The following is a 120,000-nucleotide window of genomic DNA, read 5'->3' as shown; positions in this document are numbered from 1 at the left end:
AACATCCTTACCTCCTACTATGTCTGTAGTGAATCATTGCTGTACTGATACACACACAATCTACTGCTGCAGGTTGCCTTGTCTCAACAATGTCAGGGCTCCAGGCTGTTGACACGTCTGTCATCTATCACCTGGACATCTAAAATGAGACCTGGCTGTATCACATTCCTAAGCCAGTGATGTCAATGTCCCATTGATCCAGAGACAAGAACACAGCCAGGCCAGTTGTCCATTATTCACTGCTTGGTGCTCCAGGGCCAGACGACCACATCTCTCTACTCACTCACTGCATCCATAAATAAAAACACACCCCGGAGAAGTCAACTTCTTCCTTACCTCAAGTGTTCTCACGATTCAGAGCACGGGCTGCAATGTCCTCTGTCCTGTCCTATACCTCACCTCACCCACAAGCACTGAGCTTGGATATTTTATGAGTCAGTACTACTGTCTGCAGCCACCATTTTGGGAAGTAGCCAAAGTGACTTTGGATTTGGAGTAATTGGTAGAGATCAAGCTAGGAATTATCAGTGCCTCTCTTGGCACATTTATAACATAATACAGCATGCACAAGTCACGGTCTGATATATCATTGACTTAGAGACACATCTCGCCTCATTAAGATGCAATTAAGCTGATAATTGAGTGTCTTCAGACGAAGCAATACCTGGTTGTTGGTTGATTCTTATAGCCAGTCAGATCAATGTGACTCAAATAAATCATTGAGTTTCTAAATTCCTTTCAATCATTTTGTTGAATATGATGTGCATGTCTCTGAAATCTGTAGTAGCCTATTTATGACAGAATTTCACTATATCGTTGTAGCTTCTGTTATCCAGTGTTCAGACATGTACTGTACATACTGGTGTCTTGTAGAATAGATGGTGTCTGTTCCCCTGGTGTTTGAGATAGCTGCTGTCTGCAGCCGACAGACTCATTATGATAACACTTGTTCTCCACTCAAATTGGCCAAACAACAAGCCTAATAAGAAACACCATTTAGCCAACAGCCCAGTGGAGAGAAGGAAAAATACAATAACAATAACATGCTAAATACAAAATTGGCAATTTCTGGTATCCTCTGGAAAAAGGAACTTCTCAATTTCTCCTAATTGCACAGTATCAGCAGGAAACTGTCAGGTCATATCCAAGATGGAGGTATCTGCTCTTAGAGACCATTGCCAGGGACAGAACTATGGAGAAAGATGAATTATATGAATTCTCCACTCTTAGTGCTTCTACTCTACTCTGAAACACTATTAGTGTTTCGGTCTTTAATGTATTTGCAAGTAAAGAAATGGTGGTGTTATGTTGCCTATCAGAATATGATGATAGAACAGTGTCATATTCTGTTATGTTCAGGTCATTGATAATGCATTGTGGGGCCTTGTTGGGATTCGTTTTTATCGAGACCATAAAGACAAACATTATGGTTGTGTATTAATACCATTATTATTCCTCTTGACCATAAAGCATTGGAAAAAAATGCAGCACATGTAGTATTCTTGTCGCAACTCAAAATGATATCTGAATATCAATACTCCTACTATACAGTGTACATGTCAGTGCTCTAACCACTGGTCCATCATTACTGGTGTGTTGTGATACCGATTTCTTCTCCTGAGCAAATGATGTACATAGTCATATGGCCATAAACACAGATTCATTCAATCCCAAACTGACCCAATCAAAGGACCATCAAAGTCCAGACGAAAACTGTCAACAGTTAAGGACTATATATTGCTGCGATGGGCACTAGCAATGGTAATTGTCAAAACAGTAATGGGATCTTTTATTTACAAAAAGCATCAATAGCACTTTCCATGAGCCACCTGTTTAGTAATGTATTATAGGTATGCATGTATACTATATTGTCTTGTTGAAGTGGAAACATTACTTCGAAATATGTTTCTATCAGACCAGTGAAACCTTCAAGAAGGGAAATAAGGAAGCAAGTAGTCTCGGAAGTCCAGGCTTCCTACAATTAGGAAGGAAAACCTCTCAATAAAACAGGTGACCTGATCTTCCTGTTAAGTTTAGCGGTACTGACTCATTGTCTCCATGTTGTTGACCTGATCTTCCTGTTAAATTTAGCGGTCCTGACTCATTGCCTCCATGTTGTTGACCTGATCTTCCTGTTAAATTTAGCGGTCCTGACTCATTGTCTCCATGTTGTTGACCTGATCTTCCTGTTAAATTTAGTGGTCCTGACTCATTGTCTCCATGTTGTTGACCGACAGCTCAGTCAACATGGCTGACATGCTGGTTTATATTGCCACGCCTCTGCCCTCCTCCGGTCTGAGACAACACACTATATTTCTCTACAGGGCTGAGAGAGAGATTAATGGAATCTGAAAAGAGAAATAGAACACAGGTTTTATTCTGAGACTGATAACAGAAAGAGAGATAGTTAGGTGGATGGATAGATAGAGAGAGGCTTGTTGTTATTGATATCATCTCATAAAAATCTATAGGAATCTGAGGAGTGGGAGGGAGGGGGTTTGGATATGTTTGCTTCCTATGAAACTCTGGCCCCATCCAGAAACCAGCCCAAGTCCCTAACTCCCAAGACACTTGTATAGATCTCAAACCAGCCCCTAACCCCCTACACTTGTATAGATCTCAAACCAGCCCCTAACCCCCTAGACACTTGTATAGATCTCAAACCAGCCCCTAACCCCCTAGACACTTGTATAGATCTCAAACCAGCCCCTAACCCCCTAGACACTTGTATAGATCTCAAACCAGCCCCAAACCCCCTAGACACTTGTATAGATCTCAAACCAGCCCCTAACCCCCCAGACACTTGTATAGATCTCAAACCAGCCCCTAACCCCCTAGACACTTGTATAGATCTCAAACCAGCCCCTAACCCCCTAGACACTTGTATAGATCTCAAACCAGCCCCTAACCCCCTAGACACTTGTATAGATCTGAAAGGATTGGATAGCATAAAGATAAATGTACAGTGGGGGGAAAAAAGTATTTCATCCCCTGCTGATTTTGTACGTTTGCCCACTGATAAAGAAAGGATAAGTCTATAATTTTAATGGTAGGTTTATTTGAACAGTGAGAGACAGAATAACAACAAAAAATCCAGAAAAACGCATGTCAAAAATGTTATAAATTGATTTGCATTTTAATGAGGGAAATAAGTATTTGACCCCCTCTCAATCAGAAAGATTTCTGGCTCCCAGGTGTCTTTTATACAGGTAACGAGCTGAGATTAGGAGCACACTCTTAAAGGGAGTGCTCCTAACCACAGTTTGTTACCTGTATAAAAGACACCTGTCCACAGAAGCAATCAATCAATCAGATTCCAAACTCTCCACCATGGCCAAGACCAAAGAGCTCTCCAAGGATGTCAGGGACAAGATTGTAGACCTACACAAGGCTGGAATGGGCTACAAGACCATCGCCAAGCAGCTTGGTGAGAAGGTGACAACATATGGTGCGATTATTCGCAAATGGAAGAAACACAAAAGAACTGTCAATGTCCCTCGGCCTGGGGCTCCATGCAAGATCTCACCTCGAGGAGTTGCAATGATCATGAGAACGGTGAGGAATCAGCCCAGAACTACACGGGAGGATCTTGTCAATGATCTCAAAGCAGCTGGGACCATAGTCACCAATAAAACAATTGGTAACACACTACGCCGTGAAGGACTGAAATCCTGCAGTGCCCGCAAGGTCCCCCTGCTCAAGAATACATATACATGCCCGTCTGAAGTTTGCCAATGAACATCTGAATGATTCAGAGGACAACTGGTAAAAGTGTTGTGGTCAGATGAGACCAAAATGGAGCTCTTTGGCATCAACTCAACTCGCCGTGTTTGGAGGAGGAGGAATGCTACCTATGACCCCAAGAACACCATCTCCACCATCAAACATGGAGGTGGAAACATTATGCTTTGGGGTGTTTTTCTGCTAAGGGGACAGGACAACTTCACCGCATCAAAGGGACGATGGACGGGGCCATGTACCGTCAAATCTTTGGTGAGAACCTCCTTCCCTCAGCCAGGGCATTGAAAATGGGTCGTGAATGGGTATTCCAGCATGACAATGACCCAAAACACACGGCCAAGGCAACAAAGGAGTGGCTTCAGAAGAAGCACATTAAGGTCCTGGAGTGGCCTAGCCAGTCTCCAGACCTTAATCCCATAGAAAATCTGTGGAGGGAGCTGAAGGTTCGAGTTGCCAAACGTCAGCCTCGAAACCTTAATGACTTGGAGAAGATTTGCAAAGAGGAGTGGGACAAAATCCCTCCTGAGATGTGTGCAAACCTGGTGGCCAACTACAAGAAACATCTGACCTCTGTGATTGCCAACAAGGGTTTTGCCACCAAGTACTAAGTCATGTTTTCGAGAGGGGTCAAATACTTATTTCCCTCATTAAAATGCAAATCATTTTATAACATTTTTGACATGCGTTTTTCTGGATTTTTTTGTTGTTATTCTGTCTCACTGTTCAAATAAACATACCATTAAAATTATAGACTGATAATTTCTTTGTAAGTGGGCAAATGTACAAAATCAGCAGGGGATCAAATACTTTTTTCCCCCACTGTAGCTCCTAACCTAGCCTAGCTGAAAGTCCCACTCAAATACTGAACTACTGGTAGTTACCTTAAAGAACAAGTTCATACAAAAGGAGGCTGGTTTACTTTTATGCTGTAAGCTTCCAGGGTCGTTGCTCACAGCAGATTTTCTTCCAGGTCGGGGGTCGTACAGGTACATATTTCACAAGTACGTTGGCCACAGGTTAGTCATGTCACACAAGTCATGACCTTTCTCCTCACCAACTCAGTCTCTTGTGACATTCTCTGGCAGCTGCTTGTGATGAACTCAATCGGCTGCAGATGTAAGCCATCTTCATTTGGAAGTGTGTGGAGCCATCGGCCAGGCACGTAATAGCCTTCACGCATCATGCCAGGCCAATACAAATCATACTGTTACAAGAACGCTTATAACAAGTCATGTAACACTGTGGAGAGACTCGAGACATACTGACACGGCATGACAGCCATTTCCAAAATCAACAAACAACTCTCACGACAGCTCATAACATCTGCAATGTCACGCTTCATACTTTGTAGGCTGTATGACTGGGAGTTCAAATAAGGTTTTCCTGTAAACAGCAGAAAAGGATCCCCTGCCTTTCCTCTGATCATGTTCTTCATAGTCAGCAGGCGTTGTGATATCATTGTAATCTAAGTACTGCTTAAACTACCATCAAAGGGAACTTCACACTCCCTGTTCAAACTACCAAAGGGGATAATCCGCTCTTTTAAGCAGCGGGATTCTTTGGCCATGTTGGAGACATGGGATCCAAATATACAATAGAAACTTGAAGGTGACATTGAAGACAATGGGCCTATGAATCAGAGAGTTGGATTTCACATGGGATGTTTGGAGATGCTAGACGGTTAGTATAGGGCTGTAGGGGAAACTGAACTAAACTGAAGTGTATTATATTGTTATCACCTTGGTTGAGATGTATGCAGGATGGAACTTTGAATGTTTGCAGGTATTGTTTCCAGCAAAGTGCATGAACCTGTATAGCTCTCCCTTTCCTGTTGCTATACCCATACAGCCACACCTACACAGACAATGACAAAATACAGACTAAAGTGGTTCTATCAGTAAACAAATAAACAAGTGAACCATTCTGTTGAGAGTGAGCAGTAGAGCTCTAATGAATTGGGTCTTTCATCTCAGAGACTCTGGTAGGTTGTTATTTCTGACTGTCACTCGTAGCCTGCGGCTGACACTTCAAGACGAGGGGGAGAGGAGAGAACTCACACTGATAAAGCCACTCCGATGAGCAGCCAGCAGGGGGTCTGTGAGTCTAGGCCTACTCTGCGGGGGGGGGGGGGAGTTTGGGAGGCAGAGCTGAGAAGTAAACAGTATCTCTTAAAAACAACAACAACAGTCCCTTAATCAAGAAGCTTAGTTAATAAGATGCAAAGACTAGCTTCTCGGTTTCCCTGACGAAAAAAACGAGGCGATTAAAATGAAAATACATTATACACACCATTACACAAGCTAAATGACATGTTTAAACACCAGCCAAGATTTTGCAACATTATAAAATTAGGCATTATTAGTGTCATCATGAAATATGAGATAAAGCCACTGAAGCTAGACGGATGAATTATGTGGAAGTGCACTGTACCGATATGAGGTTTAGGCTACTTGACTTTTTGTATTCCAACCCAAGGTTTGAATACATCACTTTTCTGCCTAATCCAAAACATAGACTAAATTTAAAAGACAGCGACTTGAGGGTCTAAATGTGTTTTAGCAGTTAAAAAGGGTAGAATCCTTAATTGCTACATCTATTTACAAATTGTGCACCGATATTGATTTTTAAAAGCCTGTTATATTCAATTCAGGATTTTGACACGTCCCTTCGTGCACCCTCCGTGACTTCCAGGAAGATTTTAACCCACATCCCTACAATTTCTCCAAGTTTTCACCATCATTTTAAAACCCTAGTTATTTTTTTGCCTTTACAAAGTCATTTGTGAAAATGATTGGGTAGCACTTCATTTTAATGGGACCTTAATACAGTGTAACTGCATGTGTTAGTATTGTAGTTAACTGTAACAACTCATAGTTAAAGTGTAACAACATGTAACTGGTAGTAATTGCAGTATGTAATTACAGAGGTGTAACAATGAATGCTATTTGTAACAAATAGGCAGGTTTCCACGACATTTAACAACTTAGTGTTTCACTTCTTCTCGGCTGCGTACAGTAACAACTGTCACACAGGTTGTGATCCCTTGTGGATGCGCTGTCTGAGAGATTAGAGCCTATGCTCAATAGGCTCTGATTACTTACCCTTGAATGTGCACTGTTCAAACTATATCTCCACTCAGTGTTGTTGCTAGCGCTTGCCCCCAAAATAAACCTTTGTGATTGTTGTTACTGAATTGGAATGCAGCTGAGAACAAACAAAAACACTGTTTGTGAATGTGGTGGGAACCTGCCTATTTGCAATAAGCATGATAACAAGCATTCATTGATACACCTCCGTAATTACAGACTGCAATTACTACCAGTTACATGTTGTTATTACTCTGTAACTATTGGTTGTTACCAGGGGTGTAAAGTACTAAAGTAAAAATACTTTCAACTAAAGTACTACTTAAGTCGTTTTTTGGGGGTATCTGTACTATACTATATATATATTTTAAAAACATTTTAAACAAGAAAATGGTGCCATATGGTTTGCTTAACATAAGGAATGTGAAATTATTTATACTTTTACTTTTGATACTTAAGTATATTTTTGCAATTACATTTACTTTTAGATACTTAAGTAAAAATCACCCAGTAAAATAATACTGTCTAAAAGTATTTGTTTTTAAATATATTTGAGTCATTTTCTTATATGAAATGGAGTACTTTACACTAATAAGACCCTTTAAAATGAAGTGTTACCGATTATTATTTACTTAATGTGATTAGTGATTCATTTTAAAGTTATTATTATTTTTTCCCCACAATTTTGTGGGATCAATTGGTAGTTACACTCTTGACACTTAACCCGGAAGCCAGCCGCACTAATGTGTTGGAGGAAACACCGTACACCTGGCGACAGTCTCAGCGTGCACTGCGCCCGGCCCGCCACAGGAGTCGCTAGTGCGCAAATGGGACAATGACATCCCTGCCGGCCAAACCGTCCCTTAACCCGGACGATGCTGGGCCAATTGTGCGCCACCCCATGGGTCTCCCGGTCGTGAACCCAGAATCTCTAGTGGCACAGCTAGTACTGCGATGCAGTGTCTTAGACCACTGTGCCACTCGGGAGACCCCCCAGTTTAAAGTAAAAAAAAAAAATGTTCTTCATTTTAAGGTGACCCCTGTAACGTGAACTGAACTTGTTTAAATATAGTGAAACTATTCCTTTATAAATATATATATATTTTTTAATCATTGAACATCTAATAGTCAAATCAGAGTAAAAACAGGTGAGCTGGTTCTACTCTTTCTGGCCATTTTCTGGTGTTTTGTGGTGGAAAACTGAGTGGCTTGAGCATAACATCAACCCTGTTACCCATAGATAGACAGGCTAGACCTTCATTTTAAATGTAATTAGTTTTGTAATGCTTGCATTCAATTGCCCCTCCTGCCTTTATAGGGACTAAGTTGAACATGTGCTCTTCATGACAGCATCTTCAAATGATGAGAATTAACCAAGGTTCACATCTCAAAAAGGCACCGAATTGGTGAAACAACCCAGTTGTTTCCCTTGGTTGAGGCTTTTGAAGCGCTACTTCATGGTTGACATCATGTGTCGATGAGGTTTAGAGGGCCCTGGTTCAAGCCCAGGTTAGGGCAACGAGAGGAAGATCATTTGACAAGGAGAGTAGGTAGGCTGTTGTGAATGACTCATCATAAGACATGGGGAAAAAGACAGAATACAGGCCTATATTGTATTCCACAGAGAAAAATATGTTACCATCAAAATACTTATTTACACACAGAATCTTGATTGAAGCCAAGAGATCCATTTCACGAGCTGACTGGTTTTGGTTTTTTACAGCACCACTGATCAACATCGTCTTGGAGAGGAAGCAACCTATCATTGTAGCTCCTGATCATGATATGGTGTACAGTATTCCGCCATGGAATGTAAAGCTATTTAATCTAAGCAATAAACATGACTCATCGTCATGGATCATAGCGACGTTGGCAATATTACGACGACTACAGCCTTGGGATATTGAGAATTTCCTTAGAGCTTTTTGCGCTTGTAGCAATACATCTATTGGTACATTTGATTGAAATTTTTCTCAAAGACACTTTGTACAGATCATCCAATGCTCTTGAATATTCGAGGCAAGACATTACACACAACTACTCAATTTGATGTGTGTGTCAAATTAGCTTAAAAAGTTGTGTTGTACGCAGTCGTAAGTCATCGTCTTCGAACAGATGGCATTACTCCTCTGCAACATGGATCCTGAACGCAACCCAAGTGTGTTACTGAGGTGTTGGAACAAAACCCTGCATACCCTATAGTTCTTCAGGAACAAGGTTGTGGGCCACTGATTATCAATACACAGGTGTGAAAGTGCATCCTTCCAAACCAAATGGATAGCCTAGAGAAGAAATATACGTAGTTTCCATCTATAGCTTTTGAAGATTTCACCACCTTTCATTGGTTGAACGTGACAGCAAGTAAAAGTTGTTGCCCATGACGTGTGAAACACACACGCGCAGCTTAGCCTTTCCTCATCATTTTTTTTTTTAGCAGGCATTAAACACAGGGCTGTGGTGGAAAGCTCATCTCAGGCAAGGTCATCAATCTCATTAAAGAGGACCCAAAGGGTCTTTGGGGTTTTGGCTCCAATCAAGCACAAAGTCACGCTCCGAAATGGACATCTCTCCACCCGAGACTTCAGCTTCAATTTGGGAGATTTAGTTCATAAACCAGAGCTCTGGGCCTGGACCCAGGAAAAACACACCAAGGTATTTTGTAATACAATGAAATCCAGTTGAAACGAGGCAATCGTATCAATCAGCAATTAAATCGGAATTATTAACAGAAACACAATTTAATCAGAAATTGGAGAGGTTGAGCAGTTAATCAGTGGAGTCTTTTATTTACTTGGAGACAGAATAACTAACTCAGTCGTTTTGGAGAATAAACTTAGCCTGGGTCAAAAGTTAAAGCCTGTTAGATTAAATACAATCAAATTTCATGGTGGTGGGTGTAGTTGGAACAGGGAGAGTTTGTGTAATGTGATAGTTGGTTATCCATTATATCAGATGAAATAAGACAAGAGTACATTAAGTACAAGAAGAAAATCATTCAAAATTCAGGATCATTCAAGTGTTTGGTCCGTAGGTTTTCTGTGAAGGGCTACAGAGTTCCTTGAAGCAACATTCATGGCTGCACACCAAACATTTTGGCCTTGGGGCAACAAAGTGAATTGCAATGATACAGGAAACACTGCATTCAGACATTATTAGCAGATAACAGAGTCCAGCCACAACCCAACCACCCAGTCCAACTAATAACAGAGAAACCACATCCTACGTGAGCTTCATATCAAGTTGTTATGTTTCACTATATTGGATCACTCAAATATATTGGTATCACCCAGCGGCGGAGGGATACATCCGAGGTGAGGATTTACAGATTTACTTCCATGTACACCTGTGTCACGGCTGGGGTCCGCCCCTATATATAGACCCCATGGCTGCGACACACGTTCTCTTCCATTTTCATGGCAGACGTCCATATGGTTTGAGGTACAAACTTTCTGAAGTTCGCTTGGTAAGTCAATGGTAATTGTAATATCTTACATGGAAGTATACTCACTGGCTGTTTGCAGCCTAGAGCAGCTGGACTCATGGCCAGCCCCTCCCCTTGAGTGCTCCACTCGCTGAGAGCAGTTGTTCTGCTATCTTCCGCCCGTGGTATGTCGTACTTGTGTTTTGTTAGTGTTACACTACGACTCCGTTTGCATCCATTAGTATGGTGACTCTTGCTGCCACAAACAGTAATTTACCTTACACAACTTGCCCACTGGCTTGTTCTATGTGTGTGTTGTGAATTGCTTTAACATGAAGCTCCCCGAACCTACATTCTCTGCTAATTATCCTGCAGGGGTTTTTCTTGTTCTTACCCTTGCAGAGTATCGTGGTGGACTTCCACTACGTTGAGACATTAACTTTGGAGTTCCTTAATGGAGTTACTCCATCGTATGGTGCTGCTTTTACTGCTTGGATATTAAAGGTAATATTGCAGTAAAAAAAAGTAAAATTAAAAACATAAATCAAATCCATTACCTGGTTGCTGTTTTTTTTGGCTGCCTGTTTTTCCCCACACGGGTCTTCCCTGGTTTTTGCAGAGTTACTGGGTAATTTATTCCTCACCGGGTTCCTATTCCTCCAAGCGGGTCACGACATAAGCTCTCCCAGGGCGTCGGACCCCTGCTCCGTGGCTTGGTTGAACTTATGGCTTCCCTTTGACAGGTGTGATGGTGTCAACCGTCACCACCATAGGGACGTGCCTGGGGGACCCAGGCGCTCGGGGCGCCAGAGGGCCCCATAACACACCCATCCCCGGCCATTTCTCCCGGTCTCAAAGGGCAAAGCGGGAGGAGGGTGTGGAGTCTCATGGGTGTTGTCCACAATGCTCGAGGGGTACCGACTCCAATTCCGGTGCCAGCCACTGTCCTTCAGGGGCCTTCGTGTCACCACGGTGGCCGACCCCCTGAAGAAAACCCTGCGGATGGAGATCTCCTCACTCCTGGATAAGGGTGCCATCCGCAGGAGTGAGACATCAGAACGGCTAGGTGGATTCTACTCCACTTATTTTGTCATCCCAGAAAGAGACGGAGGGTTTTGACCGATTCTGGACCTCCGCAACCTCAATGGGTACTTGAAGGTACTGAGGTTCCACATGCTGTCCCCAGCCCGCATGTTGCAGGCTGTGTCCAGGGACCAGACGTTTGTGACTCTGGACCTGAGGGATGCGTACTTCCATGTTCCTGTTCACCCAGCTCATTTGCAGGACCTCCGATTTGTGTTCGAAGGGATGGCTTACGAATTCATGGTTCTTCCCTTTGGCTTCTCCTTGGCACCCCACACTTTCACAAAGTGCATGGACACTGTCCTGGCACCTTTCACGTCGCGAGGATTGTTGATCCTCAATTACCTGGACAATTGGCTGATTTGTACCTCATCCAGGACCAAGGTCCTATCAGACAGAGACATGCTCCTGACCCACATCGGTGGGCTGGGCATTACTGTAAACGACAAGAAGAGTCATCTGATGCCCACCCAGAGGGTGGCCAAACTGGCGATCTTATCTTGCCTCAACCACTTTCGGCAGGGGTGGGTGGTGTCATGACGTTGTATTAGTTAATGTGACGACTGCTGCTCATCGAATGATTAACGGTTTATAATTGCGTGATTAAATGAATTAAGCAATGAATCAAGCAATTATTAACTCATTAACCTGGGGCACCATGGGAACATTGTTTTGATTGAGTTTCTATTTCCCAAATTAACTCAAAGGATATCAGAATATCGATTACAACAGTCGCTAAATTAATCAATTTCCTCTACAGCCTCATAATCTGAACGTCGTATAATCCGGGAATCTGCACGGACCCGGGCTTTACCACTGAATTTACCACACCAATCTTAGTTGATTATTTATTTACTAGCAAGCTAAAATGATGATAAAAATACACATACAAAAACACAGTCTAGCTATTGATTAGGACTTAGTATAACGGGCCAACACACTATGGCGCTTGTTACCCAAAATTGGGATTTTAAAGAGAGAGAAATAAAGGAAGTACACGAGAGAAATATACATTTGGGTTCATTTGTCAGCCATGCTTATTTAAAATTAGCCTTGCCCCGAACTGCCGCTCTTATGGGTCAGAATATAATGATGTAATTACGTGTTGGAGGTCTCAGGTGGGAAGCTCCGCGTGGGTCGTTTAGGCTTCTAAATGACGCACTTCTCCGGCGCAACTCTCTGGTTGTCCTCACGATGTCAGTGTCCTTCTTGGCTAAGTGGTCTGATCCTCACCCTTGATCTGAAAGGGGTCTTCTGAGGACAGACAGCTCTGTAGCTCAGAGCTCACAGCTTCGGCCCGAACGGGGTAGATACCACGATTCAATGGAGAGTGGAGGCTGGGTGGTTCGGCTTGAATTCACCCGCTTAGACACAGCTACTCGTCCGTAGCTCGTGTAGAAAAAGATTTCTTTGTCTTCAACCTTGTGTTTCGTTTTGGGGTTCGTCGACTTTGTTAGACCTTCGCTGCAGCTTGGGGTCAATTAGTCTCCTATATTAATTCTTCACTCTCCTGTCTTATACCCTCGGGTCAGAAGTGGGTGTAACCGCCTTTAGGGCAATTCTCTGGGCGGACCAAGTAAAGGGGGCAAGGCTTTGGCTCTAGAAAATATCCAATTTTAGACACCAACTTCACATTTCATCTTTATCAAAACATTCTGTTTGATTTGGATATTTTCTACACAACGTACAATGTATAAACATCAGGCATATACTGGGAAAACTCTTAAAGGTACAATGTTTTCATAATAACGTCATCTCTTAACCTTTAATAACAACACAAAAGTTACATACATTTTCATATTCCACCTCTCGTCATGACCACCATTGTGGCTGACGTAAACCATTGTTCCAAAGTCCCTTTATTGCATGTTTAATGTTCTGAGGCCAGTTCTCCATTGTTAGGACAAAGGAATTTCTCTGTGGCCTAAGTTTTATTATGGGCGTGAGGTGTCATAAAACCCCCACATCTTCAGACCCCTAGATCTCTCCTCCTCTGTTGGGGGTTTGGGAGATAATCTGTAGGGTGGTGGTCTCCTGTACCCTGACCTGATCAGGACAGTCATGACAGTGGTATCCGCTCTGACCTGCCAATGCCTTGTTGCAACGACGGCCTCGTTTCCCCTGGGCCTGCTCCATCTCCGGCCTCTTCAGTGGCGGTTCAACTCCCACCGGCTGCACCCGAAGCGCCACCATCACCGCCAGCTGCGGGTGACCGCACAGTGCCTCAGGGCATTGTTGAGGTGGCGCTGTTGCTCCTTTCTCTCAGGTGGGGTGGAGATGCTGAGGATGTGCTGCTGGGAGCTGGTCAGCACAGACGCCTCCCAGATTGGCTGGGAGGGTGTGACCAAGGGCAGGTCGTCCAGCAGCTGTTGGCTCAGGGACATCTAGCGTCTCTACGCGTAGCACACGTACCTGGCATCCACGCAGCGGATATTCTCTCGAGGGAGGGCCCGCCACCTTGGGACTGTAGTCTACATCCCCAGGTCGTGCAGCACCTGTGGGACAAGTTTGGGAGGGCGCAGGTGGACCTGTTTGCCTCCCTGGGCAATGCACACTGCCCCCTGTGGTACTCCATGTCAGGTCCATCAGGGCCTCTGGGCTTGGATGCTCTGGCTCACGATTGGCCAGGGATGGAGCTTTACGCATTCCTCCCTCTTTTTGTGTGCTACGCCAGCCTGTGCTGGACAGGACCAGGATGGCGGAGCATCGTCTGCTGCTGGTGGCCCTATACTGGCCCAGACGACCCTGGTTCAGCCTTCTCCTGTCCCTATTGTCTGGGACACCTTGGCAACTGCCCGAGACCTGACCTGCCGGGGGAACTCTGTGGCGTCCGAGACCGCACCACCTTAGTCTGTGGGCTTGGCCGCTGAAGGGCACTAATGGTCCAAGTTAGGACTACAGGAGGGTGTAATGAACACCATGCAGAGCGCAAGGGCATAGGCTACAACCGCGGCATACCAATTGTTCTGCTCTTGGTGCACTGGTATTGAGGTTGTGCCCGAGTCATGTGGGGTGCAGTATGTCCTCCAATCCCTACAGTCTCGCTTGGATGAGGGCTTGGCATTCTTTACACTGAGGTGGGTATTTGGCCTCTATATCTGCCTGCCATGTGGGGTGGATGGACAGGCTGGTGGGGCGCTATCCCTTGTTCTCTAGGTTTATGAAGGGTGTTCGTCGCCTGCGTCCAGCTAGGACCCGCTCAATGGTGAGCCGGGATCTGGATGTGGTCTTGGCAGCTTTGGCAAAGCCGCCTTTCAAAACGTTGGAGTCTGCCTCCCTGAAACACCTCTCTATGAAGGTGGGTTACTTGGTAGCGATTACTTCCACGAAGAGGGTGGGTGAGCTCCATGCTTTTGGTAAGTTCTGAGGGCTACCAGATGGACCCCGGTGGGAGGAGTATATCTCTCCGCCCCAACCCTTCATTCATCCCGAAGGTTCTGCTTACGACCCCCCGGCAGTGGCAGGGGAGTCTGGGCCTCCCTCTGGCATGCTGTGCCCTGTGCGGGCACTGGCTGCCTATGTGGAGCAGACACAGTCAATGAGAACAACAGACAAGCTCTTTGTCTGCTATGGTGAGAGAGTCCTGGGGGCTGGGCTATCAAAGCAGAGGCTCCCTCACTGGATCGTGGACACGATTACAACAGCATACCGCCTGGCTGGGAGGCCAGGTGTGGCTGCGTCCTGGGCAATACTGAGATGAGTGCCACTCGCTGATATCTGTTCTGCGGCCAGCTGGGCATCCTCTTGCACCTTTACTAGGTACTGTCGGGTAAATGTGGCCCCTCCCTCTGCGGTTGGTTCAGCGGTCCTGGGCGTTGCCTCCCCTTCCGGGGACTGTGCCGGAACCCCCCTTCCACATTGACGGCCCCTGCATCTCGTTGGGACTGTGCCGCTGGCTGGCCAGGTCCTTCTAGCACCGACTAATCTGGTATGGGTATACCAATATATTGGAGTGATCCAATATAGTTAAACATAACGAAGGTTACGTATGTAACCACGGTTATGTGAGCTATATGGATCACTCCAATCCTCTACGGTGCTAGAGGTGCCTCAAATGTTGAGAACGTGTGTTGCGGCCATGGAGTCTATATATAGGGGCGGACCCCAGCCGTAACACAGGTGTACACGGAAGTAAATCTGTAAATCCTCACTTCGGATGTATCCCTCCGCCACAGGGTGATACCAATATATTGGCGTGATCCATATAGCTCACGTAACCTTCATTTTCTATTATACCTTGTCCCTGTCGATGATGTGCAGACACAAGACAACAACTGGCTGCTTTGGTTTCTCTCAGAGACCTTCCAGACTGGTCATTTTAGAGTTGGTAAGTGATGTGGTTTGATCGTCGTTATGATTTTTGGATATGAGTATTTAGTATAAATTCAGTATAAGCAAAACAGAGATTGAATTATGAATACTCTGAATGGCCTTATCAACATTCCCATCCCACACTCCTCAAGGATTCAAATTGCCAGTGTGTGGTACCCTTAGTCAATACAGATACATGATTTACATTCATTACTGTTTTCCAATATCCATGAGGTTTGGCATTTACAGTCCTTTACTGAGCCAGGCATTTACCATCTCATTCCAAACACTCCCATACTAGCTCTCTCCTAATCGAACAAGACAACATTCTCATTCCTCAGTCAGACATTCCAAGTGTGGCTTTTGTTAGGATTGTGCTGTTATCATAAAAATACATTGGTTCTAGACTGCAGTATACTATAACTTCTTGACCAGATGAAAAACAGAGCAAATGCCAGTTGTCCTTGTAATAGGTAGTACTATACATACATACACTGAGTGTACAAAACATTAAGAACAACTTCCTAATATTGAGTTGTTTTGTACACTCAGTGTAGATACTGTATTCCATCCTGATCCAACACTGCTCCCTACTGGCAAGTCAAAACTACAGAAGCTGTGTCTCTGAGGTAAGGTATAACGAATGTATAGGTAACTGTCAAAATAATGGAAACACTTGAGTGAATTAGGGATACAAAGGGGTTCTCTCGTTTAGGCAAAAGACCGTCCTCTGTTCTCTCTCCTCCGTGACCCAGAAACCGATAAGTAGTCGAGGAGTGTGTCAATTAGTTAGTAGCAGAGAGGAAGATCCATCATCTTTGTTAATAGGCAAACGTACGTAAGAATGTCCTCCCCTCGTCGATAGAAACCTTCCATCAAGGATACTCATGTGTATCCTATCACGGAAGAGTTTTGAAATCTGCCACACCTCCTTTGAATTTGCTTTTGTTTTATCCCATGAGGAAAAACATGCACACGTTTAAAAACCATATCCTACTTATTGCTTTATCTATAAAATTTATTGTACAACTTCAATTTATTTTAGGATCCACCCCTGTAAACGTCACTTGCCTAATGACGTACGAGTGGAGAAGGGCCGTCTAAAATTTTAGCAAGCGCATTCCATCCACGTTCACTCTCCACGATTAACATTCATTGACCCTTTTTCTGAAGGAGCCGCGATAGGACGAGGTGAGCAAATCAAATTCATAATAGGCCAATGTATATTGAAAGCCGGTGTTTTCACACGTGTGGTCCTTACAAGCCAACACCTGCTAACCATGTGTATGTGACCAATCGTTTGTGGGGGAGTTAATTAACATCTCATCAGGCTTAGGGTCACGTATAAAAATGATGGGCATGCCATTATTTTTGCTACTATGGCCATGTCCCCATAGGATGACAATGCCCCCACCCCCATATGCCCTAGTCGTCTGTCACCGGGGCCGTTTTTCAAAAGTTATCGGATAGGATTAAATGCATAGAAATAATGAATAGAATGGACAAATCATTGATCTGAATGGGGACTCTCGTTCTATTGTATTTATATGCATTTAATCCTGTCAAATAGCCAAAATCGGGATAGATAACTTTAGAAAAAGTGGGACTAGATGCAGATCTCAACCTAATAGAACATTTATGGGAGATTCTGTAGTGGCGCCCGAGAAGGCGTTTTTCACCAATAAAACAACAAATGATGTAATTTCTGGTGGAAGAATGGTGTCGCATCCCTCCGATAGAGTTCCAGACACATGTAGAATCTACGCCAAGGTAGATTGCAGCTGTTCTGTCGGCTCTTGGTGGCCAAACGTCCTATTAAGACACCAAGACACAAATGGCCACCCGGACTATTTACATTGACCCTCCCCTTTGTTTTTACACTGCTGCTACTCGCTGTGAATTAGCTATGCATAGTCACTTTACAAATTACCTCGACTAACCGGTTGATAAGGGATTTATATGTTTAAAGGTAATGATTAAATAATTCTACCCTGAAACTTAACTATTAGTGATTATTAGTTTATGTAGCATGTATAATGAATAATTAAAGTACTAAACATAAGTCCCATAAGGTTTAGTAGAGACCTGTGAGGAAGAGAAATGTATAGGTGTATGTGTGTGCCTAAGAGAATACCGAGAACAATGAAGACTGTTTTTGGCTCGACCTGGCTAGAACAATGAGAAACCTATGATAGGACAGGGAGTACTTCTCAAGGTTCCTCTAATCTCGGGGGAATGGAACGGACAGCGCTGGGTAGTGATAAACAGTGGGGAGAACTCTGGGGAGGGATACAACTCACCTACTGTATGTGCGTAGGATACCTACTGTTCGTGTGTATGCATGTGCGTAGGATACCTACTGTTCGTGTGTATGCATGTGCGTAGGATACCTACTGTTCGTGTGTATGCATGTGCGTAGGATACCTACTGTTCGTGTGTATGCATGTGCGTAGGATACCTACTGTTCGTGTGTATGCATGTGCGTAGGATACCTACTGTTCGTGTGTATGCATGTGCGTAGGATACCTACTGTTCGTGTGTATGCATGTGCGTAGGATACCTACTGTTCGGTGTATGCATGTGCGTAGGATACCTACTGTTCGTGTGTATGCATGTGCGTAGGATACCTACTGTTCGTGTGTATGCATGTGCGTAGGATACCTACTGTTCGTGTGTATGCATGTGCGTAGGATACCTACTGTTCGTGTGTATGCATGTGCGTAGGATACCTACTGTTCGTGTGTATGCATGTGCGTAGGATACCTACTGTTCGTGTGTATGCATGTGCGTAGGATACCTACTGTTCGTGTGTATGCATGTGCGTAGGATACCTACTGTTCGTGTGTATGCATGTGCGTAGGATACCTACTGTTCGTGTGTATGCATGTGCGTAGGATACCTACTGTTCGTGTGTATGCATGTGCGTAGGATACCTACTGTTCGTGTGTATGTATGTGCGTAGGATACCTACTGTTCGTGTGTATGTATGTGCGTAAGGAAGAAGCAAGTTATAAAATGAATGTCTCTGTATTATGGACTTCAGAACGTTCTCTGAATAAACTGTATGGACCTTTTGCATAAGCTGAGTCTTTGCCTAATTATTATTAACCCATTGTCTTACAAACCTTGGGGATTAGTCAAAGTTTATTGATTGTTAGTTATTATCATTGGGATTGAAAATTCTCATGACACCGGTAACCCCTGTATATAGCCTCGTTATTGTTATGTACATTTCTTGTGTTACTTTTTGATTCGATTTTTAAAAAACTAGTTTATTTAGTAAATATTTTATTATCTATTTCTTGAACTGCTTTGTTGGTAGGGCTTGTTCACGGTAAGGTTTACACCTGTTGTATTCGGCGCATGTGACAAATAACATTTGATTTGATGTATCGTTTATTTTGTCAGTTACCTGTATATCACATGCATGTTCACACACACTTACACAAATGAGTCTTCTGCGTGCCACAACTGTTAGCCGCTGAGCTAAAGTATAGGCCTTAGCTTGGGGAGCTAAGTCAAGTCTTTAGTCTCAGACAAGGCTACGCATCACGCTAGCATGGTTTACCCAACCAACCGTGTCGCATTTAGCCTAACACTACTGTGACTAAAATAAAGAGCAGAACACTATCAATCACCTCCATGACACTTTGGATTTTGCAACAATAAATACACATCTATTCTGTCAAGACAAACATCACAATTTCTGGAACATCTTAAAATTCAACAATAGTTTAAAAAAAGGCCCTTGATAAATCCATATCATATTAGGTATAAAACACTAACATCTTTATTTCTCTCATCTCATTCATGATTGTCATATCTTAGAGGTTACTTAAAATGGAGGAATGTATATTTAGTGTCATTATAAACAACAATCCAGACCTGCCACTGACCAAGACTAAGTAAAAAATCATATGCCCGATAGAGAAAGTTGAACAGAGGAAGTATCTGAAACGTACTGAAAAGAGATCATGTCAAAGGCCTTTGATGATCAGGAAGTCAACTCATTATGACACCTCTGTCACTAGGCTGGCTCACCTTGGTTGGTAAGACCATTAAGAAAGAGCAACATAAAGCACTTTGTAACAAGCTAAATCAAAAAGCTAGTGAACGCCTTGTGGCCTTCGACTAACTATTATTGATGAAAACCAAAACGGATAGAGACCGAGTGACATTCTGGGAGTGATGATACACTACCGGCCTGTGGACTAGATAGGCTGAGTGACATTCTGGGAGTGATGATACACTACAGGCCTGTGGACTAGATAGGCTGAGTGACATTCTGGGAGTGATGATACACTACAGGCCTGTGGACTAGATAGGGGACTCCAGTCTAGTTCCGCTCTTGCTTCAACTTGCTCTTCTTGACTTTGGGTTTGGCTGCCAGAGGGGGCAGGGTGGTGGAGGGGTCTGACTCCTCTGGCTGAGGGGCTCGGGTGGGGGTGGTCTCCACATCAGGCTCCTCCTCCAAGGCCAGGGAGGGGGGCGTGGGCTGGCTGTGGGGGGACACTCCTGAGAGACAGGTATTAGAAATTGAAAATGTAACTAAGTATACGCGGTGTTCTGTAAATAGTTAATTTTGTATTGGTGTTCCACTTCAAGGAGCTCTCAGAGTGAGATGTGAGTCAAGGTAACAGTCTACTGACAAGATCATATTATTATGTTAACTTGACACGTCTCTATTTCATCCATATACCCTAGTTAATTACCAGTAGTGTAGTGGAGGGTAAACACTTTATGTTAAGCGAGCATTTACCCAACTATCACGGAAAATGCATAAAAAAATATAAGGATGGTGTGATGTGTTACCTGTAGGGAGTGTGATGCTCTTGTTGTAGCCTGCGGCGGAGGACATGGCCTGCTCCAGGGCCTGGTTGGTGCCTAGGGGCTGCTGGGAGCTACCAGGGGTTTTACTGGGGGCCCCAGCCGAGCGCTGCTTAGACTTGGGGTCTTTGACCGGCTTGGTCCACTCCAGGCTCTCTCCCACCTGCAAGGCAGCGGCCATCTTCTGAGCCATGTCCATTAGCTAAGGAAACAAAATGGCTGTATTAGGAAAAGTAAAGAAATTGAAGAGGGCATTTGTTGTTGTTGATGTTATTATGCCGACGCGAGAATGTGGTACAATATACTGACCATACTGTATTACATTAAATGCGGCTCATATTAATGGCCGGAAACAGAGCAAATGGAATGGCATCAAACCATGTATTTCATACCATTCCACCTATTCCACTCCAGTCATTACCACAAGCCCGTTCTTCCCGATTAAGATGCCACCAACCTCCTGTGTTTGACCTACACTGTGTGCCATGTCAGACAGAGTATAGAGAGGAAGCTACTGTATTGTACCTCAGGGTCAAACTCAGTGTTGCTGTCCTTCAGTATGTTGACTTTCCTTTCCATCTCCTGGTACTGTTGCAGGGCTCCCTTCTTGTCCCCGTGGTTGTACAGCAAAATGGCAAAGTTCAGGTTGACCAGAGGGTTGGACCTGGGAGGAACAAGGAGCCAGTCAAAACAGATGGACTTGATAAGTCATAGATAGGTAGATCAGTAATCAAAGGTAGAGTCAGCGATGTACGAAGTAAACAGGAATATTGGGTTGATGTCTGCAACAACTAAGAGCATTAAAGCGTGAGGTACTCTGATCACAGGAGGCTGCTGAGGGGAGGATGGCACATAATAATGTCTAGAACGGCGCAAATGGAATGGCATTAAATACCTGGAAACCATTCCACAGATTCCACTCCTCCCCCTCGGCCTGCGGTGCTGCTCGTGGAAACGTATCTCTGAGTCTCATTTGAAATGAATTACATTCAACACAACTTGAACTTCGTGGATTGACTCAGGACATAAGTTCAAACTGTATAGAAGTTCAATTGGGAGGAACTTACTGGTCTAAAGCCACAGCTTGTTCATAGGATCTCCTGGCATTGTCCACGTCCTCCAGATTGGTCAGTGCAACTGAATGAGGAGAGTAGTCAGTTCAGTGGTAACTACAACAACTAAACCTATAAAACCTATAGAAACCTGTAAACATCCATAAACACATTATAAAACAGATCCCATTACATGAACACTATTCCAGGGTAAATATAAGGGAATGCAATGTGGAACCTTGAACAAAGTATTTAAGGTTGCACGTTACATAGTACTCATAATGCCCTAGGCACAGATTTAGCCTGGTCTTGGACTTAAAGGACTAGGCTGGATCTGTATCTGGGGAAAGTGGCACATAAAGCCAATCCAGATGGGAGCAGGCCGGGCCAGGCTAGTGTGACCTGCTAGTAGAATGTAGACTTCTCCCAGGCCAGGCTAGTGTTACCTGCTAGTAGAATGTAGAGTTCTCCCAGGCCAGGCTAGTGTTACCTGCTAGTAGCATGTAGAGTTCTCCCAGGCCAGGCTAGTGAGACCTGCTAGTAGAATGTAGAGTTCTCCCAGGCCAGGCTAGTGTGACCTGCTAGTAGAATGTAGAGTTCTCCCAGGTCAGGCTAGCATTACCTGCTTGTAGCATGTAGAGTTCTCCCAGGCCAGGCTAATGTTACCTGCTAGTAGCATGTAGACTAGTGTTACCTGCTAGTAGCATGTAGAGTTCTCCCAGGCCAGGCTAATGTTACCTGCTAGTAGCATGTAGACTAGTGTTACCTGCTAGTAGCATGTAGAGTTCTCCCAGGCCAGGCTAGCATTACCTGCTTGTAGCATGTAGAGTTCTCCCAGGCCAGGCTAGTGTTACCTGCTAGTAGCATGTAGAGTTCTCCCAGGCCAAGCTAATGTTACCTGCTAGTAGCATGTAGACTAGTGTTACCTGCTAGTAGCATGTACAGTTCTCCCAGGCCAGGCTAGTGTTACCTGCTAGTAGCATGTAGACTAGTGTTACCTGCTAGTAGCATGTAGAGTTCGCCCAGGCCAGGCTAGTGTTACCTGCTAGTAGCATGTAGAGTTCTCCCAGGCCAGGCTAGTGTTACCTGCTAGTAGCATGTAGACTAGTGTTACCTGCTAGTAGCATGTAGAGTTCTCCCAGGCCAGGCTAATGTTACCTGCTAGTAGCATGTAGAGTTCCCCCAGGCCAGGCTAGTGTTACCTGCTAGTAGCATGTAGACTAGTGTTACCTGCTAGTAGCATGTAGACTAGTGTTACCTGCTAGTAGCATGTAGACTAGTGTTACCTGCTAGTAGCATGTAGAGTTCTCCCAGGCCAGGCTAGTGTTACCTGCTAGTAGCATGTAGAGTTCTCACAGGCCAGGCTAATGTTACCTGCTAGTAGCATGTAGACTAGTGTTACCTGCTAGTAGCATGTAGATTTCTCCCAGGTCAGGCTAGTGTTACCTGCTAGTAGCATGTAGAGTTCTCCCGGGCCAGGCTAGTGTTACCTGCTAGTAGCATGTAGAGTTCTCCCGGGCCAGGCTAGTGTTACCTGCTAGTAGCATGTAGAGTTCTCCCAGGTCAGGCTAGTGTTACCTGCTAGTAGCATGTAGAGTTCTCACAGGCCAGGCTAGTGTTACCTGCTAGTAGCATGTAGAGTTCTCCCGGGCCAGGCTAGTGTTACCTGCTAGTAGCATGTAGAGTTCTCCCAGGCGGGGCTGCAGGTTGGTGGCAGCGCTGAGGAAGTGGAAGGCAGAGGCATACTGCTGCATGGTGAGGTGCACCAGGCCCAGGTTGTACAGCACCTTCCAGTCAAACGGAGACAGGTAGTGGGCCCGCTTCAGACAGCTGATGGCCTGGTTCACACAGAAAGGACACAGGATGCCCCCTTTGATGCCATGGAAAGATATGACATCTGTCATATTTGATCTATCATATGACATACATCTGTCCTTGACACCATTTTATATGTACAGTACATTAAATATTTACATTTTAGTCATTTAGCAGACGCTCTTATCCAGAGCGACTTACAGTAGTGAATGCATTCATTTCATAAATGTTTTTCTCCGTACTGGTCCCCTGTGGGAATCGAACCCACAACCCGGGCGTTGCAAACACCGTGCTCTACCAACTGAGCCACACGGGACCATATGAGAATACTCACTGCTACATATTTCTTCTTGCCAAAGAAGCACATGCCGATGTTGTTCCAGAGCGGGGGGCTCTCGGGGACCATGCACGCTGCCACGCGGTACTTGTTCATGGCCACATCAAAGTCCCCATGGGTCTGCATCATACTGCCTGCTGCCAGGATCGCCTAGTAGGGACACATACACATAACTGACATATTGTACATCAGGGATCACCAACTAGATTCAGCTGCAGGGATCACCAACTAGAATCAGCTGCAGGGATCACCAACTAGAATCAGCTGCAGGGATCACCAACTAGAATCAGCTGCAGGGATCACCAACTAGAATCAGCTGCAGGGATCACCAACTAGAATCAGCTGCAGGGATCACCAACTAGAATCAGCTGCAGGGATCACCAACTAGAATCAGCTGCAGGGATCACCAACTAGATTCAGCTGCAGGGATCACCAACTAGATTCAGCTGCAGGGATCACCAACTAGATTCAGCTGCAGGGATCACCAACTACAGTACCAGTCAAAAGTTTGGACACACCTACTCATTCAAGGGTTTTTCTTTATTTTTACGATTTTCTACATTGTAGAATAATAGTGAAGACATCAACACTATGAAATAACACATATGGAATCATGTAGTAACCAAAAAAGTGTTAACCTGTTGGGGATAGGGGACAGTATTTGCACGGCCGGATAAAAAACGTACCCGATTTAATCTGGTTACTACTCCTACCCAGTAAGTAGAAGATGCATATAATTGTTTGATTTGGATAGAAAACACCCTAACGTTTCTAAAACTGTTTGAATGGTGTCTGTGAGTATAACAGAACTCATATGGCAGGCCAAAATCTGAGAAGATTCCAAACAGGAAGCGCCCTCTCTGACCATTTCTTGGCCTTCTTTGTCATCTCTATCCAAAACAAAGGATCTCTGCTGTAACGTGACATTTTCTACGGCTCCCATAGGCTCTCAGAAGGCGCCAGAACGTTGAATCATGACTCTGCAGTTACTGGCTGAAAAACAGTAGCGCATTTGGTAAGTGGTCGATCTGAGAACAATGAGACGGGCGTGCGCATGCACGAGACGACTCCATTTTCAACTTTGAGTCTTTGAACGAAAACAGGGTTTCCCGGTCGGAATATTATCGCTATTTTACGAGAAAAATTGCATAAAAATTGATTTTAAACAGCGTTTGACATGCTTCGAAGTACGGTAATGGAATATTTTGACATTGTCACGATATGCGCGTCACCCTTTGTTACCCGCACGAACAAAACGCCGCTATTTGGATATAACTATGGATTATTTGGAACCAAACCAATATTTGTTATTGAAGTAGAAGTCCTGGGAGTGCATTCTGACGAAGAACAGCAAAGGTAATCCAATTTTTCTTATAGTAAATCTGAGTTTGGTGAGTACCAAACTTGGTGGGTGTCAAAATAGCTAGCCTGTGATGGCCGGGCTATCTACTCAGAATATTGCAAAATGTGCTTTCACCGAAAAGCTATTTTAAAATCGGACACCGCGATTGCATAGAGGAGTTCTGTATCTATAATTCTTAAAATAATTGTTTTTTTGTGAACGTTTATCGTGAGTAATTTAGTAAATTCACCGGAAGTGTTCGGTGGGAATGCTAGTCACATACTAGTCACATGCTAATGTAAAAAGCTGGTTTTTGATATAAATATGAACTTGATTGAACAAAACATGCATGTATTGTATAACATAATGTCCTAGGAGTGTCATCTGATGAAGATCAAAGGTTAGTGCTGCATTTAGCTGTGGTTTTGGTTTTTGTGACATTATATGCTAGCTTGAAAAATGGGTGTTGAGAGAATGCCAAGAGTGTGCTGACATAATCTAATGTTTTGCTTCGTTGTGGAAAAACATTTTTTACTCAAAACTTGGGCGGCGAAATAAAATCGATTTGGGCTGCCAGTTGGGGAACCCTACAGTACATTATACACATACAGTACATCAGATTCAATGTTGCGGTTATACAGTACATTGGTGTCAGGGGTTTTTAAAAACGAAACAAGCTCATAAAATGGTGGCCACTTACCTTATAGTTATTAGGGTCATAAGTAAGTGCATTCCCGAGATGTTCAAATGCTTTTTGGTATTTTCCCAACTGTGAAAGAATATCAACAATCAGTGCGAACAAACATCACCATTCTGGAAAAACTTAATTTACATTTTTTTGGGACACAACATAATATACTGACCAATTTCCTAATAAAAAAAACATTCCACTCTTAAGAGTGTGTTTAGAGTTGATTACAGACCCACCTGCAGATACAGGAGCCCCAGAGTGGTCAGCAACTCTGCATTCTCTGGAGAGAACCTACACGGAGGGAAAGACACCTCTAATATCACCTTCACGCATGTAATTACACATAATAATGTCTATCTACACTTAGCCTAATGCAAATAGAAGAACGGAGCTTGGAATTTGCTGATTATTTAATGGATTCATTTCAGCATAATTGCAGAGTATTAATTATGACTGGGGGGAAGAAAAGACTTAAAGGAGCCTTGAGAGGAGGGGTGAGGTTGAATTAAGGCTCACAGTGGTTAGTCTAATTAAAAGCAAACCAAGTAGCTGGGCAACTTGATTAATTAATTTACCCAATAGGCAGTAGTAATAATGAACACGGCAAGGCGACCCCATATATACACTGACTTTTGTCATTACCTTATTTCCTCCGCTGCCCTGGATAGGACTATTATTTAATGGATATTTGGGCTTTGATCCTATATCCATACTAATATCCATACTGACATAACACTTACTCATACTAAAATACCATTTGCTAGTATGGATGCACACATAAATGTATTGCTTCGTTCTAAGTAATATGCTAGTGAGGATATTGAAACAGATTTGGACTTGTACAGTACTTTGAACAAGGCCATGGGTGGCCTTCAGTCAGAGATAAGTGAGCCTGATTCAGTTGTTTAGATGATTGAAATTAACGATTTTAGAGCGGAAAATGTTAAACTAGTGTGATTACAACCAGGAACAGATCCCACTGTTCAAAGCACAGCATGTTTTCTTTGTCTTTAGGGATTTTTTACTCCTCTTTTATTCCATCTTAAATGAACATCATTAATAGCTATGTAAGGAAAATTACCCTTCTGCTGCATAATCATTACTGTGAAAAGGTTTTCTAAAACTCATATATATTATCATTGCTCTATTATTAAAAAACAATTCCCTAATGAAGGCTTTAGTGCTTCCAGTTTTTTGAATAATGTAAGTTCAGTGAAAGTTGTTCCTCTAGTATTAAAAACCTACACGTTTGGGTTTTTAATAACAAAGCAACCTTTCAACAAACCTACATTTTCTTCCATGAGGATGAACTTCTTTTAAACAAAACTTAATTACAGTGAATGTTCTCTGTAAATGTCACCTATTCACAATTCTTTAAAAAAACAAATGTCACTTAGGATATTTTCTAGGACATATTAGAAGTGGTGCAAAGCTTCCCAACTTTTAGAACAGTTTGTTTTAACAATCTCTACATCCAAACTTACTCCACTGCACTTTTGTACACTTCGATGGCTTTGTTCGTGTCTCCCGCCAACAAGTGGACCTTTCCCAGTGTCATGAATGTCCTGTCGTGTTTTTTCAACTGCAGGGCTGCATTTAACTGCTCTTCAGACTGGAAAACAACAGATACAGTATCTATCTCTACTCTATCATCCACCATCAAATACTTGTACACTAGCTGAGAGGCCATTTCATATTGAAATTTGAATTAGAAAATAACCCTTTAGTCTAATTACTTCCTTATGAAGAGTGGGTCAAAACCCATCTCATACTTACATTTTGGAAGTCTTTTATGAAGGAATAGCATACACCCAGATTATGGTTGATCTCCTGGAGTGAGAAAAATATCAGAGTGGTTATATGGAGCAACAACACAAATCCAAACGGCTGACTATGCATATAGTTCATTGTTCCAGTCTTTAACCCTATAGCTGAGAAGCAGTGCGTAAATCCAGGAAGAGCAATGCTGATGGATAAATCTTACGGTGCCAATGGTTACGGGTACAGGCCAAAGATAAGCAACTCTACTGAGTAGAGGAAACCACAATCTTCTCTTACCCAGTCTTTCTCATTGAGCTTCCCAGCTTCATGATAAACCTCAATGGCTGCCTTGTGTTTCCCCAGCAGAAAACTGAAGGGAAAAAAAGATGCATAAACAACTATAAATGGAAGTACACGCACAGAGTAACCCTAAATTCAACATCTCCTAAATCAGCTAATGCCCGGTGGGTATTCTGCTGCAAAATGGTAGACGTGCATCACCAAGGCGGATGCCGAACAGTTCCCATCCCTCATACCATATAAACTACTTTGATCTTGTAAGGAACCCTGCACTAACACAATCTTATATCATTATTATATTCTGTATGACCTGTTCCTGGCCTGGGCCTGTAGAGTGATCTGATCAACGACAGTGTCTCCCCCAGGCAGGCTCAGGGCTGAGGCAGGGGTACTCTCTACTCACAGCGAGCGGGCCACTTGTTTGAGGTTGTCGGGGCTGGTGGGATTGAGGATGGCACAACTCTGGAACAGCTCCAGGGATGGCTGGATCTGCCCCTCCAGGCGCAAGATTAGCGCTTCATTGCAAGAAAAGAGGCTTTTACGTTAGCATGAAAAGGCGTTAAACCGAAACATTCAAATCTAAGGCGCAGTAGGGGGTAGAAGCCTTTTTGGGGGGAGGAAATGTTACATCTAAAGCTCGGTTTTGACTGGAATAGACTAGAGCTCTGTTGTGGTTGGGATAAACAGTTTGAACGTGATGAACACATGAGGGATGTGGAACGTTATATAGTATGGCTTCTTACCTTGTACGTATATGGCATATTCACACATTCCCTGGGTCTCCTGTAGCTGCTCTTTGATCATTGCCTTTGGGAAACAACAAACATGATCTCTGATCCTAGAGCAAACCGATGTTACAAGAATATTGAAAGAACTGAATATGGACAGTATTTCCTAAGTTGGTAGTCTCTTCCCACAGCCGCTATCTCCAACACACTGGGGTGGAGTGCCATGAGTCTGGCAAGGAAGACTAATACATTGGCTACACTCAGTTTTGTGATTGACAGATAAAGCATTCCTATGACAACTAAGACAGACATACAGGTAACTGGCAAAATAATGTAAAAAATACTTTTAAAAGTGTCTTTGGTCGCTTTGAGTTACCAAAACCTGCTGGCTCTCCTTCACAGCAGCCAACGTGAGTAAAACATTTAAACGTGTTAACCCTCGCAAGGCTGCCGGCCCAGACGGCATCCCTAGCCGCGTCCTCAGAGCATGCGCAGACCAGCTGGCTGGTGTGTTTACGGACATATTCAATCAATCCCTATCCCAGTCTGCTGTTCCCATATGCTTCAAGAGGGCCACCATTGTTCCCGTTCCCAAGAAAGCTAAGGTAACTGAACTAAATGACTACCGCCCCGTAGCACTCACTTCTGTCATCATGAAGTGCTTTGAGAGACTAGCCAAGGATCATACCACCTCCACCCTACCTGACACCCTAGACCCACTCCAATTTGCTTACCGCCCCAATAGGTTCACAGACGACGCAATTTCTATCACACTGCACTAACCCATCTGGACAAGAGGAATACCTATGTAAGAATGCTGTTCATCGATTACAGCTCAGCAGTTAACACCATAGTACCCTCCAAACTCGTCATTAAGCTTGAGACCCTGGGTCTCGACCCCGCCCTGTGCAACTGGGTCCTGGACTTTCTGACGGGCCGCCCCCAGTTGATGAGGGTAGGAAACAACATCTCCACCCCGCTGATCCTCAACACTGGGGCCCCACAAGGGTGCGTTCTCAGCCCTCTCCTGTACTCCCTGTTCACCCATGACTGCGTGGCCATGGAATCCTCCAACTCAATCATGAACAAAACAAAGGAGATGATCGTGGACTTCAGGAAACAGCAGAGGGAGCAGCCCCCTATCTACATCGACGGGACAGTAGTGGAGAAGGTGGAAAGTTTGAAGTTCCTCGGCGTAAACATCACGGACAAACTGAAATGGTCCAACCACACAGACAGCGTGGTGAAGAAGGCTCAACAGCACCTCTTCAACCTCAGGAGGCAGAAGAAATTTGGCTTGTCACCAAAAACACTCACAAACTTTTACAGATGCACAATCGAGAGCATCCTTTCGGGCTGTATCACCGCCTGGTACGGCAACTGCTCCGCCCACAACAGTAAGGCTCTCCAGAGGGTAGTGAGGTCTGCACAACGCATCACCGGGGGCAAACTACCTGCCCTCCAGGACACCTACACCACCCGATGTCACAGGAAGGCCAAAAAGATCATCAAGGACAGCAACCACCCGAGCCACTGCCTGTTCACCCCGCTATCATCCAGAAGGCGAGGTCAGTACAGGTGCATCAAAGCTGGGACCGAGAGACTGAAAAACAGCTTTTATCTCAAGGCCATCAGACCGTTAAACAGCCATCACTAACATTGAGTGGCTGCTGCCAACATACTGACTCAAATCTCTAGCCACTTTAATAATTAAAAATGGTATGCAATAAATGTATCACTAGTCACTTTAAACAATGCCACTTTATATAATGTTTACATACCCTACATTACTCATCTCAAATGTATATAGTGTACTCTATACCATCTACTGCATCTTGCCAATGCCGTTCGGCCATCGCTCATCCATATATTTATATGTACATATTCTTATTCATTCCTTTACACTTGTGTATAAGGTAGTTGTTGTGAAATTGTTAGATTACTTGTTAGATATTACTGCACGGTTGGAACTAGAAGCACAAGCATTTCGCTACACTTGCATTAACATCTGCTAACCATGTGTAAGTGACCAATAAAATTTGATTTGATTTAATAGGGCGTTAGGCCGCCACGAGCCAGAACAGCTTCAATGCACCTTGGCATAGATTCTAGAATTGTCTGAAACTCTATTGGAGGGATGCGACACCATTCTTCCACAAGAAATTCCATAATTTGGTGTTTTGTTGATGGTGGTGGAAAACACTGTCTCTGGCGCCGCTCCAGAATCTCCAATAAGTGTAAGCGTTCAACTAGGTTGAGATCTGGTGACTGAGACGGCCATGGTATACGGTTTCCATAGTTTTCATGCTCATCAAACCATTCAGTGACCACTCGTGCCCTGTGGATGGGGCCATTGTCATCCTATGGGGGCATAGCCATGGTAGCCAAAACATTTTATACATGACCCTAAGCATGATGGGATGTTAATTGCTTAATTAACTCAGGAACCACACCTGTGTGGAATCACCCATTTCAATATACTTTGTATCTCTCATTTACTTAAGTGTTTCCTTTATTGGCAGTTACCTGTAGTAAACCAACATTCTTGGTTCATTCCCATTTTCACCCACAACAAGTGTTATAACAGCTGTTGTTACAAAACTGTACTTCTGAGATTGTGTAGTGGGTTCATTCATTCATTATTGTATTTATTTAACTACGCAGGCAGGATAGGAGAAAAATAGCATGCGCTAGTAGCATTTTCACATTTCCAGACGGAACACAGCTTGAAACAGAAGATTACATCACTATCTTCTCAGCAGAAGACACTAAGACAAAGTGAGGGGGAAGGAGCCCTTGATGCCTTCATTCATTATCTGCATGCTGTCTAGGCTGACAGAAAGGTCAGTGTGACACCAATGCACATTAAACAAGCGGGAATGAATGACAGTCAGGGACCGGACCACCAGGAGAGACAGCGTGGCGGGGGGAGCATACCTTGCAGGTCTCATAGTCTTTGCGGATGTAGTGCAGGTGGATGAGCCAGTTCCTCCTCTCCAGAATGGGAAGTTCCGGAGCTGAGGAGGAGAGGCAGAGTAGACATTCAGGGGTGATGAGGAGACGGCATATTGGCCCGATAACAAACAAACCCCTCCACACTTTCTCATTTAAGGCCCTTGTTGACCCGCACTGCTAAGAATAGATTTAATAGAACAATCCATGACGTGGTCAGAAATCAAGTACAGCAAAAACGGTTTCATTCTGACCTCTCAGAACTACTGAAGCTGACATTACTGTATATGTGTTGAGTCATGCTGCCAGTGAATGGCCATTTCATGTTAAACTATGTCAAATCAAAGTTTATTGGTCGCGTACACAGATTTGCAGATGTTATCGCAGGTGCAGGGAAATGCTTTATGTAGTAATACCTAGCATGCTTGTGTAGTAATACCTAGCAATACAAAACAATATACAATAATCCAAAAAAGTAAAAAGAAAGGAATGTAGAAATATCAATAAGATATGTAATTAAATTAAGAAATATTCATAGCATTTTCAATGATAAATCAGAAGAGACTGTCTCTTTAAAAGGTATGGTCATTTTATTATCTGAAACTACGGTGCTCTTCATCAATCATTAATAAGACAAGGACCGATGCAACATTTTCCAACAAAAGCCCTTCGGGCTACATTCCTCAGACATAATACCTCAGTAAGTTAGATAATAGTTACAGTACTGCTAATTGTTAGTTACAGACAATGATGTTGTTTTATTACGCCTCTGCCATTAAGATATTATCCTTGTTGCCCAGGCAACCATGTCTTTAACGAGCTCAGTGTTCCTGACAGGAATGAGAAGGAGCACATGCTACAGACAGACAGACAAACAAACAATGGGGAACATGAAATTCAATACAGTCGGATATATTTGGTGAGCTAAGATGGCCATGCCAACCATGCTTCTGTATAACAGTACTGGAAACCTTTCCTCTAGCAGAACACAATTGTATTCAAGATAGCTGCCATTCTAATTCCAAATAGAGTGACTTCTTTGATTTCAGTAATCCTTTTATCTTGTACCTACTTGTGAGGCAGCAATAGGACACTGGCTATATGAAATGAAGCTGCCTGAGACTTCACTACAGGGTATTGGGTGGATGTTGTTAGGTTAGTGCCTGTGGAAAAACTGTGATTTACACCAAAGCTCCCCTCTGTTTTATCTCGCCAATTGTTAAGTCGGAGCTCCAGTGTCTCACAGCAAGAACCTCGACTGGAACCTCACTCTAACCCCACAGAGAAAGCCTTCCCTTTTCCCCTGTTCGCTGAGTGGTAGACTGCAGTGCATGGAGACTGCATCCCCCCTCTCATATTTGCCGCATCAGATTTGGAGTGGCCTTATTTGTGGGCTTAATCCGCTTTGGCTCCTGCCGAGACAGCAATAATATTCTTGTCTCTGGGTTTCAGCTGCGGCCCTGTGGCACTTTAAGTCCACTCTTACTAAAGCTGGGCAGATTTTGAGGAGGGGGGGGTTTGTCTGTGACATGTCTTCATGGGACAATAAATAGAGAAGCAGCAATAGGAAGAGGAACCCAGCATGGAACCGTCCAAATATAGCCAGCGAAAAGGTTTCATCCCCACCAAAAAAATCCTCTCATTGTATGCATGATCTCGGTAATGTATAGAGAGAGAGGAGACAGATTTGTATTATTCTGTTCACTATAAAAAAAAAGTCCAGCTGAGCAAAGAGGATAAGTTGGAGCAGAATGCTTGAAGAAAAGCCTGCCGAGATCAAAAGACCCCTGAAGCGGATCAAGTTCACTATTCAACTTGTCACCTCTTTGGAAATTGAGGTCAAGTGGAAGAACTGTGCGTTAGTGTTTCTCCTGCAATTGCTTTGTATCAATAACATGACTTCTGTGGTGGGCTGCACAACATTAAGAGTTGACACACAAAATACAGTGGGTGATGTATGAGGGGGCCTAAGGGTGATATCATGGCCTTTTTTTATTTTTATTAAAAGGTCAACTTCTGTGGGATGGATGAAAACAATATCTACAAGCTATTCTATACAAATGCTAGGCCTATATATTTTTACTGTGTTCTGGAATATGGTTGTAAGTTTCTGTCAGGTTAATCATTGGAAAAAGGGTAAGGGCGCCCTCTTCAGTCAAATAAAAGATTTGTTTAAAGTCTGTAACACACTGCAGCGAGCATTAATTAAATTCTAACATTTTGACTTAGTCTTTTCCCTATGCAACACTGAGGATCGGGTTTCAATGACGGACTGTTTTGGCAACTATGATAACGGGAAAAAAATTGCTCTGCGGTGGGTCCTCTTCAGACAGATCACGAAGCAGACATGCCAGAATGTCGTGATTCCAAACCAAAGTTTGCATGCAAAACATTTGCAGTGGTTTTAGTTAAAGTAGTTAATACAAACTAGCCACTTGCAAAATGCACTCATAAAAAATAACCTACGTGATCATCTTGCTAGCTACTATTTTGTATTTTATTCAAGCGGAAAAGGTAGTGACTAGGCAGCAGCGGATGCTGCCGAGGGGAGGACGGCTCATAATAATGGCTGGAATGGAGTCAATGGAATGCTATCAAAGACATCAAACAAGTGGTTTCCATGTGTTTGATGCCATTCCAATGACTGCATTCCAGCCATTATTATGAGCCATCCTCCCCTCAGCAGTCTCCACTGGTAGGCAGTGACGTAGTTCCTCTATGTCAAACTGACGTTCTATTACGTACACACGCTGTTATGCCGGAGCATTTTTTAATTGCGGGAGGCAACCTGGATGTCAAGAGTAATTTTGACTAGGGTGACCTTAGTAAATGCTGTCAGTTAGCCAAACCATTTCCCCTTAATAAATAGGCCTATAGCATCATATGCATGTTTTTTCTGTACAACTAATGCCCTCCACTGTCATGTTAAAACACAGGTGTATGTGACATTTCAATGGAAAACTGTAGAGTCTGTTGAAGAGAAGAAGTCACTGTTGAGTAATTAGACGTTTACCTTTTGGAGCCTGGCGTTTCTTCGTCTCAGAGGCCACTGGGAGCTGAAAAAGAGGGAGATCCGTGAGGCAACAAATTGGGATGTGGTCAGGGAGTCTCAATTTTGGAGCAACTCCTGGCCTGCATCCTGCCACCTTCACCATTCCCCTCTGGGGATGCATTGTACACTACACCTGGACCATCAGACTCTTTTGCTAACAGCCAGCCATCTTTGGTAGACTAGAACACTTGAAGTGAGTTTGATGCAGCTAGCAGGCCCTTTACTAGGCATGACATGGATCTAGAGACGGCATGCCTACGTCCTTTTATGTAGGAGCTTTAATACACTCATTACCTCTTTCACCACCTTTTGTTGTGGGGCTTTCGCTTCCCTTATAAAACTCACTTTACTGTTGATGTATTATTGATTTTGTATTGTAGATATGTTATGTTAGAGTAGTGTGTAACAATGTGTTATTGTATGTAATTGGAGTCCAGGAAGAGTAGCTGTAGCCAATGGGGATCCGGAATAAACACAAATACAAAATACTGTGTTCGGTATTTGTTAAAATGAAAGATTTGTCTGTGCTTTGTTGCCAAGTTTATTTCTACATTTTCTATCAGCGATAGGTTTTTTGTGTGGGTTTAAAATATTAAATTACCTCTACAATGTTATTAATTTCATTGAGTGTTGATTTGGTTGGACTAAATTGCATTGCGATGACTTTGTTCTACACATGTTCATAAAACACATTTATTGAGGATCTCTTCCAAGAACAAAACATTCACATAAATCTTAAAAGTACAAAGTAATGTAACATGATGTTCACGTAAAAAAAAATCGTACAAATACAAAGTCTAACATAATTCACAAACATCTTGAAAACGTACTGTGCAAAAGTAAATAGCATTCAAGCAAAAAATAAAAAAAGTGTTGCACTGCAAATTCACAACGTTGTTACGAAATGTTCTTTGTTGGCATAGCCACAACTTGAGCACCGCGGTATTTAACAATAATCACAAAACTTGCACCACAAAGCTAAAACATCCGTGCACGGTTATGATGGTGTCCTGTAAAGAGGTCATAATGGCATCCCGTATGGTAGCAACACTTTCCACCACTGGCCCTTGTAGTAAACTATGGTCTTGCTCTGTGAGCTAAGCCTCTGTCTGCTGATGATCCAGTTCCATTCAGCCAGAAACGGTTCTTTCTTCAACTGATCTTGGCCAATGTTTCCTTCATGCCAGAAACTGTTCTTTCTTCAGTTCGCACACATTGTGCAGTATGCAACACGCCGTTAGTGTCTGTCGTCAACGTTGATGCACTTCACCAAACATCTCTAGCATCCTTTCAAGCGTCCTAAGACGTCGTCAATAGCCACCCTGGCAGAACTCAGGTGGTCATTAAACTTCTGCTGGTGGTTATTCAGAGATGTGTCCTGGGAAAAGCCTGTCATTAACCACCTCTTCAGTGGGTACGCTGGGTCTCCTACCAGATGAACTGGTATCTCTATACCAATGACAATCGCTGAACTCTGTGGCAGAGGAGAATAATTGTAGATTCAGAAACAATTGTATACATGCAGTAAATAGGTCATTACTATGCTTGCAGAGGTTTTAGTTATGTGCTTATTCTCTATAACTGAAGCAAAATCAGATGTTTAATCACATACTTCCTGGGGGAAAAAAGATGCCGCCCCTGCTCCCCTGCCAGTCTGAAATTATCAGAGTTGGCCAATACTCTCATCCCCTCAATGTCAACAAAACAAAAGAGATGATCGTGGACTTCAGGAAACAGCAGAGGGAGCAGCCCCCTATCTACATTGTAGTGGAGAGGGTGGAGAGTTTGAAGTTCCTCGGCGTAAACATCACAGACAAACTGAAATGGTCCACCCACACAGACAGCGTGGTGAAGAAGGCGCAGCGGTGCCTCTTCAACCTCAGGAGGCTGAAGAAATTCGGCTTGTCACCAAAAACACTCAAACTTTTACAGATGCACAATCGAGAGCATCCTGTCGGGCTGTATCACCGCCTGGTACGGCAGCTGCTCCGCCCATAACCAGAAGGCTCTCCAGAGGGTAGTGAGGTCTGCACAACGTATCATCGGGTGCAAACTACCTGCCCTCCAGGACACCTACACCACCTGATGTCACAGGAATGCCAAAAAGATCATCGAGGACAGCAACCACCCGAGCCACTGCCTGTTCACCCCGCTAACATCCAGAAGGCGAGGTCAGTACAGGTGCATCAAAAGCTGGAACCGAGAGACTGAAAAACAGCTTCTATCTCAAGGCCATCAGACTGTTAAACAGCCATCACTAACATCGAGTGGCTGCTGCCAACATACTGACTCAACTCAAGCCACTTTAATAATGTGAAAATTGATGTAATCAATTTATCACTTGCCACTTTATATTATTTATATTAGATAATGTTTTCATAACCTACATTACTCATCTCATATGTATATACTGTACTCTATACCATCTACTGCATCTTGCCATCCTGATGTAATGTATCACTAGCCACCTTAAACAATGCTGCTTTATATGTTTTCATACCCTACAATACTCATCTCATATGTATATACTGTACTCCATACCATCTATTACATCTTGCCTATGCCGTTCGGCCATCACTCATTTATATATTTTTATGTACATATTCGTATTCATTCCTTTACACTTGTGAGTACAAGGTAGTTGTTGTGGAATTGGTAGATTACTTGTTAGATATTACTGCATGGTCGGAACTAGGAACTAGAAGCACAAGCATTTCGCTACACTTGCATTAACACCTGCTAACCATGTGTATGTGACAAATAAAATTTGAATATCTAATCATCCTGTCAAAACACAGCAAACACTGTGCCATCTAGACACCCCACATAGACGTCAGTGAAGCTAGAAAAAGACCAACTCCTCAAATGTGGCATATCACACCAAGTGGTAACATGGCCTCTATTTGTCAAAACAGAAATTAGACTAGCAGCAGAACACTTACCAGAGGTTGTGGTTGTGATCAGCAACAGCCTGCAACACAGGATAATGCTGCCCTTTGCTGTTCAAGTAGTCCTTTGGATATTATTTTGGGGCAGTGATGGGGATGTGTGTCTCGCCGATGTCACCAGCACATTGTGGATACCCAAGCTGCTTAAACCCACAGATGGTGGCAAGGATGCCTTTACCACCAGGTAGCGAAATAAAACGGTTGTACTTGTCTTCACGACAGCTGCAGTCACCTGTCTTAGAATGATGCAAACAGTGGAGACACTGACTCCAAATAAACTTGAAATAATGTGGTAGTCTCTTGGTGTTGCACACCACGGTATTCAATTGTGTTTCAGACATTGGTGGTCTGTTTAGTTCTCAGACTCTACTAACTGTGCAAGGTGTTCAAATGTGGTCCGAGTCATGCGGAAGTGTTTGCGCCATTGATCATCGTCTAAACCATTCAACATCATACTGCAAACATCTTCACCGCTTCTTCTATCCCGCTTCCACACACCTCGAAAGCATGTTGCATCCTCGATTGCTGCTTCTTTCGTCAGTACATATAGTGGTTGTAGCGCGTAATCGCAAAAACTGTCGTCTGTGCTGTCGTTCAACGTCATATCGTTGTCTGCTCAGAAGTATATCTCGAGTGAGATTATTCTGACTACTAGAAAGTAGACTTAGCATTATTTACCAAATGCATTAACGAAAGTTAATAAGGCTGGCTCCAGCAACACTTTCATCCGCCATGTTTGCTGTCCAACAATAACAACGTGTCGCCGACTAGTAATGACGACTTCACATCTGCTTGTGGCGTCCAGTAATATTGGGCGTCATTAAGAACGCAAGATAAATCTTTGAACTATTTGAATTGAATGTACACTAATTATCGCCGGATGGAATAAAGGCATACCCGTTGATTTAAAAAAAAAAAATAACGTTATGACATCAATTTCGTGAGTTTAGCTAATTATCTAGCTAAGCAAAACGTATTAATGTAGCAGGTTGTGATAATTAGGTTAAGATTAGGAAAAGGGTTAGGGTTAGTTAAAATGTAAAACCTTCCAACTTTTGACGTTAATTTGACAAAAGCTGGATCCCTTTTAGCCATGGCCCCATACGGAGCTGTAACGACTTTGCTAGCATTAACAAGCTAACGTTAGTCGTTAGCTAGCTGCTATGTTTCCAGCTAGCTAGAGCTGGAGAATGCTCAGCAAAACGTTTCTAGACATATTACACTGCTAACAACAAACATCCCAGCTAGTTATATCCAAGATATTGCAGATTTTATTCGGTTTACCATTGTAATCCCAATTCATAGCAAGTAAATTATCCTCACAGTTAGTGTGTTTTCTTCGTCCGCCATCTTGACAGCACAGGAGACTGTTGCCATGGTTACGCTAGAACGGGATACTTTTGAGCTGTTTCAAACAGCCTTAGCAGAGAATATGAAGGACTTCTGTTTTTATCGTCTCTGGCACTGGAGGGTTGGGGAAGTTACTCTGAAAATATAGTTTACCAAGCTACCAATTACTAAACACTAAAATAAGTTAAACTGCACTAAATCTACCCTTAAGAAAAATATAGTTGACTAAAGGAGTAGTAGTTCACAACATCCAAACTACTTCGTGATAAATTACCATAATTCGACAATCATATGGTCCCCCTGCCTGTGTGGGATTGATTCCCGGCACTCCTGTATCTCCCCTGTTGGTCACACTGTCATAATATTGTAGCGACCCGCACAGAAAGCTGTGTGTTATGTGTTAGGCTATTAGTTGGTTGTGTTGTACTTACCAGTACTCAAACACTTCAAGTACTACCTGGGTGGCCTGCCCTTTACGGTAAGGACTGACCACTCTGCTCTCCAGTGGCTAATGTCTTTCAGAGAGCCAGAGGGGCAGGTGGCACGCTGGTTGGAGGAGCTTCAGCCGTATGACTTCACAGTGGTGCACAGGGCAGGGGCACGCCACTCCAACGCCGACGCCATGTCCCGTTGGCCCTGTACTGCAGACGGCTGCCGCCACTGTGAGCGGAGAGAGGGACGGGAGAGAGAGCTTGTGTGCAGAGGAGGGGGTCTGTGCCACAGTGTGTCGGGCGAGCGGGGACTGTCGACATGGATGAATGGGAGCAGCAGCAGGGACGGGACACAGACCTACAGCCAGTGCTACAGTGGGTAGAGGCGCAGGTGAGGCCACCATGGGAAGAGGTGACAGCGCTGTCACTCGCGACCAAAGGGTTGTGGACAAAGTTTGAGAGACTGCGGCTGGCTGATGGCGTGCTACAGCGGGCATGGAAGGAGTCAGCTACGGGAGAGGAGTGGTGGCAGGTGGTGGTCCCAAAAGCATTGCGGGAGGCTGTGCTCCAGAGTACTCATGGGGGGGTGGGGACTGGACACTTTGGGGTCACAAAAACCCTTCACCGCCTCCGTCAGGGCTTTTACTGGGGGCAGCACAAGAGGGATGTGGAGGACTTTTGCCGCCGCTGTGACAACTGCACAGCGAGAAAGGGCCCCCCCAGGCCGCTCTTATGCTCAGCTCCAACAGTTCCCAGTGGGGGCTCCCATGGAGAGGGTGGGAGTGGATGTAGTTGGGCCATTCCCCACCACAGACAGTGGAAACTGCTGGGTGCTCACGGCCATGGACTATTTTACAAAATGGCCCGAGGCCTATGCTCTGCTTGACCAGGAGGCAGAGACCATCGTCGACACCCTGACAGCGGGGATGTTCAGCAGGTTTGGAGCTGCAGAGTCCATCCACAGCGACCAAGGCAGCAACTTTGAGTCCTGTGTGTTCGCCACCATGTGTGAGAGGCTGGGTATGCACAAGACCCGCACTTCTCCTCTCCATCCTCAAAGTGATGGCCTTGTGGAGCACTTCAACAAAACGCTTGGACAGCAGCTGGCCATCGTCTCTGCCAAACACCAGCGTGACTGGGACAAGCACCTGCCTTTGGTCCTCATGGCATGCCGCTCCGCTGTCCAAGACTCCACCTCCTGCACGCCTGCCCTCCTCATGCTGGGGAGAGAGATCCGCACCCCTGCGGAGATGGCGTTTGGTCGGCCCCTGGATAGCCCTCATGTTCCCCCGGGGCCGGAGTATGCCCGGAGACTCCAGGACGGCCTGGAGACAGCCCAGACCTTCGCCAGAGAGCAGCTGGTGAATGCAGGTGTGAGGCAGAAGAGGAACTATGACGTGCACACCCGGGGAAGGCACTTTGTGGCTGGGGAGCTGGTCTGGGTCTACAGCCCCCTAAGGAAAAAAGGCAGATGCCCCAAGTTGGACAGTCACTGGGTGGGACCCTGCAGCGTCTTGGAGAGGGTAGGGGAGGCTGTTTACCGGGTGCAGCTTCCTCCCAGGGGGAGAAAGGTGGCACTGCACCGGGACAGGTTAGCCCCATACAGAGTGGCCTCTTCTCCCCAAACCCCAGGGACCCCCACAATTCCCCTCTCTGGCAATGACATTCTCCAGGCACCCACCCCCAGGTGCCGCAGACAAGGCTCCAGACAGCTCACCCCCCCTGTCTCCCTCCCTGTGTCACCGTGTGGTTCCTCGGAGCCACGGACTGTATTCCCCGTTCCCGCTTCCTTGTCACCCATATCCCTGCCTTCATCCCCTGTGTCCCAGAGGGGCAGCCCCCTGCCACGGATGGAGCCCCCTGTTTCACATCTAGACACACTGCGACCATCACGGCCACGCAGGCAAAGGAGACCTCCGGGTCGCTTCAGAGACTTTGTTTGTTCCCTCGGGATGAGGGACTTTGGTGGGGGTGGGGGGGGGGGGGGGGGGGGGGGGGGCTGTGTAGCGACCCACACAGACAGCTGTGTGTTATGTGTTAGGCTATTAGTTGGTTGTGTTGTACTTACCAGTACCCAGTGTTCGCGGGGTCCGACATGCCAATCAACCTGCTATCTGCCAATCACGGGAATGCCTGGAATGTTCTGATGCCGGGCATCCTGGTGGTTGGCGGAGTGGCGTGGAGGGGGGTTAGGCAGGGGGATGGAGCATTGCAAGTTAAGAACGAAGTCCAGCGCGCTATCGACTGCCCCAAAAGCATACTCAAGCGGCAGAGTCGATATCCGCTTTTATAAACGCAGGGCGGTGTGAGCATGTTTTTGCGGCACAGTCGATAGCGCGCTGGACTTCGGGAAGATTCGAGACCTGCTCCCTGCATGTTTCATTACAATATATATTTTTTTATCTGATTAAATCATATCTGATTTCATAATCCAATCTCTCAAATTAGCTATATATGTTAGTCCGCTGTTTTATGTTTTTAATCCTGTGTTGTGCTGTCAGATAGCCAGATAAAAATACAATTTGGGATTCATATATTTTTTTAATAACACATTTTCTGTGCTCTGACTAAATGTGTCTGATTGGTTAGCTCAGGGGTATTCAACCGGGGGTCCAACGCCCGCGGACAGCAGGGTCTGTGAAAATATATATTTTTCCAATACATGACTAACCTTTGTTTATGCCGTGTTCGTGTACTAGTCGGAACTATAAAACTGACATTTCTGACTTGCTAACTGGTTGTAGTTATACACGTGTCGCGTTCAACGAGAAGGGTTTACATGGAGACCGAAATTAGGGGGCGTTTTATGAAATCGGGCGTTTCTTGATTTCAAGTTATACCTATTGATGCTCGCCATTGGTCCATGGCCGTTTCTTTCGCGTCGGGGACAACAGTTGTTGACAACTGTAGCATTGTAGCTAAACCTAACCCTTTTCCTAACTTTAACCTTAGTCTCCTAACCTGCCACATTAATTCACCTAACCGCTAATTAACCTAACCTGCCATGCTTATTCACCAAACCTGCCACGTTGATTATCCTAACCTACCACAAGAAGATACAAATGGCCCAATCAGGAGGACCCAAGCGCCTGGAGAGACAACATCAACAATGATCATGGAGGAATTACAGGTAACTGCCAAAATAAAGGAAACTAGGCATGGGGCCGCCAGAACAGCTTCAGTGTGCCTTGGTATAGATTCTACCAGTGTCTGGAACTCTATTGAAGGGATACGACACCATTCTTCCATTAAAAATTACACCATTTGGTGTTTTGTCTCAGACGCTGCGCCAGAATCTCCCATAAGTGTTCAGCTGGGTTGAGATCTGGTGACAGATGTGCCATGGCATAAGGTTTATATCGTTTTCATGCTCATCAAACCCCTGTGCACTGTGGATGGGGAATTGTCATCCTGGAAGAGACCTGTCCTATCAGGGTAGAAATGATTCACGATGGGTTGAAGGTGGTCACTCACAATGGCTGTGTATTTATTGGCATTTATCTTGCCCTCTTAGGGGCTGAGTGGACCTGAACCAAGGCTCTCCAACCTTGTTCCTGGAGAGCTTTCCTCCTGCAGGTTTTCGTTCCAACCCCAGCTCTCAGGGAACAGGGTATGAGAGGCCTGACCTAAACCATGCCAAGAAAATATACCCCACACCATAACAGAGCCGCCAGAACCCTCATTTACTCAAGTGTTTGCCTGTATTTAGCAATTGATTTTTCTTAAACCATCTTTGGGTTTACTAGAGATTCGTGCAGGCTGGGGTCGTCACTACCTTCCTTCACAAAGTCATATGGCTAAACCCTGTCTATTTCTACAATATATATATTTTTTAATTTGATTTTAAACCTAACCTTAACCAGACTGCTCACCGTATGCCTATCCCTAACCTTAAATGAAGTCCAAAAATAAATAAAAAATTACAATATTGCCAATTTTGTTCTTATGGATTGAAATGCATTACTATGAAGTCAGATAAAAACGAAAACGGGCACTTGCCTCCAGTGCGTTAGGTGGCGACATTGCGCTATTTGACTCCAAAAATATAAAGACGAAGAAAGTGTCCAATAAGGAGCGAGAATGTCAATCACAACAAAGATGGATGCTTCAGATCTGGTCACAAATAATAAGCCACATTTTTTCCCCTGTGTTGGCTAAAGACTGATGACTAGTCTTGATAGTGCCACGCCTTGAAAACAGACGAAGTCTGCACATTTGTTTTGTCCAATTTCAAACAGTCGGAGGCTGAGGGGACTTGCAACGTCAAGGTTGGGCTCGCTAGCTAACTTGTGGGAGCCAGTTACGTTTGTGCTTTTGCAGCATAAACAGCTATCTATTTCATGGACTATAACGTAGTATAATATAAGCTGCTTTGTATGTAGTCAACATACCTTCCATGTATAGGTGTGATTTACAAATTTGGAATGGTAACGTTAGCATATTATCTAGGACCAAAGAACAAGTCGCTAGCTATCGATCCAACGTTTTTTACAACGTTTTCAGACAAGATAGAACGACCAAAGGGGGCGGTGTTGCAATCTACTGCAGAGATAGCCTGCAGTGTTCTGTCCTGCTATCCAGGTCTGTACCCAAACAATTTGAACTTCTACTTTTAAAAATCCACCTCTCCAAAAACAAGTCTCTCACCGTTGCCGCCTGCTATAGACCCCCCTCGGCCCCTAGCTGTGCTCTGGACACCATATGTGAACTGATTGCCCCCCATCTATCTTCAGAGCTCGTGCTACTAGGCGACCAAAACTGGGACATGCTTAACACCCCAGCCATTCTACAATCCAAGCTTGATGCCCTCAATCTCACACAAATTATTAATGAACCCACCAGGTACAACCCCAAAGCCGCAAACACTGGCACCCTCATAGATATCATCCTAACCAATGTGCCCTCTAATTACACCTCTGCTGTTTTCAACCAAGATCTCAGCGATCACTGCCTCATTGCCTGCACCCGTAATGGGTCAGCGGTCAAACGACCTCCACTCATCACTGTCAAACGCTCCCTGAAACATTTCAACGAGCAAGCCTTTCTAATCGACCTGGCCCTGGTATCCTGGAAGGATATTGACCTCATCCCGTCAGTAGAGGATGCCTGGTTATTTTTTTTAAATGCCTTCCTCTCCATCTTAAATAAGCATGCCCCTTTCAAGAAATTTAGAACCAGGAACAGATATAGCCCTTGGTTCTCCCCAGACCTGACTGCCCTTAACCAACACAAAAATATCCTGTGGCGTTCTGCATTAGCATCGAACTGCCCCCGCGATATGCAACTTTTTAGGGAAGTTAGAAACCAATACACACAGGCAGTTAGAAACGCCAAGGCTAGCTTTTTCAAACATAAATTTTCTTCGTGCAACTCCAACTCTAAAAAGTTCTGGGACATTGTAAAGTCCATGGAGAATAAGAACACCTCCTCCCAACTGCCCACTGCACTGAGGATAGGAACCTCTGTCACCACCGATAAGCCCACTATAATTGAGAATTTCAATAAGCATTTTTCTACGGCTGGCCATGCTTTCCACCTAACTACCCCTACTGCATTCAACAGCACTGCACCCCCCACAGCTACTCGCCCAAGCCTCCCCCATTTCTCCTTCTCCCAAATCCATTCAGCTGATGTTCTGAAAGAGCTGCAAAATCTGGACCCCTACAAATCAGCTGGGCTTGACAATCTGGACCCTTTTTTTCAAAAATTATCTGCCGAAATTATTGCAACCCCTATTACTAGCCTGTTCAACCTCTCTTTCGTGTCGTCTGAGATTCCCATAGATTGGAAAGCAGCTGCTGTCATCCCCCTCTTCAAAGGAGGTGACACTCTTGACCCAAATTGCTACAGACCTATATCCATTCTACCCTGCCTTTCTAAGGTCTTCGAAAGCCAAGTCAACAAACAGATTACCGACTATTTCGAATCCCACCGCACCCTCTCCGCTATGCAATCTGGTTTCAGAGCTGGTCATGGGTGCACCTCAGCCACGCTCAAGGTCCTAAACGACATCGTAACCGCCATCGATAAGAAACAATACTGTGCTGCCGTATTCATTGACCTGGCCAAAACTTTTGACTCTGTTAATCACCACATCCTCATCGGCAGACTTAGTAGCCTTGGTTTCTCAAACGATTGTGTCGCCTGGTTCACCAACTACTTCTCTGACAGATTTCAGTGTGTCAAATCGGAGGGCCTACTGTCTGGACCTCTGGCAGTCTCTATGGGGGTACCACAGGGTTCAATTCTTGGGCCAACTCTTTTCTCTGTATACATAAATGATGTCGCTCTTGCTGCTGGTGAATCTCTGATCCACCTCTACGCAGACGACACCATTCTGTATACTTCTGGCCCTTCTTTGGACACTGTGTTAACAACCCTCCAGACGAGCTTCAATGCCATTCAACTCTCCTTCCGTGGTCTCCAACTGCTCCTAAACACAAGTAAAACTAAATGCATGCTCTTCAACCGATCGCTGCCTGCACCTGCCCGCCCATCCAGCATAACTTCTCTGGACGGTTCTAACTTAGAATTTGTGGACAACTACAAATACCTAGGTGTCTGGTTAGACTGTAAACTATCCTTCCAGACTCACATCAATCATCTCCAATCCAAAGTGAAATCTAGAATTGGCTTCCTATTTCGCAACAAAGCATCCTTCACTCATGCTGCCAAACATACCCTCGTAAAACTGACCATCCTACCAATCCTCGACTTCGGCGATGTCATTTACAAAATAGCCTCCAATACCCTACTCAACAAGCTGGATGCAGTCTATCACAGTGCCATCCGTTTTGTCACCAAAGCCCCATATACAACCCACCACTGCGACCTGTATGCTCTCGTTGGCTGGCCTTCACTTCATAATCGTCGCCAAACACATTGGCTCCAGGTCATCTACAAGACCCTGCTAGGTAAAGTCCCCCCTTATCTCCGCTCACTGGTCACCATAGCAGCACCCACCTGTAGCACGCGCTCCAGCAGGTATATCTCTCTGGTCACCCCTAAAGCCAACTCCTCCTTTGGTCGTCTCTCCTTCCAGTTCTCTGCTGCCAATGACTGGAACGAACTACAAAAATCTCTGAAACTGGAAACACTTATCTCCCTCACTAGCTTTAAGCACCAGCTGTCAGAGCAGCTCACAGATCACTGCACCTGTACATAGCCCATCTATAATTTAGCCCAAACTACTACCTCTTCCCCTACTGTATTTATTTATTTTATTTATTTTGCTCCTTTGCACCATATTATTTAGATTTGAACTTTGAACTTTCTTCAAACTACAAATCTACCATTCCAGTGTTTTTCTTGCTATACTTTATTTACTTTGCCACCATGGCATTTTTTTGCCTTTACCTCCCTTATCTCACATCATTTGCTCACATTGTATATAGTCTTATTTTTTTTTTCTACTGTATTATTGACTGTATGTTGTTTACTCCATGTGTAACTCTGTGTTGTTGTATGTTGTCGAACTGCTTTGCTTTATCTTGGCCAGGTCGCAATTGTAAATGAGAACTTGTTCTCAACTTGCCTACCTGGTTAAATAAAGGTGAAATAAAAAATAAAAATAAATAAAAAAATCCAACTGGTTTTGGTTTCATTGTTTTAGTCACGTGGTGTCAGCGAAGCGTCGACTGTTGCAGTAACAAATACTTTTTTCCAATAGTGTTGCGCAAAAATAACATGTTTTTATGGCAACCAGGACTTATTTCGAGGAAAACATGTGAGAACCACACTGCAACAACGTTTTATTTTACATGATCAAAATAGCTTTTGCTCTATTGGACCTCTGCTGCCACTAAAACTCACTTGAATGGTATTGATAAGAAGTGGAACAAGGATTAGGAATGACCAAGTCTACTCCATTTCCTTAGAAATAACCATGTCACCAACTAACGTTATTTAGCCTAGTTTGGAGTGAGATGGATGTGGAACTAAAGCTTGAGGTGGATGAGATGGATATTCCTATATCCACATCTGTTATTAAGGCTGATCTTTTTGATACACAAGCAGGTTATGCATATGATATACATCATCATGAAATGACATCACAGCAAATATGTGGTGTTTTGTCAAAAGATAGCAGAGCAAGAGATGTGGAGATTAAAGCAGAATCAATAGGCCTGACTACTATTGTTGCTCAAGACAGGGAGATTACAGATAATGTGCTTGTATCGAGTATCAACTCAGTGTCACAGGCCGTAGGTGTAAAGAGAGTCATTCTGATTACAAATGTTGAAGGTAAACATGTTATTGTCCATACAGAGCAAGATAACCCCAGCACCTCTGTCAAAGACGAATCATGTTTTGAACCCAGTGAAACTCAAATTGGAAACGTATTTGGGCCTACAGTGTCTCAATCACCACTGTCAGCTGCATAAAGTGCTTGTTCTGGAGGTCAAATTGACCCAACTGCACAGTTAGAGGACTACAATCTAAAGAGTAAAAAAACAAACTGGCAGTTTTTTGTAAATGCCTCAAAACTAATCCATTTGGAGCACTGCAATAAAGTAGGTGTTGATTTCAATGTTGGATCTGGAGAAAAACAGAAACTTGACTTAAAGCTACTCACTAATGGTGTAATGATTGAGATCTCAGATTTAGCCAAATACTTTAAAACCTCTCAGCATGTCATCTGCGATATTCTAGAATACAACTTTGATCTTTGTCTTCAAAGTGATCAACGTCGTGAATTCGCAAGTAGGACTAACCGAAAAGTAACGTACTTAATGACATTGACAAAGTTCAAAGTCTCAAAACCTGGATTGTTAACTCAAGTCTTTGAACTTCCTATGACAAAGACAGCATCAAAAACACGCTACTCATGTGTAAAGCACTCAAATGACATTGTGTCAGCTAACCAGAGGTTGAAAAAAGATGTAGAAATACAGCAATTGGTGATAAAGAAGGAGGAGGAATGTGTCCCTATAATGTCATTTGAGGAAGATCGGTTGGTTGAGTATGAAAAGGCTGAAGAGGACAACACTGACTCTCTGATGAACTTTGACCTTGATGCCAGCCAGGTATCTCATCATGTCAAAGAGACCATGTCTAATGAAACAGATGTATCACAGAGTGCTGTTGAAACAGCAACACTTGCCCTCAAGAATGGACCTACTAACATCTGTATTAAGGATGAACCCAATCTGGACCTTGTATCAACTCAGCATGTTAAAATGGAGACCATCTCTACTGACACAGATGTATCTCTGTTTGATGACGAAGCAGTACACAGACCTACAAGGGACCTATCTTTTATGTCATCTGCAACAGAAGATAAAACGATGGACCTCTACCCCGTCTGTAAGAAAATAGGTTTAGATCTTGATGTGAAATCAAAAGGTGAGGCAAAAGAAAAACTTGACTTGTGTTTATTGACCAAAGGTGCAATGATTGAAGTGGGCCATTTTGCCAAAAAAGTGTATGGTACTTACAGGCAGATTATCAGTGACGTCCTCGAGTACAATTTTGATATTGATTTGCAAAAGGATAAAGATCTTATTAAAAATATCATCCTCAATTTACAATTAGTCGAAAAGAAAACAAGACCAAATTTAAAAGGCATGTTAAGTAAAGAAAAACATGAATTGTTACAAGAAACTTTAACAATTGTGCCTCCCAAAAAAAGGAAATATGCAGTAATTTCAGGTGACATGGTGGTCACTAGGGCATCAGCTGTGTCAAAAGATCAAAGACTTAAAGAAGTAACAAAAAGAAGACGACTGGATTTAATGAGGAAAAAGGAAGAAAGAGAAACTTTCACAGCAAGGAAGATGAAGGCAGACCAATTTGAAAGAGCCAGACAAGTTTCTCAGTGTGTTAAGACAGAGAGCGTCTTTACTGAGACTGATTCAACACAGTTTTCTGATGAGACTGCAATACTTGGCCATGAGAATGGATCTGCTGACATCTGCATAAAGGAAGAGACTGATCTGGACTTCATATCTCTTCAGGATGTTGAGATGGAGACCATCAACACAGAGACCGATGTAATACAGTGTAATGCTGAAGCAGTGCACAGACGTGTTATGAACCAATCCTTAATGGTCTCCACAGTGAAAAAAACAGCTGCTCTACCTGGGAAATCTGAAAGGCGTAAAAAGTCAGGTCAAGGAAAATTAGTTTCTAACAGGAAACAAAAAGCAAATAACACAAAGGAAGTGAAATATCAGACGATGGCCAACGACATCTGCTCAGTAAATGACTCAAAAATAACTGAATTAAGGCAGCCCTCCGCTGGAGGGAAGGTTGAGGACCCATACCCCAACTGCAAGAAAATAGGTGTAGATTTCCATGTTGGATCTGGAGCAAAACAGAAACTTGACATAGGTCTACTGACTAATGGGGTAATGACTGAGGTTTCACATTTTGCTGAAGAGATGAATCGATCTCACGCACATGTCATCTGTGATATTTTAGATTACAACTTTGATCTTGGTTTGCAAAATGATCAACGCCATGACTTCGCAATTCGGACTATGGCGAAAGTAAAATTCTTGATGGAGAAGCCCAGACTGCAAAGACCTGATTTGATAACAAAAGTCTTCGAACTTCCTGATCCAAGGGCAATTCCAGTATCAAAAACACATGTAAGCTCCAACCTTTTAAATGACATTGTGTCATTTAATCTGAGATTGAATAAAGATGTAGAAATACAGCAGGACAACACTGTCTCTCTGATGAACTTTGACCTTGATGCCAGCCAGGTATCTCCTCATCATGTCAAAGAGACCATGTCTAATGAAACAGATGTTGAAACAGCAACACTTGCCCTCAAGAATGGACCTACTAACGTCTGTATTAAGGATGAACCCAATCTGGACCTCGTATCAACTCAGCATGTTAAGATCTCTACTGACACAGATGTATCACTATCTGATGAGGAAGCAGTACACCGACCTACAAGAGACAAATCTTTTATGACATCTGCAACAGAAGATAAAACAACGGACCTCTACCCCCTTTGTAAGAAAATAGGTTTATACCTTGACGTGAAATCAAAAGGTGAGGGAAAAGAAAAACTTGACTTCCGTTTATTGACTAGAGGTGTAATGGTCGAAGTTGCAAAGTTTGCGGCCGATGTGTGTGGAACCTACAGGCAGATTGTCTCTGCTGTTCTCGAGTACAATTTTGATCTTGATTTCCCCCAAAATATAGATCTCCTTGAAAATATAATTCATAACTTAACATTAGTCAAGAAGAAAATGAAAATTCAAAGTTGGAGACTGAAAGGCAAAAAAGGTGAACTTGAATTACTAAAAGAAAAGTTCTCAATGGCGCCTCATTGGAAACGTTCTGGGATTTCAAATGTAACAAAAGAAAGGCCACTGGATTACAGGAGGAAAAATAAAAAAAGAGAAGCTTTAATAGCAAAGAAGATGCAGGAAGACAAATTTGAAACAGCCAGGCAAGTTCCTCAGAGTATAAAGACCGAGAAGGTCTTTACTGAGACTGATGCAACCCGGTTTGCTGATGAGACGGCAATACTCGGCCGTGAGAATAGATCTGCTGACATCTTCATAAAGGAAGAGTCTGATCGTCAATCTGGGGTCATAGAGCAAGCCTCGGACTCAGAGAACAACCAAGTAAACATTTGCTGGACATATATCCATAAAATCTTAATGTGTAAAAATATACATTGGAGAAGATGGATTTTTTCCAAATTTAAAAACTGTTTTGGTTATCAGATTGGTTCCGAAAATAATTTCAAACCAATCCTTGCTACATACAGATCAGATGTCCTACCACTCATAGTTGAGAAATATGATGGCTTTAGCCACGCTGAGAAGACAATCATTTCCCTTGTGAATCAGCTCTTTTGTGGCTTACATTTGATTGACGGCTTGGCTCACCAGGCAAAAACAACTCTTCTTCTCTGGGAAAAAATGATTTTAGGAGAAAAGGAAGTAGGAGTCTCCATCCAGTGGAAACAGAATTGACAGTCTGTTTCACAATGCTGCTGGGGTGTATAGCATCCATGATGATATAATTGTGTTTAACAGGGACTATGAAGATGAGAGTAGTATGCTTGCAGCTGTTGCTGCTGGTTTGGAGATTCAGCCATTTAAAGCAGGATGCAGAGCTCTGGGTCTGATTTCTAAGATAATCATTGATCCTCTCTGGAGAGCCTTGACTTTGAATGAAAGTGTGTTGGACATGGAAGTAAGATACCGAACCCTTGTTACCAAGCTCAAGGAATGGCAGGAAGATGGAAGAGACCTTGTTGAAGGAAATGTACGCTTGTTTGATGACATTGAGGTACCCAAGGACCTTGTGTTTGACAGGCTTACCATGTGGACAGACACAGACTTTTTTCAATTGACCGTTCAGATTGTTGAGTTACTCCTAGCTAGTTTTCTGAGGGTATGTTGTAAGATGCTGCCGGTCGACCTACAGCAAATGTCAAAGATAAATGATCAATACAGAAAGGATTTGGAAATCTCAGAACAATTGCTAAAGGCAAAAGCCAATTCAATCAGTATTGCTGTTGAAGCCATGGGCATGTGCAAGAAGAATCACACTTGGGAATGGCTGTCCTTTTTGGATGCACCAAAAATAGTGTCAGTGTTGAAGGCTCTCCAGATAGTGTAGCTGAAGGAAGAAGGAAAGCCATTGAGGATTCATATAATTGTAGGCTTAATATTGACATGAACAATGAGTTGGAACAGAGGGTCTTTTGATGAAAAGATATTCAGCCGTTCCAACTCCTGTTTTCTACATTTGTTCGAGAAGTAGATCTTTTTTTGTTGAGATGTCTTGAACTCCAAGAGGACTTGAGTAACCTAACTGCCACAGCTGCAGAGAAAGGGAAATGGTTAGGGTTCAGTTCCGGGCATTAAAAAGTTAGTTTTCCCGAATACTTCACTGTGGGAGAGTCATGTGGTATGGCAGGAAGCACAATGACAAGTTGAATGGTTTTCTACATTGCAAGACAGTGTAGGGCCATAACTTTGTATTAGTCACTTTCTGATCACCAATGAAACAGTACTGTAGCTGTGTAACCTAAACTGTACAGACATTTTAATGGTTGATGGGTTATACCATTGTCTTGACAGCCCATTCTAAAACGGGTGTCTTTTTGGTCTACTACCTTATAGCCTTTGTATTCAGAATGATGATTGAACAATACAGCAAAGCAATATTTGAATGGTTATTGATCATTTAGGTTATCTGAACTGTAGCTAATGTGCTTGTGACACATAGGCCAAGAGTCAATCAGATCAAGCGTTGACACCCGTGTAGCTGATGTTTTGATGGTGTACGAGGTGTAACTGCGTCGGCTAGCAGCTGGTCTTGATCATTGTCACAAAGAAAGGGGAGGTGTAGGCTATATAGAAATAATGACGCTCAAATTGAAAATCATTAAACAAAATAATGAGGATTTCTATCATCCTAATGGAGGTGTAGATTACATCTCACATTCCAGCAATCAAACTTATAAACAAGGCTGCATTAGATTTCTCTTAATGTGACTCCGTGCAGCCAATGGCAATGTCCGCTTTAGGTACTATGCCGGGAGCTGCTGGTGGATTTGACAGCTCTAACGCAGTTCCACCTCAGACACCGTGAAAACGGATGTCGGCTAAAGCGGATTTGATTGAATTGGGCCCATAGTTACACTATAATAACACTAGTTACACTATAGTTACACTATAGCAGAATGAGTAGTATCAGTTATACACTAGTTACACTATAGCATAATGAGTAGTATCAGTTATACACTAGTTACACTATAGCAGAATGAGTAGTATCAGTTATACACTAGTTACACTATAGCATAATGAGTAGTATCAGTTATACACTAGTTACACTATAGCAGAATGAGTAGTATCAGTTATACACTAGTTACACTATAGCATAATGAGTAGTATCAGTTATACACTAGTTACACTATAGCATAATGAGTAGTATCAGTTATACACTAGTTACACTATAGCAGAATGAGTAGTATCAGTTATACACTAGTTACACTATAGCATAATGAGTAGTATCAGTTATACACTAGTTACACTATAGCATAATGAGTAGTATCAGTTATACACTAGTTACACTATAGCAGAATGAGTAGTATCAGTTATACACTAGTTACACTATAGCAGAATGAGTAGTATCAGTTATACACTAGTTACACTATAGCAGAATGAGTAGTATCAGTTATACACTAGTTACACTATAGTTACACTATAGCAGAATGAGTAGTATCAGTTATACACTAGTTACACTATAGCATAATGAGTAGTATCAGTTATACACTAGTTACACTATAGCATAATGAGTAGTATCAGTTATACACTAGTTACACTATAGCAGAATGAGTAGTATCAGTTATACACTAGTTACACTATAGCAGAATGAGTAGTATCAGTTATACACTAGTTACACTATAGCAGAATGAGTAGTATCAGTTATACACTAGTTACACTATAGCAGAATGAGTAGTATCAGTTATACACTAGTTACACTATAGCAGAATGAGTAGTATCAGTTATACACTAGTTACACTATAGCAGAATGAGTAGTATCAGTTATACACTAGTTACACTATAGCAGAATGAGTAGTATCAGTTATACACTAGTTACACTATAGCAGAATGAGTAGTATCAGTTATACACTAGTTACACTATAGCAGAATGAGTAGTATCAGTTATACACTAGTTACACTATAGCAGAATGAGTAGTATCAGTTATACACTAGTTACACTATAGCAGAATGAGTAGTATCAGTTATACACTAGTTACACTATAGCAGAATGAGTAGTATCAGTTATACACTAGTTACACTATCGCATAATGAGTAGTATTGGTTATACACTAGTTACACTATAGCATAATGAGTAGTATCAGTTATACACTAGTTACACTATAGCATAATGAGTAGTATCAGTTATACACTAGTTACACTATAGCATAATGAGTAGTATCAGTTATACACTAGTTACACTATCGCATAATGAGTAGTATCAGTTATACACTAGTTACACTATAGCATAATGAGTAGTATCGGTTATACACTAGTTACACTATAGCATAATGAGTAGTATCAGTTATACACTAGTTACACTATAGCATAATGAGTAGTATCAGTTATACACTAGTTACACTATCGCATAATGAGTAGTATCAGTTATACACTAGTTACACTATAGCAGAATGAGTAGTATTGGTTATACACTAGTTACACTATCGCATAATGAGTAGTATCAGTTATACACTAGTTACACTATAGCAGAATGAGTAGTATTGGTTATACACTAGTTACACTATAGCATAATGAGTAGTATCAGTTATACACTAGTTACACTATAGCATAATGAGTAGTATCAGTTATACACTAGTTACACTATAGCATAATGAGTAGTATCAGTTGTTTTGAAGTTTAGGCTTTTTCCAAAGTGTTCCGATAACATTGACATGTCCATGTTTTTGAACAATTCAGAAATATCTAGCAATACAATAATAACAATACAAACATAATAACTATATATATATAGTTATTATGGCCTCCCTTTTACTTGACTGGTCCTGACTTTGAAACCTGAAGACTGAAAACAACAAAAGAACAAAGCCATTTAAAAGGTTATTGTTTTATATTATTATTGATTTTTACTGGACTGGGACAGGCTGTTTTATCTTTTCATATTTTTGTTAGAGGGACCAATAAATTATCAAGTTTTCATCAAGTCTATATTCATCCATTTTTGACCTAAGGAAGTACACTGCTTTAATCCACAATTTGAAAGTAGAAAATAAGATAGTTGAAAGGATGAGTTTCACTGGATCAAAAGGTAATGCAGTGTGTTCATGACCCATCTGTGTGCTGTTAGTTATTGTAGCTAATAATGTTAATCAAATGTCAATTTATACAGTAATCTTTTATTTATTCATGTCCTATTCAGACTGAAGTTCCAATAACATCAACTTGTAATTAATGTAGGCTAATTGTAATTGCTTGTTCTGATAACGTCATACATGTGTTTTCACAGGTGATGCTAATGTATGTTTCCAGCAGCAGTGTACCTAATGCTGCAGGGTCTCATCGTTCCTTCTCTATGTTGGACTGAACTGTTTCATCTCTTCACAAGTGAATTCCTCAAAGCCCTAAATGTGTGTTATCAATCTTTTTAGTCACAGATTAGTCAAATAATTGATTAAATACTTATTGTTTTGCTCTTTTCATCCCTGCTTATATTACTGTAATTCTCATCTATGACAGGAGCAGAGGTGTTCACCCAGAGAAGGAGACCATCTACAGTATGACAGGAACAGAGGTGTTCACCCAGAGAAGGAGACCATCTACAGTATGACAGGAACAGAGGTGTTCACCCAGAGAAGGAGACCATCTACAGTATGACAGGAACAGAGGTGTTCACCCAGAGAAGGAGACCATCTACAGTATGACAGGAACAGATGTGTTCACCCAGAGAAGGAGACCATCTACAGTATGACAGGAACAGAGGTGTTCACCCAGAGAAGGAGACCATCTACAGTATGACAGGAACAGAGGTGTTCACCCAGAGGAGACCATCTACAGTATGACAGGAGCAGAGGTGTTCACCCAGAGAAGGAGACCATCTACAGTATGACAGGAACAGAGGTGTTCACCCAGAGGAGACCATCTACAGTATGACAGGAGCAGAGGTGTTCACCCAGAGGAGACCATCTACAGTATGACAGGAGCAGAGGTGTTCACCCAGAGAAGGAGACCATCTACAGTATGACAGGAACAGAGGTGTTCACCCAGAGAAGGAGACCATCTACAGTATGACAGGAACAGAGGTGTTCACCCAGAGGAGACCATCTACAGTATGACAGGAACAGAGGTGTTCACCCAGAGGAGACCATCTACAGTATGACAGGAACAGAGGTGTTCACCCAGAGAAGGAGACCATCTACAGTATGACAGGAGCAGAGGTGTTCACCCAGAGAAGGAGACCATCTACAGTATGACAGGAACAGAGGTGTTCACCCAGAGGAGACCATCTACAGTATGACAGGAGCAGAGGTGTTCACCCAGAGGAGACCATCTACAGTATGACAGGAGCAGAGGTGTTCACCCAGAGGAGACCATCTACAGTATGACAGGAGCAGAGGTGTTCACCCAGAGGAGACCATCTACAGTATGACAGGAACAGAGGTGTTCACCCAGAGAAGGAGACCATCTACAGTATGACAGGAGCAGAGGTGTTCACCCAGAGAAGGAGACCATCTACAGTATGACAGGAACAGAGGTGTTCACCCAGAGAAGGAGACCATCTACAGTATGACAGGAACAGAGGTGTTCACCCAGAGAAGGAGACCATCTACAGTATGACAGGAACAGAGGTGTTCACCCAGAGGAGACCATCTACAGTATGACAGGAGCAGAGGTGTTCACCCAGAGAAGGAGACCATCTACAGTATGACAGGAACAGAGGTGTTCACCCAGAGGAGACCATCTACAGTATGACAGGAACAGAGGTGTTCACCCAGAGAAGGAGACCATCTACAGTATGACAGGAACAGAGGTGTTCACCCAGAGGAGACCATCTACAGTATGACAGGAGCAGAGGTGTTCACCCAGAGAAGGAGACCATCTACAGTATGACAGGAACAGAGGTGTTCACCCAGAGGAGACCATCTACAGTATGACAGGAGCAGAGGTGTTCACCCAGAGGAGGAGACCATCTACAGTATGACAGGAACAGAGGTGTTCACCCAGAGGAGACCATCTACAGTATGACAGGAGCAGAGGTGTTCACCCAGAGAAGGAGACCATCTACAGTATGACAGGAACAGAGGTGTTCACCCAGAGGAGACCATCTACAGTATGACAGGAGCAGAGGTGTTCACCCAGAGGAGGAGACCATCTACAGTATGACAGGAACAGAGGTGTTCACCCAGAGGAGACCATCTACAGTATGACAGGAGCAGAGGTGTTCACCCAGAGAAGGAGACCATCTACAGTATGACAGGAACAGAGGTGTTCACTTGAGGAGTCTTCTCGGTCAAGATAAGCTCATCGTTTTGTAACAGAATATATTTCATACACTCTTTGGGTGGACATCATGACATGAGTAGAGAGTAATATAACCAGGTAGATTAACCTCAACAGATACTGTAAATATCTCTTTTTTTGTGTTAACATTGAACAGACAATAGCTTGTAGGTTATTGACAAGTATAACTAATTATTCCAGTTTTTGTAGGAACATGTTTGTCACTGATCAAATCTTTAGTTTTGCTACTTTTTTCATTTACAGATTTCCTGCTTGCCATATTAGAGGGAGATACTGGTTATCTTTCAACTCCACACCATGGGATGATTGACCTGGATCTTAACCAGAACAGACTTCACCAGACACAGTAGAAGTGAGGTCACAGGAAACAGACTGATTTGTGAAGAGGGACTACATCACCCAGAAAGAATTGTGTCCCTGGAGGCCAGAGCTTTGTTGGATGTAATGCCTTGTTCTCAACGTCTGAGTGTTCGGAAATAAGACTTGTAAACTTGGTGCATCAAGTTGTGTGCATTCACGTACCTTGAACCAAGGTCAACCTAAGTACCGAGGTCAACCATAAACTAACAGTACATCTATCATGCTGGTATGAAACGGCAGTTGAAAATAGGTTTTCTAGATCAGTCCAAACATTCCTCCTGACTGTTTTATCAACATGTTTGAATGCTAAAATGATATGGGACGTTTTTCTATTGCAACGCTTGAATCACGTTCATATTTTTGGTTATAACCTGCACAACTTTTCAGCTCTTGGTTGTTTGCTTTTAAAAATAGTTTTTAGTACTAACTTTTGTTTGTTTACATTAAACTACTAGTTTTGTTGTTTCCACCAAGACTGTAATGTCATTGTAATTGGCAACAGTGTGGTGTTTTTGGGGTGGTTAGTGTGGTGTTTTTAACTCACATCTCTAAAGATAAACCACTCCAGTTCTTAGTCCATGAAGAGGTTGATTTAATAGTTAATGGTAACTTGATATAGCTCCTTGTGGTTTGACATTCATATGGTCCCCCTGCCTGTGTGGGATCGAATCCCGGCCTCTGTATCTCCACTTTATTCATATCTGTCACAAACAAAACGTTTCTTCAAAAAAAAATCGGATTAGATAAAATCTAATTTAATAACCCATAGTCAATTTCTCAAATGGTCTGTATTTTAGAGTTCGCTGTCATATTTATTTATTTTTCCCTGCGTTGTGCTGTCAGATAACTAATTATCCGTGACTGGATGGGTCAGCTAGTTTAGGTACAATAGGCTGCAGTAATGCGGCATGATAGAAGCCAGGCTGCATGTTGCTGTAAAACCCCTAAGAAGATACAAATGGTTGAATCAGGACCCAAGTGCCATCCGTCCCCAAATCGTGCGAGAGAGGAAAGCGGGGAGACATCGTCCCCCTACGACATGTAGGGCTGTTGGCACATTCATAACAAGTCGGAAACTAGGAACCGCCGGCTCAGAGTTAAAATTAACGTACGTTATTTACGTAGAGCTTCCTATTGGTTGATTCTGATACTTTCCAAGTGGAAAAGTTGGGTAGCATCTTTCTACAATGACTTTCCTAGTTCCAACAGCACTTGAATGCCCCAGATGCAGACAGAAAGCCTGGGCATGTGCCTTTTTTGTAGTAATAAAAAAAATATTTGACGTTCAAGACAGAGCAAAGAAATGCATCCATTTATTGAATAATAGCGGTAACAATAGATCGATAAATTACTTAGAGATAAGTCATAAAAATCCCTCAGACAAAATAACAGCTTTGTAACATGTCAGACATATGTACAGTGACAAACAGATTTGACCCTTGACCTCCAGAAGGACAGCCATCCTGGAGAGCTACTGGGTGTGCACTGCTACTGGGTGTGCACTGTGCAGGCTTCCATTCCATCCCTACTTAATTCGACCAAATCAGAAGCTATCAGCTAATCATGCAAGGCCCTGATGAGCAGTTGAATTAGGTGTTAGAGCAGGGCTAAAACAAAAGCATGCACACCCAGTAGCTCTCCAGAAGAAGGGTTGGACACCCCTGTGCTCGATAACACCCAGTAACTCTCCAGAAGAAGGGTTGGACACCCCTGTGCTCGATAACACCCAGTAACTCTCCAGAAGAAGGGTTGGACACCCCTGTGCTCGATAACACCCAGTAACTCTCCAGAAGAAGGGTTGGACACCCCTGTGCTCGATAACACCCAGTAGCTCTCCAGAAGAAGGGTTGGACACCCCTGTGCTCGATAACACCCAGTAGCTCTCCAGAAGAAGGGTTGGACACCCCTGTGCTCGATAACACCCAGTAACTCTCCAGAAGAAGGGTTGGACACCCCTGTGCTCGATAACACCCAGTAACTCTCCAGAAGAAGGGTTGGACACCCCTGTGCTCGATAACACCCAGTAACTCTCCAGAAGAAGGGTTGGACACCCCTGTGCTCGATAACACCCAGTAACTCTCCAGAAGAAGGGTTGGACACCCCTGTGCTCGATAACACCCAGTAGCTCTCCAGAAGAAGGGTTGGACACCCCTGTGCTCGATAACACCCAGTAGCTCTCCAGAAGAAGGGTTGGACACACCTGTGCTCGATAACACCCAGTAACTCTCCAGAAGAAGGGTTGGACACCCCTGTGCTCGATAACACCCAGTAACTCTCCAGAAGAAGGGTTGGACACCCCTGTGCTCGATAACACCCAGTAACTCTCCAGAAGAAGGGTTGGACACCCCTGTGCTCGATAACACCCAGTAGCTCTCCAGAAGAAGGGTTGGACACCCCTGTGCTCGATAACACCCAGTAACTCTCCAGAAGAAGGGTTGGACACCCCTGTGCTAGATAACACCCAGTAACTCTCCAGAAGAAGGGTTGGACACCCCTGTGCTAGATAACACCCAGTAACTCTCCAGAAGAAGGGTTGGACACCCCTGTGCTCGATAACACCCAGTAACTCTCCAGAAGAAGGGTTGGACACCCCTGTGCTAGATAACACCCAGTAACGGGGTCACTACCCAATAGAAGGATCAGATAAATACAGAAGTATCTGGACAAACATTCAGAACACGTATGGATCATAATGGTAGTTAATAGGCAGAAGGTGAGGCTCATTTAAAGTCATGTCTCAGTGAGTTTTAGGCTCAAAAAGAAATCCCAATAAACCAGTGTCAGCTACATAACATCTGAGAGTTGACATATCAGGAACCAACAGTGGTAGTGTAGCAAGACTGCAAATGTCCAGTAGACAGCATAGTGACATTTCAGAAAAGGTTTAGAGTAACCATACATTAAAAAAATTATTTATAATAATATGCCCAGTGTTGTAACTACTACCCAACAACTAAAATCAAGAATGTAAATCTATTTTTTGATCGTTGCTGTATTAGAAGTCGTGACTTGGTTTACTGCAATCTTTAGGGTTATTGTACTGAACTTTAGGCACATATCCACAATCAATAACTAACTATTCATTAATACATTTAGATTATCATGTAATTAGTCAAATCATTCATTCATTTGTCCTGTCAGCTCATTCCTCCATCCACTCATTCTCACTTTGCTGTACCTATATTACATTCACCTGTTCATTCTTGCACTAAATACATTCAATCTTCCAGAAATGTCTATGAGCATGCCACAGTAGCCACATTGACTGGTCTATATCTCATTCATAGAGAAAGAAGACCTAAGTGTTAATTTAAGACTAACTAGAGTCCTTTGTCTGATTTGTAAGAAAAGATCCCACCTGTCCTGACGTCATAACACCCAGTAGCCACAAACTCCAAAATGTAGTGGTGACAGCACAAAAGTGGTTCTGTTCATTAAAGTATCTGTCCCATGTTTCAATATTTCTTTGAAATATGACCTATAATTATTCACAATATGACAAATAGTTTCTTACAATTAAAATAAATAATGAAGTACAATAAAAAAAACTGCTATTCTGTGTTGGAATGGTGTGGGCGTATACAGGTTATTAAAAATATTACTGCGAGTAGACCACTGATTGGCCAGCTCGTCCTCCTCTGAGGAAATAGCAAGCATTTTTGAAACTCAGATATACGTTTGAGGTGGGTTTTGAAGTGTTTTTTCTCCAATTTATGCTTTTGACAAAAATATGAGTATAGGATGAGTCAACAACATTGTTTGGGTTGGAGTTAACAGAATATGAACTTTTAAAAGTAAGATTTTCACTGGACAGTTACTTTAAAGTACAGTAGGAGGGATACAGGGGGTGGTGCACTAACATCTGAGTATACAGTAATTCCCATTTAGTTAAACCGTCACCCAATATCTTCATTATCGTATCTACAAAAACACAGCAGTTGCCTTATCATACTTCAGCAAGTCCAACCCTACTGAGGGATTGAAGAACAGTAAAATATGAAATCACACAAAAAAAAAAAAAGGAAAATAAAACCATTCATCCCTTCAATATACTATCATCAGAGCAAAAATAAACCTCAACAACAATGTAAACTTCACAAAATAAAATGGAATTCCTTCAGTAGACATTTCAGTGTTTTTACCTCAGATGCCCACTTCAGTAACGGTTTTGTACCCAAACCCTTTTAATACAAGGATCTCCAACTTCAGTCTTGGACAGCCACTGGGTACGCAGGCATTGTTCCAGCCTAGCCCCAACACACCGGATTGAAATAATCAAGGTTGAAGACCATGATCAGTTGAGTATTTGAAACGTGTGTCTTAGTGTTAGGAAAGAACAGATTCCTGCACTGACAGTGGCTCTCCACAACTAGAGTTGGAGATCTCTGCGTTAAAGGTACAGTATGTCCTGAGAAGAGGACCTGAGTGTCTGATAGGGCAATACAGTGAGGAAGAAGAGAACATAACGAGGTAAAGACTAGACTATGGGACTGTTGAACAGAGCGCAATTGATATACTGAATAAAAATACAACTTAATTTGAGATTGTGTTTTTATGATAAGTGCCATGCTGGTACCAAACAATTTAATTCTAGTGAGGATTAAAATGACAATGTAAAGTATTCTTGGGAGAGCATTCCTCATTCGCTAGGAGCATAGTGTAATAGCATTAAAACCTACAGGAGACGAGCAAGACACATTACGCATTCACTTTCTTAACGTATCACATTCCACTTAGAATGAAAATGCACATTATTGTCATGGAATGTTTGGTACCAACATGGAGGAAACTTTGCCTAACTCTGGTGCCCAATCCCAAACCAACCCTAGCCCCCTTACCAGCTAGACACCCCAATCCCAAACCAAACCCCCTTACCAGCTAGACACCCCATTCCCAAACCAAACCCCCTTACCAGCTAGACACCCCATTCCCAAACCAAACCCCTTTACCAGCTAGACACCCCAATCCCAAACCAAACCCCCTTACCAGCTAGACACCCCATTCCCAAACCAAACCCCCTTACCAGCTAGACACCCCATTCCCAAACCAAACCCCCTTACCAGCTAGACACCCCATTCCCAAACCAAACCCCCTTACCAGCTAGACACCCCATTCCCAAACCAAACCCCCTTACCAGCTAGACACCCCATTCCCAAACCAAACCCCCTTACCAGCTAGACACCCCATTCCCAAACCAAACCCCCTTACCAGCTAGACACCCCATTCCCAAACCAAACCCCCTTACCAGCTAGACACCCCATTCCCAAACCAAACCCCCTTACCAGCTAGACACCCCATTCCCAAACCAAACCCCCCTACCAGCTAGACACCCCATTCCCAAACCAAACCCCCTTACCAGCTAGACACCCCATTCCCAAACCAAACCCCCTTACCAGCTAGACACCCCATTCCCAAACCAAACCCCTTTACCAGCTAGACACCCCATTCCCAAACCAAACCCCCTTACCAGCTAGACACCCCATTCCCAAACCAAACCCCTTTACCAGCTAGACACCCCATTCCCAAACCAAACCCCTTACCAGCTAGACACCCCATTCCCAAACCAAACCCCTTTACCAGCTAGACACCCCATTCCCAAACCAAACCCCCTTACCAGCTAGACACCCCATTCCCAAACCAAACCCCTTACCAGCTAGACACCCCAATCCCAATCCAACCCCCCAGACACTTGGATAAGTCCAATCAACATGGTAATAGCTCCATTTATACCCTCTGATCAGCTAAGCAGAGTTTCCATCACATTGAATACACGGGGCTAGAGGTTGAATTGGGTTTATGTATCAATGGCTGTGGTTAGAGAATGTCCATGATACAGCAGTAAATTGTAATGTTCCTGTATACCAGTCTAGTTTCTGTCCTGTCAGCCATTTCTGTTGCCTTTGCAGAGACACTGAGGCCATGGGACAAAACAGAGCTTGGAGTGAGTGAGAGGTGACTAGGAAGGTTAGGAGGAACCTGGCCCTGTGGCTTTAGGATCGCTAGCGTCCTTGGAAGGCCCCCTGGGCAGCTGAGGAGGCGGCGCTGGCTGCGGCGCTCTGAAAGGTCTGGTTAGTGAGGACCCCCGAAGAGAACTCCTGCTGGGCCTTGGCGAAGTTGGCCCCCGTCCGACGATACTTGGAGTGGACCTGACAAGGGGGAGAAGGCAGGGGTCAGGCACGATAGATAAGGGATTATTGAAGGGAATGGAGTAGCCTTCGGAATCTTTTCAGGCTGTATTGACCTTGGTGGGTGGATGTATTATCCATAATGACCTCAACACTTTGCAATAAAGTTTGAATCAGTTCTGAAGGATTGAGATAGCCCAAAAAGTACCATTTTGAGTAGGATGATGGCGAGGACAGCGTTCACAGTGAAGCAGCCGGCCACAACCATCATGACCACAGCTACAGCCATGTTGCTTCTTATCATGGTGATGGACGAAATCCATCCACTGGAAAACAAGACAAATAACACATCCTCATTTACACCTTCAGAAAATAAATCCATAGCACCATAACATCAATGAGGCATACAAAACCCTTTGTCGACAGAATTTATTTTAGCAAACAGTCACAAACCCACACCATGACCAACAGACAGGCAAAGTTTATTAGAATGATAACTTAGGACGACACAGGACAGTGAAGCCTACTTCACAAACGAAGCAAGACCAAAAGGTTTGAGGAGCCAGAAGGGCTTTTCCCACTAATAAGCCGAACCAAACTGTACTGAGCTGGCCTGGTTACTGGAATTATGTTGAAAATGACAATGTGAAAATAAAATATCTGCACCAACATAATTTGGTTTGGGTCAACACGACAGTGTGAAATAAGGTAAGAGAGATGAGCCGAGTGTCACACACTTACAAAGCAGCCCCCAGGACAAAGAGCACAGCAACAGACTAGCCAGCAGGAGATCTGTCAAAGAGATGCAAGAGAGAAGATGCAGGACCGGATGCACACACACACACACACACGTACACAAAGATGTGAAGGGAGACCTACACCCACCCAAACACAGTACATATTACACACCCAAACACACAGTACATATTACACACACACCTGTACTTGTGTGCGCAAATATATACACAAACATACCACACTCACACACTTTCTCACTCACACACACACACACACACACACAAAGATTCCCTGAGGTGCCATCTAGTGTATCATGTTGTTTCACTGACCTGTTCCCCCACTTGGGGATCCCCACACACTGGATGATGTAGACAGACACTTGGAAGAAGAAAACAAAGAAGAAGAAGAAGAAGCTGAAGGAACTGTCTGACCTGAAGAAGACAGAAACCAGGACAAAGGGTTAACAATCACCCGCACAGATCATATGGACTTCACAACAAAACTAATTAGGTCATGTGGAATTAAGACATTCTACAGTGTTAAGTAGGTTCCAGTCTGTTTTGACTTTAGCAACTCTTTCGTCGTCGTCACAAGGGACTTTACTTATATAAACACTTTTATTCAAAAGAAAAGTAGATGAATATTTGAGCAAAGAACTTGCCTGAAGGCTTTGTACACTGGCCTGTACCAACAGACGAAAGAGACGGGGGTGAAGAGGATGAACCAGAGGATGGACAGACCAAAGTCCACCCCCGCGTTTGGATCGGCCGTGAAGTAGGCCAGGCAGGCCAGAAGGTTCAGGAAGAGTGTGATACTGTGAACTGGAGAGACAAAACAAATGAATGTGAGACTAGAAGAAACTGGTGCCGTGTTGGAGAGGAGCTTGGGGACTAATATCTTATGACTAGTGCTTTGGGATTGTTGACTGTTGTCACAGACAAGCATGTAATATCATAAAAAACTTGTACAAAGTCTTACTCAATTAAAGGTGCAATATGCAGAAATCACTAAAACAATCCCTGGTTGCTAAAATTTGAATAGTTCGCCTAATTTCAGTTTATGTGACAAAACATGTATAGTGTAGAGTATCATTGTACCATCTAAACCACAGTTTTATATATTTTCCATAACCAAAAATATTGTATTTTGAGCTGTTTGAAGCTGGTGTGGAAAACCTCAAAGTAAAAGAGGCAAAAACAAAACTTAAGAACCGGGAACATAGAAATAGCACACATAGAACAGATCTACCACTTCTTAGATTTTCTTGAATGAGAATAGGAGATCTATAACTCACATTTCTATGTGAATTTGGTGGGTTGCCCAAAAAGTTACATAGTGCAGCTTTAAGATGCAAGGTGTACGTACACATCCAAAGGTAGTACATCCTCTTGCATATCTTCTGGTACTCTTCAGGGATGTCTTCATTGAAGTCCTGGTAGAAACAAGGCTTTATGGGGGAAAACTTGGGAAGTGGCGGCCAGTTGTTTTCTTTCGCTGTCAAATAAAGAGTCATACTTGTTTACTGCCACAAAGAGTTACATGGTACATAATCAGATGAAGCAATACAAGTACAACGTAACTTAGAAAGATAAAACACTACAGTAGGGAGTCAATTTAAAAGGCAGTGATGGATTCTGTTTGAATGTAACATGTTTCAAGTTAAACTGTAGTTTGTTTGTATCCTGTTTAGTGAATGATTACTGTGAGTATTAATGGAGTTTAGGCCATGAAACTGTGTGTATGCTCATTTAGAAAGGTTGACCTAATTAGATAAGAGGAAATTGCCTAGGATCAGAGAGCAGGGTCAGGCCCAGGATGAAGATGGTCGGGGTCTGATTCTGACATCTAGGTAAACAAGAGAGAATCATGGACATTCCCCAGAAAGGAGGGAACCTCATTGGGGTCATAACATGTATAGCTGGGGAGGTGACACCTACAAGGGAAGAGCATAAGATGTGTTGTGAGCTTTCTAAATGGATGCACTCAGCTGACTGTATCCTTGGTAAAAAAAAAAAAAACACTTGAAACTTCTCTTGAGCTTTTGGTCTCAAATCCTTATTGCAAAAAGGTTGCAATAGCAGTTTTCTTTTTACAGAAGCTTAATCAACTTTTGTATTTATCATTTGGTCAAGACAGATTTCAATTGAACATAATCAAGTGACAATCTATAACTTACTAATGTGGCCTCCAGGCCTGTTCTGGAGCTCCTGCTCTTTCCGATCCAGTTCAGCAGCTTTCTTCTCCAGCTCCTCCTGTTGCCTGAGCAGGTTAGCCTGGGCAGCAGCCGCAGTCGCCTGGTGGACAATGGGAAAGAGCTGTGTTACAAACCATCTTGAACCAAGATGGAGTGTTCTGGCACAAAATGGTTGCAATGCATCAAGTGGGTGGGTACAATGCATTGTCATTTAATAAGAAGTTCCTTCTCTGCCCATTTGCAGAGAAAACTCATACCAACTCGTGCATTTTGTTTATTACACGGTTGCATTTTCATATGCATTCGATTAAACAAACTAAATCTCCCATAACCCTAGGTCAATTGTTTTTTCATCTCTATATTGTGAGGTAACTTGGAAATGGTACATGTGAAGTCTCAAACAACAATTGGAAGAATGTGTATCTAAACGACACTGTCATTACACAGTACTGGCTTATGTAAATACTACTTTGTCCACTTAAGGTAAAGTAGGACCAAAACCAGGGCCCTTGCAAAAAACCTTCAATAGTATGACCAAGTAAGGATACTTTTCCAGTTCTCTCTGACCTTTGCTTTAATGTGCCTATTCCGATCAATGAATAGATGGGTTTGTTATTTAGCAACAAAACCGAGGTACAACTATGGAGCGAAACAGAAGGTGTTGGTTTAGATTGTTGACAACATGTCAACTATATTTCATCTCCAATGTGTATTGAAAGTATAAATATATTTGCACAATGACTACTTTTTTCTCAAATACATCATTATAGTTGTTGGTTAGCTAACTAGCAAATGTTTTCCATATTAGCGTCAGCATGAAATCAGTCAAAACAAGACATAGTATTAAGAACAAGCTGAAACAAGCTGAAATGATTTGCCTTCATGTGGCCTCGCTTAGCCACTTAAGCATCACAAACAACTCAGGAGTTCAGTGAATTCGAGAGTGTGTTGTACTCAGCTTGGAGCAATAGCTAGTCAAAAGGATGTTCTTGTTGTGTCTAAAATTGTCAGTGTACCACACTGCCAACCTCCCTCCTCCTCATTCAGGTCTCTGTTACTCACTTGTGGGGTGGGCTCCACAGCAGAAGCCTGTAGGACAGCTGGTTGGGAGGAGGCAGCAGAGATAGGGATGGTGGTCCCAGTGTGGGTGCTCTGAAACAAACACACAGTCAAAATCACAAATAAAAAGACATCTGCATGTAGATATACAAAACCACATGTACATATACTCTTGTCTGAAATGAAATTTAGCCTCATTCACATGATAAGACGCTTCCCAAATCAACATTCTTTAACAACATATTTCCTCTGGATGTTTGTCAGATGCATTTTCATCTTTTCAGGAAGATGATTACATCACTGTGCCCACATTAAATGAATATACATTGAAAGTAAATGTAATTGCTAAAATATACTTAGTATAAATCATTTAATATTCCTTATATTAAGCAAACCAGGCAGCACCATTTTCTTGTTTATTTTTTTAAATTCACGGGTAGCCAGCAGCACACTCCAACACTGACATAATTTACAAACAAAGCATGTGTGTTTAGTGTGTCTGCCAGATCAGAGGCAGTAGGGATGACCACGGATGTTCTCTTGATAAGTGTGTTAATTGGACCATTTTCCTGTCCTGCTAAGCATTCGAAATATAACGAGTCCTATTGGGTGTCAGGGAAAATGTATGGAGTAAAAAGTACATTTATTTTCTTAAGGAATGTGATGGAGTAAAAGTTGTCCAAAATATAAATATACAGAGTATTTTTACGCCACTTGGCTCATCTTACCATAGCACTGGCTGAGAATGGGTTGAATTCCTCAACGGTTTCAATCCCACCGCTGGTGATTTGTGTGACTGAGGCATCCTGTATTAGAGACAACAATATATTTTCTTACAGTAAAAACACGAAATAACTTCCCTCAGGTTATTTGACTGATAGTTGGTTCTTTCAGGTATAAAGTCCCACGCAAACCTATAGGGGGTAATTCATTAGGCTAGAATTACAATATGTGAAAACAGAGAATAGCAGGGGGCTGTCTTCGTTGGCAGAGTTGCTGCCATTGACAGGTACACTTGCTATGGGTGCATAACAATCATTATTGGTAGGAAATTAGTCCTGACCTTACATGCGTAGGCCAATAAATGGCATACACGCGTCTATTAAAACAACTTGCTCTCAGTAGTCGTTTTAATTGCGGGGATGAAAGAACAGGTTGTTGATAGCCAGCCATCTATGGGCCTATACAAGCCAATAGGGCCTAGCTACCTGCTTAGGTAATGACTAATAAAACATCTTATACGTGTCCTTATTGGCCTACCAAATATATTGACTGAAATGACTGGCAAACAACATTGTCAATCATGCTACGTTCTCTCATCTGAACAAGGAAGTAGACCCAGGCCCAACCCAGCAACCAACCAAACTGGTTTCTGTTGCGGCATATCTTTTACAGCGTTTAGAAGGGAACATAAGGACAACGCAAGTCAGAGCTTGCAGTTAGGTCTAAATAAATTGCTCACCTGGAAAGGATTGACATCCACTGCATCTACAAAGGGGTTCTCGTCAAATCCCGACATGTTGAGATAATTGTATCTTGTTCTTTTGGAGGTAAACAAAACGCCAGCGTGTGCCTCTCCTCTGGCTGCCTGTTCCTCAGTCTGTTGATGGTGCTGTTTGACAGTGCTCATGTGCGCAGGCGCTGCAGGACACGCACACTGCGTCAGCTGATCTGGGGCAGTCTCGAGCGTTCATTTAAAATCAATTATCTTTATTTTTAGAAAATAGGGTACAATTGGTTTCAAATGTGTGACATTCTCGTGACTTCCTAAATCCTGCTCCCATGTCTCAGAGCTGTACAGTGAAGATTCCATTTCATTTATATTTTATTTAACCTTTATCATTTACCAAAGCATGTCTTGAAAACAGTTCAGAAAAGTATTTGTTGGCTATGGTAGGCTTGTGACCATAAAAAAAAAAAAATGTAAGTATTCGTTTAAACTAAACATGCCTTAATTATATTGAACTGCATACATTATCTGGACTGTAATCTGATATGAAGCTTGATGGTTATATTTAAGTAATGTCAAATGGTTTGATATTGTAGCGAACGGAGGGACTTGGAAGTGAACCTGTGACGCTGGCGTAAATGGAAAACACCCTACGCATCATGCCGATAGGGTTAAACCATTTGGTGGTACATGTAATGTTGCTCATATTAGTGAGGATCGCTACACTGCCCCCTCTAAACGGGATGGCACGCCCCGTGCTTCGACCACATTAGCCCCTCACACGTACAGCCATACGTTCCGATGGCCTCACGGCTACCATCCCATTTTTAGACACCGATGTAGAGAACGGAGGGACAGGGAAGCAGAATGCAAACATCCTACGCATCACGCCAATAAGGGTAACCCACTTGGTGGGAATTGTAACGTGGCTCATATCTACCTAAAAGAGTCAGGATTTAAAACTAAATCATATTGTTTAACAGACACCCACTCTATACATGGATGTAATAAGACTTGTTACACAGCTCTGTAAATTCATGAATTATCTTTATTTTAGGATTTTTTAAGTCTAAACATATCCCTTTGGTAAATTTGTATCTTGACAAATCAGCCTGGCAGTTGTCCTGTTCAGTGCAGTCCAGTGGTCAGCTCAGGGTTGAAACATCAGAGTCACTCTTCGGACCAGTGGAGAGATGGAGAACACCAAGTACTATGCAGAGATCGGAGGACCACAGACAGGATACTGTCCCGGTATCTTCTTCCAGAGTGTTCAGACCAGAGCACAGAATTGTGGACCACGCTGACTGACAGAGATAAAAAGGAACTAACCTAACTTGCAGATGAATCAAGGTGCTTGATATTAGAGTTTGAGATCATTTTAATGCAACACCTAAGTATGTATATATGTATGGGAAAATATATTGCAGATGTGTGTCTCGCTACACATGGAATATGAAAGTAGACACAGAACATATATGTTTAGTGTACATGTCTATTTGTCTGTCACACTGACCAATAGGCCCCCATAGTTTTCAACAGCCAACAGACTTATTATTCTGTATCATAATTGATGTACAAGTCTATGGATTTGGACAGAGGGACTGTGTTATTTACTTACATGGCTGGAATGGACAGTTTACAAATGTCGAAGCTATTTGGAGCTTTGCCTTAAAGTGTATAGTAGGACATGTACTGTTATGGTTAGAGCTTTGTCAGGAAGTGTATATACCAGGACATGTACTGTTATGGTTAGAGCTTTGTCAGGAAGTGTATATACCAGGACATGTACTGTTATGGTTAGAGCTTTGTCAGGAAGTGTATATACCAGGACATGTACTGTTATGGTTAGAGCTTTGTCAGGAAGTGTATATACCAGGACATGTACTGTTATGGTTAGAGCTTTGTCAGGAAGTGTATATACCAGGACATGTACTGTTATGGTTAGAGCTTTGTCAGGAAGTGTATATACCAGGACATGTACTGTTATGGTTAGAGCTTTGTCAGGAAGTGTATATACCAGGACATGAACTGTTATGGTTAGAGCTTTGTCGGGAAGTGTATATACGAGGACATGTACTGTTATGGTTAGAGCTTTGTCAGGAAGTGTATATACGAGGACATGTACTGTTATGGTTAGAGCTTTGTCAGGAAGTGTATATACGAGGACATGTACTGTTATGGTTAGAGCTTTGTCAGGAAGTGTATATACTAGGACATGTACTGTTATGGTTAGAGCTTTGTCAGGAAGTGTATATACAAGGACATGTACTGTTATGGTTAGAGCTTTGTCAGGAAGTATACCAGGACATGTACTGTTATGGTTAGAGCTTTGTCGGGAAGTGTATATACGAGGACATGTACTGTTATGGTTAGAGCTTTGTCAGGAAGTGTATATACGAGGACATGTACTGTTATGGTTAGAGCTTTGTCAGGAAGTGTATATACGAGGACATGTACTGTTATGGTTAGAGCTTTGTCAGGAAGTGTATATACTAGGACATGTACTGTTATGGTTAGAGCTTTGTCAGGAAGTGTATATACAAGGACATGTACTGTTATGGTTAGAGCTTTGTCAGGAAGTATACCAGGACATGTACTGTTATGGTTAGAGCTTTGTCGGGAAGTGTATATACTAGGACATGTATTGTTATGGTTAGAGCTTTGTCAGGGAGTGTATATACGAGGACATGTACTGTTATGGTTAGAGAAAGAAGAACAAATAAGACCCATCAATATTAAGTGTATGTGAAGCACTCATATCGCATCTGGTGGAGATATTCCATCCCAACTGATTGATTAATACAGTAATTATTGTAAAGCATTATTATCATCATCATCATCATTAATAATAATAATTACAGGACTACCTGTAAGTAAAATGTCTTTAAGTCACTTTGGATAAAAGCGTCTGCTAAATGGCAAATGCAAATCTGATTCTGAACCTCTGAATTAAAGCTCATGCCAGTAGTATGCAGTATAAGAAAAATATTGTTTGGTACAACTACAGTAACAGTCAAATGTCTGGACACACCTACTCATCCAGGGTTGTTCTTTTATTTGTACTATTTTCTACATTGTAAAATAATAGTGAAGACATCAAAACTAGGAAATAGCACGTTATTGAAATTTTCCGGATTGACCAACCTTCATGTCTTAAAGTAACAATGGACCGTCATTTCTCTTTGCTTATTTGAGCTGTTCTTGTTATAATATGGACTTGGTCTTTTACCAAATAGGGCTATCTTCTGTATACCATCACTACCTTGTCACAACACAACTGATTGGCTTAAGAAGGAAAGAAATTCCACAAATTAACTTTTAACAAGGCACACCTGTTAATTGAAATGCATTCCAGGTGACTTCCTCATGAAGTTGGTTGAGAGAATACCAAGAGTGCGCAAGGTGGCTACTTTGAAGAATCTAAAATATATTTTGATTTGTTTAACACTTTTTTGGTCACTACATAATTCTGTGTTATTTCATAGTTTATGTCTTCACTATTATTCTACAATGTAGAAAATAGTAAAAAAATAAAATAAAAAAATAAAAAATCCTTTAATGAATAGGTGTCCAAACTTTTGACTGGTACTGTATAACTAACTTTTTCTTACACTGTAGGTATGAGGCCTTTTGACATTTTCCCCCTCAAACACTTAGAACTGTGAGGTGTTTGAATATCTTTTTTTAATTTTTTTTTATTATTAGTATTAAAAAAAACTTTTTTAGTCTCTGATAGCTGATAAGGAATTTATATTTCAACAAACTGAAAGGGGACTTTTGACTGTTGCCTGAAAAACAGCTGACTGTTCAACATGACAGCTCCACAAAACTATCCCAATAAAAATGTTAAACTAATACACCCAGAAAAAGAACAAGAAATGTTACGAATAATGACAGAAGACAAGAAAGTGCATGTTTGGTTGCTATTGAGTCCAACACTGAAATCTCAGGAAGACAAGGATTTTGGGGTAACATGTATCCAGAGCAAGGAGAATGGCATTTGTCCCATACATATTGTACTGTACATTCTAATTGTTGTATGGCTGTTAAGCTGTGAATGCAGTGATTTTATACACATCCGACATTCTTTACAGAGCTGGGATCCCCTTGGCTGGAATACACACCAGCTAACTTGGTCCCTTTCATGGCCGTATTTCCCTCAGGAGAGGAATGAAGCAGCACAAACTTAAACACATGAAGTGGTCTTCTCATACACACACGCACACAGCCTTTGTCCAATACCATACATCTCTGTCCAAGATACTCAAGAAAAAGATAAATATTTGACTTCAACTACCCAGCAGTTACTGGTGTTCCGGCTTTGTACAGTATTTATACCTTTATAATATAGTTATATAGATTTATACTTTCCATGAAATTAAAAATTTATTAAATAGGCTTAAGGGAAAAATACATTTGTAATAATAGTGGAACCACTGCTTACATTGATTGTTTTTAACTGTAAACTTTAAAGCAGCCAATGATTGAGATCTCAAGTTCATGGACACGGCAGCACTGTCAATGGCTCGGTAGCCTTTTTTCCCATCTTCTAGCCTCGTTCCACCTCCTAGTTTGCATTGGGACGTCAGCTCGGGAGATCTCCCGGATGCTGAGTAGTCCTCTCCCAGTGTCCCAGCATTCTCTTTTCTCTACCTTCCTGCTCCACACGTCCCCTCTCCCCTGGGCTGAGGGAGGCCCAGACCTGCAGAGGGACCACGGGGAGTGTGGTTGGCAGTTAAGGCCACAGGAGATCAACCCTTCTACTGGTTCCTCCTCTCCCACTCCCAGCCTGTCCCTCTCCTGTCTCTTTGAAGTGGACACACAGTACTGTGTGTACATGGCACTTGGGGGGACAGTTCTGCATCGTTGCGGACGTGGACTGAGAAAGGGTGAGCTGGAGTGTTTGAGGAAGGAGGTCAGATCGCATGCTCTTAGGGAGAGTGGGCTGTGACAAAGGAGGTGTTCCCACTGTCCTTCATACCATGAACTCATTGCTGCCGTACAAAACCCGCTGCTGGGGTAAGTCAGGTGGATCCCTGCTGCGGCCCCCACTGTCATGGGAGTGCCTCAAGGGTGAGTTCTTGGATCCTTTCAGTTTCTGTTTGCCCTTTTCCGGGTTGAAGGTGCCTCGGCTGGTGAACTGTGACCTCTCTTCGAACACCCCCTCCTGTTTGGCCGGGGGGGGACAGTCCATGCTGTCGCAGCGGGGAGGCTGGGTCAGGTACAAGCCCTGGGCAGAGCCAGAAGAGGGGGACTTGGAGCGGTAGCGAAAGTGGCGAGCTGTGGCCGCAGAGGAGGAAGAGGACGGGTGGAAGTGGGAGGAGGAGGAGAGGGAGGAGATGGTGGAACAGGAGTCCACTGAGTCCTGGGAGTCGGGTTGCCTGCGTAGGTTGCGGCGTCGGTGGCTCTTCCCCTCCGACCTCTTGGTTCGGGCAACGGGGGCCAGCGTGGGTTCTCTCTCTGAGGGACCTAAAAAGGTCAGCGGTCAGACCATGATGCAGGATACTATAGTAGCAGCAGTAGAAAACTATATGTTTCAACTAAATAAAACAAATGTTTTACTCATGTCTCTTTTTGCTACACAGAATTGTAGAGAGAAACTTAAAATATAACCACAAGTTGTAACAAGCATTTTCCAAACAGGTTGACCATGGTACGGTTTAATATCATGGTATACCGGAGAAGTAGGAGGTGGCTCCTTCAGTGTCCACGTTGAGGTTCTCGGAGCTGTCGGCCGTGCCGATGGACACCTCCGACTCCAGGGTCTCATCGTCTGATGCTCGCTGCTCCAAAGTCAGCATCTCAAAGGTTAGCTCCTCCCTGGGGTGACAAACATTGGTGAGGTCAATGCAGAAGGAAAACACACTGACAGTTTTAGTCATTCATTTTCCTCATTTTAGGTACACTTTGCCATTCATTTAAGATTCCTCAAATATCCTGTAGGTAAAGGTATAATACTGTATTTCTACATTTATTTTATAACATGCTTTTCATTGTACAACCATATCAGTTGCACATTGACTGAGGGCGCCCCCTAAATGCTACTGTAGGTATAATGCTATAAGGTACTTCTCTTTCTGCAGGCTCTCGATCTGCTCCGTCAGCACTCTCTCCTCCTGCTGCATGGCCAACTGCTGCTGCTCCGATACCTCAGGCTCCAGCCCCACCCCCACCTCCTCACCGCCGCTCTCCTGCATCACTGCACCCGTCACGGACGGCAGGCGCGGGCTAACCGGGGGCGAGGGTGTGTGGTAGCTGAACCGCCGTACGTGGCCCTTGCCCTGCGAAACAAAGCACAAAACAGTCAGTCAGGGAGAAGTTAGTGTTAGCTTATGTTAGCTTAGGCTAATGCCAGCGTTTGTCCTGGTGTAGGATTGTCCTGATTCATGACAAGAATAGCAAAGCAGGGGAAAATGACAGCATCTGGCAGCGAATTCTATTTCAGGTTGTATAGCCAGCAACTGTTACTCCTACTACCTAGGAGGGCCCTTCCACCAAGTTACATTGACGGGACGATAGACCATCAATCACCAGCACATGCAAAAAAACCTTTGTAATACCCAATTGTAATACTTGAAACATCAATGTTTCATAGTTCGCCTTTTAAACCCATAACGATCCAAAGACTCATGCTCCCCACACATGCAGTCTAGCAACCAGCAGTCACAGCAGATACCCAATCGCAAAATCATGTTGGATGCTGTGCAGCATGGGTTACCTTTTTGGCTGCATTTGGCTGCGTGGTACAAACAATTGAGAAGCAAAAGAGAACATAAAAGTGAAAATGAGGCCAAAGACACTGGACAGTATATGGTCCCTAACCTCTTACAAAGTCCTCCATAATGCTACCTTGTGATGATACACCAGGACATTCCTCCTGGAATTGCTTTAATACCAAAGAGCTGCTACGGTATACAGCACATGTAATTGGGAAGATCTTTGATTGGATCATGGGACAAGAAGCAGAAAAATCTAAGAAATGATATTATGAATAGGTTAATTTACATGATAAATTATATTAGGTTATATCACATGATATTACATAATAAGTCATCTAGCGTAGGACATCATTTCCCAAATTTTGACCCCAAGGTCAGGAGGAAATGGAGTAAGCAATCACATTTCTCAAATGTGTATTTTAGGATGAAACTGATTAAGTGTGATGATACACTTTATACTTTCTACAATATACTCTATAAACTTACAAATACAATAAAAATAACAACCCAACGTGGGTTTAGTAGATAGTAAACCAGACAATGACAAACATAAAATATGTAATTAAAATATGGAACTATAGGTTATGAAATCTTTATAACGTATTTGAGTTGGAACACTGTCAAATACAGAAAATCCTGTCAGAGTACAGCATAGTCAAAATCTAATGAACAAACATTTGCATGATTAAATTACAGTATGTCAATGTCTTGAACTTTCATCCTCAAGAGACCGTTGTATTATACAGTCAGGCTCACACAAAGAAATAGAGAGGGGAAAAAGCGAGAGGAGAGAGAGGGAAAAAGCGAGAGGAGAGAGAGGGGAAAAAGCGAGAGGAGAGAGAGAGGAAAAAGCGAGAGGAGAGCGAGGGAAAAGCGAGAGGAGAGAGCGAGGGAAAAGCGAGAGGAGAGAGCGAGGGAAAAGCGAGAGGAGAGAGCGAGGGAAAAGCGAGAGGAGAGAGAGAGGGAAGAGAGGGAGAGAGAGAGGGAAAAGCGAGAGGAGAGAGAGAGGGAAAAGCGAGAGGAGAGAGAGAGAGGGAAAAGCGAGAGGAGAGAGAGAGAGGGAAAAGCGAGAGGAGAGAGAGAGGGAAAAGCGAGAGGAGAGAGAGAGAGGGAAAAGCGAGAGGAGAGAGAGGGAAAAGCGAGAGGAGAGAGAGGGAAAAGCGAGAGGAGAGAGAGGAAAAAGCGAGAGGGGCGAGAGAGGAAAAGCGAGAGGAGAGAGAGGAAAAAGCGAGAGGAGAGAGAGGAAAAAGCGAGAGGAGAGAGAGAGGGAAAAGCGAGAGGAGAGAGAGAGGGAAAAGCGAGAGGAGAGAGAGGGAAAAGCGAGAGGAGAGAGAGGGAAAAGCGAGAGGGGCGAGAGGAAAAAGCGAGAGGAGAGAGAGAGGAAAAAGCGAGAGGAGAGAGAGAGGAAAAAGCGAGAGGAGAGAGAGGAAAAAGCGAGAGGAGAGAGAGGAAAAAGCGAGAGGAGAGAGAGGAAAAAGCGAGAGGAGAGAGAGGGAAAAGCGAGAGGGGCGAGAGAGGAAAAAGCGAGAGGAGAGAGAGGAAAAAGCGAGAGGAGAGAGAGGGAAAAGCGAGAGGAGAGAGAAGAAAAAGCGAGAGGAGAGAGAGAAGAAAAAGCGAGAGGAGAGAGAGAGGAAAAAGCGAGAGGAGAGAGAGGGAAAAGCGAGAGGAGAGAGAGAAGAAAAAGCGAGAGGAGAGAGAGAAGAAAAAGCGAGAGGAGAGAGAGAAGAAAAAGCGAGAGGAGAGAGAGAGGAAAAAGCGAGAGGAGAGAGAGAGGAAAAAGCGAGAGGAGAGAGAGGGAAAAGCGAGAGGAGAGAGAGAAGAAAAAGCGAGAGGAGAGAGAGGGAAAAGCGAGAGGAGAGAGAGGGAAAAGCGAGAGGAGAGAGAGGAAAAAGCGAGAGGAGAGAGGGAAAAGCGAGAGGAGAGAGAGGAAAAAGCGAGAGGAGAGAGAGAAGAAAAAGCGAGAGGAGAGAGAGGGAAAAGCGAGAGGAGAGAGAGGGAAAAGCGAGAGGAGAGAGAGGAAAAAGCGAGAGGAGAGAGAGGGAAAAGCCAGAGAGGAAAGAGAGGAAAAAGCCAGAAAGGCGAGAGAGAGGAAAAAGCCAGAGAGGCGAGAGAGGGGGCGAGAGAGGGATCGAGAGATGGATCGAGAGATGGATCGAGAGATGAGAGCCAGAGAGCAGAGAGAGAGAAAGTGAGAGATGGAAGGTCAGCCAGACATGGACAAAGTGAGGTGGCGCCATGTTGTTTGGAAGGAGGACACCGGGCAGACCTCGGCATTAGGACAAGGTGGGCACTGTGAGCAGTGATCAATGCCACAACAAAATAGCTGACAGCTGTGACTATGATCAGGCGAGCCTGGGCTTGGTAACAGTGAGTGGATACATACCGGGACAGAACTGCGGGATATGGTCATAAATCTAACAGCAATTAGTACAGGTTTCTGGATTAGGAAGGAAAGACAGGAAGGGGAATGACAGGATTAAAATGGGAGAAAACAGAGTTAGTGTGAAGAGGAGGTGGTTCAAAGTAGTAGCTAGTTGGGGGGTTTCATTTAAGAACAGTGTTTTAACAGGATAAGTTAGCTAGTTGGGGGGTTTCATTTAAGAACAGTGTTTTAACAGGATAAGTTAGCTAGTTGGGGGGTTTCATTTAAGAACAGTGTTTTAACAGGATAAGTTAGCTAGTTGGGGGGTTTCATTTAAGAACAGTGTTTTTAACAGGATAAGTTAGCTAGTTGGGGGGTTTCATTTAAGAACAGTGTTTTAACAGGATAAGTTAGCTAGTTGGGGGGTTTCATTTAAGAACAGTGTTTTTAACAGGATAAGTTAGCTAGTTGGGGGGTTTCATTTAAGAACAGTGTTTTTAACAGGATAAGTTAGCTAGTTGGGGGGTTTCATTTAAGAACAGTGTTTTTAACAGGATAAGTTAGCTAGTTGGGGGGTTTCATTTAAGAACAGTGTTTTAACAGGATAAGTTAGCTAGTTGATGGGAGTTGATGTCTTGTCAAATACAGTCTATGGATAGTGGTGATGAACAGCTATAACTTTTGACTTTACCATTGATCTCCGAATGAGGGTCAACCTGCACTTGGCTTTGTTCTCGGCAAACTCCAGACTGTTGATGTCCTTTAGCCGGGCGCAGTACTTATTCATCTGCTCTCCGATGATGAGCTCCACACACCTAGAACAGGAAGAGCCATGGTCACATTACAGTCTAGTACTACATCTATATAATCCTATAGTAGCAGCAGTAGACGACTATAGTAGCAGCAGTAGACGACTATAGTAGCAGCAGTAGACGACTATAGCAGCAGCAGCAGACGACTATAGCAGCAGCAGCAGACGACTATAGCAGCAGCAGCAGACGACTATAGCAGCAGCAGCAGACTACTATAGCAGCAGCAGCAGACTACTATAGCAGCAGCAGCAGACTACTATAGCAGCAGCAGCAGACTACTATAGCAGCAGCAGCAGACTACTATAGCAGCAGCAGCAGACGACTATAGCAGCAGCAGCAGACTACTATAGCAGCAGCAGGATACTATAGCAGCAGCAGCAGGATACTATAGCAGCAGCAGCAGCAGGATACTATAGCAGCAGCAGCAGCAGGATACTATAGCAGCAGCAGCAGCAGGATACTATAGTAGCAGCAGCAGCAGGATACTATAGTAGCAGCAGCAGGATACTATAGTAGCAGCAGCAGTAGACTACTATAGTAGCAGCAGTAAACTACTATAGCAGCAGCAGCAAACTACTATAGCAGCAGCAGCAAACTACTATAGCAGCAGCAGCAGACGACTACTATAGCAGCAGCAGCAGACGACTACTATAGCAGCAGCAGCAGCAGACGACTACTATAGCAGCAGCAGCAGACGACTACTATAGCAGCAGCAGCAGACGACTACTATAGCAGCAGCAGCAGACGACTACTATAGCAGCAGCAGCAGACGACTACTATAGCAGCAGCAGCAGACGACTACTATAGCAGCAGCAGCAGACGACTACTATAGCAGCAGCAGCAGACGACTACTATAGCAGCAGCAGCAGACGACTACTATAGCAGCAGCAGCAGACGACTACTATAGCAGCAGCAGCAGACGACTACTATAGCAGCAGCAGCAGACGACTATAGCAGCAGCAGACGACTATAGTAGCAGCAGCAGCAGACGACTATAGTAGCAGCAGCAGCAGACGACTATAGCAGCAGCAGCAGACGACTATAGCAGCAGCAGCAGACGACTATAGCAGCAGCAGCAGACGACTATAGCAGCAGCAGCAGACGACTATAGCAGCAGCAGCAGACGACTATAGCAGCAGCAGCAGCAGGATACTATAGCAGCAGCAGCAGCAGTAGACTATAGCAGCAGCAGCAGTAGACTATAGCAGCAGCAGCAGTAGACTATAGCAGCAGCAGCAGTAGACTATAGCAGCAGCAGCAGACTACTATAGCAGCAGCAGCAGACGACTATAGCAGCAGCAGCAGACGACTATAGCAGCAGCAGCAGGATACTATAGCAGCAGCAGGATACTATAGCAGCAGCAGCAGACTACTATAGCAGCAGCAGCAGGATACTATAGCAGCAGCAGCAGGATACTATAGCAGCAGCAGCAGACTACTATAGCAGCAGCAGCAGGATACTATAGCAGCAGCAGCAGGATACTATAGCAGCAGCAGCAGACTACTATAGCAGCAGCAGCAGACTACTATAGCAGCAGCAGCAGACTACTATAGCAGCAGCAGCAGGATACTATAGCAGCAGCAGCAGGATACTATAGCAGCAGCAGCAGGATACTATAGCAGCAGCAGCAGGATACTATAGCAGCAGCAGCAGCAGCAGGATACTATAGCAGCAGCAGCAGGATACTATAGCAGCAGCAGCAGGATACTATAGCAGCAGCAGCAGACTACTATAGTAGCAGCAGCAGGAAACTATAGTAGCAGCAGCAGGATACTATAGCAGCAGCAGCAGGATACTATAGTAGCAGCAGGAAACTATAGTAGCAGCAGGAGCAGGATACTATAGTAGCAGCAGGAAACTACAGTAGCAGCAGGATACTATAGTAGCAGCAGGAAACTATAGTAGCAGCAGGAAACTATAGTAGCAGCAGGAAACTATAGTAGCAGCAGGAAACTATAGTAGCAGCAGGAAACTATAGTAGCAGCAGCAGCAGGATACTATAGTAGCAGCAGGATACTATAGTAGCAGCAGGATACTATAGTAGCAGCAGGATACTATAGTAGCAGCAGGAAACTATAGTAGCAGCAGGAAACTATAGTAGCAGCAGGATACTATAGTAGCAGCAGCAGCAGGATACTATAGTAGCAGCAGGATACTATAGTAGCAGCAGGATACTATAGTAGCAGCAGGATACTATAGTAGCAGCAGGAAACTATAGTAGCAGCAGGAAACTATAGTAGCAGCAGGAAACTATAGTAGCAGCAGGAAACTATAGTAGCAGCAGGAAACTATAGTAGCAGCAGGAAACTATAGTAGCAGCAGGATACTATAGTAGCAGCAGGATACTATAGTAGCAGCAGGATACTATAGTAGCAGCAGGATACTATAGTAGCAGCAGGAAACTATAGTAGCAGCAGGAAACTATAGTAGCAGCAGGAGCAGGATACTATAGTAGCAGCAGGATACTATAGTAGCAGCAGCAGGATACTATAGTAGCAGCAGCAGGAAACTATAGTAGCAGCAGCAGGAAACTATAGTAGCAGCAGCAGGAAACTATAGTAGCAGCAGCAGGAAACTATAGTAGCAGCAGCAGGAAACTATAGTAGCAGCAGCAGGAAACTATAGTAGCAGCAGCAGGAAACTATAGTAGCAGCAGCAGTAAACTATAGTAGCAGCAGTAGGATACTATAGTAGCAGCAGCAGGATACTATAGTAGCAGCAGCAGGATACTATAGTAGCAGCAGCAGGATACTATAGCAGCAGCAGCAGGATACTATAGTAGCAGCAGCAGGATACTATAGTAGCAGCAGCAGGATACTATAGCAGCAGCAGCAGGATACTATAGCAGCAGCAGCAGGAAACTATAGTAGCAGCAGGAAACTATAGTAGCAGCAGCAGCAGGATACTATAGTAGCAGCAGTAGAATACTATAGTAGCAGTAGTAGAATACTATAGTAGCAGTAGGATACTATATTAGCAGTAGTAGGATACTATAGTAGCAGTAGGATACTATAGTAGCAGTAGTAGGATACTATATTAGCAGTAGTAGAATACTATATTAGCAGTAGGATACTATAGTAGCAGTAGAATACTATATTAGCAGTAGGATACTATAGTAGCAGTAGTAGGATACTATATTAGCAGTAGGATACTATAGTAGCAGCAGCAGACTATAGTAGCAGTAGGATACTATAGTAGCAGTAGTAGGATACTATATTAGCAGTAGGATACTATATTAGCAGTAGGATACTTTAGTAGCAGTAGGATACTATAGTAGCAGTAGGATACTATAGTAGCAGCAGTAGACAACTATAGTAGCAGTAGTAGAATACTATAGTAGCAGTAGTAGAATACTATAGTAGCAGTAGTAGGATACTATATTAGCAGTAGGATACTATAGTAGCAGTAGGATACTATAGTAGCAGTAGGATACTATAGTAGCAGTAGTAGGATACTATATTAGCAGTAGACAACTATAGTAGCAGTAGGATACTATATTAGCAGCAGGATAATATAGTAGCAGTAGGATACTATAGTAGCAGCAGTAGACAACTATAGTAGCAGTAGACAACTATAGTAGCAGTAGTAGGATACTATAGTAGCAGTAGGATACTATAGTAGCAGTAGGATACTATATTAGCAGCAGGATACTATAGTAGCAGTAGGATACTATAGTAGCAGCAGTAGACAACTATAGTAGCAGTAGTAGAATACTATAGTAGCAGTAGTAGGATACTATATTAGCAGTAGAATACTATAGTAGCAGTAGGATACTATAGTAGCAGTAGTAGGATACTATATTAGCAGTAGACAACTATAGTAGCAGTAGTAGAATACTATAGTAGGAGTAGTAGGATACTATATTAGCAGTAGACAACTATAGTAGCAGTAGTAGAATACTATAGTAGCAGTAGTAGGATACTATATTAGCAGCAGTAGGATTGTGGTCTCACGCTGTGGTCTTGCCGATGTCCTGGACACTCTGCAGGGGGTCGATGGTGTCGGGGCAGCGGAGGATGCAGGGGGCGAAGACAATGGCCAGGGCGTTGGCCGACATACGGTTGGTGTCCTCCTGCCCTGCGATCCTGGAGAATACACCAAACAAAAACAGTGCCTTCAGAAAGTATTCATCACACCTCTTGACTTGTTCCACATGCTGTTGGTTTATAGCCTGGATTTAAAATGAGATTAAATTGAGATTGAGTCACTGACGCAATACCCCATAATGTCAAAGTGGAAATATGTTTTTAGATCTATTTTTTAAATGTATTAAAAATGAAAAGGTGAAAATGTTTGACTCAATAACTATTCAACCCCTTTGTTATGGTAAGCATAAATAAATGCAGGAGAAAAATAGTAAGTTGCATGGAGTCTGTGTGCAATAATAGTGTTTAACATGATTTTTGAATGACTACCTCATCTCTGTACCCCACACATACAATTATCTTTAAGGTCCCTCAGTTGAGCAATGAATTTCAAACAAAGATTCAATCAAAGAACAGGGATGTTTTCCAATACCTCTCAAAGAGCCCCTATTGATAGATGGGTAAAACAAAAGAAAAGCAGACATTGAATATCCCTTTGAGCATGGTGAAGTTATTAGCTACACTTTGGGTGGTGTATCAATACACTCAGTCACGACAAATATACAGGCGTCCTTCCTATTACAGTTGCCGGAGAGGAAGGAAACTGCTCAGGGATTTCACCATGAGGCCAGTGGGGATTTTAAAACAGTTACAGAGTTTAATAGCTGTGAAGAGAGAAAACGGAAGATGGATCAACAACATTGTATTTACTCCACAATACTAACCTAAATGACAGGAGGGAACAGAAGGAAGGCTGTACAGAATAAAACATATTCTAAAACATGCATCCTGCTCGCAATAAGGCACAACTCTTTATATTTTCAAACATGGTATTGGCTGCATCATATTATGGGTATGCTTTTCATCAGCAAGGACTAGAGAGTTTAAAAATAATAAAAATACATGGATTAGAGCTTAGCACAGGCAAAACCTTGAAGGAAAACCTGGTTCAGTCTGCTTTCCAACAGACACTGGGAGAAAAATGTAAGTTTCAGTACAATAACCTAAAAAACAAATATACACTGGAGTTGCTTACCAAGATTGACATTGAATGTTCCTGAGTAGCCTAGTTACAGTTACAGACGTAAAACCGTCTTGAAAATCTAATGGGAAGACTTGAAAATGGCTGTCTCGTAGAAATCAACAACCAACTTGACAGAGCTTGAAGAATATTGTACAATCCAGGTGTGCAAAGCTCTTAGAGACTTACCCAGAAAGACTCACAGCTGTAATCTCTGCCAAATGTGATTCTAACATGTATTGACTCAGGGGTGTGAATACTTACAGTACCAGTCAAAAGTTTGGATACACTTACTCATTCCAGGGTTTTTATTTTTTTTCATTGTAGAATAATAGTGAAGACATCAAAACTATGAAATAGCATATGAAATCATGTAGTAACCCAAAAAGTGTTAAATAAATCTAAAATATGTTTTATATTTGAGATTCTTCAAAGTAGCCACCCTTTGCCTTGATGACAGCTTTGCACACTCTTGGCATTCTCTCAACCAGCTTCATGAGGTAGTCACCTGGAATGCTTTTCCAACAGTCTTGAAGGAGTTCCCACATATGCTGAGCACTTGTTGGCTGCTTTTCCTTCACTCTGCGGTCCAACTCATCCCAAACCATCTCAATTGGGTTGAGGTTGGGTGATTGTGGAGGCCAGGTCATCTGATGCAACACTCCATCACTATCCTTATTGGTGAAATAGCCCTTACCCAGCCTGGAGGTGTGTGTTGGGTCATTGTCCTGTTGAAAAGTAAATGATAGTCCCGCTAAGTGCAAATCAAAGGGAATGACATCGCTTCAGAATGCTGTGGTAGACATGCATCAGATGACCTGGCCTCCACAATCACCCAACCTCAACCCAATTGAGATGGTTTGGGATGAGTTGGACCGCAGAGTGAAGGAAAAGCAGCCAACAAGTGCTCAGCATATGTGGGAACTCCTTCAAGACTGTTGGAAAAGCATTCCAGGTGACTACCTCATGAAGCTGGTTGAGAGAATGCCAAGAGTGTGCAAAGCTGTCATCAAGGCAAAGGGTGACTACTTTGAAGAATCTAAAATATAAATATATTTTCATTTGTTTAACACTTTTTTGTTTATTACATGATTCCATATGTGTTATTTAATCGTTTTGATGTCTTCACTATTATTCTACAACGTAGAAAATAGTAAAAATAAAGAAAACCCTTGAATGAGTAGGTGTGTCCAAACTTTTGACTGGTCCTGTATGTAAATTACATATTTCTGTATTTAATTTTCAATACATTTGCTAAAATACAAAAATCCAAACATGTTTTCACTTTTTCATTATGGGGTAGTGTGTGTAGATGGATGAGGGGAAAAAAATATTTAAACCATTTTGAATTCAGGCTGTAACAACAAAATGTGGAATAAGTCAAGGGGTATGAATACTTTGTGAAGGCACTGCAGTATAATACATGTGTGAAGTTTGGTTCCAACTTCTTACTAAAGATTATCACCTTTAGTAAGAAGTTGGAACCAAACTTCAAACTTCACTTAAGAGTTAGGACATTACAGAAATGTTCTGTTATTGGATGAATCTTCTCTCTTGCATTTTCCTTTTGATGTGACGTACAACTGCTACAGCAGATACTAGTGCAATAGAGGGAGGAGAAAGTCTGTTACCTAACTAGGTGGAAGAAGAGCCGTTCCAGAGTGTTGAGGTGAGTTCTACTGAGCTGGTCGATAATAGAGTAGACCCCTCGAATCACCTCCTTCTTGTCCTGCAGGCCTGTAAACACATTCACCACCAAACATATTGATGAAATTTTTCATGGGGTTTTGAATCAGTTTTTGATATATTCATCTGAAATAAAATCTCCTGTTGTAGGTCAGTGAGAGAAGTTATTTTCAATGTCCATCAATGATGTTGAACTACATACATAAATAAAATAAGTAAGGAGTAAACATTTATCAGAAATTAAATGACAGGAAGGTAGGAGTATTTACACATGGCGCGTAGGAACTCCTCGTATAGTTCAAAGGTCATAAGCGGATTGGGCAAGTCCCGGAGCCACTGCTTGAAGACACTAGCAATAACGTGGATGTTGTAGTCATCCAGGTTCATGCCGTTCACGTCTGTGTGGACAAACGGCCAAAATGTCAGAATGAAACAAGAATCCCGGGTTGAAGTTAGCGTTAGCCTTTAGCATTGACATTTTCATTTGCAAATAGCCATTAGCGTAACTAGATGCCTCACCCTGGTCTCTGTTAGCATGTATACAGTACCTGTGTCCAGTCCCTGCTTGAGCTCTTTGATCTTATTGGTGGAGCCAGACTTCCTATAGATGCCCTCGGTGTAGAGGCCATGCATCTCAATGTAGTTGATGAGCTTCTCCACCACCAGGGGCACTGTCCTCTCCTCGTTGGTCAGACGGGACACCTCCACCCCAAACTGCCTGGACGACAGCTCTGGGTCGTACTGCGCACACACACAGACACAAAAAGAGATGTAGGAGCGCATGTGGACACACTGACTCACTAACACACACACACACACACACACACACACACACACACACACACACACACACACACAGCTTCTACCGAATACATATTAATGTATGTTGATCTAGTCGTGGTAGCCTTACCTTTTTGCTGCATTTGGTGGTCAACTTCAGGCAGCACTTTCTGTGGCAGGCGTAGCGACACACTGGATAAACACAGCCAGAGAAATGCAAGTCAGCGGCATTTTCCACGGAAAGACAGTGCCTCCGCATTGTTAACATGGGAGGAAAAACAAAAGGTTATGGCCGCTCACTAACTGGCTACAGGGCTAAGAGACAGACACAACATTGGCCAGGGAGGAGAAAACATCCTTTCTGACTGCTGCTTGAGAAAACTGTGGAGGATGAGGAGCTGCAGACCACATGAGTCCAGTTGAACACAATCTGATTAGTAGGAGGGGTTAGGAGGGGCCACAGCTCAACGCTTGGCCAAAGGGCCGCTGAGGACGTGCACAGTAATAACGTGTTTGTGTGTGTGCTTGCATGCCTGTGTTGTGTGTGTGTGTGCGCACAAGTACTCACATTTGCAGACGCAGGCCCTGTCCATCATCCAGATGAGAGAGGAGCAGTACTCGCAGTAGGTGGGAATGCTGTACTGGGTGGCCTTGAAGATGTGGCCATTATGTTCCTCCACCTGTAGGGGGCAGCAGAGAGCAGGTGAGAAAAGAGCCAAGGAGAGTTTATGTTAACATGAATTCTTTCTATAGTCTCCGACTCTCCTGTTTATTCTAGTTACTAGCCTATTTCCTTTTTTTCTAAAGGGCAGTTAGAAGCATGGCTGACAGGAGGTTAACATGTTTTAAATGGAGACGAGCAGCAACGCAGATGTTGCATAGTAGTGCAATGCAAGACGATGCACTCACAGAATATCAGAGTATCACAGAGTATCTGCGCATGTCCACGGATGCGGTTCAATCTGCTACAGTGTGATAGCTGCAGGAACAAAACAGCGGAGAACTTTCGCCTCGTGCTTCAATGCTTTTAGTTGTTGCGGAAATTGGCCCGATATTTCTGTTTACTTCGTGCATCACTGACTATACCTTTTTTTAATTTAATTGTAATTTTTTTTTATTATAGATTTTTTTTTTCTCCCCTTTTTCTCCCCAATTGGTAGTTAGTCTTGTCTCATCGCTGCAACTCCCGCACGGACTCTGGAGAGGTGAAGGTCGAGAGCTGTGCTTCCTCCGAAACACAACCCAACCAAGCCGCACTGCTTATTGACACAATGCCCACTTAACCCGGAAGCTAGCCGAACCAATGTGTCGGAGGAAACACCGTACACCTGGTGACCGTGTCAGCGTACACTGCGCCCGGCCCGCCACAGGAGTCGCTAGTGCGCGATGGGACAAGGATATCCCTGCCGGCCAAACCCTCCCCTAACCCGGACGACGCTGGGCCAATTGTGCGCCACCTCATGGGTCTCCCGGTCGCGGCCGGCTGCGACAGAGTCTAGACTCGATCCCATAATCTCTAGTGGCACAGCTAGTGCCTTAGACCACTGCGCCACTCGGGAGGCCCCCACTGACTATACCTTTAAGATCAGTCTGGCTTCAGTCTCATACCAAATTTGTTGACTACTAGTTAAAAAAAAACAGTAAGAGCAGGCACTCACAATATCGGCATCCTTTTTCCTCCTCTTTTTTCGCTCGGTTTTGGGTACCTGCTGGGAAAGACAACAAAATATAACAGAGCTCTGACAACAACAAATACTGTAATACCCTGATAGCTTACCAATTACTAAGATCGTAAAGACCACAATGCTCTTTTCCAGCAGACACTCTCTTCCAGAGGGGCTTAGTATAGTAGCCAAGGGCTTCATGTGACCAGTACAGTGTTTGAATTAGCCACCTGGAGGTTGGAAGTGGTTAGCACCAGCAGCTAACCCAGTTAACCAGGCCACTGTAGCAATGCTGTACCTGACAACACAAACACACACCCTGAAGCTACCAACATTGCTGCTAGCCCACCTAAATCATGGCTTCAGCTACCAACATTACTGCTAGCCCACCTAAATCATGACTTCAGCTACCAACATTACTGCTAGCCCACCTAAACCATGGCTTCATCTACCAACATTGCTGCTAGCCCACCTAAATCATGGCTTCAGCTACCAACATTACTGCTAGCCCACCTAAATCATGGCTTCAGCTACCAACATTACTGCTAGCCCACCTAAACCATAGCTTCATCTACCAACATTGCTGCTAGCCCACCTAAATCATGGCTTCAGCTACCAACATTACTGCTAGCCCACCTAAATCATGGCTTCAGCTACCAACATTACTGCTAGCCCACCTAAACCATGGCTTCATCTACCAACATTACTGCTAGCCCACCTGAACCATGGTTTTAGCTCAGACTGCATACAGTACACAGTGTGATGCTTAGCTACATAGCCAATGGCTACAATAACAATCAATTGCACCAGACAGAAGGTCAGCGGTGGAGGTGGTACCTTGCTGATGGTGCTGTCCATGGGCTTGTACTCGGTCATGAACTCATCCAGAAAGATCTTGAAGGTGTTGACCCAGACCTTGACGGGTGACTCGCTCCAGTCCCTCTGCTCCAGGCGCATGGTCTTCTCCAGGATCTGCTCGAACAGGGCGTACAGGTCCTTATAGCGGATACTCTTCCCATCATCCATCTGGAGAACACAGAGGGTTAAATCAAAATCATGATGCTAACTACTGCCATTTAAATACATAGGCATTAAGGACACTATTGTAAAGTAGTTACCATGTAACTACTGCCATGTAAATACATAGGCATTAAGGACACTATTGTAAAGTAGTTACCATGTAACTACTAGCCATGTAAATACATAGGCATTAAGGACACTATTGTAAAGTAGTTACCATGTAACTACTGCCATTTAAATACATAGGCATTAAGGACACTATTGTAAAGTAGTTACCATGTAACTACTAGCCATGTAAATACAACGGTATTAGGGAGCCTGGGATTCTAACAGGGTTGTTGCTCTACTGTACTAACCGCTAGAGCAGTAGAGTAGGAGTTGAAGATATTGAGGCGGAACTCCTTCAAGGCCTTTTTAAACACCACGTCCACCATTGTGTCTTTCTTACCGCCATCCTCAGCCACCAGGTCACTGATCTAAACGAAACAAAAACAACTGCTTGATAAAAGGGTTTTCTCGGGCTTCAGTACATGAGCATTATAAAACCACATCAGTCTGGACACTGGACAACCTCAACACCGATATTCAGAATCATCATGTTCAAAACTCAACATTCAAAGAGAGAATTTATATTGGTAATCAACCTGAAAGCTCTACCTTCCTCGTGCTGTTGTAATAACACTCTTTCTTCATCTGCATGTATCTATATATGTGTGTGTGTGTGTGTGTGTGTGTGTGTATGTTCGAGTGTGTGCTTTGTGTCCATGTGTGCGAGTCTGCATATGCAGTGGTGGAAAAAGTAGCTAATTGTCATACTTGAGTAAAAGTAAAGATACCTTAATAGAAAGTTACTCAAGTAAAAGTGAAAGTCACCCAGTAAAATACTACTTGAGTAAAAGTCTAAAAGTATTCAGGTGTAAATATACTTATGTATCAAAAGTGAAAGAAAAAGTATAAATAATTTCAAATTCCTTATATTAAGCAAAGCAGATGGCACCATTTTCTTGTTTTAAAAATGTACGGATAACCCGGGGCACACTTCAACACTCCGACATAATTTATAAAAGATGCACGTGTGTTTAGTGAGTCTGCCAGATCAGAGGCAGCAGGGATGACCAGGTGTTCTCTTGATAAGTCCGTGAATTGGACCATTTCCCTGTCCTGCTAAGCATTGAAAATGTAACGAGTACTTTTGGGTGTCAGGTAAAATGTATGGAGTAAAAAATTATTCAGGAATGTAGTGAAGTAAAAGTAAAAGTAGTCAAAAATATAAAAGTACAGATACCTTAAACACCTATTTATGTAGTACTTTAAAGTATTTTTTACATAAGTACTTTACACCACTGTGCATATGCCTGCATATTTCTGTGTGTGTATGGGTGGGTGTGTCTTTGTGTGGGTGGGTGCGTGTCTCTTTGTGTGAGTGTGTGTGTGTGTGTTTGGGTGTGTGTGTGTGTGGGTGGGTGCGTGTCTGTGTATGGGTGTGTGTGTTTGGGTGGGTGTGTGGGTGGGTGCGTGTCTGGACAGGTGATTGTGTGGGTGCGTGTCTAGACAGGTGATTGTGTGGGGGTGTGTGTGTGTGTGTGTGTGTGTGTGTGTGTGTGTGTACCTTCTTCATGAGGAAGTCGTTCATGCTCCTGTAGTCGTTGGTGCAGGTGAGGATCTGCAGTGCATCGTTCCCCCACTGGGCAGGCTCTAGGGCGACACTGCTAATCTTGACGCTACGCCGCCTCTTCACTTTTGGCGAGGGCTCCTTGTTCTCCTTGAACTCCTTGGCCCCCCGCTCCAGGGTCAGGTCTGGACTACGAGGCGGTGACATGTAATCCTGTCCTGCTGGGAGGGAGGGATGGCGAGACAGACAGAGTAGCAGCATAGTAAGTCCGTTCAAGTCTTCTAGACTCCCTTATTACGTTTGGCAGTGATCTTCACTGTGTCTTCTTCTGACAGTTAAACCTGCTGAACCCCACAATGACCTTTAACCCTCACCCACCTTCTCCCAGCAGTGGCCCCGTGTCTCCGTCATCTGCATCCATGGAGTCACCTCCACAGAACAGCTTCTCTCTGGACGACTTCTTCTCACCCTGCTTCGTCTTGCCCCAGAAACGCATCTTACCACGAACCCTGGTGGGGGGAAAGACAGATCACAGATTCATTAACCCTAATTTGAACCCTGGTGGGGGTAGAGACAGATCTCAGCTTCATTAACCCTAATCTGAACCCTGGTGGGGTGGAGACAGATCTCAGCTTCATTAACCCTAATCTGAACCCTGGTGGGGGTGGAGACAGAACTCAGCTTCATTAACCCTAAACCTGGTGGTAGGAGAGACATCACAGCTTCATTAACCCTAACCCTGGTGGTAGGAGAGACAGATCACAGCTTCATTAACCCTAACCCTGGTGGTAGGAGAGACAGATCACAGCTTCATTAACCCTAACCCTGGTGGCAGGAGAGACAGATCACAGCTTCATTAATCTTAACCTGAACCATGGTGGTAGGAGAGACAGATCACAGCTTCCTTAACCCCAACCATGGTGGTAGGACAGACAGATCACAGCTTCATTAACCCTAATCTGAACCCTAGTGTTAATGATAAAAACTTAAGATTTCCTGGGGAAACAATGTAAGAAATAATACATAAAAAAACTAAATACTGCATACTTTCCTGAGAACGCGAAGCGAGGCGGCCATCTCTGTCGGCACCGGATGTTATCAAACAAGCTAAGCGTCAGTATAGAGACAAAGTAGAGTCGCAATTCAACGGCTCAGACACAAGAGGTATGTGGCAGGGTCTACAGGCAATCACGGACTACAAAAAGAAAACCAGCCCCGTCGCGGACCACGATGTCTTGCTCCCAGACAAACTAAACAACTTCTTTGCTCGCTTTGAGGACAATACAGTGCCAACGACATGGCCGGCTACCAAAACCTGCGGGCTCTCCTTCACCGCAGCCAACGTGAGTAAAATATTTAAACGTGTTAACCCTCACAAGGCTGCCGGCCCAGACAGCATCCCTAACCGCGTCCTCAGAGCATGTGCAGACCAGCTGGCTGGTGTGTTTACAGACATATTCAATCAATCCTTATCCCAGTCTGCTGTTCCCACATGCTTCAAGAGGGCCACCAAAGCTAAGGTAACTGAGCTAAATGACTATCGCACCATAGCACTCACCTCCGTCATCATTAAGTGCTTTGAGAGACTAGTCAAGGATCATATCACCTCCACCCTACCTGACACCCTAGACCCACTCCAATTTGCTTACCGCCCAATAGGTCCACAGACGACGCAATCACAATCAAACTGCCCTAACCCCCCTGGAGAAGAGGAATACCTATGTAAGAATGCTGTTCATCGACTACAGCTCAGCATTTAACACCATAGTACTCGCCAAACTCGTCATTAAGCTCGAGACCCTGGGACTCAACCCCGCCCTGTGCAACTGGGTCCTGGACTTCCTGACGGGCCGCCCCCAGGTGGTGAGGGTAGGAAACAACATCTCCACCCCGCTGATCCTCAACACTGGGGCCCCACAAGGGTGCGTTCTCAGCCCTCTCCTGTACTCCCTGTTCACCCATGACTGCGTGGCCATGCACACCTCCAACTCAATTACCAAGTTTTCAGACGACACTACAGTGGTAGGCTTGATTACCAACAACGACGAGACGGCCTACAGGGAGGAGGTGAGGGCCCTCGGAGTGTGGTGTCAGGAAAATAACCTCACACTCAACGTCAACAAAACAAAGGAGATGATCGTGGACTTCAGGAAACAGAAGAGGGAGCACCCCCCTATCCACATCGACGGGACAGTAGTGGAGGTGGAAAGTTAAGTTCCTCGGCGTACACATCACAGACAAACTGAAATTGTCCACCCACACAGACAGCGTGGTGAAGAAGGCGCAAGAGCGCCTCTTCAACCTCTGGAGACTGAAGAAATTCGGCTTGTCACCAAAAACACTCAAACTTTTACAGATGCACAATCGAGAGCATTCTGTCGGGCTGTATCACAGCCTGGTACGGCAACTGCTCCGCCCACAACAGTAAGGCTCTCCAGAGGGTAGTGAGGTCTGCACAACGCATCACCGGGGGCAAACTACCTGCTCACCAGGACACCTACACCACCTGATGTCACAGGAAGGCCAAAAAGATCATCAAGGAGAACAACCACCCAAGCCACTGCCACTATCATCCAGAAGGCGAGGTCAGTACAGGTGCATCAAAGCTGGGACCGAGAGACTGAAAAACAGCTTTTATCTCAAGGCCATCAGACTGTTAAACAGCCATCACTAACATTGAGTGGCTGCTGCCAACATATTGACTCAGTATCTAGCCACTTTAATAATTAAACATTGGATTTAATAAATGTATCACTAGTCACTTTAAACTATGCCACTTTAAATAATGTTTACATACCCTACACTACTCATCTCAAATGTATATTGTGTACTCGATACCATCTACTGCATCTTGCCTATGCTGTTCAGCCATCACTCATCCATATATATATTTATGTACATATTCTTATTCATTCCTTTACACTTGTGTGTATGAGGTAGTTGTGAAATTGTTAGATTACTTGTTAGATATTACTGCATGGTCAGAACTAGAAGCACAAGCATTTCGCTACACTCACATTAACATCTGCTAACCATGTGTAAGTGATAAATAACATTTGATTTGATTTGACAGCTACAGCACATGGCTTGAAATCACAGCTTGACACTGCTGGTGATCCAACCTTCATAATCCTCCAAAAGCAAACCCATGTCCACCATTTCTATTGAGTATTGACTACTTTTTGATTATTATTGAGGAATCTAACCAAGAAATCATGTGAGGCTATCAAGCCACTCTACCTCATTTGCATTGCTATCTACACTGAGTGTACAAAACATTAAGGAACACCTGCTCTTTCCATGACAGACTGACCAGGTGAATCCAAGTGAAACCTATCATCCCTTATTGATGTCATTTGTTTAATCCACTTCAGTCAGTCAGTCAGAGACAGGTTAAAGGATTTTTAAGCCTTGAGATAATTTAGACATGGATTGTGTATGTGTGCCATTCAGAGGGTGAATGGGCAAGACAAAAGATTTGTGTCTTTGAACGGGGTATGGTAGTAGGTGCCAGGCGGGTCAGTTTGAGAGTGTCAAGAAATGCAACGCTGCTGGGTTTTTCACGCTCAACAGTTTCCCACGTGTATCAAGAATGATCCACCACCCAAAAGACATCCAGCCAACTTGACACAACTGTGGAATGCATTGGAGTCAAAATGGGCCAGCGTCCCTGCGGAACGCTTTCGACACCTTGTAGAGTCCATGTCCCGACAAATTGAGGCTGTTCTGAGGGAAAAAGGGATGCAACTCAATATTAGGAAGGTGTTCTTAATGTTTTGTTCACTCAGTGTATACTCTATTAAAATGACTACAATGGACACCCTGACAGGAACAAACCTTCCATCTGACTGGGCGTTCTTGCGTATCGTGTCAACTTTGGCCAGATCTCCAGATGACATGGCCTTGTGTATCTTCTTCTGTTCCTCAGAGCTGGTGGAAGGCTGAAACACCAATGAATGACACAATATCAACAACATCATACATAAATAGATATGACAGTTAAGAGACTTTTCAATATCTACAGTACTAACTGAAGTCGTGTTACTCTACATCTACGTTTTCCTATCTCACAGGAGACGGGAGGATTATTCCCAACGCCAGTAGATGGCAGTACAACAATAGATTCCTTGACAAAATGTAGCACTTCCACTAGCCTGAGTTGTCAGTTGTACTCAAGTCTAACATTATTCAATACTGTCTATAGCTCACAGTTTTTCACTAGCCTACCTGACTAGCAGTATAGCTAACATGGCTAGCCAGATAGCACAATAAAGATAGTTTATGTTACGCTGAAGTAAAGAGGTCAGGAATGTGTGTTAATTAATCATCAGGGAGGAAGGTCAAGGTTGAGCGATGACCTTCAACCCAGGATCCCAGGGTTCGGTCAGAGAGCAGGGCTACTGGTGAGAAGAGAAAGCTAACAGGCTAACAAGCTACAGTAACACATGCCATGGCTGATTATGCTGACAGAGAGGAAAAAGGAGGAGAGTATCACTTCTGGGCTGTGAAGAAGTGAGGAGACAGGCTAAGTTAGGCTAGAACCTTGATCGGGTTTTAAAGAGAAGAGTGTGTTAGCATCGTTGAAACAGTTTATGCTCGGAGGAAGAGGAAAAATCTAGTTAAAGCGTAGGTTGTTTTAGTTGAGTTGCTCGGTAGCGCAGGTCTACCCAGCCAGTGCTGAAGAGGGTTAACAGCAGGGGGAAAAGATGGCCGTCCCAATGTGAACTTATATTAGTTGAATTGGGGTGTAGGCCGAGGTTTAGGTATGGGTCTGTTTTCTTTACCATCTCTGAGTCACTGAAACACTCAAAGGACTCCTGTTTAGGGATGGTTGGGGCGTAGGGGGGAGGGGAGGAGAGGGGGGGCTTTCCGTCGTACTCATCCTCCTCCGACTCGCCCCCCAGTGAGGAGGTCGGTGTGCGGGTCAGAAAGTCAGAGCGTGTCCGTGCCATGCGGGCTTTCTTTCTGTGGCCCGCCCTGCTGACCTGGTTGACCAAAAACGATATAACAACAGTTGAAACACACTCACAAACAGGCCAATGAACGCTGCTTTCCTCTTTAGGACCTGTGGATACTAGACAGGGTCTTGGATGCCCCGATGTTTCCCTTTTCAATCTGTGCAACTTTCTCTCTGTGTTGCCATCTTTTTATTCCGTCGGTCTCTCTCTCTCTAAGATATGTATTTTTTTAAACATTTTTTATTTAACCTGGCAAGTCAGTTAAGAAAACATTCTTATTTTACAATAATGGCCTACCCCGACCAAACCCTCCCCTAACGTGGATGACGCTGCTCCATATGTAAACACATGCAAACCCTTAGAACATATACAGAAACACACACACAATATTTATTTATCAGTCTGATTATTTAATATGAACATGCAAATACACACAAACATTATGACAAATTCTACCGGCTCTGCCATTCACTCACCTCCTGTGTTCTCAGTCCTATGGTGGGCTTGGTGCTTGAGGAGGGGCCCTCTTTTGGGACTGCTACAGGCTTCTCTTGATTGACAGGCTTCTCCTTGTCAAACCTAAAACACATAGAGTCATTGAGTCAGGGAATGAAGAGGGGGTTAAAGCTGCAATATGTAACTTTTAGAGCGACCTGACCAACTTCACATAGATATGTGAATTATAGATCTGTCATTCTCATTGAAAGCAAGTCTAAGAAGCAGTAGATCAGTTCTATGTGCGCTATTTCTATGCTTCCTGTTAAGTTTAGTTTTGCATCTTTTACTTTTGGTTTTGTACACCAGTTTCAAACAGCTGAAAATACAATGTTTTTGGTTATGGAAAATATATTTCACAGCGGTTTAGATACAATGATTCTCTACAATCATTCTCTACAATCAGAGTTATTGTTTTGTCATAAACTGAAATTAGGCGAACTACTAGAATTTCGCAACCAGGAAACGGTAGAGCGATTTCTGCATATTGTACCTTTAAGTTTCTGTGAAATAGTAAATCATTATTCCAAACCAATTAATTCCCAAGCAACACCTATTTTTCTGATGTTTTTTTAAACTTCTATAATCTTTATGTGAACTATGCATCTATTAGGGCTCTTGGTTTCTTTTCAGAGGTTAAGAATAATGTATGACATACGTTTTTAGGAATAATCTCCCATGTGTATCAATGTCTAGTTGGGTGGTAAAGGCACCTACAGTACATGATAACTCCATGTCTAGTTGGGTGGTAAAGGCACTTACAGTACATGATAACTCCATGTCTAGTTGGGTGGTAAAGGCACCTACAGTACATGATAACTCCATGTCTAGTTGGGTGGTAAAGGCACCTACAGTACATGATAACTCCATGTCTAGTTGGGTGGTAAAGGCACCTACAGTACATGATAACTCCATGTCTAGTTGGTTGGTAAAAGCACCTACAGTACATGATAACTCCATGTCTAGTTGGGTGGTAAAGGCACCTACAGTACATGATAACTCCATGTCTAGTTGGGTGGTAAAAGCACCTACAGTACATGATAACTCCATGTCTAGTTGGGTGGTAAAGGCACCTACAGTACATGATAACTCCATGTCTAGTTGGGTGGTAAAGGCACCTACAGTACATGATAACTCCATGTCTAGTTGGGTGGTAAAGGCACCTACAGTACATGATAACTCCATGTCTAGTTGGGTGGTAAAAGCACCTACAGTACATGATAACTCCATGTCTAGTTGGGTGGTAAAAGCACCTACAGTACATGATAACTCCATGTCTAGTTGGGTGGTAAAGGCACCTACAGTGCATGATAACTCCATGTCTAGTTGGGTGGTAAAGGCACCTACAGTACATGATAACTCCATAGCTGGATTCAATACTCACTTAGAGAACGCCACTCTGTCTTTGGGCGCAAAGAAGATGTTTTCTGACATGTCAGTCATGCTGATGCTGGTGCCCTGATTAGCTGGGGCCTTCTTGGGAACCCTCCCTCTGGCTCCTCCTCCCCCGCCCTCTCTGGACTCCAGGGTCAAATTCGGCGCCCAGCCATCCGCAATGGGTCTCCCATCCCTGGTCTTTGTTTTGGGGGCTGAGGGAGGTGGAGGGAGCCAGGCCTGGTTGGGCTGGGTCTTGTTGGGCTGGGCCTTGTTGGGCTGGGCCTTGTTGGGCTCAGGATGGGGCATGGGGACACTCTGGGTGTCCATCGGCCCAGGAGGAGAGAGGTATGCGTGGGCAGCGGACACAGACTGGGTCCTGGAGGGTGGAGCCAGAGCCAGAGCCGGGGCTCTCTCGATGAGAAGGGAGCTGGGTCTAAGGGGCCTGGGAGAGGTAGCTGCGGTTGCACTCCTGTCTTGGGGGGGCCCTCCCTGCCGGCTCTGCTGGATCCTGACCAGGGCCTCACCCCTCTGCTTCTCCAAAAGTTCCCTCTCGTGCTGGGCGAAGTGGTGCCGCTGTCTCTCCAGAACCTCCTTCTGCTTCCGGATCTGGTCCATCATCTCCCGCTCGTTCTGCTGCTGCAGATGCCGCTGCCTCTCCTCCTTTTCCTCGTTCAGTCGCTCCAGCTTCTCCAGGACCAACTGGTTGGCAGCCGGGACAGGGGTGGGGCCAGAGATGGGGATGACTGGGGCGGGATCTAGTGGTGGAACGGGTGCAGGGACTGGTAGCCGTGGCGATGAAGGGGATTCGCCGGTTTGTGCCGACCCATCACGAACCTCTACAGGGGGAAGACGAACGACGGCACCACCGAGTTCCTCCTGATCCAGGGGGGTTTCCTTCTGCATGCTGATGACCACAACCACGGGTCGCCGTGACGATTCCCGCCTTTGTTTGATTGACTTGGAGACGATGGTGGTACTAGTGGTATCGGCCTCGAGGGGTCGCGAGGAGTCATCGCCAAGACGATGGGTGATGACCAAGCTGCCATCAGTTGACGGGACGTAAAAGGTAGGGAGGTAGTTCTCTATCTTGGGCGGAGGTGGAGAGGCGGCAGCTGGTTCTAGCTTGGCCTGACTCTGACTGTCTGGAGGTGGGGAGGCGGCATCGGACACAGAAGCCCTGGGAGGCTCCTTCGACACGAGGCTGACCTCCGGGGCCTGCTCCAGCTGCACTTCAGAAGAGAGGGGGGAACCAAGCTCCTCCTCATCCGCCAAAGGTGCCCTCTCCCCGAGTATCTCGTCGTCCATGCTGAGTAGCTCGAAGCTGCCCTTGGAGCTCTGGCTGTCGGGGGTTCCGGGTCCCTGGGGGGAGCGGTGAGGCGGGGTGGTGGTGGGGGCCAGCTCGGCCGACCAGCGCCTCTCTTCAGAGGGGGACGAGGCCCCACCACTGCCCGTGGCCCGCACCTTGAGCAGCTCCAGGCTGAACTTGGCCTGCTCCAGCTCCCTCATCCTCCGGCTCTCCCTCTTGGCCCTGGTGGTCTTCTGGCAGGGCTCGTCTAGGGTCCTGGTCCTCTCTCTCACCACCACGGCGGCTGTCGACGAAACTGGCGGTGGTTCCGACTGGGCCCTACCTGAGCTCTCTGCGGCCCTCGCCACTCCTCCCTCACCACCTATTTCTACACCTCGTCCCTCTTTTACCCTCTCCTCCTGGCTGTTCAGTCTCTGGAGGCTCCTTTCCCGCTCCTTGTATGAGCGGTCCTCCCATGTGCTCAGGTCCAGGCCCATGATCCTCACTGGGTGATCGTCTTTTTCTGGCGAGAGGCGCGTCTGTCCATTCTGCAGCAGCTGCTGTTGTTGTTGACTCTCTCTATCCCTCAGCCTCTGCTCTTTCTCCCTCAGTCTCTGCTCCTTCAAATGTCCGAAGCTGTCAATCAAGGAGGCATGGTTACAGCTAAACCAATCACAAGGCAACACCACACCTTCATTGAATCTTAATTCCTTGTTCCTTGACACAAGACAGACTAGACACTTAAAAACATATCACAATCTCTTCCTGTTGAATGTGTCAACTCAAAGTGGCAGCCTTATGGGAGAATGTCCTCCTCTAGCTCAGCTGACTGTTGCTACTTTGTTCTGGGTGTTTATGTAACAACATTATTTGAACAGGAGACTTTTCAGCTGGCAGGCCATGAATTCGAGCACGTCACCAGTTACGACAGGACGTGGAGGAGGATTGGATATAGAATTATGACCAATAAGTACAGTGAATTAACTTTGCAGCAATTTCTAATCTCCATCAATGAGTTGAAATTATGGAGGCATGGAAGTTCAGATGGTCTTCTGTGGCAACACTGCCTTCATCAAATGTTCCATGGCATTTCATATTGATTTCCATGATCATTCATAAGCATCCAGAAACAGTAATGAAGCAAGCTCAGCTGCAGATAGAAATGTAATTTGTAGAACAGACTATTCACTCTCATGTCATGTGGAGAACCATATCTGCTCTAAAGCTTTCTGCAACACTTCACATTAGTTTACCTCTGTCTGGCCAGGTAGCCTTTGCCCACTGCCTGTAGCAGCGCCATGGTGCCACGCAGTCGCAGGTAGGCCTTTCTGGCCATGTGGCAGCGCCAGGCTGTCTGGATGGCGAGTGCCGCCCCCTCCCGTTCTCGCCGCTTCAGCAACGCCCTCCACTCCCTCTGCAGCAGCAGGGCCGCCTCCCGCCACAGCCCGAACCTCCAGCGCTCCTTGTACCCCCGCCAAGCTGTCTGGATGCACAAGGCTGCTCCCTCCTGGATGCTTGGGTCGTAGTCCTCCTCCTGCTTGGACTGGTAGGCACGCCACCATTTCTGTGTGAGGGGAAGTATTTTTTTTATTTAACCTTTATTTAACTAGGCAAGTCTGTTAAGAACAAATTCTTATTTTTCAATGACGGCCCACACCGGCAAAACCCGGACGACGCTGTAGGTGAGATCAGAGCTGTGGATGTTACCGCATTTATAGTATGATGGAATTTATTACGTTTATTGGATTTGAGTCCATCCCTCTGTAGCAACGTCCAATCCCGAATACCCCCCTCCCCCTATGCACGTGTGAAGATCTGATTAAGTAAAAATTCCATCAAGCCAATCAGAAAGCAAGGTGGAGCTATTACCATGTTGCTTATACCTATTCAATCCTCTCAGATTTCCACAAGTGCATAGAGGCTAGGAGCGGCTGGGTCTATTAGGGGGGCTTAACGGTATTAGGAGGGCCTGGGGGGCTAGGAGGGGCTGCGTCTATTAGGGGGGCTTAACGGTATTAGGAGGGCCTGGGGGGCTAGGAGGCTAGGTGTGTTATGGGGGCTTAGCGGTATTAGGAGGCTAGGGGCTAGGTCTGTTAGGGGGGTCTTAGCGGTATTAGGAGGGCCTGGGGGGCTAGGTGTGTTAGGGGGGCTTAGCGGTATTAGGAGGGCCTAGGGGGCTAGGAGGCTAGGTGTGTTAGGGGGGTCTTAGCAGTATTAGGAGGGCCTGGGGGGCTAGGAGACTAGGTCTGTTAGGGGGGCTTAGCGGTATTAGGAGGGCCTGGGGGGCTAGGAGGCTAGGAGTGTTAGGGGGGCTTAGCGGTATTAGGAGAGCCTGGGGGGCTAGGAGGCTAGGTGTGTTAGGGAGGCTTAGCGGTATTAGGAGAGCCTGGGGGGCTAGGAGGCTAGGTGTGTTAGGGAGGCTTAGCGGTATTAGGAGGGCCTGGGGGGCTAGGAGGGGCTGGGATTTGGCACTACTGTATAAAATAATGTTTGGTATAGTCAGGGAAAATGTTGTCAAAACAGGACACAAGGCTATCCAAACTTGGATGATTACACAAAGAGCAAAAGCAGGCTCAGCAGAGATAAAAGAAATGCATGAACTGTTTGACAGACCTTTTGTTCTCCTGCTCTGGGAACATCACCACAACTCCTCCATAAGATGCTTTATTTCCTTTTGTTAGCTCTCTCCCTCAGTCTCTGGCTATTAACACTTCTACCCATTGATTGGATTTATTTTTATTTTCAACCAGGCAAAGCCAAAACACCCGAGTCTCTTTCCAAAGGACCAATTAGGCGGTTCCAGTGTAAACAGATATAATATGAGGCCCTCTCCAAGCAAGGAAGGGAGAAGTGTTTAACAGGGAAACATTAAAGGGGGAGGTATAGCAAGGGTAGATGCCCTTATCCATTTGGTTAATTTTTTGTTTAGTTTTTTTGTTTCTTTTATACTGTTTTTCACACTGTGTATTCATATACTGTATTCTTCACATATCTCTTTCTAATATATCTACTACGGAACATTGCATTTTGTTACACTGTTCATTCACACTGAATATCTATATACTGGATTCCTGACATAGAACACTAATATATCTACCGTTTGGATAACTGATAGTGTATACTGGATTCGTTTGGATAACTGATAGTGTATACTGGATTCGTTTGGATTACTGATAGTGTATACTGGATTCGTTTGGATAACTGATAGTGTATACTGGATTCGTTTGGATAACTGATAGTGTATACTGGATTCGTTTGGATAACTGATAGTGTATACTGGATTCGTTTGGATAACTGATAGTGTATACTGGATTCGTTTGGATAACTGATAGTGTATACTGGATTTGTTTGGATTCGTTTGGATAACTGATAGTGTATACTGGATTCGTTTGGATAACTGATAGTGTATACTGGATTCGTTTGGATAACTGATAGTGTATACTGGATTCGTTTGGATAACTGATAGTGTATACTGGATTCGTTTGGATTACTGATAGTGTATACCGGATTCGTTTGGATTACTGATAGTGTATACTGGATTCGTTTGGATTACTGATAGTGTATACTGGATTCGTTTGGATTACTGATAGTGTATACTGGATTAGCTCTGACATTCCTGATAGTGTATACTGGATTAGCTCTGACATTCCTGATTTCTTCTTTCTAGTTTGATTATAATTATTTGTGTACTTGTTTGCCAATTTGGCTGCACTGTTAGGATCTAGTTACACAAGCACTTCGCTGCACCTGCTATAATGTCTGTCAAACTGTATACGTGACCAATAAACATTTATTTAATTTTGATTTTATCATGGAGTGCCAGAAGCATTGCAGGGTTTCATTCCAACCAGGCACCACACCTCACTCTACTAATCACCTCACCAACTGTGCTAGTTGATCAATATAAGTGATTGGATAATTTACACCAAGGTCTCAAAGATCTAAAGCAAAACAGGTCCACTGAAAACCCTGAAGTACCGATCCTTGAGGTGTGTTAAATCCATTCCCATTCATAGCCAACTTCTCTAGTACAACAATGTCCCTGTTTATGAAAGGACTTAGTGTTTGGTTTCCGCTGGATACTGTAACGTAACTGAATCAACAATTGCATAATTACTAGGATCAAATATCTGGTATGAGTCTTAGATTGTGATCGTGGAAGTTGAATGACATCCAAAACAAAGTTGAGGAACGGTCAAGAGAAATAGTTTAGCTAATTCACAGAATTTTCCACAAAAATAAATTGTGGGATTTTGTAAGATTACTGAAAGAGCTCTGAATCTAAACATCCCTCCATAACACATACAAATTAAATATCTTGCTGGCCCATCAAACCCGGGCTGAGCAAGACTGCACAGATGAGGACTGACACACAACATTTGGATGAGAAGCATTCCTGCCTCAGTTCAATAACATTATTTCCCACTTAAATCCATTTACTAAATACTAAATAAATATCACATATACTAACAAACTGGTACGTATCAAGCCTGGATGTACTATAGATCATTTACACAGTTAATATCACCAGCTACGGGGCTGAGAGCCACAGAACAGTGTGTACAGACTTTCTACCAGCCCGGCGCCAACACACCTGATTCAACTAACCAAGACCCTGATTGCATGCAACTGTAAAGAAACAAAAGCCTGCATACCCCTGTAACAGGACCATGCAACTGTAAAGAAACAAAAGCCTGCATACCCCTGTAACAGGACCATGCAACTGTAAAGAAACAAAAGCCTTCATACCCCTGTAACAGGACCATGCAACTGTAAAGAAACAAAAGCCTTCATACCCCTGTAACAGGACCATGCAACTGTAAAGAAACAAAAGCCTTCATACCCCTGTAACAGGACCATGCAACTGTAAAGAAACAAAAGCCTGCATACCCTTGTAGCAGGACCATGCAACTGTAAAGAAACAAAAGCCTGCATACCCTTGTAGCAGGACCAGGGTTGGTGCCCTGTGCCCACTCATTTTCCCTGGGTGATGAGGCTATAAGAAGGGGACTGTCCCTGCCCCTGGGTGATGAGGCTATAAGAAGGGGACTGTCCCTGCCCCTGGGTGATGAGGCTATAAGAAGGGGACTGTCCCTGTCCCTGGGTGATGAGGCTATAAGAAGGGGACTGTCCCTGTCCCTGGGTGATGAGGCTATGAGAAGGGAACAGTGGTTACCTGGATGGTTGTGGCAGCCAGTCTCATACTGATGAAGTGTTTCCTCTCCAGCAGGGCCCTGAAGCGGCGCTGCAGAGTGACGATACGGTTCAGGACCTCCCTGTGGAGCAATGCCTGCAGCCGCTGACGCTCCACCTCCCGCAGGAACACCTGACAGTGGACACAATGAGTGGCACATCATACACACACATACATATATATATACACACACACACACACACACACACTCACTCTCACTGTTCAAGTATGGACCTCCCCCTCCCTGGATGATCAGACACAGGGGCACAAGAATTTCAGGAATGGAACTATGGGCTGCTAATTATAGACATCAAACCAAAGGAATAGTGCTGGACCCATCTATCAGTCCGTGTGTGTGTGTGTGTGTGTGTGTGTGTCAGAGGTACTGTCCATACTTGGGGTATGTTCTTTATAACATCCTGTCTCCCAGAAAGACTACAGTGCTGGTAATATAATGTCACTGCTCCTTATTTTTCTGTTTGTATATTTAACTAAGTTCAATAACCTAAAGCAGGGCTGAATCTCCACCACCCCTGTGGAGACTGAAACTGATGGTCACCTACCACTCATGAAGACAAACATGATGGATAATTTTTTATTCTAGCTAGAAGGACAATGCAAGGCCTGTCTGTTCTGTTGTAGTATAGTTCATTAGCCCAGCATCTATGTTTTAAGGATGTGCATTTGGCCACAAACGTTTCTATAGATAAGGCCTTATGGCACATCCTCATATCCCCATGGGGGTACAATATACTACAGAAAACAAGACAATTGGATACAATTGTTGATACCTTGACTAAAAAGTCTCAATTTTATCCCTTCCTCTTGGTTTTAATCTACTGTAGTGACAGGCAGCGGGGTGAATAGTACCATGGTTTTAATCTACTGTAGCGACAGGCAGCTGGGTGAATAGTACCATGGTTTTAATCTACTGTAGTGACAGGCAGCTGGGTGAATAGTACCATGGTTTTAATCTACTGTAGTGACAGGCAGCTGGGTGAATAGTACCATGGTTTTAATCTACTGTAGTGACAGGCAGCTGGGTGAATAGTACCATGGTTTTAATCTACTATAGTGACAGGCAGCTGGGTGAATAGTACCATGGTTTTAATCTACTGTAGTGACAGGCAGCTGGGTGAATAGTACCATGGTTTTAATCTACTGTAGTGACAGGCAGCTGGGTGAATAGTACCATGGTTTTAATCTACTGTAGTGACAGGCAGCGGGGTGAATAGTACCATGGTTTTAATCTACTGTAGTGACAGGCAGCTGGGTGAATAGTACCATGGTTATAATCTACTGTAGTGACAGGCAGCTGGGTGAATAGTACCATGGTTATAATCTACTGTAGTGACAGGCAGCTGGGTGAATAGTACCATGGTTATAATCTACTGTAGTGACAGGCAGCTGGGTGAATAGTACCATGGTTTTAATCTACTGTAGTGACAGGCAGCTGGGTGAATAGTACCATGGTTTTAATCTACTGTAGTGACAGGCAGCTGGGTGAATAGTACCATGGTTTTAATCTACTGTAGTGACAGGCAGCGGGGTGAATAGTACCATGGTTTTAATCTACAGTAGCGACAGGCAGCGGGGTGAATAGTACCATGGTTTTAATCTACTGTAGCGACAGGCAGCGGGGTGAATAGTAGCATGGTTTTAATCTACTGTAGCGACAGGCAGCTGGGTGAATAGTACCATGGTTTTAATCTACTGTAGTGACAGGCAGCTGGGTGAATAGTACCATGGTTTTAATCTACTGTAGCGACAGGCAGCGGGGTGAATAGTACCATGGTTTTAATCTACTGTAGCGACAGGCAGCGGGGTGAATAGTACCATGGTTTTAATCTACTGTAGCGACAGGCAGCGGGGTGAATAGTACCATGGTTTTAATCTACTGTAGCGACAGGCAGCGGGGTGAATAGTACCATGGTTTTAATCTACTGTAGTGACAGGCAGCTGGGTGAATAGTACCATGGTTTTAATCTACTGTAGTGACAGGCAGCGGGGTGAATAGTACCATGGTTTTAATCTACTGTAGTGACAGGCAGCGGGGTGAATAGTACCATGGTTTTAATCTACTGTAGTGACAGGCAGCGGGGTGAAGAGTACCATGGTTTTAATCTACTGTAGTGACAGGCAGCGGGGTGAAGAGTACCATGGTTTTAATCTACTGTAGCGACAGGCAGCTGGGTGAATAGTACCATGGTTTTAATCTACTGTAGCGACAGGCAGCGGGGTGAATAGTACCATGGTTTTAATCTACTGTAGAGACAGGCAGCTGGGTGAATAGTACCATGGTTTTAATCTACTGTAGTGACAGGCAGCGGGGTGAATAGTACCATGGTTTTAATCTACTGTAGCGACAGGCAGCTGGGTGAATAGTACCATGGTTTTAATCTACTGTAGCGACAGGCAGCTGGGTGAATAGTACCATGGTTTTAATCTACTGTAGCGACAGGCAGCTGGGTGAATAGTACCATGGTTTTAATCTACTGTAGTGACAGGCAGCTGGGTGAATAGTACCATGGTTTTAATCTACTGTAGTGACAGGCAGCTGGGTGAATAGTACCATGGTTTTAATCTACTGTAGAGACAGGCAGCTGGGTGAATAGTACCATGGTTTTAATCTACTGTAGTGACAGGCAGCGGGGTGAATAGTACCATGGTTTTAATCTACTGTAGTGACAGGCAGCGGGGTGAATAGTACCATGGTTTTAATCTACTGTAGTGACGACAGGCAGCGGGGTGAATAGTACCATGGTTTTAATCTACTGTAGTGACGACAGGCAGCGGGGTGAATAGTACCATGGTTTTAATCTACTGTAGCGACAGGCAGCTGGGTGAATAGTACCATGGTTTTAATCTACTGTAGCAACAGGCAGCGGGGTGAATAATACCATGGTTTTGCCAACTTGGTATCCATCGGGTGCAAGGTCCACCTGGCCCAGGTACTGTCCGATGCCTTCCTGGGTGGCACTGGTGCCCTCGGGTAGCAGCACGCGGAAGTGACGGATGAAATCCTGCCAGGCAAGAAGAGGGAAAAGGAGAAACACACACAAAAAACGGTTATTATAAATGTAGGAGGCGGTCCTCAACGGCCACGGTGTCTACTGGTTGACTCTTCTCTATGGCACTGTACTGATCAGCTGTTTGGCTGGCCTTCTCTCCCTTGGTCTGAATCTGTCGCAGGCAGCACAAACCACTGCAGCCCCTGAGGATTGGCGCTGTTCATTTCTAAGTGACATCACCAGCCAGTCTGTAAAGGAACATCTCTTAGCTTCACTCTACAGGAGCGACACAGAGGACAAGATCCAGTTCGGGGCACATGTGGTTTTAGGGATAGTCCATGGTGATATTTACAGGGAGACTAACATCATCGAAAAAATATTCCCCCTCCCACTCCCCCAAACGGAGGCCCGTTGTCTGATGTCAACAAAGTCGGCAGTCTGGGAAACTGGTGAAGGCCGTAGGGGTGTGGCTGACTGACTGAGAAACAGATGCTGTGTTTTTACAATTACCCCCACGTTTCATTAAAGACTATAGAGGCCCTGTTCTCCACACTGCTCTCAGGACAGTCTTCAGAAGATGACACGCGCTCCAGATATTTTTCATCATCATAGAGGACCGCAGCTCTAATATGTCAGGGGAATTCAGATAAATGAGAATGTCAAGCTGAGGCTAAAACTAGCTAGTGTTATGAGTAAGTTAATGAGGGTACGGGCGGGGCATTCCTTCTCGTTTCACCATCAAGGTTGTGTATTACAAACGTTCCATCACAGTGGTTTTGCCCGGTGATCTAATGTTTGGCTTCCACAGATGTAAACACTAGTTCAACGATTCCTTACAGGACAAGCAATATGCAAAAAATAAAGGTGATGCTACTATAAAACTGAAGGATTTGCTAAAAGTACAGTAACAAGCTAGACAATCTATAACATTATTGTGACATTACTGTACCCAACTAGTGATATTCAAATGCCACCTAACTTAAGAGCACTGTCCTAATAGTCCCACTATACTATCATACAAACATCAAACTTAAAGTCTTCGAGACAATATGGCCACCACTTCAAATCGCAAGCAATTCATTTCTTACAGCAGACGCCTTTGTTTGCTTAATGAATAGCACGACATGTTGCATACAACTGATCCCAATCACCAAGCCAACGGAAACACAGAAAGAAGTGGAAACAATGACTCAGACGTTGGACTTGACTCGGAGGTTACTGAGCAACAGAGGACTTGACTCGGAGGTTACTGAGCAACAGAGGACTTGACTCGGAGGTTACTGAGCAACAGAGGACTTGACTCGGAGGTTACTGAGCAACAGAGGACTTGACTCGGAGGTTACTGAGGAATAGAAGAAATTGCATCAGGGCTCGAGTCCACACCACCTTTGGACAGAAGGAAAATGTTAATGCGGTCACTAATGAGTGACTGAAACTTTCACTCTGTTTCATGTTTCCAGGAGAGAAGACAGGCAGATTAACACTGACTAATGTCTACGATGTGAGTGCTTCCAGGAGGGAAGACAGGAGATTAACACTGACTAATGTCTACGATGTGAGTGCTTCCAGGAGGGAAGACAGGAGATTAACACTGACTAATGTCTACGATGTGAGACAGACTGGTAGATGGGGTAAATTAGGGATGAGAGTGTGTGTGCATCTATGTATATATGTTTGTGTATGTGTAACAATGTCCCCTTTTCAGGACCCTGTCTTTCAAAGATAATTTGTAAAAATCCAAATAACTTCACAGATCTTCATTGTAAAGGGTTTAAACACTGTTTCCCATGCTTGTTCAATGAACCATAAACAATGAATGAACATGCACCTGTGTAACGGTCGAGAAGACACTAACATCTTACAGACGGTAGATAATTAAGGTCACAGTTATGAAAACTTAGGACACTAAAGAGGCCTTTCTACTGACTCTGAAAAACACCAAAAGAAAGATGCCCTGCACGGAGCCGTGAGGACTGCAGATGTGGCTAGGGCAATAAATTGCAATGTCCGTACTGTGAGACGCCTAAGACAGTGCTACAGGGAGACAGGATGGACAGCTGATCGTCCTCGCAGTGGCAGACCACGTGTAACAACACCTGCACAGGATCGGTACATCTGAACATCACACCTGCGGGACAGGTACAGGATGGCAACAACAACTGCCCTAGTTACACCAGGAACGCACAATCCCTCCATCAGTGCTCAAACTGTCCGCAATAGGCTGAGAGAGGCTGGACTGTGGGCCTGTTGTAAGGTAGGTCCTCACCAGACATCACCGGCAACAAAGTCACCTATGGGCACAAACCCACCGTTGCTGGACCAGACAGGACTGGCAAAAAGTGTTCTTCACTGACAAGTCGCGGTTTTGTCTCACCAGGGGTGATGGTCGGATTCGCGTTTATCGTCGAAGGAATGAGCGTTACACCGAGGCCTGTACTCTAGAGTGGGATCGATTTGGAGCTGGAGGGTCCGTCATGATCTGGGGCAGTGTGTCACATTCCCCCCAGAAATGTCTGGGAACTTGCAGGTGCCTTGGTGGAAGAGTGGGGTAACATCTCACAGTAAGAACTGGCAAATCTGGTGCAGTCCATGAGGAGATACACTGCAGTACTTAATGCAGCTGGTGGCCACACCAGATTCTGACTGTTACTTTTGATTTTGACCCCCCCCCTTGTTCAGGAACACATTATTCAATTTCTGTTAGTGACATGTCTGTGGAACTTGTTCAGTTTATGTCTCAGTTGTGGAATCTTGTAATGTTCATACAAATATTTACACATGTTAAGTTTGCTGAAAATAAACGCAGTTGACAGTGAGAGGACGTTTCTTTTTTGTTTGTGTGTGTGTGTATGTGAGTTTGCGTACATGTCTGTGCATCTGTATAAAACCGCTTACCTGGAAGGTGTACTTGATGCTGTAGCCTGACTGGCGGATGCGCACGGTCTCCAGCATACCCGTGTAGCGTAGCTGCCTGAGCACCAGGCCATCGTTGAAGCGCAGGGGCAGCTTCTCTGCATTGGAACGGATGCATTTGACAAAGTAGGGCTCTGATTGGCCCAGAGTCTCCATCAGCTTATTGAGAGAGGCCTGTGGTAGGACAGATCAGGGGTGCCATCATTAGTCCAAAGCATTTATCAAAAAAACACTGTTTACTCCAAACGGAAAACGTTTCTATTAGACAAATTCAGGTAGGCCCCTCCCTGTTTCGTTTGCTTCTGTTTGGTTCCTAGTGAATACATACCAGGGCATTGACATCACCAAAAACATATTAAAACATCGTATAAACAGACAGAAATAATACACGGCACATTGGCTTTGTTGGTTTTATAGCAGGGAGGAGTGGTTTTGTTGGTGTACTGTGGCTGGTTTTATAGCAGGGAGGAGTGGTTTTGTTGGTGTACTGTGGCTGGTTTTATAGCAGGGAGGAGTGGTTTGTTGGTGTACTGTGGCTGGTTTTATAGCAGGGAGGAGTGGTTTGTTGGTGTACTGTGGCTGGTTTTATAGCAGGGAGGAGTGGTTTTGTTGGTGTACTGTGGCTTGTTTTATAGCAGGGAGGAGTGGTTTTGTTGGTGTACTGTGGCTGGTTTTATAGCAGGGAGGAGTGGTTTTGTTGGTGTACTGTGGCTGGTTTTATAGCAGGGAGGAGTGGTTTTGTTGGTGTACTGTGGCTGGTTTTATAGCAGGGAGGAGTGGTTTTGTCTGGTGTGAATAAATTGTTGTCCTATCTTTCTAACCTTTTTTACCACATAATAAAAGACTGTCTATGATAAAAGGCTAGTGTGTCGTTAGCTGCTGTAGCATGGAGGGTCGGGGTGAGGAGAGAGACGGGTCCTCTCGGGTTCTCTTCCTCCGGACAACAAGAAACAGACTGGGTGAGGTCCATCTGATGACATACGTGCCAAAGCTGTGTGTGTGTGTGTGAGAGTGAATGTGTGTGTATGAATATGTGTGCATGTACAGTACCAGTCAACCCCCCCCCCACCTTGTCACAACACAACTGATTGGCTCAAACGCATTAAGAAGGAAAGAAATTACACAAATTAACTTAACAAGGCACACCTGTTAATTGAAATGCATTCCACCTCATGAAGCTGGTTGAGAGAATGCCAAGAGTTTGCAAAGCTGTCATCAAGGCAAAGGGTGGCTACTTTGAAGAATCTCAAATATATTTTGATTTGTTGGGGTGAGGAGAGAGACACTTTTTTGGTTACTACATGATTTTATATGTGTTATTTCATAGTTTTGATGTCTTCACCATTATTCTACAATGTAGAAAATAGTAAAAATAAAGAAAAACCATTGAACGACTAGGTTTGTCCAAGCTTTTGACTGGTACTGTATATATGTGTATGTGTATGTGTATGTGTGTGTGTGTGTGTGTGTGTGGCTATTTCAGTGGCCAGGAATGCACTCCCCCCCCCCACTCTGCTCAGAAGATAAAAGCAATCAGCCACACAACAGGATGTGGGAAGTGATGTCACCACTCGCAGCCTTCTGCCCAGGCTTCCTGCCAGCCAGAGAGGGTTAGAGTACAGGCCAGGGCTGGGGGATAGGGGATTGTTGTTGTGGGGGTGGTCACGCCTCTTTACTCTCATACTGCGTCCCAAATGCCCCCCCTACTCCAGGTCCAGGTCAAAACTAGTTCACTATGTATGTAGGGAAAAGGGAATCATTTGGGACTCGTCCTCCCCCACTGTGAGCCAGGAGCAATAGAGACAGCCAGGCATGAGAAAAGACACAACAGAGGAGTTAAGAAAGACAAGATGGTGGGAGGGGATGGAGAGAAGATTACAGCTGTGATAAAGGGGATGCTCATAACTGAGATGAGTTGACAACGTCCCCTTCTGTTTCATCAGCCTACTCAGCTGGTCTTAGAGAAGATGGGGACTTCCATATTTGGCGACTATTAAGTCTTTTTAAAACCTAGTTTGAAAGTAACTGTTCTTTCTGGAAGGTGTGCTGCGCCATTTTCCCTACATTTTCCCCAACATAGTCCAGCAATTTGAGTTCAACCAATGAGCATCAGGCCCTTGCCATATGAGAGACAGCTAGCAAGATGCATATGATGAACACACAGCAGGGCGAGAGCAATGACGTGTAGCACATATGTGATGAGGTACGCGATTTTCTGGGAACACTTTTGGCTCGTGAGCACTATTTTCAGAACTACTGGCTAAAAAGTATACAAAAGTGCTGGAGAATCTTTTTAATATAAAATAGCAAATGGGTTTTATTCCTTTCTTTTTGACATGGTCAAATCTGCTCAACTGAGCTTAACATTCATCATCAGGGATCACACTAGTTTCCAAAGTGACAGAGACATGGACATGTTCTGGACAAGAGATGCTTTTTATGGCCTATTAAATTGTACTATTTCCCCCATCCAGACATGATGTCATCGTTGTCTTTTGGGTGGGATGCTAAAAAGATGACAGACAGACAAGGTTGTAAAAAGACGTCACAGGCTGGGATCAGACAGACAGACAGACAGACAGACAGACAGACAGACAGACAGACAGACAGACGAGGTTATAAAAAGACGTTACAAGCTGGGACCTGACAGTGAGTGGATAGACAGACAGGCAGGCAGAGGGAGGAGGTTGTAACAGACAGCTCATGGGACAACACCCAGAGTTCCAGAGAACATCCATACTGTCAGCTGGACTCAGCTGGTCACTTCCAATACACATCCCAGATAAGTGGAGTATAGAGACGTTACCCCTAACCACTGATCTGAGGTCAGTTTTGTCTTTTATCCCCTGAAACACAGGTGTCAAACTCCAGTCCTCGAGGGCCTGCGGGTCATCGCTCCTCCCTTGCACTTGATTGATTAATTAATTAAGGTCACTGATTAGTTAGGAACTCCCCTCACTTTGTTGTCTAGGTCTTAAAATGGGCGTAATTGGACATGAATATAAATTATATATCAAAAACCAGCAGCCTCATGGCTCGCCAGGATTTAAGTTTGACACCCTTGCCCTAATAGTTAAGGGCATGATTTGGGAAAGATACACTGATCTGTGCCTAAGGGGGACTGACTGACCTGGAACTGAGCGCTGATGCTGGGTGGTTTCTTCTTCTTGTGGAGGTGGAGGAGGGACTTGGTGATGCGGTCGTGCAACGTCAGGTTGCTGAGGTACTTTAGGGACTTGACGTCAAGCAAGTGCTGCGGTAACAGAGAAGAACACACAGCCAGTATGAGTCAGCACTAGTACCATCACTAGAGGTTTAAACACAAGGTGGCTTAACAAGGTGGCTTAACAAGGTGGCTTAACAAGGTGGCTTAACAAGGTGGCTTAACAAGGTGGCTTAACAAGGTGGCTTAACAAGGTGGCTTAACAAGGTGGCTTACCTTTGGAAGACTGGGCTTTGATTTGTAGTTTTTGTTTCTCCTGGTAAAAGAGAGCAGATGGTTTTAGGGACAGAAGAATATCTACACTGCGTCTTCTCTACCAGGCCAAAATAGGGCTTAAAGAGGAGTGGTGTAGGAGGTTTGAGACAGAAACAGTCAGTCCTGACAGTAACTTAAGGAGTGGTGTAGGGGGTTTGAGACAGAAACAGTCAGTCCTGACAGTAACTTAAGGAGTGGTGTAGGGGGTTTGAGACAGAAACAGTCAGTCCTGACAGTAACTTAAGGAGTGGTGTAGGGGGTTTGAGACAGAAACAGTCAGTCCTGACAGTAACTTAAGGAGTGGTGTAGGGGGTTTGAGACAGAAACAGTCAGTCCTGACAGTAACTTAAGGAGTGGTGTAGGAGGTTTGAGACAGAAACAGTCAGTCCTGACAGTAACTTAAGGAGTGGTGTAGGGGGTTTGAGACAGAAACAGTCAGTCCTGACAGTAACTTAAGGAGTGGTGTAGGGGGTTTGAGACAGAAACAGTCAGTCCTGACAGTAACTTAAGGAGTGTGGTGGTGGGTGGGTGACTGGTGTTAAACTAAGATGTTGAGTCACTCACATGAGGATGCCGTGGGCTCTCTCCAGGAGCTTGCTGCTGGTGGAGTTGACAAAAATTCCTCCGTCCTCTTCCATGTTGGACCCGCTGGATGACAGGTGGCCCTGCCGCCCACCACGCCCATTCCAGCCCACACCATCCCTGGTTAGGAAGTTTCAAATGATCCACAGTTAAAAATATGCCTTGAGAAAATATAGAGATTTCATTTTAGCTGGACAACTTGGAAAGAGCTGGGAAAAAGCTTAAATAAGAAAACCATTGACCAACATTGACTGTATTTCATGTCCTGTAGACATATTAAGCACCACTACAAATGGGATATGCTATCCTAGCCCTAGGTTCTGCAGTGTAAAGCCTCAGGCCTCAAGGTAAACCCTGGTAATCCTAGCCAAGCACCTGAACAAACAGCACGTTTTCCTATCAACACAGCGGCTCGGGTCGGTTAACGGTCAACCCCTAACACCAAAACCCTAACACCAAACCCCTTAAGCCCTGAGGGGAAGAGTCAGGAGAGAGAAAGACACTCCTGAGTAACCACTGGTAGTATACTGCATCAGGACTGGGGAGGAGAAGGAGATCCATCATGGATTCCACCCGGCAAGCCATCAGGACTGGGGAGGAGAAGGAGATCCATCATGGATTCCACCCAGCAAGCCATCAGGACTGGGGAGGAGAAGGAGATCCATCATGGATTCCACCCGGCAAGCCATCAGGACTGGGGAGGAGAAGGAGATCCATCATGGATTCCACCCAGCAAGCCATCAGGACTGGGGAGGAGAAGGAGATCCATCATGGATTCTACCCGGCAAGCCATCAGGGCTGGAGAGAAGGATATCCATCATGGATTCCACCCGGCAAGCCATCAGGGCTGGAGAGAAGGATATCCATCACGGATTCCACCCGGCAAGCCATCAGGGCTGGAGAGAAGGATATCCATCACGGATTCCACCCGGCAAGCCATCAGGGCTGGAGAGAAGGATATCCATCACGGATTCCACCCGGCAAGCCATCAGGGCTGGAGAGAAGGATATCCATCACGGATTCCACCCGGCAAGCCATCAGGGCTGGAGAGAAGGATATCCATCACGGATTCCACCCGGCAAGCCATCAGGGCTGGAGAGAAGGATATCCATCACGGATTCCACCCGGCAAGCCATCAGGGCTGGAGAGAAGGATATCCATCACGGATTCCACCCGGCAAGCCATCAGGGCTGGAGAGAAGGATATCCATCACGGATTCCACCCGGCAAGCCATCAGGGCTGGAGAGAAGGATATCCATCACGGATTCCACCCGGCAAGCCATCAGGGCTGGAGAGAAGGATATCCATCACGGATTCCACCCGGCAAGCCATCAGGGCTGGAGAGAAGGATATCCATCACGGATTCCACCCGGCAAGCCATCAGGGCTGGAGAGAAGGATATCCATCACGGATTCCACCCGGCAAGCCATCAGGGCTGGAGAGAAGGATATCCATCACGGATTCCACCCGGCAAGCCATCAGGGCTGGAGAGAAGGATATCCATCACGGATTCCACCCGGCAAGCCATCAGGGCTGGAGAGAAGGATATCCATCACGGATTCCACCCGGCAAGCCATCAGGGCTGGAGAGAAGGATATCCATCACGGATTCCACCCGGCAAGCCATCAGGGCTGGAGAGAAGGATATCCATCACGGATTCCACCCGGCAAGCCATCAGGGCTGGAGAGAAGGATATCCATCACGGATTCCACCCGGCAAGCCATCAGGGCTGGAGAGAAGGATATCCATCACGGATTCCACCCGGCAAGCCATCAGGGCTGGAGAGAAGGATATCCATCACGGATTCCACCCGGCAAGCCATCAGGGCTGGAGAGAAGGATATCCATCACGGATTCCACCCGGCAAGCCATCAGGGCTGGAGAGAAGGATATCCATCACGGATTCCACCCGGCAAGCCATCAGGGCTGGAGAGAAGGATATCCATCACGGATTCCACCCGGCAAGCCATCAGGGCTGGAGAGAAGGATATCCATCACGGATTCCACCCGGCAAGCCATCAGGGCTGGAGAGAAGGATATCCATCACGGATTCCACCCGGCAAGCCATCAGGGCTGGAGAGAAGGATATCCATCACGGATTCCACCCGGCAAGCCATCAGGGATATCCATCACGGATTCCACCCGGCAAGCCATCAGGGCTGGAGAGAAGGATATCCATCACGGATTCCACCCGGCAAGCCATCAGGGCTGGAGAGAAGGATATCCATCACGGATTCCACCGGCAAGCCATCAGGGCTGGAGAGAAGGATATCCATCACGGATTCCACCCGGCAAGCCATCAGGGCTGGAGAGAAGGATATCCTCACGGATTCCACCCGGCAAGCCATCAGGGCTGGAGAGAAGGATATCCATCACGGATTCCACCCGGCAAGCCATCAGGGCTGGAGAGAAGGATATCCATCACGGATTCCACCCGGCAAGCCATCAGGGCTGGAGAGAAGGATATCCATCACGGATTCCACCCGGCAAGCCACAGGGCTGGAGAGAAGGATATCCATCCACGGATTCCACCCGGCAAGCCATCAGGGCTGGAGAGAAGGATATCCATCACGGATTCCACCCGGCAAGCCATCAGGGCTGGAGAGAAGGATATCCATCACGGATTCCACCCGGCAAGCCATCAGGGCTGGAGAGAAGGATATCCATCACGGATTCCACCCGGCAAGCCATCAGGGCTGGAGAGAAGGATATCCATCACGGATTCCACCCGGCAAGCCATCAGGGCTGGAGAGAAGGATATCCATCACGGATTCCACCCGGCAAGCCATCAGGGCTGGAGAGAAGGATATCCATCACGGATTCCACCCGGCAAGCCATCAGGGCTGGAGAGAAGGATATCCATCACGGATTCCACCCGGCAAGCCATCAGGGCTGGAGAGAAGGATATCCATCACGGATTCCACCCGGCAAGCCATCAGGGCTGGAGAGAAGGATATCCATCACGGATTCCACCCGGCAAGCCATCAGGGCTGGAGAGAAGGATATCCATCACGGATTCCACCCGGCAAGCCATCAGGGCTGGAGAGAAGGAGATCCATCACGGATTCCACCCGGCAAGCCATCAGGGCTGGAGAGAAGGATATCCATCACGGATTCCACCCGGCAAGCCATCAGGGCTGGAGAGAAGGATATCCATCACGGATTCCAGCCATCAGGGCTGGAGAGAAGGATATCCATCACGGATTCCACCCGGCAAGCCATCAGGGCTGGAGAGAAGGATATCCATCACGGATTCCACCCGGCAAGCCATCAGGGCTGGAGAGAAGGATATCCATCACGGATTCCACCCGGCAAGCCATCAGGGCTGGAGAGAAGGATATGCATCACGGATTCCACCCGGCAAGCCATCAGGGCTGGAGAGAAGGATATCCATCATGGATTCCACCCGGCAAGCCATCAGGGCTGGAGAGAAGGATATCCATCATGAATTCCACCCGGCAAGCCATCAGGGCTGGAGAGGATATCCATCATGGATTCCACCCAGCAAGCCATCAGGACTGGAGAGAAGGATATCCATCATGGATTCCACCCAGTAATCCATCCCAGCAGCCAGGGAGGAGAAGGCCATCCATCATGGGTTCCACCCAGTAATCCATCCCAGCAGCCAGGGAGGAGAAGGCCATCCATCATGGGTTCCACCCAGTAATCCATCCCAGCAGCCAGGGAGGAGAAGGCCATCCATCATGGGTTCCACCCAGTAATCCATCCCAGCAGCCAGGGAGGAGAAGGCCATCCATCATGGGTTCCACCCAGTAATCCATCCCAGCAGCCAGGGAGGAGAAGGCCATCCATCATGGGTTCCACCCAGTAATCCATCCCAGCAGCCAGGGAGGAGAAGGCCATCCATCATGGGTTCCACCCAGTAATCCATCCCAGCAGCCAGGGAGGAGAAGGCCATCCATCATGGATTCCACCCAGTAATCCATCCCAGCAGCCAGGGAGGAGAAGGCCATCCATCATGGGTTCCACCCAGTAATCCATCCCAGCAGCCAGGGAGGAGAAGGCCATCCATCATGGGTTCCACCCAGTAATCCATCCCAGCAGCCAGGGAGGAGAAGGCCATCCATCATGGGTTCCACCCAGTAATCCATCCCAGCAGCCAGGGAGGAGAAGGCCATCCATCATGGATTCCACCCGACAAGCTATCGTAGCAGCCAGGGAGGAGAAGGCCATCCATCATGGGTTCCACCCAGTAATCCATCCCAGCAGCCAGGGAGGAGAAGGCCATCCATCATGGGTTCCACCCAGTAATCCATCCCAGCAGCCAGGGAGGAGAAGGCCATCCATCATGGGTTCCACCCAGTAATCCATCCCAGCAGCCAGGGAGGAGAAGGCCATCCATCATGGGTTCCACCCAGTAATCCATCCCAGCAGCCAGGGAGGAGAAGGCCATCCATCATGGATTCCACCCGACAAGCTATCGTAGCAGCCAGGGAGGGAGGTTTGTTTTCACACTCTGACCCATAATGATTTATACACCAACTCCTACTGGGTCTGTGGCCATACACAACGACACGTTAAACACGGTATCCATGTGGGAGTACATATAGAACATATATGTTACTAATGTGGGGGCTCCGTCTTTCCTAGAAGCAGGACGGGGTCAGAGGTTAGACACGGGTCCATGGGGTGGTGTCATGGGTGATAAGTCCAAGGCAAGACAAACAGGTGAAGACTTACAGAACAGTAGTGTTGTTGGGAGTCAGGCCAAATGTTGGAATGTATACTATTTGTTACATCTCTAAAGATGTAAGACTGTTTGTTACACAAACCACGTCTACATGAAATATGAGGGGGGAAACAAAGCAAGCCATTTGCCTTCGGATTGTACCGTTTGATGTGGTCACCCAAACAAAAATGGTTACTCATTGTCTTAGGGTTTTATTTGCATAAAAACAATGAACACCAAAGTATTTATTTGCTAAGTCATAGTAAAACAACACTGAGGTCTCAAAGTATTTCGTTTTTACAGCCCAATCTAGGATCCCATGGTTTTTGTAATATTTTATTTTGTGGTTAAACCGATGGGGGGGAAACATGGCTTACATTTCAAACATATTTTGCTCTGTTTCGTGCATCCACAGCCAAGAAAAGTTTGGACAGTGGAGACAGATTAAAAATAAGACTGAGCGTAAATGACTGTGTCTCTTGGTTTGGACTTAGCAGGACCTGTTTAGATTTCTCTTCATACAGGTCATGGAAGAGACCCAAAAGACCTACTTTAGCCAAGTTACAGGAAGTAATCAGGTCTAAAATTCATATAAAGAACAGAGTAAACCCTGAAACCCAGTGGTGAGATATATTTCCAATTTAAAACAGGCCTCCCAATAAGTTTTGATGATTTAAACTGGAGACCTATAACTCTGTTGCCTAGGGAATTGCAATTATAGCACTAAAGCAATATAAACAAAATGCCCTGGTGGAAATAAATTAGGTTCCACCCTGACCACACTTGAGAATAACCCTAGAAATATGAAAACGAGTAAGAAATATTTCAGTTGCCAGTTCTGAAATATGGATACTTGTTCCTTTAATAAGAATCCGCCCCTTTTTTCCAATTTTCACCTAAAATGACACACCCAAATCTAACTGCCTGTAGCTCAGGACCTGAAGCAAGTATATGCATATTCTTGATACCATTTGAAAGGAAACAATTTGAAGTTTGTGGAAATGTGAAGTGAATATAGGAGAATATAACACATTAGATCTGGTAAAAGATAATACATAGAAAAAAACATGCATTTAAAAAAATTTTTTTTGTACCATCATCTT

The 120,000-nt window shown here is 44.3% G+C and overlaps 3 protein-coding genes and 1 long non-coding RNA gene across 8 annotated transcripts; 1 reads left to right on the top strand and 3 right to left on the bottom strand.

Moving 5' to 3' along the window:
• Positions 1-19,020: 19,020 nt before the first annotated feature.
• Positions 19,021-38,816, bottom strand: LOC115166816 (Bardet-Biedl syndrome 4 protein). Of its 4 annotated transcripts, none has more exons than XM_029720659.1 (16): positions 38,771-38,816; positions 34,461-34,503; positions 31,433-31,512; positions 28,511-28,574; positions 28,171-28,282; positions 27,765-27,837; positions 27,483-27,536; positions 27,191-27,318; positions 25,943-25,997; positions 25,716-25,784; positions 23,671-23,823; positions 23,188-23,359; positions 21,537-21,606; positions 20,995-21,133; positions 20,455-20,671; positions 19,021-20,157 (listed from the first exon to the last, which is right to left on the bottom strand). In XM_029720659.1, the coding sequence occupies exons 1-16, from the start codon at positions 38,795-38,797 to the stop codon at positions 19,979-19,981; spliced, it is 1,635 nt and encodes a 544-aa protein (XP_029576519.1). In that variant the 5' UTR covers positions 38,798-38,816; the 3' UTR covers positions 19,021-19,978. The 4 variants fall into 4 exon arrangements, with proteins under 4 accessions (XP_029576519.1, XP_029576520.1, XP_029576521.1 ...); XM_029720660.1 differs by having other exon boundaries at positions 38,732-38,805; XM_029720661.1 differs by lacking the exon at positions 38,771-38,816 and adding an exon at positions 37,442-38,703.
• A 16,205-nt stretch (positions 38,817-55,021) lies between these two features.
• LOC115166815 (uncharacterized) lies at positions 55,022-58,321 on the top strand. Of its 2 annotated transcripts, XR_003870368.1 has the most exons (5): positions 55,022-55,594; positions 55,780-56,008; positions 56,097-56,554; positions 56,599-56,736; positions 56,781-58,321. It is a non-coding gene; the product is annotated as an uncharacterized LOC115166815 (long non-coding RNA). The 2 variants fall into 2 exon arrangements; XR_003870367.1 differs by having other exon boundaries at positions 55,780-56,554.
• A 563-nt stretch (positions 58,322-58,884) lies between these two features.
• LOC115166814 (secretory carrier-associated membrane protein 2) lies at positions 58,885-69,338 on the bottom strand. Its single transcript, XM_029720658.1, has 9 exons — positions 69,166-69,338; positions 68,432-68,509; positions 67,707-67,796; positions 66,627-66,744; positions 65,816-65,944; positions 65,112-65,271; positions 64,780-64,881; positions 63,921-64,038; positions 58,885-63,733 (listed from the first exon to the last, which is right to left on the bottom strand). The coding sequence occupies exons 1-9, from the start codon at positions 69,331-69,333 to the stop codon at positions 63,587-63,589; spliced, it is 1,110 nt and encodes a 369-aa protein (XP_029576518.1). The 5' UTR covers positions 69,334-69,338; the 3' UTR covers positions 58,885-63,586.
• Positions 69,339-73,059: 3,721 nt separating this feature from the next.
• LOC115166812 (unconventional myosin-IXAa) lies at positions 73,060-114,332 on the bottom strand. The gene is made up of 28 exons (XM_029720655.1): positions 114,191-114,332; positions 113,588-113,627; positions 113,279-113,401; positions 110,131-110,322; positions 107,125-107,247; positions 104,207-104,356; positions 100,284-100,594; positions 97,753-99,666; positions 96,350-96,452; positions 95,700-95,900; positions 94,753-94,856; positions 91,294-91,424; positions 90,913-91,136; positions 89,660-89,779; positions 89,121-89,309; positions 88,278-88,328; positions 87,188-87,299; positions 86,750-86,811; positions 86,388-86,580; positions 86,109-86,237; positions 85,785-85,890; positions 83,001-83,132; positions 78,926-79,049; positions 78,256-78,309; positions 75,872-75,889; positions 75,223-75,434; positions 74,831-74,973; positions 73,060-74,622 (listed from the first exon to the last, which is right to left on the bottom strand). The coding sequence occupies exons 1-28, from the start codon at positions 114,262-114,264 to the stop codon at positions 74,129-74,131; spliced, it is 5,829 nt and encodes a 1,942-aa protein (XP_029576515.1). The 5' UTR covers positions 114,265-114,332; the 3' UTR covers positions 73,060-74,128.
• Between the last annotated feature and the right edge of the window lie 5,668 nt (positions 114,333-120,000).

Source organism: Salmo trutta, chromosome 29, assembly GCF_901001165.1.
Source record: "Salmo trutta chromosome 29, fSalTru1.1, whole genome shotgun sequence".
NCBI lineage: Eukaryota > Metazoa > Chordata > Actinopteri > Salmoniformes > Salmonidae > Salmo > Salmo trutta.
The sequence above is the reverse complement of the archived record's forward strand: the minus strand, read 5'-3'. Positions and strand labels throughout refer to the sequence as shown.

Coding starts and splice junctions, on each gene's coding strand:
- LOC115166816 (XM_029720659.1), bottom strand. CDS start 38,797: ATGGCGGACGAAGAAAACACACTAACT. Junction 28,575..31,432: donor AAGACTATGAGACCTGCAAG/GTATGCTCCCCC, acceptor TGTTTCCCAAAG/GCAATGATCAAAGAGCAGCT. Junction 27,838..28,170: donor AAACAAGTGGCCCGCTCGCT/GTGAGTAGAGAG, acceptor TTTTCCCTTCAG/TTTTCTGCTGGGGAAACACA.
- LOC115166814 (XM_029720658.1), bottom strand. CDS start 69,333: ATGAGCACTGTCAAACAGCACCATCAACAGACTGAGGAACAGGCAGCC. Junction 66,745..67,706: donor CTGTGGAGCCCACCCCACAA/GTGAGTAACAGA, acceptor ATTGTCCACCAG/GCGACTGCGGCTGCTGCCCA. Junction 64,882..65,111: donor CCAGTGTACAAAGCCTTCAG/GCAAGTTCTTTG, acceptor TGTCTTCTTCAG/GTCAGACAGTTCCTTCAGCT.
- LOC115166812 (XM_029720655.1), bottom strand. CDS start 114,264: ATGGAAGAGGACGGAGGAATTTTTGTCAACTCCACCAGCAGCAAGCTC. Junction 88,329..89,120: donor TGGACAGCACCATCAGCAAG/GTACCACCTCCA, acceptor TGTCTTTCCCAG/CAGGTACCCAAAACCGAGCG. Junction 85,891..86,108: donor GGAGTTCCTACGCGCCATGT/GTAAATACTCCT, acceptor ATGTGTTTACAG/GCCTGCAGGACAAGAAGGAG.